The following is a 120,734-nucleotide window of genomic DNA, read 5'->3' as shown; positions in this document are numbered from 1 at the left end:
ACAGATGAATGGATTAAGAAGATGTGGTACAAATATGCAATGGAATATTACTCTGCCATAACAAGAACAAAATAATGCCATTTGCAGCAACATGGATGCAACTAGAGATTCTCATACTAGGTGAAGTAAGTCAGAAAGAGAAAGACAAATGCCCATATGGAATGCTCGCTTTTCCTCCCTTGATTATTGTCAAACTGTGAGTATTTCAGGAGCAAATGGATCTTAATGGAAAATTGAGGAAACAGGTGGTTGTGCTGCCTTCCACAGCTCACCCCCTTTCTGGACCAAACACCTGCTCTTGGAACCGTTTTCTATTCCATTCAGCAGTCATGCTGCTCTTGGGGAAATTCTTGTCATTAATGTGAGGAAATTCAGTGTCTGTCAGCCTGTCCCACTCACATAGCCAATGTTCCCACCTCCCGCTCCTTCTCATCGCCTTGAAAGCCCCCGGCCTCCTCCAGCACTGTCCTGACTCCGGTCTCCCAGGTCATTAAATCCGCTCTGTTCTCACATTTCCTGACACCTCAGCAGCATTTGGTCATGCTGACCAGGGTGTGTATTTCAAAACATGGGCAACACTGGCTTCTGGGTCATCTGCTTTTCCTCCCGCTCCCTGCTGCACCTCTGGCTTTCCCTTGAGGGCCCCTCTTCCTCTGCCCTCCCTCACATGTAAGTGCACCTCTGGGCTCGGCCAAGGCAACCAAGTCACAATGGGCCCCAAGGCTGTGACAGGATGCTGGTGTTCAGGCTAGGAGGGACAGGTGGGTTTTTTTGGTTGTTTTTTTGTTTGTTTGTTTTTGTTTTTTTGCTTTTTAGGGCCTCACCTGCGGCAAATGTAAGTTCCCAGGCTAGGGGTCGAATCGGAGCTACAGCTGCTGGCCTACCCCACAGCCACAGCAACTCAGGATCCTTAACCCATTGAGCAAGGCCAGGGATCGAACCCTCATCCTCATGGATACTAGTCAGGTTCGTTACTGCTGAGCCACAACTGGAATTTTTTTTTTTTTTTTTTTTTTTTTTAGGGGCAGGTTTTAAAGGGGAGAGGGGTGACAGGATGAGATTGGTGCTTTGAACAGCTAGCTGGCTGCATTTTTGGAGATTGGATTGGGGGAAGCAAGGACAGAAAAGCTATGGCCCTAACCCAGGTGAGAGGTGATGCCTGGACTAGAGAGATGGAGAAGGGATTAGGGAGCACCTGAAAAAGGAGAGTTGGGAGAATTGGGGGATGGATTTGAGATCAGGAGGTGGAGGAGAAGCACATTTCAAAGATGCCTGCTCAGGGAGTTCCCATTGTGGAGCAGCGGAAACAAATCCGACTAGGAACCATGAGGTTGAGGGTTTGATCCCTGGCCTTGCTCAGCGGGTTAAGGATCCGGCGTTGCTGTGAGCTGTGGTGTAGGTCGCAGACGCAGCTCAGATCTGGTGTTGCTGTGGCTCTGGCCTAGGCTGGCGGCTACAGCTGCCATTAGACCCCTAGCCTGGGAACCTCCATATGCCGCTGGTGCGGCCCTAAAAGGACAAAAGACAAAAGACCAAAAAAAAAAAAAAAATGCCTTCTCAGTGTCTGGCTTTGTGTCTGGATCACAAGCTGCTCACTGAGGTTGGAACCAGCAGGAGGCCCCATTCTGGGGAAGGAGCTCGTCGTGTGCTTCAGACCCACAGCTCCAACTGCTCACGCCAGAGGCACCTCAGGCACAGCGGCACAGTTCAGTACAGACAGATCTTGGCATCTTTCCTCCAAAACTGCTTCTCCTCCTGGCTGCCTTTTCTCAGTGTGAGACCTCACCACCAACCTCCCCCACATCCATGCATACGCTCCAGGCTCCTGGCCCAGAGGCCAGGGGGAGGCGGTGGCCAAAGTGCAGGTGAGCAGACAGGGCAGGAGTCACCACTCAGGGAGACACCCAGAGGCTGTCGCGGATGCGGAGGAGGCAGGCGGTGAGCAGGCCTGGGCTGAGAGAATCAGAGGGGCGGAGCCGCCTGGGGATGGAGAGCCACCATCTCCAAGGCTGTCAGGAGTCCCCCAAGGCAACCGTGGTCAGTTCCCAAGTTTTCCACGTTTTTTGCTAGGGCAGTGGCCACCCCACTTGCCACCAAATATCCTCGGAAGTGGTGGGTGTCCACAGCATTTTGCAGTTATATCTTGCGATGCATTTGACTGAAAAATGCCTATCCCGCTAAACCCTGTACTCCATGAGGGCAAGGAAGGCAGGTTTCAAAACTGTCAAAGATCTGAATCTTCTTAAAAAGGAGTTGTTGGAGTTCCCGTTGTGGCTCGGCGGAAACGAATCTGGCGAGTATCCATGAGGATGCAGGTTCTATCCCTGACCTCACTCAGTGGGTTAAGGATCCAGTGTTGCCCTGAGCTGTGAGGTAGTTTGAAGATGCGGCTTGGATCCCGCGTTGCTGTGGCTGTGACATAGGCTGGCAGCTACAGCTCCAATTGGACCCCTAGCTGGGGACCTTCCATATGCCACAGGTGCAGCCCTGAAAGGAAAAAAATAAAAATAAAAAATAAAATAAAATAAAGATGGCAACTCATTTTTAAAAAAGGAGGTGTCATTGTTCTAAACATCACAGCAATGTTTCTCAGAAGCAGGATTGTTTTTATTTTCCTTTTTGCTATGAATGGAGACCTTTCTCGTAAGCACCAAGTGGCTGATTCCCTGCCTTCACTCCCCAGAATCTCCCAGAACAGACGTAAGACCACATGGCTTTATTGTCCAAACCAGGGCACTTTGCAGAGTGAAAGGGAACCCTGAATCAACAGTCATAAATGCAGACTTGGCCGGGCAAGCCAGGACTTATGGTCACTCCACCCCAACCCAATCCCAGCTGTACCTCTGCCCCTCCCTCCTCCTCCCCACCCCTCTCCCCTGTGGGTTCTGTGGCCTAAACTGCTATGACCACAATGTGGTGGCACTGGGATCAAAACCCAGGCTGACCTCTCCTCTGCTTTTAGCCACTTTGACAAAGAGTCAATTGTGAGCTCTATGAGGTAGATAACTCCCCAAAGTTCTGTAAATTAAGCACTCATATTTAAGGTGGAACTATTCAAAAATGTCCATCCTCTTTGATGGAGAAGGCTGGGTCTGAGTGACCCTAAAATGTGTAAGATGTTGCAAAGGGCCATAGCTCAGGGGGTCCTGAGGGATCAAAGGGTGGCTGGTGAACCAGGAGGAGTTGTTGACCCACCACTCCTGAATCTGATAAAATATGTATTATTTTGGCAGCATGTGGAATTTCCCAGGCCAGGGACCAAACTCCCGCCACAGCAGTGACCAGAGCCACAGCAATGATAATGCTGGCCCTTAACCCATTGAGCCATCAGGGAACTCTCCCTACTTTTTTTTTAAGTTTTTTATGCTTTTGATTTTTTTTTATCTGATAAAATCGTGTTTGTGTGTGTGTGTGTGTGTGTGTGTGTGTGTGTATCTTTTCTAGAGCCATACCTGAGGCATATGGAGATTTCCAGGCTAGGGGTCTAACTGGGGCTGTAGCTGCCAGCCTACACCACAAGCCACAGCAACTTGGGATCTGGGCTGCATCTGCAACCTACACCACAGGTCATGGCAACACCAGATCCTTGACCCACTGAGGGAGGCCAGGGATCAAACCCGCCACCTCATGGTTCCTAGTCGGATTCGTTAACTGCTGAGCTACAATGGGAACTCCTGATCTGATAAAATCTTAATCCCTTAGAAGGGGCACCCCCTTCTCATCTCTCTGTGATCATAAGCCCAAACTCAGGCTCCAAGGTCCCAAGAAAGAGAAAAAAGTCTCCTTAACCCTCCTGTCTGGGTTTCAGGAATTCTGCAACAGACCTGTGTCATCATTGGCTTCCTGATCCAGAAACCCAATCATTACATACTTCCTCTTGCTCGCACCCTCCCCTGGCTTCGCTCAGTGGGTTAAGGATCCAGTGTTGCCACAAGCTGCAGCGTAGGTCACAGAGGCAGCTCGGATCTGGTGTTGTTGTGGATGTGGTATAGGCTGGCAGCTGCAGCTCTGATTCAACCCCTAGATGGGGAACTTCCATTTGCCTCGGGTGTGGCCCTAAAAAGGAAAAAGAAAAAAGATACACCAAGTATCCCTAGGATGCATTCTCTCCTCTCCATCCCTCTTCTTTCCACTTTGATTCAGACCTCATCATCTGTCACCTGGACCATCACATCAGCAATCTCTCCTTCCAGACTCACACCTCCCACCCCCTGCCTTTTTATCGGTTATGCCCGAAGTATGTGGAAGTTCCAGGGCCAGGGAATTCTCACCATAGCAGTGACTTGAGCCACTACAGTGACAACACCAGATCCTTAACCTGCTGTGCCACCCTGGACTTGCTCCCTTTGACACATACCACGCCACCCCACCCCCAACCCCAAGACCATTCTAAAGTGCAGACCAGGCCCTGCCCTATCTGGCCAGAGGCTTCACATTCTCCAGGCTCACATCCTGGATCTGTGGTCATGGACGTCCCACAGTTCAGCACAAATAGCCTCTCTGGGTGTGTCTTCTGTTGCTTCCTCCCTCACATTCTCCCTCTTTTCCAAATGCCACTCAAGTCACACAGACAAACCCAGAGACACCCTGATGGAAGGCAAGGCTCAAGGGTGTTTGGGCCATTCCCTGGGGAGCACTGTCAGGCCAAGAATAAGGAAAACGGGCCAGAGCCATGAAATCTCAGGGGACCCTCGGAACAAGGCACCTGAGTGATATTAGGGTCTCTGCCTGGGGGTGTGGGATGCCTCAGTGCTCTCCTTGCTGAATCTGGATCATGGTTCAGGCTGAGTATCTGTGCGGGGGAGGAGAGAGCCTGACCACAGACTCCCCCTTGCAGAGCAGACGATTAGCAATTAACTGGGAGGAATCTAGGGGGTTAGGTTAATCGGGGGAACAGAGGGAGAGCAGCTAGGGTTCTAGGGACTTTGCCCTTGACCCGAGGGTATAAAGGGGAGGGTCCCAGGTTCCCTCCTGGTCCCTCCCAGCCCTTCCTAGGGCTTCCCTGAGCAGCTGAACAGGAGCTGAAACACAGAACACCAAGGTGAGTCCAGGGTCCCCACATCCTAAACCCATCCCCAACACTTAGGTGGAAACAAGCCCCTCACCTCTGTCCTCACCATGCCTCCGTCCCTGTCCCCTACCACATCTTAGTCCCATCCAAGCCTGGCTCACTCCCCCAGAGTGAAAAGGACTCATGCTCTTCCAGGGCCCGGCATTCAGCTCTGCATACCTGCCCCCAATCCTAATAGCCAGGACCCTTGGAATAATGTTGGGGTGGAGGGAGGAGGTCCTGAAGCAGACTGGGGCACTCCCACCTCAATAGCAGAGAACTCCTGGGGCAGTTCAGGAGGGCCTAAGGCAAGCCGAGGTCTTCCCAGACTTGGGGACAGGGTGAGGGTTCTGCTTAATTAAACCAGTCCTGGTCTGAGCCTCATTCATGGCAAAAAGATCACCAACATTTTTTTATTGCTTGGGGGTGGGAATGGATGGGGAAAGCACTTCACTTGTGAGGGTGAATCTCTTGGCCCCAGGAAGCACTCTGGTGGCACCTGTATCTGTCATTAGGACACTTGTTCCCATTGTCATGTTCCATCTATCTGAGAGCTTATTTCATTGACATGTGTCTCCCCACTAGACACTGAGCTTCATGGGGGCAGAGCTGCATCTGTATTAGCCAGCTGTACCCTGGCGTTGAGCTCAGTGCCTGAGATAGAGTAAATAAATACTTGCTGAATGAATGAATGAACGAACGAATGACTGAATGAACGAATCCCCAAATGTGTGACAACCACCTGAGTGTGCTTTTCTGGGTGTGTATTTGGGATCACACACCATGGGTGTTTGTGCACATGAGTGAATGGGTGTGTGGATGTGGGGGGGAATGGCTGTGTGTGTGTGTTTCTGTGACACAGCAGTTGTCATTCAGTTTGGGCCCCCTGATGTGCAGGGCCCACAGAGTGTACCCAGGATGATGTCCTACGGAGAGAGGCTGGGGGGCCCGGCTATCTCCCCGCTCCCAGTCCGCGGGGGGCACATGATGCGTGGGGCGACCTTTGCCTACGTGCCCAGCCCGCAGGGTGAGTGCTATTCCTACTCTGAGTCCCTGCCTGCCCTTGATTGGTCGCCCACATCCCGGGTGAGGCCTCCTCTCTCCCCCCCACCCCCCCTCCCCCCTCCTCCGAAGTGACACGGGGCCTCAGGAAGTTCGTGACCGGCCTCCCTCCCCAGTCCTGCACAGGATCCCAGGGACCTCAGCCTATGCCTTCCCCAGCCTGGGCCCTGTGGCCCTCACCGAGCACGGCTGCTCCTATGGGGAGGTTCTGGAGCGCCATGACCCGCTGCCCTCCAAGCTGGCCCTGGAGGAGGAACAGAAGCCAGGTGGGCCTGGGTGAGGGGGGAAGGTGGGCCGCCAGTCACTGACTCAGACTTTGGCCACTGTGCTCACTGCTGGCCTGTCTCCAGAGCCAGGGTTGGCCCAGAAGCTGCGCCAGGCTGGCTCAATGCTCCTCAAGGTGCCGCTGATGCTTGCCTTCCTCTACCTCTTTGTCTGCTCCCTGGACGTGCTCAGCTCAGCCTTCCAGCTGGCTGGAGGTAGGGTGGTGGTGGGGGGACCAGGGAAGGGATCTGAAGAGTCTCGGAAAATGCTGCCTCATGTTCCCCAGGAAAGGTGGCTGGCGACATCTTCAAGGACAACGCCATCCTGTCCAACCCAGTAGCAGGGCTGGTGGTGGGGATCCTAGTGACCGTGCTGGTGCAGAGCTCCAGCACCTCCACATCCATCATTGTCAGCATGGTCTCCTCTGGCTGTGAGTTGGCCCACCAGGGCCAGGGAAAGAGGGAGGGGGCTGGGATGGGAAGGGCAGGAGTGGGAACAGGGGGCCAAAGGGCAATGGGCAGCTCTGGCATCTTGCACTCCATCCTCCAAAGCATGGCCTGGAATCTCAGCCAGGAGGAGATATCCCAGGAGCTGGGAAGAATGGCTGATTAGGAACAGAGCCTCAGGAGGGCACACTTTCATGTCACCACACAGTAGCTCATTCCATCCATCAGGGGAACAGAACCAGAGAAACCAAAGCTGCAGGAAGCACATACAGATCTATGACTTATTGCAAGAAATTGGCTTACTTGATTGTGAGGCTGGCTGGGCAAGTCTAAAATCTGTAGTGCAGGTTGTCAGCAAGGGCAAGCTGAGACTCCTGGGCAGAAACTGCTGTTTCAGTGCACAGCTGGAACTTTTTCTTGCCTAAGGAAGCCTCAGTTTTACTCTGAAGGCCTTTAGTCTTATTGGATGAGGCCCACCCAGATTACTGAGGTTGATCTCCTTCCCTAAAGTCAATCAACAGTTGAGGCAAATCACATGTGCACAATTCCTTCCCAGCAACATCTAGATTCGTGTTGGATTGAATTACTGGGCACTAGCTAAGCTGACACATGAGCACACACAAGCACATTTGCATATTATTTGCATATACGACCCATGCCCTCGTGGACACATACCCACGCACACGTTTACACATATGCAGGTGCAGTGTATGTATACTGGCTCACAAGCATGCACACACATAAACACACAGCCGCAGAGGCCAAGGCTGGGCAGAGTCATGGGCCTGGATGTGGGTAGGGGTTCTGGCAGGAGGGGTGGGGCAGGAGGTGGGTAGTCCCTGAACAGTTAGCTAGGAGGCACGCTCTTCTATCAGTGCTGGAGGTGAGCTCTGCCATCCCCATCATCATGGGCTCCAACATCGGCACCTCGGTCACCAACACCATCGTGGCCCTGATGCAGGCGGGGGACAGGACTGACTTCCGGCGGTAAGAGGGTAGAGCGGTGAGGGGCCTGTCCTTGTAGGAGGAGGGTGGTCCCACAGGCCAGGAGCCCCCAGGCTGAGCACATCCTGGCTCTGAGCCTATCCTGCAACACGGCCTCCCTGCCCAGGGCCTTCGCGGGGGCCACCGTGCACGACTGTTTTAACTGGCTCTCAGTTGTGGTCCTGCTGCCCCTGGAAGCTGCCACCGGGTACCTGCACTACGTCACTCGACTTGTGGTAGCCTCCTTCAACATCCGTGGTGGCCGTGACACCCCTGACCTGCTCAAGATCATCACGGAGCCTTTCACTAAGCTCATCATCCAGGTGAAGGCAGGACTGGCATTGGGCGGGGGCTGAGGGACTGGGGAACCTCACCCTCACTCCCTCTACCAACATCTTGCCCACAGCTGGACAAGTCTGTGATTACCAGCATTGCCACGGGGGACGAGTCCCTGAGAAATCACAGCCTGATCAGGATCTGGTGCCATCCGGACTCCATGCAGGTGAGTCTGGCCTCAGTGAGAAAACTCCCTCTTCACACAGCTGACTGCTGACATCACCATCTGTTCAAAAGCTTTATATAGATCTTGGGGATCACTTCACCTGGGGAGGACAAATACGGGGCACTTTTGCAGTACACTGTGCCTATGGCAGATGCTGCTATTACCGAACCAAACTTGGGTCTGCTCGCCCATGTGCAGTAAAGCCAAACTAATGACACCGGGTTTTGATGAATGAAAGTAGAGCAACTTCTGCAGGGCACCAAGCAAGGAGTCCTGGGCAGGTAGTGCTTTAAAGGCCTGAAATCCCTGAAGCCTTTCAAGGAAAGGGTTTTAAAGACAGAGGAAGGGAGAGGTATTGTTGAATGTGTGATCAGCTCATGGACAGTCTTCTGACCGGTTGGTGGTGAGGTAATCAGGAAGCAACATCAAACTTCTGGTTCCAACCTGTCTGGGATCTACGTGCTTGTGGGCAGGACACAGTTAATTTCTTCCCCTTGGTGGGGATTCAGTGTCTGCAAAACAACTCAAAGGACATGGCTCAGAATATTACCTTAGCCCTTGAGGAGGAACTAAAGGTCCTTGACTTTGTTTAATGGCTAAACTATTATTTTGTATTGTTTGACTCTTTTCTGCATTTTCTCACTTCTCTGATTAAGTGTATTCTTTGATTGAAATTTTTCCATGGACAAAAGGCAGGCAGGAATTCCCTTCATGGCTCAGGGGTTAACAAACTCAACTAGGATCCATGAGGATGCGGGCTCAATCCCTGGCCTCGCTCAGTTGGTTAAGAACTGAGGCGTTGCGTGAGCTGTGGTGTAGGTGGCAGACATGGCTCGGATCTGGCATTGCTGTGGCTGTGGTGTAGGCCAGTAAGCTATAGCTCCGATTCAACCCTTAGCCTGGGAACTTCCATATGCTGCAGGTACAGCCCTAAAAAGGGAAAAAAAAAAAAAAAAAAAAAAAAAGGCAGGCGGAGTTCCCTCGTGGTGCAGAGGGTTAAAGGATCAGGCATTGTCACTGTAGCAACTGGGATCACTGCTGTGGCAGAGGTTCAGGTTCTGGCCTGGGAACTTGTACATGCTGTGGGTGTGGCCAGAAAAAAAAGAAGAAAAAGCAGTTACACTGTTACTCCTCCCAGACTCACACTGGCTTCAGGCAGCCATTGCCGATCAATGAGATTTGACATGTCATCGAGTTAGCCCAAAGATCGGTTCTCAAAGTGTGGGCCAGTGGCACAGGTACCACTTGGGAACCTATTAGAGATGCAGAGTATCTGGCCCTTCCCTAGACCCATTAAATCAGGGCTGTTCCACATTGAATTTTAAGAACAAACTCTCTGGTCTCACAGGTAGAGAAATAGGCTCCAAGGGGCTAAGAAACTCTCCGGGACTTGTTCTACTGCCTCAGGGCCCCGAGCACAGGCTTTGCAGTCTAGGGCTCTCTCTTCCCCTGGGTTCCAGGGGGGTCAGTGGCTCAGCTCTGCCGTGTTTGGAGGCTCAGGTAATCGGGGGCGGGGGGGAGAATGCTATAAAGATGCCTGGGAAAGTAGGACCAGATGGAAACTGGCCCAGAAAGACAAGTGGGCCATGGAGACACAGCAGCCACTTGCAGTGACAATGGGCTCCTTCACCCGGAGGCATCACAGACCTATGTCTCCTTGTCCTGCTGCACTCTTCCTGCTGCTCCCTGACTTCTACCACCCGGAATGAGGCTCCATTTGGATCAGTTGGACACTCATGGACTGGCCTTTATGCTAGGCTAACAAGGAAGCCAGCCATTAACTCACTTTCTCACTCAGCCATAAAAAAGGAAAATGCTTCATCCAAACCACAATCCACAGTATTGGCTTCCCCTTGATTATGATGTTTGAGAAGTAACTCAATTTGAAGGAGAGACCAGGAAACCAGAAGCCCAGGGCACAGTAGAGCCTCTCCACTTTTCTACTTGATGTTCTGGGACTTTAGCCCAGTGTGAACAGAGAGCATCATTTCATCCAGCCCTGCGAGGTTCCTTTGCATCTCAGTGGCACATGGCTCCAGCTCAGTCCTTCTGAGCGTTCAAGGCAGTGGGACATCAAAAAGCCCATGCAGGCAGCTTTCATGCTGTCTCTGTGACCCCTCTAACACAGCTCCCCCTTCTCATGAGCTCTCTGGGCTCCCCCCGAGCTCTCTGAATCAGCAGAATGCTGTTTCAGAGCAAAACCTGAAAGAGCAAAGTGACGCGCTTTCATCTTCACAGAAAGCAAGTTGTGGAGGGAGCTCCTGGGCCATGGGGATCCTCGTTTCCTACGAAACCCCTGCTGCCCACCTGCAGCTGCATTCAGGCCGCCTCCCCCCACAGGAAGCACCAGCAAATAGCTGTGGCTCTCACCAGATGGAATCCTCAGTGATGCCAGTGAGATGGACGCGGGGCTCCCACCTTCCATGGGAGGAACCTGAGGCCCAGTGACCAGAAATAACCCGCCTGGCCAGGGCTGTTTCTCCACTGCTACCACTTGCCTGAGCACTGGTTTTTCATCCCAGCTCTCCCAGGAAACCTTTCCTCGAGAGCAGGCTCCAGATTGGATTTCCTTGGCTTGGAGAGGAGCTGAGGGTGGGATATGAGCTCCCTGCCCTGGCCCTCTCTCTGGGACAATCCCCCTGGAAAAGTGGCTCATGCAGCCACATGCATTGGCATCTCCTCCGGCACTGAAGACTCGAATTTTCTTTGGCCACTGAGTCTCCCTCTGGCCCCTTCCAACCTGCTCTCCTTGCCTCCAGCCTTCACCAAGCTGGGCCCAACTTCACCCAAACCAGAGTCCGGGGCACTTATGTGATTGGGAAGCTGAAGTTTTCCAGATGGTGAAAGAAAAACCAGAGATGGTGTTAGTGCTCCAACAATTCCTGATGCTCTGGGGTCCTGACACTGTCCTGGGAATTACCTTTTTGTGTGGTCACCCTGTGAATTGTCAACTCCACCTACCTGGCTGATGAGACTCATGCGATGCCAACTGCGCTGAGAAGGCAGATCCCACCTGCCAGTTTTAAACAACCTGTTTCCTGGGCCAGGGATTGAACCTTGGCCACAGCAGTGGCAACGCTGGATCCTTACCCCACTAGGATACCAGGGAACTCCTAAACAACCTTCTTTTGAGGACTATCACCCCATTTTACAGATGAGGAAACAGAGGCTTAGGTAGGCTTGTCCAAGTCTATACTAATTAAGGTAGGACAAAAATTCTGGTGGCATCTGGAGCCCACACTCCTGAGTCTCCATCTCTGATGTGTCCATTTCCCATATCAGGTGTGACTGCCACCAGGTGACCACAGCCACTTGGAGACAGACTCTCCAGGGGTGGTAGGTGTGGCTGTAAAAAGTTCTCCTCTTCACCAGCAGATGGCGCTGCTAGCATGGTGCTTGTTCTCTGCTCCCAGAAAAACAAAAGACCAGAGAACACCCCTTCTGGAGGGGAAGACTGCTGAGCATGCCCATATCCTGCCCGTTCTCCCGGAGAAGGATTCTTGGGGCCCACATTCCTCTGTGAGCTTAATCATCATCTTCAGTTCCCAGAAGTGCCTCCTTAATTTGGGTTGTCTCTACAGGCACATAAATCCCAAACTCTCTCTTCCCAGATTCCTCACAACTAGGCCCTGGAGAGAAGCAGGCAGCCTTATGGCCCTCATAGTGCAGAAGAGGAAATTGAGGTCCAGATAGGTTACATGTTTGGTCCCGTGTCACGCAGCTGGAGGGGCTCAGCTGGAGTTTGAGCCCAGGGCTGACTGAGGCCCCTTAAGTCTGCTCTTCCAACAGAGTTCACCACCTCCTCCACATGCCCCCACCTACCCCCAGGCTCAGGAGGGATGGGCACATCCTGAGGGTGTGCCCCAGACCCTGGGCCTGCCAGCTCTTTATCTAGGCTAGAGCTCCTACCTTCTCCCTCTGCCTGGTAGGGAAGCTCCAGGGCCTACTCCCTCCCCTCCATCCTGTCCACCCACCCTGGCAACACAGTTGGCCTCCTCCCTGCCCCTCCACTGTTTCTACATCCCCCTCCCTTGCACTTTAGGGTCTCTAGAGTCCCCACTGTGAGCTCATCCAGGGCCCCACAAGCCCAGAAGGAAGGTCAAGGTTCCACAACCCAAAAGTTCTAGCCCTCAGCCTTGCCATGCCCTGTCACTGCCAGCCCAGTGGAGCTCCTCTCCTCCTCCTCCAGCCTCACCAGGTGCCACAAACCCCTCCCTCAAGACACCCCCTGGGCCCAGCTCAGGGCAGTTTATCTCCACCAAGCTCCCCACCCCAGGGCAGGACCAGGAGCTTCAAGCATGGCTGCAAGAGCCATTGATCCTGACCTAGGAAGCCAGCTATACACACACTCCGTGTGATGCTACCACATGATGCTAGAGGGGCCCAAGGAGGGAAGGGGTCTAATCCTTATTTGAGGGACAATTTACTGAAGGCTTGTCACGATCTAAGCCCTGTGGTGAGTGCCTCACACATATTTTCTCCTATAAACTCTGTTTTTTTCCTCTCTCTTGCTTTTTTTTTTTTTTTTTTTTCTTTTTTTAGGGCCACACCTGCAGCATATGGAAGTTCCCAGGCTAGGGGGTCAAATCAGAGCTGCAGCTGCTGGCCTACTCTACAGCCTCAACAACACAGGATCTGCATTGTTTCTTTAGGCACTTCTGGATCCTTAATCCACTGAGTGAGGCCAGGGATCAAACCCGCATCCTCATGGATACCGGTAGAATTCTTAACCCACTGAGTCACAACGTGAACTCCTTCCTGTAACCTTTGTTAGTAGCTCTTTTTATATCCTTCTTTGGATAAAACAGGCTCAGCCAGGTGGCATGACCTATCCAAAGTAGAGGGATAAGCAGCAAGTTTTGATCTCAGATCTGCCCTATAGCAAACACCTGGCTCTCCCCCAGTTATCATTTTCCCACTCGTCTTTTCCAATCAAGCCCATCAGAGGCTATTTTCCCCTGGTGTCTCAACCTGCAATTCTAGCCCAGGCTTGAGGGCACCCCAAAGCCCTGTATGGCCACCTGGGTGCACGGATCAGCACGCTGCCCTGCTCAAGGGAGTACATGCCACTGAAACAAACCCCAGTATCAGCAGGCACCATAAATAGTTCTTATCTCTATTATCTATTTTTTAAATAACATAAATTACTTCTTTTTGTTTGTTTTGGCCGCACCCACAGCATGTAGAAGTTCCCAGGCCAGGAATCAAATCCAAGCCACAGGAGTTCCTGTCGTGGCTCAGTGGAAATGGATCTGACTAGTATGCTTGAGGGCAGAGGTTCGATCCTTGGCCTTGCTCAGTGAGCTAAGGATCCGATGTTGCTCTGAGCCATGGTGTAGGTCACAGACGCAGCTTGGATCTGGAGTTGCTGTGGCTGTGGGGTAGGCTAGTAGCTACAGCTCCAATTTGACCCCTAGGCTGGGAACCGCCATATGCCACAGTTCGGATCTAAAAAAATAGACAAAAACAGAAAACCAGAACCACAGTGGTGACAAGGCCTGATCCTTAACCCACTGAGTCACAAGGGAACTACAAAATGAATAAAATGTAAAGGAGCTATAAATCCAAGTGCAGTACCCACCTGAGCCCCTGCCCTCAGCACACAGGGAGGTCAGAGGGCTGTGGGCTGCAGACTTCCCAGGGGAATGGGACCAGGGCCCACATCAGCTCCCAGAGGAGGCAGAGTGTGGTAACTCAGAGAAGCTGTGGCTCTCGCATTTTGTCTGGGACCTGAGGAGCAACTGCCCCTTTCTAGGGCTTAATTCCTCCTTTGTGAGATGCTTTCTCCCCAAAAAGCCCAGCCTGCTTTCTCCTTCCACTGCTGGGATCCTGGCGGGACCCTGGGAGAATAGTAAGGAACCCCAGTTTGTATTTTTAGTTATTTTTAAATTTAATTTTTTTTTCTTCAGTTTTTGGCTGCCCCACAGCATATGGAGCTCCCAGGCCAGGGATCAAATCCAAGCTGAAGTCTCAACCTAAGCCAGAGCTGCAGCAACGCCAGATCCTTAACCCACTGTGCTGGGCCAGGGATCAAACCTGCATCCCAGTGCTCCCAAGAAGCTGGCTGTCCCATTGCACCACAGAAGCAACTCCCCAAATTGCATTTTTAAAAATGACTCCTTAGAGTTCCTGTTGTGGCTTAGTGGAAACGAATCTGACTAATATCCATGAGGATGCAGGTTCAGTCCTTGGCCTCGCTCAGAGGGTTAAGGATCTGGCATTGCCATGAGCTGTGGTGTAGGCCGGTGGGTACAGCTCCGATTCACCCCCTAGCCTGCGAACTTCATATGCTGTGAGTCCACCCCTAAAAAGACAAACAAACAAATAAAACCCCCACAACTCCTTAAGCCAAGAAGGCTACACATGAGTGGTCCCCAGGCCAGACTGGCCTTCACGGACTTGTAAAGTATGTCGTGGTTGCCAACATTTACAATTGGGAGATTTTATCCAAACCTTCAGGGTTGTGGTTTCTCTTGCAGCACTGGGCCCTTCAGCCATGCTGGGCTGCATCCCTGGCCTGGTGCTGAGTAGCTGCTGCCACTCTAGGCCCTGCACACTCCCCACCACCTCCACACACAGCCTGAGCCCCACACCCTCTGAATTAAGGGGCCTCCCCAGGAATCCCCACGTCTTTACTGACAGTAGGGGGAGGAGGGAAGAGATGTGGGGCTTGGGCCCTCGGCCCCATCCCCTCTAGATAAGGAACTGAAGAGAGGAAAGTGAAACTTAGGTTAGGTGCCTCAGGGGAGAGGATGGGCCAAGGATGCTAAAGGGGGTGAGGGGATCACCAAGGCAGGGATTGTAATAAAGATAGGGAGAGTGTTCAGAAGAAGCAGGCCATGGTCAACAGCATCCCATGCCAAGGAAGGATGAAAGAAAACATGCACAAGAAGCCACCTGATTAAGAGGCCCCTGCAGGCCCAGGGAGAGCCAGATCAGTGGGTTGATGGGGGAGAATATTCTATTCTTTTTTTTTTTTTTTTTGGTCTTTTTGTCTTAGCTATTTCTTGGGCCGCTCCCGCGGCATATGGAGGTTCCCAGGCTAGGGGTCAAATCTGAGATGTAGCCACCAGCCTACACCAGAGCCACAGCAACTCGGGATCCGAGCCGTGTCTGCAACCTACACCATAGCTCACAGCAACGCTGGATCCCTAACCCACTGAGCAAGGCCAGGGATCAAACCCGCAACATCATGGTTCCTAGTCAGATTCGTTAACTACTGAGCCATGACGGGAACTCCGGGGGAGAATATTCTAAGCATCGACTAAAGCCAAATTCTCCTGTGGCAGATATTTTCACCCCCATTTCTTCAGTGGAGGAAAGAGACTTGGAGAGGACAGGTAAACCATCCAAGGGCATGTAGTCAAGAGGGTCACCCGGGAGTTCCCTGGTGGCTCAGTGGGTTAAGGATCTGGCATTGTCACTGCTGTGGCTTGAGTCACTGCTATGGGGCAGGTTCAATCCCTGACCAGGGAACTTCTGTATGCCATTGGCATGGCCAAAAACAGAGAGGATCACCCGTATCTCCTCCACCCCCATCTCTCCCTTACCCCCATCTTAGCCCCAACCCCAGGCTGCATTTTCCTGAATTCTTTGTCACTCTCCTCTTAATCTAGGCTCCCACCCCCGTGCCCAGGGCACAGGCCAACACCAGCTGGATGCTCGGAAATGCTACCATGGAGAAATGTGAGTGCCTACAGCATGGGAGATGTCCAGCATGGCAGGGCAGAGCCTGGCAGAGGCAGGGCCATCTCCCGCCTGGCCACTGCTGCTTCCAGCCCCAGAAGGACAGATGCCAACCAGCCCAGCTCCTGGGCCTGGGTCAGGCTCTGCTGTAGAGGTTGAAGGAGCCTGAGGTGGGGTCTTTGGCTCTGAGACCAAGAGGGTGGCAAGGGTGGGGGATTGGTTGCCAGAGGGAAGGTCAGCTCTCGACAGCTTGACAGCCACCTCCACCCATCCACAGGCAACCACATCTTCGTGGACACAGGGCTGCCTGACCTGGCCGTGGGGCTCATCCTGCTGGCTGGCTCCCTGGTACTCCTCTGCACCTGCCTCATCCTCCTCGTCAAGATGCTCAACTCTCTGCTCAAGGGCCAGGTGGCCAAGGTCATTCAGAAGGTTATCAACACCGGTGAGCCCCAAGCAGTGGGTGGGTAGGCCCCAGGAGAGGCCCTTCTGGATCTTGCTAAGTCCTGCCATTGATTTGCTGTGCAATCTGTGGGTAAAGCCCTACCATCTCTGAGGCTCAGTTTCTCCATGTGAACAAAGATGTTCTCCAGTGATTTCTTTGTCTTTTTAGGGTTGCACCTGAGGCATATGGAGGTTCCCAGGCTAGGTGTCAAATCTGAGCTGCAGCTGCCAGTCTACACTACAGCCATAGCAACACCAGATCCTTGACGCACTGAGTGAAGCCAGGGATGGAACCCACATCCTCATAGATACTAGTTGGGTTCATTTCCACTGTGCCACAATGGGAACTCCTGGGCCCAGTCATTTCTGAGGCTCCTAAGGCTTACAGCTGGGGACCTGTGGCCATGTCCAGCTGTGGTTCTATTCTAGCAGGTGGTTCTAAGGAGATTCTCAGAGGCCAGTGTTTGATCCAATTAACTAATAGTTATTAAGCCCCTACCGTGTGCCAAGCATGGTGTGGTGCCAGGGGATACAGAAGTGAGCCACACAGAGATGGCTGCTGCCCTCAGGGGGTTCACAGCCCAGAGGAGGAGATGGGCAATAAAAAAAAGGTTGAGGGGGGATAAATTCAGATAAAGAGAGCAGTAACTACTAAGGAGAAAGCAAAAGTGGCAAATAGAGTATGGAAGCGGCTGCTTTCGATGGGTGGTCAGTGGCCTCTGTGCAGAGGTGACATTTGAGCAGAGACCTAAATGCAGGCAGTCGGGTGGCTGAAAAGCTTTTCAGGTGGAGGGAACAGTACTTGCAAAGGCTCAGAGGCAGGACTCAGCTGAGCAGGCTTGTGGCACAGAAAGGTGGCCAGCAGTGCGGCAGGAGCTCTGTGAGCAACTCAGGGCGAGGTCAGCGAGCTAACAGGGATGGAGCAGGTCAGGGCCCTGCAGGCTGTGCTCAGAACTCAGACTTTAGCCAGGGTAATGGGGGGGCCTGGGGGTTCAGGCAGGGGGGTGACCCCCATCTGACTTTCATTTTAAGCCTCATTTTGAGCTCTTGGGACAGGCCTTGTGACAAAAGCTGGAATGGGGGCATCCATGGGTCTGTGGGAGGTCAGAGGAGGCAAAAGCAAAGCTGGGGTCAGGGAGTGCTTTCTAACAGCAGCAATACTCAGGCTGAGTCGTGAGGACAAATATACTTAGGAGAAGGATGTCCTGGGCAGAGGGAACAGCCTCAGCAATCCGGCGATAGGACCAGGTGAGACAGGCTTTTAATCCAAGATCAAAGAGAACCAGGAGAAGCCACCACAGCTCAGCAGGGGACTGACAAGCTCCCATTTGGAAGCTGGCATCTAATACCTCCTCCCCAAGGACCCACTGACGCTCCTGGGATGGTTTTCCTCACAGACTTCCCTGCCCCCTTCACCTGGGCCACAGGCTACTTTGCCATGGTGGTGGGCGCCGGCATGACTTTCGTCGTCCAGAGCAGTTCTGTGTTCACCTCGGCCATCACCCCACTCATTGGTGAGTCCCCAAGTTAAGGAGGCAGCGTCGCGTGGGGTGGGCGGAGCAGAGCTGGCAGGGAGAAGGCAGGAGGAGGGAGCTGGAGAGACCAAATCCTCCCCTCTGCCCCCAGGCCTAGGTGTAATCAGCATCGAACGCGCCTACCCGCTCACACTGGGCTCCAACATCGGCACCACCACCACAGCCATCCTGGCGGCACTGGCCAGCCCCCGGGAGAAGCTGTCCAGTGCTTTCCAGGTGCGACTGGGAGAGGAACCCTGCCAGAGACAGGACAGGGCTGGGACGGGCACCTGGAACCTGATCTAGCATAGGACAATGGGTATCAGTTTTTGACTCCCTACTAGGAGCCACCTGATAGGCCAGATCTTAGAAACCATGGGCAAAGTATACCTAGTGCCCCCTCAAAACCCTAGTGTCTAACGAGGAGACATTACTGAAAATCATGCCAATGGATGAACAAGAGCCAGTGGGATTTGCACTCTGAGGAAGGGGTGCTGTAAGAGGGCACCCAGTTTGGGGGGATCAAAAATTGGGGGGCAGGAGTTCCCGCTGTGGTGCAACAGGATCGGCAGCATCTCTGCAGCACCAGGATGCAGGCCCGGCTCAGTGGATTAAAGGATCCAGTGTTGCTGCAACTTCAGTGTAGGTCGCAGCTGCGGCTCAGATTTGATCCTGCCTGGGAACTCCATATGCCATGGGACTGCCAAAAAAGAAAAAGAATTGGGGGCAGACAGCAAACGGGTTGCTGTTCTAGGAGCAAAGGAATATCTGATAAGCCAGGGCACTGACCACTCAGGGAGTCGGAGCTTCTGAACCAGAAACCAGTATGACTCTTTCAGCTGCTGGATCTGGGCAGGATCTGCTAGGGAATTCCTGAGAGGGGTCACTGGGGAAATGTGGAGAGTTCAGGGCAGCGGTTTTTTATCTACTAGTCTAGAAATGTTTCAATATTTTACTGGGGCCAGGCCAGCCCCCAAGTGCTGACTTTCTGCACCTACACTAGGTGAGGCCCCTGTTTTCGATCCTGACTCAGAAACAGAGCCTGGTGCTCACCTCAGCTCCTCTGCCCTCTTCCCTGTAGATCGCCCTCTGCCATTTCTTCTTCAACATCTCGGGCATCCTGCTGTGGTACCCAGTGCCCTGCATGCGCCTGCCCATCCGCATGGCCAAGGCGCTGGGGAAACGTACCGCCAAATACCGCTGGTTCGCCGTCCTCTATCTCCTCCTGTGCTTCCTGCTGCTGCCCTCGCTGGTGTTTGGCATCTCCATGGCAGGCTGGCAGGCCATGGTAGGTGTGGGCGCACCCTTCGGAGCCCTGCTGGCCTTTGTGGTACTTGTCAACATGCTGCAGAGCCGCAGCCCAGGGCACCTGCCCAAGTGGCTACAGACTTGGGACTTCCTGCCTCGGTGGATGCACTCCCTGCAGCCCCTGGACCGCCTCATCGCCCGTGCCACCTTGTGCTGTGCCAGGCCCGAGCCCCGCTCACCCCCATTGCCTACCAGAGTCTTCCTGGAGGAGCTGCCCCCTGCCACACCCTCCCCTCGCCTCGCAATGCCTGCTCATCTCAATGCCACCCGTCTCTAGGCTCTAGCCCAGACTGGGAAGGGCCTGTGCCTGGTGCCCTGGGTGGAAGGGCAGCAGGGTGTGTCTGTGAGCTCTGGGCATGTGCCTGTCCTTGTGCAGGTCCTGGGAGGTTTGGGCTTGTGTGACTGAGAGTCAGTGCGCGTGTACATGTGGGCATGTTGGGGTGAGCCTGTGTGTCAGCCTGCCCATATGCACCCCCAGAGGGGCTGCTGTGTGCTAGCTGCAGGGTACCTGGGTATGATTTTGAGTACTTTGCACATGCATTTGGAGGCCTGCGCTTGTGTCCTGTGTACGCACAACTCTGACTGGGCTGGGTGGGAGTAAGCATGAGTCTGAGGATGTGACCAGCACCTGTTTGCTCATGCATAGATATGGGTGCCTGAGTCACTGCCTAAATTCTCACCCCCTCCCTGCCAGCTTCCTTCCTCTATTAAGCTATTTTCCTCACCTTTACCCCAGGTTTTCTGCATCACTGCTACAACCCCCTTCCCCTTCCCTGATTAAAAAAAAAAAAAAAAAAAAAAAACTAAAAGAGGGAGTTCCCTGGTGGCCTAGTAGTTAAGGATTCTGTTGTCACTGCTGAGGCTCCAGTTTGATCCCTGGCCTAAGGAACTTCCACATTTGTTGGGTTCGGCCAAAATACGCCCCCCTCACAAACTCTCACTGTGCACTTAGAAGTCTTTGATTTCCAGGAGTTCCCGTCGTGGCGCAGTGGTTAACGAATCCGACTAGGAACCATGAGGTTGCGGGTTCGGTCCCTGCCCTTGCTCAGTGGGTTAACGATCCGGCGTTGCCATGAGCTGTGGTGTAGGTTGCAGACGCGGCTCGGATCCCGCGTTGCTGTGGCTCTGGCGTAGGCCGGTGGCTACAGCTCCGATTCGACCCCTAGCCTGGGAACCTCCATATGCCGTGGGAGCGGCCCAAAGAAATAGCAACAACAACAACAACAAAAAAGACAAAAAGACCAAAAAAAAAAAAAAAAAAAAAAGAAGTCTTTGATTTCCATCTGGGGGAAGGAGAGATAATGGTTTGGGGTTCAGCAGCACTATCTCCCCTTCCAAAGATAGTCTGCCACGTCCTGGAGGAGCCAGCCTGTAAGCTCATCCCAGCAATCGTCCTGGCCCTGCCTAATGAGTCCAGTCCACAATTCAAACTCCCAGGAAGCCCCCAACAGGGCCAAGCATAAGGAAGGCTCTCTGCATCTCCATTCCTCAACCCCACCTAGCTGCCCTCCTCCAGTCTCTATCTGCCTTTGCACTCACCCACATCATTGTCTCTCTGCCTCCTTCTGGGATAAAATCAGTTCTCCAGAAAACAAGTGACAGGTGAGGGCTTGTCAGGGCCACTGGGGGAAGGGACAGGGAGGTGGAGATGGGCAAGAGAGGCCATGCTCTGGGTCTCGGTGGAGCAGAGACCAGCTACTCACGCTCCCACCTTGATCCTCTACCTTTGGGCAATAAACCAGGCCTCATTTAAACCCACTCAAGTTTTCCAATTCCTCCTCCTCCTTTATAGAGCCCCCTGAGCTGAGGCCTGCAGGGGGAGGGTCAAGGACTAGGGGGTGCTAAACTTCCTCCCTCTTGTCTAGGGACATCTCTGGAGCCTTTGGCCCCCAAGGGAGCAGGAAGGCTGTAGGGCCCCAGATTCAGCTCTGATGTTCTGGAGTGTGTGCCTCCCTCTTCCCCACCTCCAGCCCCTTTGAATTATGTGGGGAGAGATGCAAGGGCTTTGGAGCCCCAAAGCTGCTCTCCAAGCTACTAGGCCCACTCTGCCACCCACTCATAACTCTTGCTAGTTCTTCCTCTAGTCACCTGGAGAGGGTGAGAAGTATGAGGGCCTCCAGCCTGGGCAGTGGTGTGTGTGTGTGTGTGGGGACTTCCTTCACGGTTCGTCCTGCACAGACTTGTGTAAAATTTTGTAAGAAAGGATGCCCAAGACTGAACTAGAGGATTTGAGAAGGCCGCCCCTTCCTCAGCTTGGGTGTCCCTAGTACCCCGGGAAGGTGCCAAGGCCCTTGGACTCTGGCCTAAGGAGTTAGGCCAGGGGCAGGGCACTCGTGGCAGGGCCTGGTGTAGGGCTCAGGAGACTGGGAAGAGTGAACTTCCAACTTCACCAGGTAATCCTTCTACAAGGATCTTCTGATAAACTGGTTTCCTCATCTGCAACCCCACGCCCACCCCGCCACTCGCTCGCAATCGGAGGACTGGTCTGCCACGCCCAGATCAGACTTTATTTGGGGGCTGGTTGGCAGTCTTGCTAGGTGCCCTGAGAGCGCAGCCCATGGATCAGCTCGTGCATGGTCTTGTTGAGAATGCCTCCGTGCACGCCACGCCGGCCCATAAGCACTAGGAGCGCGCGCGGCGTGTGGCCCACGCAGACCGCGCGCCCGTCCAACCCTTTGGTGCGTGCGTCCAGCACGCAGTCGCCCTCAGCCAGCAGGTGGTCGCGGATGACGCAGCATCGGCGGCCCGCTACGCTCAGGCCCGCCTGCAGGAAGGTGCGCCGATCTGGCCCTATGAGCACACCCACCTCCTGCGGTGAGATGGCTGCCAGCAGGCCCCCGGGCCGCGATGCCCACACGCAGCGATTGTCCGAGTGGCCCACGATGGCCACGTCGTCGATGCGCTGGTCCCGCAGCACTGCACTAATGTAGCCTTTCCAGTCGCCCATTCCGGCTCAGAGTGCGCCGTGGACTTTCGCGGGTTGTCCTCCCGGACTGCTCCGCTACTATGACGTATTGAGGGGCGGGGTTGTGACGTTGACATAAAGGCGATGGAGAATGGGGTGGGGGGTGGGGTGGCGTTGGTATCCTATGTCCGATGACGTTCTAAAGTTAGCCCGAAGGAGCGAATCGTTTAAAAAAAAATCCTCAAAAATAAAAATTAAATGGCCCATCGAGCACAGCACACAAGTTTAAGAACAAAAAGAACAGGGCCATGTCTGAACAGCCGGACCTCTAGGCCTGGTAAACTTTCAGCCCCCAGAACGTGTTTCCTAAACATGAGGAGCCTTAGAATCTCCTGGAAAGCTGTCAGATTGCTAGGCTCCCGACTCAAGAGTTTCTTATTCTGCAGTGTGAGATGTAGCAGATATTATGCATTTCCAACAAGTTCCCTGGAGATGCTGCTGCCCGTCCAGGAACCGTACTTTGAGACCCACTGCCCTAATGGTCTTCCACGATGTCAGCCTTAAGGGTCCATGCAACCTTTTTTTTTTTTTTTTTTCTTTCTGCTTTTTAGGGCCGCACCCACAACATACGGAGATTCCCAGGGGTTGAATTGGAGCTACAGCTGCCGGCCTATGCCACAGCCACAGCAACACCAGATCCAAGCTGCCTCAGGGACCACCCCACAGCTCACAGCAACGCTGGATCCTTAACCCACTAAACAAGGCTAGGGATCAAACCTGCGTCTTCATGGATACTAGTCAGATTCTTTTCAGCTGAACCACGACGGGAATTCCCCACACAACTCTTTTAATGTTAAGTACTTCCAACCACGGTTCTCAACCTCTCCACAAATAGAATCATCTGGGGAGTGTTTTTAAAATACTGTTACCCTCCTAGCCCCATCCCTGGAGATACTGATTTAATTGATTTGAAGTGGCTGTTGGTCATAGGTTCAAAAAGCTCCCCAAGGTGATTTTGATGTACAGTGGAGATTGAGAACTCCTGTTGGACAAACTTAAAATATGAGTTTCAGACAAAGACTAGTATAAGGAGTCACCCTGCATAGGGCTTGGTACACAGTGCGGCTCAGCAAACGTCAGCTGGACATGAATCTAAATCTTGTATAAGATGTCAAAAGATTCCATGTTCTCTGAGGGGGTGTGGAGAAGTTGAGCATCGGTTTACAGTCTTGGCATTTCCCAAAGGGGCCCCTGAAGAGTTAGCTGTGCCTTTCAAGCATCTTCAAAAGCACTTTATTGAGTGCGTATGACATTCCTGGAGCCAGCCGGGCTGGCAGCGCTGGGGGGAATAGAACACAATACTTGCTGTCCATAATCACGCCCCAGCCACCTTTCCATTCCAGAACTGCCCAGGAGGGAAAGACGAGTCCCTGGGAGGTCAGGAAGTGGTGTGCTCCTGGATCCAGGCCAAGTAGTTGGCCACGTCCGTGTACACACCGGGCTTGAGGCGGTCGCCACAACCTGAACCCCAACTGACGATGCCTCTCAGGACGAGCTGGCGCTCTGCGGTCTCGTCTTCACACACCAGAGGGCCACCGGAGTCACCCTGGGTCGAGGACACGCGGCTCAGTGCCCTTGGCTTGGGGTCTGGACTTGCACGGGTTGGGGGAGGGCGCCAATCAGGCGGAGGGCTCACCTGGCACGCGTCGGTGCCGCCTTCGAGGAAACCAGCGCAGAGCATGCCGGGAGTGAAAGCGGCTCCGTGCACGTCGGCGGCGGAGCAGCGCTCCGGACTGATGAGCGGCACCTGAGCCTCCTGCAGGAAACTGGAATATTCCTCCGCCCCTGCAAACCAAGGGCGCCTTCCTCACACCCCTCCCGACTCCGCTCGCTGTCCAGGCCACGGACCTGGCTGTGTCAGGCTCTTCTAATCCCTGCTAATCTCCTGCTTTCCGCAGAAACCCCCAGAGGGAGGGAGTTGCTTTTAACACCATTTCATAGACGAGAAAACTGAGGCCAGAGAGGAGCAGGGATGTGAATGGATCAGGTGGAAGCAGGGTGGCTTTGGAACCCCACCCCTACTTCCCATCCAGTGTCTCAAAACCCTGCTCCCCAACCTGCCCACCCATTGCTCCAGCGCGGGTCGGGAGTCCTAATTAGCCCTTGCAGCCCACTGCCTAGAGAAAATGGTGTGATTCTCCTGGTACTTTTCAAGCGATTTGGACCCCCCCACAACAGTGAACCAAGCCTTTGTAGAAGACTGCAGAGACGACGGCCCTGAACAACCCACCAGGTCAGCCCCATCTGTCCCTGGTGGTACCAATCCCTCGGGCTTCCCTTGGCTACTCTGGTGGCCAGAAGTCTCCCTCCCGACCCAGCCGTTCTAATACCTTCGAACTGATGGCCCCAGCCGGCCACCTCGCAGAGCGCGCCTTCGGGTTCGGCGGAGCTGGCGACACTTCTTGGCAGGCATACCGGCTGAACGAAAGGCGACGGGTGTGCGCAGCAGCCGTCCGCTGTCTCCTTCAGGCGTACCAGAGCTAACCCAGCCCGGGAGGAGGGTGAGCCCGGGATGCTGGGACTTCGGAGCCCTGCCCACCCTTCCTCTGATCCCCGCGGGGCGCCCCCACGCACCCAGGTCGTGCTGGTAGGTCTTGGGTGAGTAGGACTCGTGCAGGCGGTAGGAGCGCACTGCCAGCGTTTGGCACTGCTCACAACTCTGATTATGGCGGTCCTGGCCGAGCACCACAGTCAGCTCCTCCGGCGCCGGTCTGCGGGCAGGGTTGGAAAAAGGAAGAGCGCTCATTGCGGGCCACAAGCATCCTCCGGGAACCCCTTCTTCCCAGCCCCTTCTTGCGTTTCAGCTTCCTTCTGGGGAGCCCCTCCTGGGGTTTCAGCTTCCTCCTGGGGAGCTCTGAAAGGGAGAAGAGGGAAAGGTGGAGCAGGGACGCGGGGAGGTAGGGCATGTGTAGCAAGGAAGCTGGCACAGAGGAGAGACGCGCTAGGGATCCCGGGCCGGGAACTGAGCGCGTGGGCACTCGCCGGTTCTGCAGGCAGTGAGCCGCGGTCAGCACCCAACAGGGGGCGATGAGACTGCCTGCGCAGAAATTTTGACCCCAGTACAGCGCGGCGATGTAGGGGTGCGCCCCGGGGAGAGCCACCAGTCCCCCGACGATGCGGTTCAGAGAAGACAGCCGTTTGCGGAGTCGCTGTCCGCAGCCCACCAGGCCCGCACTGGGCAGAGGACCACGCTGCTCCGGCGGCGCGCACCAGGCTGTAGGAGGAACATAGGCTGAGCACAGGGAGACCCACCATCGGTTGGAATGTAGCTCGCCCTGCGCCCTCTCCGCGCCGACTTCTTAACCCTTCCCAACTACCTGAGGTCAGGTTTTGAGACGGGGTCTGGGTCGTGGGCTGAGGCTCCCGCGAGAGAAGGGGCGAGTCCTGGTGCTCGGAGGGGCTCTGGGTCGGAGTAAGGATTGGGGGCGCTTCCCCGATAGGAGCCTGGCAGCGTGCCAGGCGGCAATATTGCCAGCTCAGTTGGTCGCCTCTCCAAACGAAGCACCACGGGCGGGTGTCGTTGTCCGGGTTCCTGTGACCACAATTTGGGATGGGGTGTGTGAGGCGCTGTTAGAGCGTGAGAAGCCCAAATGGCCCTGAGGCGGAGGGGGATGCCCAGCCCGGCTCCACCCGGCCCACCGGCAGAAGGCATGGTCTCCCAGTCCCCAGTTCAGAGCTTGCTCTGCGGTCATGTTCCAGTAGGTGGCCTCCGAGGCCCACGGCTGACAGGGTGCTCCCGAGAGCGTAGTCTGGGCCATGCCGCGGTAGCTGAGCCCCCGGTCACTGTAGCACCTCTCCTTGAGGTCTGGAGAGAGTAAAGGCTCCCTGCAGCTAAGTGATGGTTTGGTTTCCCGCCGCCTTCCGCCTTCTCACCCAATCCTCCAGTCTCCCTCCTCGCTCTCCACAAGCCCTTCCCATGTGGGGCGGGGCTTCTGCTTCTCCCAGACCCTGACTCACCCACGTCACACAGGCGTCCTGCATAGCCAGTGGGGCAACGACACAGGCGGTGGCCCTCAGTCTGCAGGCAGCTGCCCCCATTGAGACACGGGTTGGTGCTGCAGACTGGGAGAACGTGCATGTTGGCCCACCCCTAGGCCCAAAGCCCCACAGAGAGCTGCCTCTTAAACTGGCACTCCACCTGGCTTCTCTTCCCCACCTTCCTCCCTCCTCCCTGGCCATCTCCCCACCAATCCACTCACCCTGGCTGGCCACTGGCTTGCATTGGGCCTTAGGACCTTTGCACTGGCACTTGGACACACCAGCAGGCTCAAACCTATGCCATATTTCATTCTCTTGAAAGAACTGGAGGAACTGGGGCTCGAAGCACTTCTCTGGTGACAAAGCAATGGGTTAGCCTCAGGAGGGTTTTGGACCAGGCCAAGCCTCTGGGAATCCACTGGGCCTCTTCAGTAGGCCCATGGCCACCCCTGCTCCCCAGCGCCCCCAGCTTCAGCATCTCCTTACCTTTCTGACAGTGCTTCCCAGTGAAGTGATCTGGACAGATGCAGTGTGGGCCATTTGGCATGTTCACACAGGTCCCTCCTTTCTGGCAGGGGTTGCCTTTGTTGCAGTGGTCTGTGAGATGGACAGTGGGGGAAAGAGTGAGGGACCTGAGTCAGACAGACAGGGGCCAAGTCCCAAACCTGCTTGTCTCGTGAGCTTGGCCTCCCAAAGTTGAGGAGTCTACCAACCTGCAAAATGGGGCCAGCCCCTCTTAGAACCTTTCCCTCTGGAGGGAGGGAAAGGGCTAGGTGGGCCCAGAATCCCAAGTGTTTAGGGTCTGATGATACCCAGGAGAGTAGCTACGGGTAATGAAAAGGCCCTGAGCCACCCCAAAGGTTGTGTGGCACCTTTCACTTTCATGGGCTCCAGGCAGTATGCCCATCGCTGGTCCTTCTCGAAGTTGGGGGTTGTAGCACACCTGCAGAAAGACATAAACCTTAAGTCATGGAAACAACCCAAGTGCCCATCAACAGATGATTGGTTTAAGAAGATGTGGTGTATTTGTGTGTATGTATATATATATACACACTACATACATATGTGATGGGATATTACTTAGTCATAAAAAAGAATGAAATATTGTCATTTACAGCAACATGAATGGACCTAAGGAATATCATACTAAGACAGACAAATATAATATGATATCACATATATGGAATCTAAAAAATAATGCAAATGAATCTATATACAAAACAGAAACAGATGCACAAACTTCTCGTTACCAAAGGGGAAAGGGAGGTAGAGAGGAGTATGGGATCAACAGATACAAACTATTGTACATATACTAGATAAAAAGGATTTACTATATAACAGGAGGGATTTACTATATAATACGAGGAACTATATTCAGTATCTTGTAATAACTGTAATGGAAAATAATCTGAAAAAAAAATGTACATAACTGAATCACCTTGTTGTATACCTGAAACTAACAGAGAGAGAGAGAGATGAGGCTTCCTTGCCCAGGGGCTGGCCTGCCCTCCCCTATCACAGCCCCCTTTCTCCAAGCAGGGTTCCATGGGCAGAAGGATAGGCAGAGTCCACCTCCCCCAGGCCCCTGCTCCAACCCCTTCCAGGTAGTCTTACCAGGGTCGGGGGCCACGCTGGCCTCTTTGGATGCACTTGTAATACAGCTGCCGGTGGTACTGGAAGGGGAAGTGACAGGGCTCCCCCGTGACGGTGAGAACTGCAGGGATAACATACTCCTTGATGACTTTCCCCGAGCCCCACTGCCCAGGTACCATCCCTCGGGGTCTGGGTGGAGAAGCATAGACCTTTGAAAAGATTACTGTGCCTTTAAGGCCACAGCCTGCTTAAGAGTTGGGTTCTAGAGTCAGATATTGGAGTGGACACTTGACTCCACCACCTACTACCTGTGTGACCTTGGGCAAGTCTGCAGCCCCCAGGCCTAGAAGAGTGCTTGCCACAAAGTAGGTACTTAATGAATACTTACTGAATGTTGAAGTCACTTGACCACTCTGAGCCTTAGTTTCCTCATCTGTAAAATGGCCATAATAATACAGAGTACAGGAGTTCCCATTGTGGCTCAGTGGGTTAAGAATATGACTAGTAGCCATGAAGATTTGAGTTGGATCCCTGGGCTAGCTCAGTGGGTTAAGAATCCAGCATTGCCACAAACTGCAGGGTAGGTCGCAGATGAGTCTTGGATCTGGCATTGCTGTGGCTGTGGCATAGGCCTTAGCTGCAGCTCCACCTGGCCCCCTAACCTGGGAACTTCCATATGTTGCAGGTATGGCCCTAAAAAGAAGATAATAAGTAAATGAATAAAACAGTACAGTTGAAGGTTGTCAGTTTTGCAGGATGAAAAGAATTCTGGAGATGGGTGGTGGTAATGATTACACAGCAATATGTGTGTATTAATACCACTGCACAGCAAACTTAAAAAAGGTTGAGATAGTACATTTTATGTCATATGTATATTACCACAATAAAAAAACTTAATGATGATATATATTTATTAATACAGAAAGGTGTGCATAATTTTTAAATTAAAAAAAACCAGCATGTTACGGAGTTCCCTTGTGGTGCCATGGGTTAAAGATTTGGTGTTGTCACTGCAGTGGCTTGGGTTGTTTCTATGGCATGGGTTCAGTCCCTGGCCCAAGAATTTCCACATGACACAGGTGCAGCAAAAATCCCTCAGCATGTCAGTATGGTTCTATTTTTGTACAAATACATTTACATAGGCATAAAGAAGAAATCTAGAGACAAATCTCCAAAATTTGTAAAAGTGGTTTTTGGAAGATAATGGATTAGGGGTTACTTTTCCTTCATTTCTATTTCTGTAGCTTTTAAAGTTTTTACAATAAAATATTTCTATTATAATTTTATTTTTACTCATTTTTTTTTTTTCTTTTTTGGACACCCTGAGACACATGGAGATCCTGGGCCAAGAGTCAGAGCCAAGCCACAGCTGCCACCTACGCCTCAGCTCTTGCAACACAGAATCCTTTAACTCACTGTGCCAGGCCAGGAATCGAACCTTCATCTTGGCACTGAAGAGACACCACTAATCCTTCTGTGCCACAGCAGGAACTCCTGCTATTATAATTTTAAAAAAATCATAGTCGAGCCTCATTATTCAGATTCTGAATTTTGTGCCCTTCTTGCTGAAATTTATTTGTAACCTCAAACCAATGCTCAAGGTGCTTTCACAGTCATTTGTGGACATGTGCAGAGTGGTGACAAATTTGAGTCACCTGAAGTACACATTCCCAGCTAAGGTCAAACAAGGTGACACCATGCTTCTTGTTTCAGCTCCTGTTATAAACAAGTGTTCTTTTCACACCCTATTTAGTGACACTTTTTTTTACCCAAATTTTGTGCTTTTGGTACATGCTTTTGCTGTTGAAAATGACCCCCAGATAGAGTGCTGAAGTGCTGTCCAGTGCAAGAGGGCCATGATGTGCCTTAGGAGAATATTTGTGTGTTACGTAAGCTTTGTCCAGGCATGAGCAATAGTGCTGCTGGCAATGAGCTCAATATCAATGAATAAACAATACATATTAAGCAAAGTGTCATTAAAGAGAATCACACATGAAAACAAGGTTATATATTGATGAGACTGATGAAAATGTGACCAGAACTCACAAGAAGCTAACCCTATATTTCCTCTAGGAACAACAGTTCCATTTTTGCTAATTCAGTGAGTTTTGTTTGTTTGTTTTAGGGCTGCAAATGTGGCATAAGTTCCCAGGCTAGGGGTTGAATTGGAGCTGCAGCTGCCTGCCACAGCCACAGCAACACAGGATCTGAATCACATCTGTGACCTACACCACAGCTCATGGCAGCGCCAGATCCGTAACCCACTGAGCCGAGCCAGGGATTGAACCCACGTCCTCATGGAAACTAGTTGGTTTCATTATCATTGAGCCACAATGGGAATTCCAGCTAATTTAGTGTTCTTAGTGACTTTATAGAACATGCTACCACAAATAATAAGAATTGACTCTATCGACTTCAGAGAAGCCTTGTGAAACTTAAATGAGATCGTGTCTATAAAACACTCATACAGAGTCCGGCACATAGTACTTGATCAGTATACATTAGCTGCTATTTTGTTGTTAAAAGCACAGTGGCACTTGCACTAAGGACCAAATCAGCAGGACGGTAAGGAAGAGAGAAGGGTCTGAGATGGACTTTTAAGATGCAAATGGAATGGACACAGAGGAGGGCCCTAAGTTGATGGTTTTAGGCAAGATCCGGGCAGCTAGGTTGGGTCAGGCTAGAGGGAGGAGTGCAGTATTGCTGTGTGTGGAGTGCTGGCTGTGCTTGGCCTCAGGGCCGTGTTAAGGGGCTGGGTCTGATCCCACCAAGCCAGGATCAATCTAGTTCACAACTTTAGGTAAATATTTAGTGCCCTAGCAGGATAAAGGCAATGGGGAGCTAAGGCAGGGGCGAGATGGCAGACATCCCCTATCTAAAGGGAGCTTGATAATAAAAGCCTATATATATATATTTTAAAATTATTTATTTATTATTTTTTTTAGGGCTGCACCTGAGGCATATGGAAGTTCCCAGGCTAGGGGTCAAATCAGAGCTGCAATTTCCAGCCTATGCCACAACCACAGAAACAGCAACATTGAATCTGAGCTGCACTTGTGACCTGTGCTACAGCTTGTGACACATGCCACAGCTTGCAGCAATGCTGGATCCTTAACTCACTGAGCGAAGCCAGGGATTGAACCCACACACTCGTGGATTCTAGTCAGTTTCTTAACCCGCTGGGCCACAGGGGAACTCCAAAAGCCAATATATTTTATTTTATTTATTTTTCGTTTTGCTTTTTAGGGTCACATCCACAGCATATGGAGTTCCCAGGCTAGGGGTCCAATCAGAGCTACAGCTGCCGGCCTGTACCACAGCCACAGCAACCCTGAATCCGAGCCTCATCTGAGACCTACACCACAGCTCACGGCAACACCAGATTCTTAACCCACTAAGCGAGGCCAGGGATCGAACCCGCAACCTCATGGTTCCTAGTTGGATTCATTTCCACTGTGCCGCAACGGGAACTCCTTTTTTTCCCCCAGTATATTTTAAGCATTTGCCATGCATCATACTGGACTGAGTGCCTCACCAGGGTTAATGACTCATTTCTCCTTCTTCAAAACCCTAAGAGTTTTACTTTTACCAGCCTGGCTTTACAGATGGGGAAATCGAAGCTTGGAGAGGTCAAGTCACTGGCCCAGAGTTGCCCAGCACATAGGTGGCGCAGATGGGGTTCAGAGGCATTGGGGTTCTGTGGCCCTGCTCTTGATCCCTCCTTGTCCATCAAGCGCCCTTATGAAACTGAGGGAGTCTGGCAGGTGCTGGATCAAGGCACTCAGATACAGCCCCAGTCCCACTCTCAAGGAGCCCATAGCTGACTCTCTGGGTCCCCAGCATGCATGCGCACAAGACCTGGCACATAGTAGGCCCTGAAGTCGGAATGCCGGCCAGGCAACTCTGGGGGCAAGAGTAAAGAGTGTCCAGGCTCCCCGTCCTCGTTCCAAGGGCTGGAGACTGATCATCAGCGTGCTCCCCGCTGTACTCATCCCTGTCCAAGGGTCTCTCAGGAGGTGACCAGCCCACTTACCCACTGTGTGCTCACTCGCCATGACCTTATGCTTCCTGGGGTCTTTCCAAGGTGGAATCTACAGGGCAGGAAAGAGAGCAGGGAATTTACCCAGGACGAAAAGGCCTGCCCTGATCCCATGCTGGTTCCCAGCTTCCTCTCACAGCCCAGAAACACAGAAGGCCTGGATCCTTCCTGTTCCCACTGTCTCCTCAAGGTGACAAGAAATGTAGGCCACGTCCTCATATCCACCAGCACCAGCTGTCTCTCTCCCTTCCACCTGGGCCTTATGGGCTGGTCTCATCTTTCCAAACAGGCCTTCCAATCACCTGGACTAAAAGGTCATGGGAAGAGACCAAGGCCAAGACTGGGATAGGGACTCCCCCACCCCCAGAGCCATCCCAGGACAAACCTCCTGGTTCCCACAGCCCTTACCAAAAGAGCTGACTCCAGGCTCACCAGCAGGATCCCCAAGAGCAGCAGAGCCCTCATGGCGTCTGTCGGTTGGTTCAACCACTTGCCCAGGTGTCCAGATCAATAGAACTGGTCAAAGTTCCCTGAGGCCTGAGAAGCAGAGATTGGTCAAGTTGCCCTTCTGGGCCTGGTGGGGCACAGGCTATTTATGGAAAGCCAAGCAGTTTCTTCAGTAAGCCCCCAAGGAAGAGAAAATTGGGGGTTGGTGGGTTGGAGTAGCTAATAAGGAACAGCATCTCCCCTGCTTTCCAAGATAGTGGAGACGGAAGAAAGGGGTGCCTTTCTTATGTTCCAGGTCCTATTGGGAAACAAGGAGGTTAAAGAAATCCAACAGAAGCTCACTACTTGAGGAAACTTGTAGTCCATGGGGAAGTATATTCGTTTTCTATTGCTCCCTAAAATTAACCACAAACTTTGCGGCTTAAAACAATACCCGTTTATTTGTTTACCAATCTGTAGGTCAAAAGTCCAGCACTAGGTGACTCAGTTTTCTGCTCAGGGTCTCACAAATCTGAGATCAAGGCTGAGTTCTCTAGAGGTGCTGGAGAAAAATCCCCTTCCAAGATCATTCAGGTCATTGGCAGAATTCAGTTCCTTGCCTTTGTGGGACTGAGGTCCCTGTTTTTAGCAAGCCATCAGCCAGGGCTGCCCTCAGTATCTAGAAGCTGCCTACATTTCTTGTCATAGGGCCTCTTCCATCTTCTAAGCCAACAACAGAGAATCTCCCCCACATCAATTCTCTCTTACCTGTAGAATTTCCTGTGCCAGAAAGAACCCCATTACTTAAGGGCTCTGATTAGGTCAGGCCCACCAAAGATAATCTCCCTTAATTCTGCTGGAAGAGAGGCAGACCATGGAAGACTTCCTGGAATAGAAACACAGCAATAGGAGAGCAAGGGTAGAGTCACTATTTCAACAATTGTTTTCCAGAGTTGATGTGATAGCTATTAAGACCATGATGAAACTAAAACTAGGAGTTCCCATCGTGGCACAGTGGTTAACGAACCTGACTAGGAACCATGAGGTTGCAGGTTCGATCCCTGGCCTTGCTCAGTGGGTTAAGGATCCAGCGTGGTGTAGGTCACAGACACGGCTCGGATCTCGTGTTGTTGTGGCTGTGGCATAGGCCAGCAGCAACAGCTCCAATTAGACCCCTAGCTTGGGAACCTCCATATGCCACAGGTACAGCCCTAGAAAACACAAAAAGACAAAAAAAAAGACAAAAAAAAAAAAAAACCAACTATAAGATAGATAGATGAGCTCATTAAAGTGAAAGCACCTTCCCCAGTGTTCTCTCTCTCTCTCTCTCCCTCTCTCTCTCTCTCTCTCTCTCTCTCTGGCTGCACTCAGGGCATGTGGAAGTTCCTGGACCAGGGATTGAACCTGCACCACAGAAGTGATAACAGCAGGTCCTTAACCCACTGAGTCACCAGGGAATTCCCTCAGTTCTTGATTGTACCTGAATACAGTCCAAGGCCCAGAGCTGGCCCCGTATTGGCTCCTTCCTCCTGATGAGAAGACAGCATCCCTTTCAAATGGAAGGGGCCTTTTAAACAGGTCTGCACAATGAACAGGGATTTTCAGACGGGAAAGGGAGAGAAGGGCTTCCAGGCAGAGTGAGTACTATAAATTCACAGAAGCCTGAATGCAGCATGTCAGATGAAGAATCTGGTGAGCACAGGGTGCTTTGTATGGAATGTGAGATGAGCCAAGAGGTCTGTGGGGACCAGATGTGGACATTCATGGGTATTTGGATGTTCAGCATTATTCCTCCTTCCTCTTCCTCTAGTCTCCCAGTTTCCGTTGGGGGTCATCCCTCCCCCCATTGTGTGGGAAAAGGTAACTTCCAGTGACCACCTCCTACTATGGAAGCCCAAAGGACCAGATCACTCTCTCCCTATATTAACATAGTCAGAGGTACCTAATGCGGCCAATGAGTGCTCTCTCCCAGGACTCTTAATCCTGAGCAGACCATGCAGGGATTGTGAAAAGAGTTGGAGTTGGAAGTCTGGTATTGCACAGTTGCACCCCAACCTGATAGTCCCTGCAACATGGCATAAGTCAGGATGGCTTTCAACAAAAACTAAGCCTAAGCAGTAAGGAAATTCAAATTTATCATTTCTCAACAGAAGAGGTCTAGAGTGAAAGGAATCCAAGAACAATGATTTCAGGAGTTTAGCAACATCATCAAGAACCTAAGTTCTGGAGTTCCCGTCTTGGCTCAGTGGTTAATGAACCTGACTAGGATCCATGAGGACGCAGGTTTGATCCCTGGCCTCACTCAGTGGGCTAAGGATCCAGTGTTGCCGTGAGCTGTGGTATAGGTTGCAGATGTGGCTTAGATCTGGTGTGGTTGTGGCTGTAGTTGTGGCCAGCAGCTAAATCTCCGATTTGACCCTTAGCCTGGGAACTTCCATGTGCCGTGGGTCCAGCCCTAAAAAGACAAAAGACAAAAAAAAACCAAACAAACAAAAAAAAAAAACCTAAGTTCTTTCCTCTTTTTGTTTATATAGTCCTCCGTGTGCATACCTTCAGACTGATTCCCTCATGGTCACAAGATGGCTGCCACAGCTCTAGGAATCACGTATAAACTCCAGCGAAGGGGGATTTTTCCTTCCATTAGATTCTTCCTAGAAATGAGGAAACCTTCTTCCAAAAAATCCCAAGCTGATCTCCTCTCATGGCTCAATGGCCAGAACTAGGTCTCCTGAGACTCCTAAACCAATCTCTGGCAAAGGTAAGGGAATCTCCATAACTGTCTTAGGCCAATCAACCCTGGAGCCACATCAGAGGTGTGTGAAGTAAAGTGGCCACAGGAGGAGAACTGGTACTCTGCAACAAGGAAGGGGAGTAGTACATACATTAAGTGGACAACCACAGTGTCTGCTATAATTCCTGCTTCCTGATTCTCTCTGGTGGCCCCTAATTCCTGCCTACTTCCAAGACTATTCCTTCTAGATGATACTATGAACCACTGAGTGCATTCCCATAAAGTAAAATTCCTTTTGTTTAAGTAGCTAGAGTCATGTTCCGCTGCTCGCAGCCAAGAATTTTCACTCTCCCTTATGCCTCAAGACTAGAGCCTCTGAGGAGTTCCCGTCATGGCACAGCAGAAACGAATCCGGCTAGGAAGCATGAAGTTGCAGGTTAATCCCTGACCTCGCTCAGTAGGTTAAGGATCTGGCATTGCTGTGAGCTGTGGTATAGGTCGCAGATGTGGCTTGGATTTTGTGTTGCTGTGGCTATGGTGTAGGCTGGCAGTTGTTATCTCCAATTAGACCCCTAGCCTGGGAATCTCCATATGCCTCAGGAGCGGCCCTAAAAAGCAAAAAAAAAAAAAAAAAAAAAAAAAAAAAGCAAAAAAAAAAAAAAGGAAATTATTCTAGAATCTGTTTCTGTATAGCAAACCATTCCCAATTTAGTGGCATAAAACAACAACTTATTTTCTGATGAGTATTCCGGGTTGGGAATTCAGGCAGGACACAGCAGGGGTGGCTCTCTCTGCCACAAAGCCAGGGGCCTCAGCAGGGGGTACTTGAACAGCTGGGGTTGATGGGAATGCCCAGGAGCTGGAATCGCCCAGAGACTTCTCTGCTCATCTGTCTGGTGCTCTGGGTGGGACAACTGAAAGGCTGCGCTCAGCTGGAACTGTCAACCATAGCAGAGCATGATCTACACGTGACCTGTCTATTCAACGTGGGCTTATCAGAGCTCGGTTGATGATCCTGAGGGAACATCCCGAGAGAAGCTTCTGGAGAAAATGCATTGCAAAAGAATCAGGCTGTGTGGCCTTTGGTGACCTGGCCTCAGACCTCATGTGCATCACTTCCACCATATCTGAATGATGATGAATGTCACTAAAGCCACACCGGAGGAAATCTCTCACAATAGTGTTGGACCTCCTCACCCCTCTCAGGTTAGTTGTGGCCATATGGCTGCCTTGACCAATGAAATATGAGCAGAAGTGATTTATGTCGCTTTCGGGTGCAAGCTTTTTTTTTTTTTTTGTCTTTTTAGGGCTGCACCTGTGGCATACGGAGGTACCCAGGCTAAGGGTCCAATTGGAGCTATAGCCACTGGCCTCCGCCACAGCCACAACACCAGATCCAAGCCGCATCTGTGACCTACACCACAGCTCACAGCAACACCCGATCTTTAACCCACTGAGAGAGGCCGGGAATCGAACCTGTGTCCTCACTGATACTAGTCAGATTCATTTTCGATGAGCCACAATGGGAACTCCCCTTTTTTTTCTTTTTAAGGCTGCACTGGTGACATATGGAAGTTCCCAGGCGAGGGGTCGAAGTGGAGCTGCAACCTACGCCACAGCCACAGATCTGAGCTGCATCTTCAATCTACACCACAGTTTGTAGCAACACTGGATCCTTTTCCCCCTGAGCCACAGTGGGAACTCCATTAGGTGCAAGCTTTAAGAGCTACCATATGATTTATCATATTTCCTTGTATTCCTGCCATTGTAGAAGCTCAGATTGAGATGGAGTCCTGGGTCCCTGAGTGGCTACTCTGAGTGAAACTTCCCCACATTCCAACAACCTGCATTGGACACAGAGTATACCTGAGAAATAAACTCTGTTTAAGTCACTGAAATTTAGGGATTGTCTGTTAGGGCAGCATAATCTAAACTAGCCTGACCTTTTTTTTTTTTTTTTTCCTTTTAAATACATCCAGTAGAAACCTTACCCATTGTTCCATGCTTTGTTTTATTCATTTAACAATAATCTTAAAGGAATTCCTTGATGGCTCAGTAGGTTAAGGATCTGGGTTGTCACTTCTGCTGTGCAAGTTGCAGCAGCAGTGCGGGTTCGATTCCTGGTACAGGAACTTCCACATGCCTCAGGCAGAGTCAAAACAAACTAACAGACCAAAAAGCAATACATCTTGGAGATTGTTTATATTAGTTCATGAAGAGCACCCTCACACTTTGTTTATTTATTTATATTTGGCTGTGGTATGCAGTGGCTTGATGTGGGATCTCAGTTCCCAGACTAGGGATAGAACCCAGGCCACATTGGTGAAAGTGCTGAGTTCCCATTGCTGCTCAGCAGGTTAAGGACCTGAGCTGTTGTCTCTGTGAGGATGCAGTTTCAATCTCTGCTCTGGCTCAGTGGGTTAAGCATTTGGCCTTGCTGTAAGCTGCAGTGTTGGTTACAGATGTGGCTCGGATCCTGTGTTGCTATGGCTATGGCATGGGCTGCAGCTTTAGCTCCAATTCAACCCCTGCCCTGGGGAACTTCCATATGCTGCTGCTGCAGCTGTAAAAAGAAAAAAAAAAAAGTGCTGAGTCCTAACCACGAGACCACAGGGAACTCCCTAATTTTATTTATTTATCTATTTATTTATTTTTGGACCCCCACACTTTTAAAAAAACTAGGTAGGGAATTTCCTGTGTGGCGAGCACATCAGGTTAAGGATCCACCATTGCTGCATCTGTGGTGCAGGTTGTATCTGCAGCACAAGTTCAGTCCCTGGCCTGGGACCTTCCACATGCCATGGGTATGGCCAAAAAAAGAAAAAGAAAACAAGAAATAAACATTCAAAATTATATATTAACAATAAATAAATAAATAAATAAATAAAAAGCAACATAGTATTCCTATACAGGAAAGGACAAAATCTTAACTAGTCCCTATTAAGTACAATCAGTACATTTGGAATTTCTGGACCATGCTGCAATGACCAACCTTGAACATTCATTTCTTATTTTGCTTGAGTGCAATTATATTTATAGGTTAAACCCTAGAAATGCATATGCATATGTCAGATGAATAGTGAAATATTTGTCCTTTAAAAAGGATCACCTTTGGAGTTCCTGCTGTGGCCCAATGGAAATGAATCCAACTATTATCCATAAGGATGCAGATTCGATCCCAGGCCTTGCTCAGTGGGTAGGGAAACCAGTGTTGCCGTGAGCTGTGAGCTGTGGTGTAGGTGGCAGGCAGGCACCACTCGGATCCCCGGGGTGCTGTGGCTATGGCATAGGCCAGCAGCTGTAGCTCTGATTCAACCCCTAGCCTGGGAACCTCTGTATGCTGCAGGCACGGCCCTAAAAAGCAAAGAAAAATAAATAAAAAGGATCACTTTGCCCATAGACAGAGAATGGGTCTGAAGAGTCAGAACCTGAGAGTCATGTGTGATACCTTCCCTTCCTCACCCCAAATAAGTCGCCAAGTCTTATTCATCCCAGCTCCATGATAGCTCTAACCTGGCCACTGCCCCAGCATGGGGCATCATTCCTCTCTTTAATATTTCCTCTTCAAAGGACCTCCCACCTCTCTTACTCAGGACACATGGCTCCAAACAATGGAGAAAATTCTGGGTAACTTGGGCAGACAAAGAATTGATTTGATGTTCTTAGGCGCTTGCTGAATCCCCTGGCCCCAGAAAGGACCTGGCTTGACCACCTCCCCTTCTTCTTCCACTGCCACCTTAATGAACCCTAAATGGGCCTCTGATGCTTCTATGTTAATCACTTGCTTTGGATTTCAAAGACCTGCTTGCAGGCATTGAAAACATGTTCCAGCTACCAGGGACCTTGGAGAATAAGTTCTGCCTCCTCTCTGATTTCCCTAGTGGAAACCAGGGCATGCCTCTGCATTTTATAGGTTTCCTCCCAAAGGGGAGGGGTGCTTAGAAGCTGGGCACCAAAGCAATAGGTGTTTATAAGTCAGCCCAAGCCCCTCTCTCCCAACCCTTCACCCTCACTCCAGCACATCCTCCACAGTGTGGCACAGAATAAGCAAATCTGATGAAGTTAGTCCCTAGTTTAACACACCCTGGACAGCTCCTCACTACCCTCAAAATGAAGTCCAACCTCCTCCTTACCTAGCTTCCAAGGACCTTCCTCATCCAGGCCTCTTCAAGGCCTGAGCCTCATTTCTTGTCCCTCAAGTGCATTCCACCTTGCACCTGAAACTCTACTTCAGTGCTCTGACCAAATGCTTGAGCCCTTACTAACTTCCTCTACAGAATTTTGAATATGAACTTGCATCCAGTGGCTCTTTCCTGCTCCACTCATGTTACCTCTGAAACCTATACATTCTCACTCAACACTTAGATCTCACTTGGACACAGCAGGCTTCACTGGGTGAAGTACCTGCCCTTTGTCCTGCTGGCCACTGGATTTCCCTTTTTCAAGGTACTTATCTTTATTTCCCAAAGTATCCTAAATCCATGCACTTTCTCCATCTCCACTGCCACCTTCTTCCAAGCCGCCGCACTCTGTCTTCTCCCAACTGCTCCCTGTGCTTCCACTCCTGGCCCCTCTAAAAGTCCATTAGCTAGAGTGATCTTTTTAAAGTATAAATCATCCTAAGGCTCCCCATTTTATTTAGGGAAAACAACAAACTCCTCATCATTGATCTACAAAGCCTTCCAGGATCTACCTAGAATCCTTGCTCCTTCATCTCATCTCAGACTATTGGGCCTTGAAACTATACAGGCCTTCTTCCTGTTCCTTGAACATACCAAACTTACTCTAGGCTCAGGGTTTTGCACTTGCTGTTGCCTGTGCTTAAAACTGTTCCCCTAGATTTTTGCGTGGTTGAATCAATTCAAATGTCAACCTGAGATCATTTCTCCTCACTATTTTGTCTTGATGTCTTATTAGCACTTACCACTCCCTCAGACCATCCCACTTATTTGTTTATTTATAGGATTATCATCTTTATCCCTCTCCTAGAAGGTAGGCAGAGAGACTGGCTATCTTACTGGCACTACTGTATTCCCCAGCACCTGGCTCAGGGCCTGGCACAAGGTGCTGTTCTCTGTATTTTTGGATGATGAATGGATAGGGATCTGAGAAGCCTAGTTGAAGCTGGCTCTGCCTTACTAGCAAGTTTGGGCAAGCCTCCATTTCCTGGTGTGTGAAGTGAGGGTGGAGGGAGTAGGATGTTGAGTTAGAAGGTGTTGATCAGCTGTAAAATTTCGGCCTTATTTTCTCCCAACTTTTCTGCCTAGAGCCAGCCACTAGACCTCAGCTCCCCACCTGTACAATGGGTGTGAGCTCGTCCCTACGTCTTGGGGTGGTAGAGCTGCCTTATAAGGCAGCAGAGGCCGAGGGAGGGCGAGGCCCTGTGGGTGGAGAGAAATCACAACATCCGGCTGTGGGGGTAGGGCGGGGGCGCCCGCGGTGGCCCGGACGGAGGCCGAGGAGCAGCTAGGGAGGCCCCCAGCCTTCTCTGGGCCTCTCCCCGCTTCCGATGTGCGCCCTTCAAGATGGGCCGACCCAAAAGTATACGGCCGGATACACGGCCCGAACCTGCAGGAGGCCGGCCGGGAGGAGGCCCAGAACACTAAATGCATCCCCTAAAAACCCTGGAAAAGCCAAGGCGAGTCAAAGGGACCCGGGCCACACCCACAGCTAATAGCCCAATCAGAGTGCAGTGCTAAGGCTGACCGACGCTTCCTTCATCCAATCAAGTACAAGAATTCCAGGGCGTGACCCAGAGGACCCACCTCCGTTGTCCCAGCAGAGGGCTCGTCCCTAATTGGCAGTTCGGTATCCTACGAAGGCCCAGAAATTCGAACATAGAGGCTGAACCCCATCGTAGACCAACTAGGAAGATGTGACGTATTAAGTCCCGCCCCCCTGTTCCTTTGAACGAATCCCTGTCTCTGGGGGCGGGGGATGATGAAGAAGTTGTCTAATGGGAAGACGGCGCGGGGAGCACCCGCCCGGTTATTGGCCAAGTAAAGTAAACAGTGGGCGGGCCGGGGCGGGCCTGGCCGGCGCCGGGGTGGCCCCCGGGAGGGGGCGGAGAGTGAGCGGCGGGCGGCGGCGGCCGGGGAGGCCCGGGAGGCCGCGGCGCGGTCACTGCGAGCCGAGCCGAGCCGCGCCGCGCCGATCGTCATCCGGCCCCGGCTCCCTCGCGCGATCCCGGCCGGCGGCGCGGCCCGGCGGGCCCGGCGGCGCCGCAGCCCATGGAGCTCGAGAACATTGTAGCGAACACGGTGCTACTCAAGGCCCGGGAAGGTGAGGCGATCGGGTGCGGAGAACGCGGTCGCGCGGCCTCCGAGTTCCGCTGGGCGCCCTAGTCGCCCGATCCCCTAGGGCAGCTCTCTCCGCGCCCAGCATTTCGCTCAGACAGGGGCCCTTCCGGCCCATGGTCCTTCTCCGCACCTGCCCCCAGGGAGCCGGAGCCCAGGAAAGGGCGGGGGTCAGGCCGCCGCCCTCACGGCGCGCGCGCGTGCGCGCGTTTGTGTGTGTGTGTGTGTGTGTGTGTGTGTGCGTGCGTGTGTGTATGAGGGGGTGAGGGAAGGAGAGAGGAAGGAAGAGGGAAGGGTGGGACCTCAGTCCTGGAAGCCTCTCCCAGGTGAGAGAGGTAAGAAGATGCCCCAGGAAGGGGCAGCCTTCCCCACGTGCCCCGGGCCCAAACTCCGGCGCCCAGCCTGGATCGGCACAAAGTTAGTGCACGGGTAAAAGGTTTGGAGAATGAATTAACTAAGACTCTGCAGTAGCATAGCCCACCCGAGGCGGGGAAAGCTGGTCACATAGACTACCAGCAAGACGTCCTCTTGCTCAGTGCCTCAGGACACTGGGGACAGAGGGGAATGGGTCACTGTTTTTGCCTTCAGGAAGCCCAGACTAGTGGGGCAGAGGGGCACAGAAATAACTGGAAGCTGAGCTCTGAAGGAAGGGAGCATGCTGGGCTGGTGGGACTGAGTGCAAGGCCTGGCACAGGGAGCTGGCGGGGTGAACCTAGTGTTGCTGAGCTTTTCAGATGTTACCAGGCACCTGCTCTATGAGGATCCTGGGGACACAGAAGGACCAGACTGGCCCCCATTGCCTTGTGGTCAGTCTGCTCCTCACCTGCCATTGACCACCTCAGTAATGTAATCACTGAACACCTACTCTATGTCCTGTCCTATCCAGGGTGCTGGGGACCAGCAGAGAAGACACTTCTTTTCGGAACTCTAGGGCAGGGAGGTCAGGGCAGTTTTTCTACTCTTTGATGGGCTTCCAGGCTGAAAGAGCCATCTGCTTCACCTTTCTGATCTATTTTACAAGTGGGAAACCCAGGCTCGGCTCAGGGACTAGCCCCCAGGATGCAATGAGACGGGTTGACCCAGGCCTACGACATAGGATGTCCCCAGCACAGTCTGTAGGAAAACCAGAGGAACCCCCAACTGGCACAGCATCTGGTGCCCCCTGCCTGCCCATTGCAGGTTGACCCTGGGGAGGTGCTGCCTGGAAATGGGCACAGCAGGCTGGGTCCTCAGTGCCCAGAGCCTTCCTTATCTCCTGTCCTTTATCGAGTCCTGGGGCTAGGCCTTCCTCCCAGCCTCTGGGGGCATCTGCCGATTCTGTTCTGCCTCGTCATCCAGCCAGCCAGGGAGGAGGGGTGGGGAAAGCCTGGCCAGACCTCCCTCCCCAGGGCTGTAGTCAGTTCAGTCCTACTGAGAGCAGTGCTTTGCCTGGCCAGAGAGTGTGGGCACTTTCTGACAGGCCATGGGTGATGCACAGTGGGTTATGGCCAGACTGGGACCCGTGTCTTGGCTGGAATATCTGAACTGGCTCTGCCCCTCCCACCTGGGTAGCTGTAAACAAGTCTCTTCTCTCTGAACTTCAGTAACTCTTTTTGTGAAAGAGTTGGGAATGGGAACTGAAAACTAAAGGAAGCCCCGCTTGTCACTGAGTCCTGAATCCTGGTCCATAGACCAGGTGCATCAGAACCCCTTCGTGAGTTGGGTAACAGCTTGGGCCGGGCTTTTGCCAGCTTCCTAAGTGATCTGAGGCTCCGAGTGTTTTGGGATTGTATGTATTCAGAGAACACCTGAGAGATGCCTTGCACATTTGTGGTGGGAGAGGAGCTTTGGTTGTGGTCCCAGTGAGCTGGATTGGACTCCTCCAGGCTTTGGGACTTTGGACAAATCGATTCATTTGAGGGCCTGTTTTCTCATAAGATTGGGCCGGGTCTGGCGGAGTTGCTGTGAGGATGAAGTGGGGTGGCACTGGGGGTCCCCCTTCCTTTCCCAGGCTCTCAGAGAAACAGGGAGCGGACCGGGCTGGGTGGGGAGGAGCCCCCTTGACTCTGGTGGCAGTTCCAGGACAGGATATTTGCATGTGACTCTTTGCTGCTGCCTTGATGTGGCTGGGAGGAGGGAGGAGGAAGTAACTGGTGGGGGTAGCAGGCGGATGGAGGGTTGGGTGAGGGACCTGCGGGGGTGGGGGCGGAGTTCCCCTTCTGGGGAGGCCTTGCCCTGGATTGGGGGTGGGGGGTCTGTTGCTCACTTACAGTGGAGCAATGACTGGCATATGCTGGGTGTGGGCTGCAGGAGAGCCGCTAGCAGGTTTCCCAATGGGTACCCTGCAAGACTTCCTCCTCCAGACAGCTTAGGTCAGAAAGCCCATCAGGGGACACAACCTTGCCCTATCCCTAGAAGATGGCTCCTCCTCCTGCACCACGTGCCTTCGGCCAGGCCAGATGGAAACAAAGCTGGGGAAACCACAGGGGAAACTGAGGCCAGGCAAGGGAAAGGGGTGGCTTGAGGTCGCCCTTGAGTTTCAGAGCTGGGGCCCACCTCTAGCCACAGCTCTGCTGGATACTGGATAGGCTCTCGGTCACCCTCACAATACCTCTGGAGATGGCTTTGGACCTCAAGTACACATGGAGAAATTGAGGTCCCTAGAGGACAAGCGATGGGCTTGAAGTGTAAAGTGGAAGTTCAAACCCAGGTCTGTGAGATTTCAAGACTCAGGCCCCTTCCACCATTTTCAACTCCATGACCCACAGGCCACAGCTGGCTAGCTCTTTAATGTGTTGTGTTTATTTGGCTACAGTGGGTTTTAAAATACAGGAACCAATCTTTCATATAACAGCCTGGACCCCCAACTGATTTTGAAAGTCAGAAGAGCTGGCCACCCTGAGCCAGCATTCCTGCCTAGAAACAGTCAAGCAATCAGCTGCAGCTACCCCTGTTCGAAGCGCAAGCCGAGTCTGGTTCACCACACGCCCTACCCCTCCCTGTTGTCTCCCATTTACCATACCCTGGCTCTGGCTCTGTAGGCATTTGCACTGCTACCCTGGTCTCAACAGCTACAATGAGGGGTCAGCTAGGTAAAATGGGGCAGGTACCCAGGAAAGCAGGGGTAGGCATCCTGAGTGCCAGCCTTCCTGGTGCCACTTTGAGACTCTGATAGCTCTGGTGCAGGGCCTGGAATAGAGGCCTGGAGCCTCCCTGGGCCCCAAGCTGCCCTTTGCCCCTGGCATCTCTCAGGCATGATCCCATGTCCTGGAACATCTCCCTCCTGGGCCATGACTTACACAGTTCTCACCACTGTCCTGTCCTTCTCTTTCTCCACCTGGGAAAGTCCTACCGGGTAGGAAGCAGCTGAGGCTTGCCAGAGCTTCCTGGAACCCCTCCCTCCCCCAGCCACCTGGACTCCATTGCCTCTCCTGGCTCTTCCAGCCCAGGAGCCCCTAGCAGGAAGGCCCAGGGGACCATGTGCGTCCTCCAGTGGGGACATGTTGGAGCATGTGGAAGGAAGGCCTGAGGTGCCTCCCAGAGTGGGTTTGGCCTAGGTCAGGCCCTGAAGGCCTCTGGACCGCACTGAGGGTGGCCGGGAGGCCATAGCAGGACTTGAGACCCAGTGCCTGACCCAGCATCCGTTTGCTGTTTACTCCAACAGGCGGTGGCGGGAATCGCAAAGGCAAAAGCAAGAAATGGCGGCAGATGTTGCAGTTCCCCCACATCAGCCAGTGTGAAGAGCTGCGGCTCAGCCTTGGTGAGGCCTGAGTAGAGACTGGGGGGTGGGGCAGGGGGGCAGTGCCATGCAGAGGTGAGAGGATCCTGCTGGTGCCGGGGCAGCCCCCCTGGAGACTTTGCTTTGGGGTGGAGGACCGGGTTGAGGGGTTTCGGGGAGCGGAGAGACTGAGGCTGCACCACCCAACCCAGTTTCAGTTCCTGGGCTTAGGATGGGTGGAGGGCAGAGAGCACACAGGACAGCAGGGGGCGGTTGGGGTAGGTGTTGGAGGGGGTGGGACGGGGTCAGATTTGAGGCCATCTGCGGGAAGCAGCGGAAGGGAGGGCCAGGCCCGGATGAGCAGGGCTCAGAGGACGGAGGGTGTGGCGGGGGCTGGAGTCAGCCCACAGATCAACTGCCCGGGGAACCCCAGGCCTGTGCTCAGCTCCACCCAGCCCTGTCCTGGGGGTGCCCAGCAAAGCCTTGATCAGAAGGACCCAGGCCCCCTCTGACAGCCTGCACGTGGGCTGGGAGTACCATCCCCGGGTCGGAGGCCTAGCCTCGAGCTTGCCGGAAGCCACAGCTTCCTCCCACACTTTCGCCAGGCAGGCAGCAGGTGTGGGCTGGGCCCGGGCCGGGCCGGAACCTCACAGACCGCACCCAACCCCAGCACTGTGACGTATGCAAGTGGTGTGAACCAGGACACAGCGGCCGGAAGTGAGGACCCAGGCCCTGGAGCCATACTCCTGGCTGTGTGACCTTGGGCTAGTCACTTAGCCTCTGGGCCTCGGAGTCCCAAGCTGTGATGGCAATAACAGTAGTGCCACCTCAGTGCTGTGGTGAGGGCTCTAAAGGAGATAACGGTTGCCATACTGGGGGGCCGGAAGCTGTTGGTGGGGGCCCCGGGCCTGGCAGTGTGGACAGGAGCGCCCTGCCAGCAGGCTCCAGGTCCGGGAACCCAGCGGCTCCCACCTCTGCCTGCAGAGCGTGACTACCACAGCCTGTGCGAGCGGCAGCCCATTGGGCGCCTGCTGTTCCGAGAGTTCTGCGCCACGAGGCCCGAGCTGACCCGTTGCACTGCCTTCCTGGACGGGGTGGTGAGTGCAGCCCAGCCCAACATCGAGGGTGGGCAGGGGTCTCAGGCCATGTGTGCCTTGTCTCCCCACACCTGTTTCTCCACCCAAACCCCAAGCTGCTCTGCCTCCCACCCTGCAGGCTGAGTATGAAGTGACCCCAGATGAGAAGCGGAAGGCATGTGGGCGGCGGCTGATGCAGAATTTTCTGAGCCACACGGTCAGTGAGCACTGATGGAGGGATGAGGGCAGAGCTCAGCGATGGGGAGAGGAATGACCACAGTCTGGGCAGAGACTGCCCTGGAGCTGCTCCAGGCTCACTGGGCAGCTCTGTAGGCATGGAGCCCAGCAGGGTGGGCCAGGGCTCTGGGCCCCGCAGCCTGCCAGCAGCTCTGTTTCATGCTGCCTCAAGGGGAGCGGCAGGAACCAAGGTCAGCAACTGGGCAGGCTGATGCACCGCCAGCTGCAGCCACCCCTAGCAGAGGCCTGAGATCTCTGCCGTGTCTGCCCTGGGAGTGGGCAGCTGGCCGAGGGACCCTTCTGCACTCACCTGTGTGTGGCCTGTCCCCAGGGTCCTGACCTCATCCCCGAGGTTCCCCGGCAACTGGTGACTAACTGTGCCCAGCAGCTGGAGCAAGGGCCCTGCAAAGACCTCTTCCAGGAGCTCACCCGGTAAGCCTCTCCTTGCCCACAGGCTGAGCACTGTGTCCTGAATAGGGGGCTTCTGTGGACCCAGAAGGCTGCAAACAGTTCAGCAGCTGGTGAAGGAGCTCAGCCTCTCACCCCAGCCTTGCCCCTGCTGTGTGGCCTTGGGCAGGGTGCCTCCTCTCTGTAGCATCCACGGCTTCAGCACAGGATGCCTGCCCCCTGCCTAAGTGGGTTAGCAGAAGGGTTGGCCGAGGACAATGCCTTTCCAGCTGAGCATACACATAATGGGGGGCCTGGCCCATCAAGCTGATAACCTGGGAAATCAGGGGCTGACCGGCAGGCTGGCCCTTCTCAATAGGCTGACCCATGAGTACCTGAGCGTGGCCCCTTTTGCCGACTACCTCGACAGCATCTACTTCAACCGTTTCCTGCAGTGGAAGTGGCTGGAAAGGTGAGTTCCTTGAAGGCTGGGCTAGTGTGGGCCAGGTTGCTGGGGTTCTCACGGTCCCTGCTCAGCTAGCCTCTGCTCCCTGACCCCTTGCCCACAGGCAGCCAGTGACCAAAAACACCTTCAGGCAGTACCGTGTCCTGGGCAAAGGCGGCTTTGGGGAGGTGAGTGGCCAGGCCAGAGCCCGGCAGAGGGCAGGGCTGGGGTAGGGTGGGTCCTGACCACCTCCTTCCCAGCTCTGAGTCCCAGTAGCCCCAAGGAGAGCATAACTGGTCCCCATTTGGTCCTGGCTACAGGTATGCGCCTGCCAGGTGCGGGCGACAGGCAAAATGTATGCCTGCAAGAAGCTGGAGAAGAAGCGGATCAAGAAGCGGAAAGGGGAAGCCATGGCCCTCAATGAGAAGCAGATCCTGGAGAAAGTGAACAGTAGGTTTGTAGTAAGTACAGACAGGAGACCCCTCCCTTCTCCCGGCCACATGCTGCCCTCCCCACTCACTGGACCAAGGTCTCTTCCCACCCTGCCCCCAGAGATGCCTGGGAATGGTGGGTTTGGGGTGTTGACACCTGGCCTGGGGAGCAGGCTGGGCCCTGCAGAGTGGCACTAAGAAGGATTTGGGGGGTGGCTGGCACCAGTCCCACCACCAAATGGCCCATGGCCCCTGTTTGAAAGCTCGGGTCCCCCTGGCCCTAGGTGAGCTTGGCCTACGCCTATGAGACCAAGGATGCACTGTGCCTGGTGCTGACGCTGATGAACGGGGGCGACCTCAAGTTCCACATCTACCACATGGGCCAGGCTGGCTTCCCAGAGCCGCGGGCAGTCTTCTATGCAGCGGAGATCTGCTGTGGCCTGGAGGACCTGCACCGGGAACGCATCGTATACAGGTCTGGGACACAGCCCTCCCAGCCAGGGGCTACAGAGGGATGTTGGTGTGCTGGGGCTGTCACTGTGGGCGCAAGTCTATGGGCCCTGGCTGGGGGCTCCACATCCACGTTAGGCTCAGAACCCAGGCTCTGGGGTCTGGTTGACCCATGTGCAAATCCTGGCATTGTCACCCCTCTCTGTGTGACCCTGGCCAGTCAGCTCTCTGCTCCCAACACCATTTCCTTTTCCTGGGAAGCAGAGACTATAATTCTTGCCTTGCAGGTTGTAGGGAATGAATGAGATAATGCTGTTAGGTGTACAAAGCCCAGCATACAGAGCACACAGCTCTGCTTAGCCGGTGATAATTTCATTTGGGCCCCACAGCAGCCCCATGATGAGATGGATGAGTAGCCCCATTTGGCAGATGGAAAAAGTATAGAGTCAGCCACCAAAGTGGAGGAAGGGCAGAAGCCCCTTGATACTAGGGGTGAGCAAGGCTGCTGATAATATCCAGGAAGTCCTACCCCCATCCCTGTCCCCCATCCTTCTCACCACTGCCCCCCGCCACCCCTGCCCAAGGGAGCTGCCTTCCACTTGCCTAGCGAGTTGCAGGAGTGCTGGCTGCATAGATCCTCTATCTGCTTCCTCGAGTAGGGGCTGCCGGGTGGGAAGGCAGGGCTCTCTGGCCTCTGGCAGCAGAAGGCTCCTACAGCTTGCGGCACATCCCACTCTGGGAGGCAAGTGAGCTGGGCAGGGATGGTCCCATCTGGCTGCCTGGCAAACTGAGCAGCATCTGACCCTGACCTTCTCTCCCCACAGGGACCTGAAGCCAGAGAACATTCTACTGGATGACCATGGTGGGTGGGTGGGGCCACAGGGTCGGGGGGTCGGCGGGGGGCGGTCTGGTCCATCTGTCTAATGGGCCTCCCTGCTTCTCCACCCACATCCAGGTCATATCCGCATCTCTGACCTGGGGCTGGCAGTGCATGTACCCGAGGGCCAGACAATCAAGGGCCGTGTGGGCACCGTGGGCTACATGGGTGAGTCTCCCTTCCCCAGCCCCCTAGGCTCCTGGTTTTTTTGCTAATCCCACACCTTCCGTTTGGAAGTCTCCTGTGCCTCAGAATAGAAAGAGCTGATGTTCCTCTTTTATGGATGAGAAGACCAAGACTCAGCTGGGGCCCCACACACTGCGAATCCACAGCATTCACTCACTGCATATTCACTGAGCTCCATTTGTTTTGTTTTGTTTTGTTTTTGCTTTTTAGGGCTGCACCCGAGGCATATGGAGGTTCCCAGGCTAACGGTTGAATCAGAGCTATGGCTGCCGGCCTACGCCACAGCCATAGCAACGTAGGATCCAAGCTGCATCTGCAACATATACCACAGCTCACGGCAATGCCAGATCCCCAACCCACTTAGCGAGGCCAGGGATCAAACCTGCATCCTCATGGATGCTACTCAGAATTGTTTCCACTGTGCCACAACAGGAACTCTCTTTTCTTTTTTTTTTTTTTTTTTTTTTTTAAGGTCACACTCAGGCATATGGAAGTTCCTGGTTCAGGGATTGAATCCGAAGTGCAGCTTTGAACTATGCAATGCTGGATCCTTTAATCCACTGTGCCAGGATCAAACCCAAGCCTCCTCAGCGACCCAAGCCACTGCAGTCAGATTCTTAACCCACTGCACCTTATCGGGAACTCCTCACAGCTTCTTCTACTGCCCAGGCCTGCAGGTGGCTACCAGTGAAGAACGAAAGATCTCACACCTGTTCCCATGGTCCCAGTCCTCGGCTCCCCAGAGCTGCTCACACTTGGGGTGGGAGTGTCATCTGTAGTGGGAGCCAAAATGTGGCCCTGTATTCTCCTTGGGACGACATGACTGGGAGACCGAGCTTCTTAGGGCTCCACCTCTTCCTTGTTAGGTATCCTTGGCCAGACATTCTGCTTCTCCCAGCCCCACTGTCCCCAACTATGAAGTGATCATCATATCTGCTCCCAGGGTTGCCTTGAAGATGAAAAGAGGCAGTAGAGGCAAAAATCCCCACACACCAGGCAGTCGGTATTCAGCAAATGATTTGCCTTTTTCCTCTCTCTGATATTAAATTCCAGAGGTTGCAAAGTAGGCCTAATTTGGCCTTCATCTTTATTTAAATCAAATTGATTTTGTCTTTTTTTTTTTTTTTTTTTTATCTAGGGCCACACCTGCAGCATATGGATTTTCCCAGGCTAGGGGTCTAATCAGAGCTATAGTCACTGCCCTACACCAGAGCCACAGCAACGTGATATCCTTGCCGTATCTGTGACCTACACTGCAGCTCACAGCAAAGCCGGATCCTTAACCCACTGAGCAAGGCCAAGGATCTAACCCACAACCCCATGGTTCCCAGTCAGATTCATTAACCACTGAGCCACGACAGGAACTCCCACAAATTGATTTTAAAACCATTTGAGGACTTCCCACCATGGTGCAGTGGGTTAAGAATCTGACCTCAGAGTTCCTATTGTAGCTTAGCAGGTTAAGAACCTGACACAGTGTCCATGAGGACACGGGTTCAATCCCTGGCCTCACTCAGTGGGTTAAGGATCTAGCATTGCAGCAAGCTGTGGCATAGGTTTGCAGATGAGGCTCGGAACTGGCATTGCCTTGGCTGTGACATAGGCCAACAGCTGCAGCTCCTATTCAACACCTGGCCTGGGAATTTCCTGCAGCCCTAAAAAGAAAGGAATCCAACTGCAGTGGCTTGAGTCACGGCAGAGGTGCAGGTTTGATCCCCAGTCCTGCACAGTGGGTTACCCTGTCCAGTGAGTTAAAGGATCCAGCATTGCCATAGCTATAGCAGAAATAAATGGCAGCTATGACTCAGATTTGATCCCTGTCCTGGGAACTTCCATATGCCACAGGTGCCCATGGCCATTAAAAAAAAATAACCATTTTGAGTCCTTGCTCTGGCTCAGTGCGTTAATGACCTGGCTTGTCTCTCTGGCGGCACTGGTATGATCCCCAGATTCGTACAGGATTACCAGTACCAGATTAAGGATTCAGCATTGCTGCAGCCACGGCAGAGGTCACTGCTGTGGCTTGGATTCAATCACTGGCCTGGAAGCTTTCATATGTTGTGGGTATAGCCATTTTAAAAAAAAAAAAATTTGGTGTTCCGGTTGTGGCTCAGTGTGTTAAGAACCTGACTAGTATCCATGAGAATGCGGATTCAAATTCTGGCTCCTACTCAGTGAGTGGGTTAAGATTCGCATTGCTCTGGCTATGGCGTAGGCTGGCAGCTGTAGCTCCAGTTTGATCCCTAGCCTGGGAACTTCCATAGGCCACACCTGTGGCCCTATTAAAAATTTTTTTTGAATTAGTTGCCAACATTTGATAACCCAGTCAGCTTCATGGTTAAAATATGGATTTCTTGGAGTTCCCGTTGTGGCTCTGTGGAAACGAATCTGACTAGTATCCATGAGGATGCAGGCTCGATCCCTGGCCTCACTCAGTGGGTTAAGGATCCCACGTTGCTGTGAGCTGTGGTATAGGTCGCAGATACAGCATGGATCCCGCATTGCTGTGGCTGTGGTGTAGGCCAGCAGCTATAGCTCTGATTCAGTCCCTAGCCTGGGAACCTGCATATGCCTCGGGTGCAGCCCTAAAAAAAAAAAAAAAAAGACCTGGCTCCCTGCAGGGCCGCAGTACCTCCCTATGATGAGATGTGTGCTCTCCTACTCACCCCAGTGGTGGTGGCTGCCTGGCTGGTGCTGGCAGTTGTCTGAGCTGGTCCCCCACCTTAATGTGCTTGTCGGGCATTTCTGGGGCTCCAGGGCTCGATTCACCTCTTGCCCAGTCTTAACACCTGTGCTGTCCTGCCCAGCCCCAGAGGTGGTGAAGAACGAAAGGTACACGTTCAGCCCAGACTGGTGGGCTCTGGGCTGCCTCCTGTATGAGATGATCGCAGGCCAGTCGCCTTTCCAGCAGAGGAAAAAGAAGATCAAGCGGGAGGAGGTGGAGCGCTTGGTGAAGGAGGTGCCCGAGGAGTACTCGGAGCACTTTTCTCCGCAGGCCCGCTCGCTCTGCTCCCAGGTACCGCAGCCAGAGGGAGGCCCAACTAGCCAGGGCTGGGGCTGGGGGCACCTCTCCTGGGGCTACCCTGACTGCTCCTGCCCTGCTGCAGCTCCTCTGCAAGGACCCTGCTGAGCGCCTGGGGTGTGGTGGGGGCGGTGCCCGAGAAGTAAAGGAGCACCCCCTCTTCAAGAAGCTAAACTTCAAGCGACTGGGAGCTGGCATGCTAGAACCGCCCTTCAAGCCTGATGTGAGTGCTGGGCCAAGCCTGGGCCAGGGCCAGGGGCTCTTGGAGGATTGGTTGGGACCCCTTTAGTGCAAGTGTCAGAAAACTGGCTGGAGTTCCCATCATGGCCCAGCGATAATGAATCCAACCACTATCCATGAGGATGCGGGGTTCGGTCCCTGGCCTCACTCAGTGGGTTAAGGATCCAGAGTTGCTGTGAGCTGTGCTGTAGCTTGCTGATGCAGCTCAGATCCTGAATTGCTGTGGCTGTATAGACTGGTGGCTGCAGCTCTGATTTGACCCCTAACCTGGGAACTTCCACATGCCGCACGTGCAGCCCAAAAAAGCATACACACCAAAAAAAGAAAGAAAAAGAAAACCTCAGTGGCTTAACCAATAAGTCAGAATTCACCGGCTCATAAAAAAGTTCCAGGATAGGTCTGGCTTTTGACATACCAGATCCGGGGCTCCAACAATGGAAGAATTCTCTTCTTTTTCCCTCCTGGTCAGTGTGCAGCCTTCTCTCTTGGGCAGCTGTCCCCAGGGTGGGCCAGGCCTGCAGCCTAACAGCTCAGCCACCCCAGTGAAAGTGCCTCTTGACCACATGCCCAACACTACTACCTCACTCCTGGTTTCACAACCGAGGTTTCTTCCTTAGCCTCCTACTTCTTTGCTCTCTCTCTTCCCATTTCTTATCTATAGACCCTGAAAGGCCCTTTACAAGACATTAATTGCCACCACTTAAAAATCAGTTTTCTGGAGTTCTTGTGGTAGTCCAGCAGTAACGAACCTAATTAGTATCCATGAGGATACGGGTTCAATCCCTGTCCGCGGTCAATGGGTTAAGGATCCAGTGTTGCAGTATAGGTCATAGACACGGCTCGGATCTGGCATTGCTGTGGCGTAGGCTGGAAGCTGTGGCTCCGATTTGACCCCTAGCCTGGGAACTTCCATGTGTGGCCCTAAAAAAAAAAAGAAAACAAACAAAAAAGTGCCTCTTGCCCAATAACTTCAAGAGAAGTCCTAAAAGGAAAAAAAAAAACAAGACCTCAGGCTGATGCTCATTACCTGATTGCTCAGAGGCCCTCATCGGCCACACCTGGGTCATATGCTCACCTGAGCCACTGCCAGTGTGGGAGCTCTGTTCCCCAAAGGAAAGCCAAGATGCCTTGCCAGCAGCTGGTAGGGCCATTGGGCTGGCAGACTGTCTCTGCCCTTCGCATCTGGCAATATCAACCTCCCGTTGGTGGGCAGACACTCCCACATGTAGAAAGTCTCCCTCATTTACTGGGCATCTCAGTGGGTCAGGCATCCTACTGGCAGAAATGTCCTCAAGTTATCAGATTCCAAGTGGCAAAAACCCAACTCAGACGTACACGCGTGGTAGAGCTTATTGGTTCCTTTGGACAGAAAGTCCCAGAGTAGGGCCAACGTCAGGGTTTCACACTGTTCCCAGGGTTCCATTTCTTGGCTCTGCTTCAACCCATCAACTGTTCTCCCGCTGAGTTCAGGCTTCTCTGTATAGAGTCACAGGGAAGGTTCTGATTGGCCAAGCTTAGGTCGTCGGCTTTTCCTTCTCTCATGGGAAAGAAGGCTGGGTCCTGTGACTGATGGTTCACCAGGAACATGGGAGAGGCAGGAAGGTGATGGCCAGGCCAGGTGGGTGGCTGTCAATCATGCATGTGATTGTTTATTCATTCAACAAAAATCGGGGTGCCCATATGTGCCAGATCTCAGAATTAATAGGGTCAATAGGGACTTCCCATCGTGACTCAGTGGTTAACACTCAGTGGGTCAAGGATCCAGCGTTGCTGTGAGCTGTAGTGTAGGTCACAGGCGCAGCTCAGGTCTGGTGTTGCTGTGGCTCTGGCGTAGGCCAGCAGCTGCAGCTCTGATTTGACCCCTAGCTGGGAACCTCCATATGCCGCAAGTGCAGCCCTAGAAAAGAAAAAAAAAAAAAATAGGGTCAATAGGATCCAGTTCTACCTTCACGTTCTAGTGGGAAGACACAGCAAAATAAACCAGTAAGTGCAAAGGAATGGTGGGGGTGGGAGTGTTTTCAGACAGGATGGTTAAGCAGAAGCCTAAAGTATGTGAAGGAGGCAGCCGCGCCAGGACTTGCGGTGTGAGCATTCCAGGGAGAAGGAATAGCCAGGCATTGAGGTCCTGGTGAGGGGACCAGCTTTGAGAGGTAGAACAGCAGCAGAGGCCACTGTGATTGGGGTGAGCGTGTGCAGGGGAGGGGGTGCATGGTCTTAGGCTAAGTGTGTCAGGGGGTCTTTGGGGAATGTGAAGTGTCCATGGGGGCACATAGAGCAAGAGAGTGGGCGAGGGAGACCAGCTAGGGGGCTGCTGCCTCTGCAGGACTGCATCATGTGGGGGGGCCCTGCCACTCAAATTTACTATTTCCCTCGCATATCATCTCAGGTAACCTCGAAATCATCCCATTGCCCCTCTGTCTTTCATTTAAAGTTACGGAGGGACTTTCTGTTGTGGCTCAGCGGTAACGAACCTGACTAGTATCCATAAGGGACTCAAGTTCAATCCCTGGCCTCACTCAGTGGGTTAAGGATCCAGCATTTCTGTGAGCTGTGGTGTAGGTCGCAGACTCAGAGTGTAGGCTGGTATCTGCAGCTCCAATTCAGCCCCTAGCCTGGGAACTTCCATATGCCACACGTGCAGCCCTAAAAAGACCAAAAAAAAAAAAAAAAAAAAGAAGAAGAAGAGTTCCTGCTGTGGCTCAGTGGGTTAAGAATCCGACTACAGCAGCTTGGGTCGCTGTGGAGGCGTGAGTTCAATCTTCCCCCGGTGCAGTTGGTTAAACGGCGTTGTAGCAGCTGTAGCCTAGGTCATAGCTGTGTCTCAGATTCAGTCCCTGGGCAGGGAATTTCCATATGGCACAAGTATGACCATTAAGAAGAAAAGTTAGGAGTTCCCGTCGTGGCGCAGTGGTTAATGAATCCGACTAGGAACCATGAGGTTGCGGGTTCGGTCCTTGCGCTTGCTCAGTGGGTTAACGATCCGGCGTTGCCATGAGCTGTGGTGTAGGTTGCAGACGCGGCTCGGATCCCGCGTTGCTGTGGCTCTGGCGTAGGCCGGAGACTACAGCTCCGATTTGACCCCTAGCCTGGGAACCACCATGTGCCGTGGGAGTGGCCCAAGAAATAGCAAAAAGACAAAAAAAAGAAAAAATGTTAGAAGATAAAGAAGTTCCTTAGTGGCCTTTCCTGTAAGTTTAACTTGTAGAAGCAGCAGATGAAAAAGCATGCTTGATGATGACATAGCTTTTAATAGCATTATTGAGATTTAATTCACATGCTATACAACACACTCCTGTATTAAAGTATGCAATTAAATGGCTTTTAGCATATTCAGAGTTGTGCAACAATCACCACAATCAGTTTTAGAACAGTTTCTGAGTTCTCTGGTGGCCTAGTGTTCATTGTCACTGCTGTGGCACAGGTTCAATCCCTGGCCCAGGAACTTCTGATGCTTCTGGTGCAGCCAAAAAAAAAAAAAAAAAAAAAGTTAGGGAATTCCTGTTGTGGCACAGTGGGAACGAATCTGACTAGGAACCATGAAGTTGCAGGGTTGATCCCTGGCCTCCCTCAGTGGGTTAAAGATCCAGTGTGCCTATGAGCTATGGTGTAAGCCACAGACGTGACTTGGATCCCGTGTTTTTGTGGCATAGGCCGGCAGCAGTAGCTCCAATTTGACCCCTAGCCTGGGAACTTCCATATGCTGCAGGTCCGGCCCTAAAAGGACCAAAAAAAAAAAAAAAAAAAAAAAAAAAGTAGAGCATTTTCATCACTCCTCCTGCCAGAGAACCCCATACCCATTAGCAGTTGTTCTCCATTCTCCCCTCCTCCTCCTGGCCCCTGAGAGCCACTAGTCTACTTTATGCCTCTCTATATTTGCCTGTTCTGGACATTTCGTATTAATGGTCTTATACAATATGTAGTCCTTTGTGACTGGCTTCTTGCACTTTGCATGTTTTCAAGTTTCAGCAGTTTTGTAGCTTTTATTGGTACTGTGTACCTTTTTATGACTAAATAATATTCCATTGTATGGATATACTACATGCTGTTTATTCATCAGTTGACTGACATTAGGGTAGTTTCCACCTTTTGGCTATGGTGAATAATGCTGTTTCGAGCATTCACATACAAGTTTTCATGGGGACGTTTTCATTTATCTGGAGTATACACCTAGGAGTAGAATGCTGGCTCATATAGTAACGCTATGTTTAACCTTTTGGTTAAACTTTTGAACTGCCAGAGTGTTTTCCAAAAAGCAGCTGTACCGTTTTACATGATGATGTTTTAATTGACATTCTTAACAGTGGGAAACGATGTAAAGATGAAAAAGAAGTGGCTTTCTGGAGGGAGCTGGGCTCCCAGCAGGGAGCTGGGCTATAGGGAGGTGAGAGGACTGTTCTAATCCTCTCTTGGCTATGAAGCAGGAGGGTTGGAGGAAGCCGTTAGACATCCCAGAGGACCCATCATCTCTGGGCCCTGCATGGGGAACCCAGCTGATGGGGTCAGCTGAGATTCCACCCAGTTGCACCCAGGCAGCCTCAGGGGTACATGTTACTGATTCCACATGGCACTGTAGGGGCTGGTTGGCTGCAGTAGTTCAGCTCTGCAGCCCTGTCAGCCAGGGAGCAGTGAGGGATAATGGTCCCCAGTTTACAGAGGGGAAACTTGGGCCGCTGAGAGAGGGAACTGCTGTGCTCAGGAAATGAATGGAACCCCTGGGTTTTTGACTCCAAACCAGAGAGCTGCAAGGGTCTGGGCACAACCAGCCCCAGCTCAGGGTGTGGGTGGGTGTGGGTGTGGGTGGCGTTCCTTTCTGACTACTGCCTCTGTCCCCTCAGCCCCAGGCCATTTACTGCAAGGATGTTCTGGACATCGAACAGTTCTCCACAGTTAAGGGTGTGGAGCTGGAAGCCACTGATCAGGACTTCTACCAGAAATTTGCCACAGGCAGTGTGCCCATCCCCTGGCAGAACGAGGTGGGGGCCTGCCCAGCCAGTGGGGTGGGCTCCAGAGGGGCGGGCCCTTATGGGGCCAGTGCTCACAGCTGCCTGTTCTGTGGCAGATGGTGGAGACTGAGTGCTTCCAGGAGCTAAATGTCTTTGGGATAGATGGCTCAGTTCCCCCAGACCTGGACTGGAAGGGCCAGCCGCCCGCACCTCCCAAGAAGGGACTGCTGCAGAGGCTATTCAGTCGCCAGGTAATCCCCAGCAGTGTTCTCCCTGGGCCCCCAGCCTGGCTGCAGGGGACGGTGGGTGGGAGGCAGAGCCAGTGCCCACATGCGCGGGGAATGGGCATCCCCTAGCCGTGTCGGCGGTGCCCAGGGTCTCTGGCCTCGTTCCCACCTGTCCCCCACCCCTGGCTGGGCTCACGGCCTCTTTTCTCTTTCCAGAGGTGAGCAGTGTGGGCTCCCCGTGGGTTGGCCTTGCTGCCTGGCCTCGGGGAGCCACAGACAGCCCTTCCATGGCAGAGGCGAGATGTGGGCGAAAGAAGTCTGGTGCCCGCTCCCACCCCCCTCCCCACTGCTTCTGTGCCCCGCACCCTGGCATCTGCAAGCTGCTAGCCTTGCTTAGCCGTCTGTGTCCCCGTGCCATGCCTCCGCCAGTCCCAGGGGAGAGGGCCCTGGCCGAGCCCGGGGTCCGCCTGGTCCCCCTTACTTCAGCCTGTTGTGAGCCGCCTCTGCACTGATGTCCACATATGTCGGGCTGGAGCTGCTGCTCCAGGGCCCTCGTGGGGAGCCCCCTCCTCAGAGCACGGCCCGGGCAGCTCCCGGTCTGCCCGGGCGGCGCCGGCCCGGTGACAGCACTGGTGGCTAATGGCACCCGCTCTGCCTCTCTTCCTCCGTGTCTTCCCTGCCCTCCAGGACTGCTGTGGGAACTGCAGCGACAGCGAGGAAGAGCTTCCAGCCCGCCTCGAGCTCCCCACCCGCCTCTAGCCCCCAGCCTGAGGCCCCCCCGGGCGGCTGGCGGTAGCAGCTACTCGGAGCGCTGTTTACAGTTTTGCACAGTGGTCTTCCCCATTGTCCACTCAAGTCGTGGCCCGGGGAACGCAGCCAAGTGGTCCCCAGTGCCCTCTGCCCCTCAGCCCCTGGTCTGGCTGAGTTTGGCAAGGCCTGGGCTGTCCCTGGGACAAAGGTGCGTCCCTTCGGCTCTTGTCTGTGGAGCTCGGGGCTTTCTGTATTTATGTCTTTGTACGAATGTATATAGCGACCAGAGTGTTCTTAAGACCCACCCTGGAGCAGGCGGAGGGGCCGCTGCCAAACTCCAGGCTCCTCAGGCGCGGCTTGGACGGGTGACACTGGGCCAGGCCAGGCCCCTGAGCCCCCAGCACTGTGCTTGCCACCGCTGACCTCTGAGTGAGACTCGTGCCTGCCCCTGCCGCCCTGGGTTCAGGCTGTCTGCCTCTGGGGCCCAATGCTGTTCCTTCTCAGCACTTGTCAGAGCTGGATCTGGGGCCTCCGTGTCCCCTAGGCCTGTGCCAAAGTGTGACCAGAGATTGGGCTGACCCTGGGACCCCTCAGTCCACTGCCCAGGCTGTTCCAGATGGGTCTGCCTCTGCCTTCCAGCTCCCGGGGCACCTCGTCCCTCTTGCAGAAACACCCCATCCCAGGCCATAAGAAGGTGGGGCAGGGATGTCCCTGGCCAACCCTCAAACATTCCAGACTCCCCTCATAACAACAAACACATGTGCCCAGCAATAATCCACCCCTCCCTGTGTGTGTGTGTGAGAGAGAGAGAGAGAGAGAGAGTGAAGGGGGAGCAGGCTGAGGCTGTGTGCCTGCACCCCCAGGCCCCAGCCCTGGTCCTTCCCAGACTGTGATGGCCACCCTGGTCCCAGTGTTAGGGTAGCATGGGATTACAGGGCCCCAGTTTTTCCATATTTAAAGCCAATTTTTATTACTCATTTCGTCCAGTGTAAGCTGCCATGTGTCTCTTTGTGAATACAGTCTGAGCACAAACCTGGCCAGCTGCCCCTGCCTGCCTCTTTCTTACCCCTGGTGGTCCGGGGGTCTTCTGGCCCTGCTGGAAGTGGGAAGGGATTGGAAATGGGGCTGGCAGCTGCTGCCCTTCCAGCAAGGCCTAAGAGCCCCCTGGCTGATCTTGGGGTAACCTCTTCAGGCAGCCAGGCTTTGGTGCCCTCTGGGCCTACCAGCTTCCTGAATGGGGTGAAGCCTGAGGGAAAAGCCTTGGGTCTTCACTAGGGTGCGGGTCTGGCTCTGCCTGTGCTGGAGAGGCAGGCTCAGCTGGCAGGGTGCTCTCCAAGGCCACGGTGGCCTAGCTGCCGGGTGTGGGTTTGGGGCAGCCTGGGAGGTGAGGTGGGAATGGCTGTTAGGAACACCTGCCCAGTCTGTCTGACCTGACACCTGCTGTGTGCTTTGCCGGGGGGCCAGTGCACTTGTATTAGAAGCACTCATCTGCTCTGCCTTTGAAGCAGGAAATGTGGCTGGGCAGAGGTGGACAGTGGTGATGCTGAGAGTTAGGCTGTGGCAGTGGTAGGTGGGGACCGGCCATGTGGGCATCAGGGAGGATTCTCTAAAGGTGGCAGTTGAGCTAGGTCCTGAAGGAGACATTCACCTGGGGGAAGGAGGACCCGGGGAGCATTCTACCTGTGGGGGTGACGTTGACCACAAGTGTGTCCCAGATCTCACAAACCTGTTCCTTGTCCGTAGCCTCCCAGTAGCCCCAGCTGCCAGGAATGCCCTGTAACCACCATAAGGGTTCCTTGCCTCTGCGCTGGGCACCTGGTGCCGCAGAGGCCACATGAGCTTTGCAGTTGGACAGTTCTGGGTTCAAGTCCCAGCCTGGCCACTTTTCAAGCTGGCTTTCCATAGGCCCTTCAATGTCTAAAAAAAGATGAGTGTGATACTTGCCACCTGACAGGACAGCTGTGAGAATCCACTTAAGCAGCCAGTTTATCTCCTTAAGCCCCTGGGTCACTGGAAGGACTTGCCTGGGGAGTGGGTGCCTGGCTGACTGCTTTCTGAAGAGCAGGCAGAGATTCCAAGCACCAACTTAGTAGAAGGGGCCTCTGGTGGCAGCTTTTGATGGTGTATGAACCATTGCTTCTAGTAACTTGAGTGAATAAGGTTAGGGAGAGGGTCTTACCCAGGTTTTCCAGCTGGTGAGTGGCTGATACTGGGTAGAGAGAAAGCCAGCTGAAGATGAAGAAGCTGGCGATGAGACGTTAGGGCCTGAGGTGCTCCAGGTTCTGTTGCAGGAGTTGGGGGAAGATAGGCAGAGGCCATGGCCCAGTGCCAGGCAGGTGTACAAGGGTGAGTGCTAGGTAGATGGGTGGGTCTAGACCTCCCACCAGGCTCCTCTTGGGCTAGGTAGGCACCCAGGGAACTTGGCTAGAGTTCAGCCCACCTTAAAGTTCTTACCACAGTGGATCCTTGGCAGAGGAAACTCCCAGAACTTGCTTCCCAACAAGCCTTCCCCAAGCTCCTCCCCATTCAGCTCTATGATGGGAGCTGGGGACCCAGATGGAGATGAGGCCCCCTGCCAACTTGCAGCTCAGTCTGGTGGGCAGGCAGACGTGGGAACAGTGGGACCTGGTGTGATCAGCACTGTGGCAGAGATGATTCTAGAGCTGGCAGGCCTAGGACTGCCACAGGGCTGGGGACCAACACCAATGGGGGGGGGGGGCTTGTCACAAAGGTATTAAGTTGGTACCCCTCCCAGGATACAGAATCAGATGTTCCCAGGGGGAGGAGCCAGATGGACGGTCTAGAGCCTTTAGTGGTTTAGGATGGCGGAACGTGGGGTAGGGGTGGAAGAAGGGGGTAGCTGGAGCCAAGGTCAGCGAGATCAGCCATAGGGGGCTTCGAAGGCTGTGTTAGGATGAGGAGCAGTCCTGAAGAGTTTTAGGTTGTTGTGTCAGGGTGTTTGCCTAACATCTATAAAGCACCCCATGTTTCTTTTGGGTAAACTGCCCTCTTGGTCCTTGTGATTTAGATGGGACTGGGCTCGCACCCCCTGCATACACATGCACCCAGAGCATGAGACCCAGGTGTGGCTGTAAAGGATCTTTGGTTGCAAGTGACAGCTGTCCTAAAGCTAACTTAGAAAGTGTTAAGAAGTTACAGAAGACCTGATGGACAGGAAGAACAGGAACTGAGGCAGCTTTGGGATCATAGTTGAAGATCCCATTCTCATCGGGGACAATGCCCAGAAGCAAGATACTACAGTCATGTCTATGTCTTTGCATCACTGAGCTCAGTTCCAAACCCAAGGAGTCCAAAGGGTCAGGCTGGGAACCTACCCACTGTACTTTGGGGGAGCAGGGCACTTGGGTTCACAGACCCACCACGATGGCACCCATAGGGTGCAATGAGTCCCCCTAAGAAATCAGGGTGCCCCCCCAAGCTACTGTGTGGCTGAAGACCCAGTATCCCCTTCCTCATACCTTCATTGGTTCACCTATGGACACTCGGCTAAGACCAATTCAAAAGAGCCTGGGGGGTTGCTAGAACTGTGGGGGGAGAATTGGGATCCTCAGTTCCTCTGGGGGTGGGTGGCAGGACATAAGCCTAGCGCTGTGGGATCATCCTCACTAACCACCTGGGGGGAAATTTGCCTGAAAATGAAAACTGAAGAAAACTGAGTGGAGAGACGATACATCCCTCGCACCACTGCTGGGACAGCTGGAAGCAATTGTGACCACTCTAAAGTCTACCCTTGGGCTTCCCAATTACATGAGCCAAATGCCTTTGGGCTAAAGCCCATATGTTTTGGGGTTCTGTCACTTGCAACCCCCAAAATGTCCCAGCTGATATGATGGTGGAAGATCACCCTAAGTATGGTGGAGAGTTGGGACTGGAAATGAAGAACCCAGTTAAGAGGCTGGGGGACACCCAAGTTCAAACTGGGCCTGGATAGTGGTGTCCTCACTAGAGCTCACCTCTGTTCCCTGAGGATGAGCAGAGCGCATGGAGGCCAGGGCTATGGATCCAGCACTAGGTTCTCCCTTTGCTACTTCTTACTAGACCTGTGGTGGTGTGTAATGGGGACACAGGGGGAGTAGGCCATGTATTTGTGAGTTGGAGCCACATTGGGGTGCCTGCCTGCTCCAACCCCTGCCCACTGCGAGTGTGCAGTGACTGTCAGGATATGGCCAGGGCCTGGACACGTGTGCACTTGCTCTCCGGGTTGAGCTGTGTGTGTATGTGTATCAGGTTCTCGGTCTCAGCTGCTTGGCTCAGCATCTTGTGTGCGCGACCCACGATCGTGTGCACCGGGTCTGCCAGCGTGTGCCCGGTCCGGACAGCCTGTTGCCAAGAGCTGTGCGGCGTGGCACGGGCATTCCCTTTGCAGGGTGAGACCGGCGCCCCGCCTGCCGAGACTCGGTGTGGCAGGTGAGCGCCAGGACCTCCGCCTTTCGCTCCTGGGACAGCCTCCTTGGCGGCGAGTGACAGTGGGTGGGGGCCCTCTGCCAGCTGCCGCGCGCGCGCACGCCGGGCTCGGTACGCGCCGTGTACGCGCCCGTGCGCGCGCCCCGCGGCTCCAGCCCAGCGCTCGGAGCCGCCTTCGCTGCCACAGTCAGCTCCCAGGGGCCGCCGCCGCCTCCCCCGGGCCGGGGGCTCTGTCCGTGGGGCCCGCGCCGCTCGCCCCGAGCCAGGAGGACGAGCTCGAGGAGGATGCCTGGGCCCGTGAGTACCGCGGCGGCGGGCCGGGCGGGCCCGGAGCGCGGGCGGAAGATGGTCCCGGGGCTGAGCCCTCCCCGCGGCCGGCTCCGCGCCCTGGCCCCGGGTCGCTGCCCCGGACCCCCGCCCCGGCCAGCCCCTCCCCCAGCCCACACCGAAGGGAGGAAGGGCGGGAGGGAGAGGGAGGGCGCCAGTGAGCCAAGGAGCCGGAGCGGGGCGGGAGCAGCCACCGGTTCGCTTGGAAACGGTTGCCACAGCAACGGGGTTGCGCTCCCCGGCAACGCGGCTGCGGGGCGGCGACGCCCCCTCCCCCTTCCTCCACCCCAAGAGGGGGCGCAAGGAAAAGGGGACTACCCCTCTCCCGGTGGGGAGAACTTCGCTCCTCCGGCCCGCCTGGGTGTGCCTGCCTCCACAGCCGTCGAGGGTGGGGGTGGGGGGCGAGCGGCCCCGTGGGCACGAGCTGTCTCCCACGTGGCTGCAGTCGTCGCAGCAGGGCTCCTTGGGGTGGCTGCAAACGTGGGGGCGGCCCAGCCCCTAGGCCTGCCGCAAGAGGAGGCAGCATAGGTCCAGGGTCTGTGCCCTGCCACCCCCACCGCAACCCCCATCCCCTGCCTGCAAAACGACTTGACCCAAGAGTTGGGTGCCCCAGAGGCGATGTTCCCTACCTAGGGAGAGGAAGGAAGCTCGCATCCCTCCTCATGGCCAGAGCATATGCCAAACCGGGGCCCGCGGTTGGTCTCTGCACCTTTTCCCAAGCCACCATTCTCCGGGGAGGGGCGCCAGCAGCGTGGGCAGGAGCAGAGGAAAGGATGCTGCTGACCCAAGGAAGCTGAAGCCTAGGCCAAATGGGGGCACCCCGGCCCATTGTCTGAATCACAAGTGTCCCTTTCTTGTCCGAGCACAAAGCCCAGACTGTCCTGGGTGGCGTGCAGGTTGGCCAGCAGGCAGGCCAACACCACATGGAGATGCTCTGTCCTCCAGGGGAGCTCCCCTGGGAGGAGAATGGCCGCTGAGTCAGAGGAAATGACCTCTGGCTCCCCTCCCAACCTCCCCTCAGCGGGCAGCATGCTGGGGAGAGAAATGGTCCTCCTGCCAGCTTTCCTGGCCTGACTCAGCAGTTGCCAGCCCCGACCACAGGCCTTGGACCCAACACCCCAGTGACCACAACCACACTTGGGTTTCCTGTTCCATCAGGGAGGTGCCCTGGGTACCAGAGGTTACCATTATTCTTGGGCATTTGAGGCCTTGGCATAAGATGCCCTTAGATGGATGGTGTCAGGCCTGAGTCTCCCACAGACAAGAGTGCCTTTGCAATTACTCACAGGCTCCTTTCCTTCTGTTCCTGCTCTGTATGAGACCTGTGTTGAGTGCGCTGCATCCATTATCTCCTAGTCCTTACAATTGTACAAGGTAAGTTTATTATCCCCATTTTAGAGAGGAGGACTCCAAGGCTCATGGAGGTAAAGCGACTTACTCAAGGTCACACAACCAGGAAGTAGTGGAGCTAGGCTTCCAGTGCAGGTTACTCTGCTGGCCTGGCCCCTCTGCTTGCTACATACTATCTCTTACCACCCTGGCAGAAAAGATCTGTGAAGCCTTCTAAAGGAGCATCCTTAACCTTCCTCCACTTTCCTCTAATGAAGAAATTCCCTGTCTTTTAGGCCTAGGTACACCTTTCCTTCTTCCGGCAAAATCAGCCAGATTCTCGTTCCCCTAGATGCTCTATAGGGGCCATTCTCCTGGGCTGCCTCCTTCCTTCCCTCCCTCCATCTTCTCTCTCTGGAGGAGGCTGAGCAGTAAGGGCTACCTCAGTCACCTGGGGGACCCCCAAGGCCCTAATCCTTAGCTCCTGGGCTCTGTGGCCTGGTCAGCTTGCAGCCCTGGCTATAGCAGAAGGAATTTAGCAATGGTGGGCCCATGCAGTGCTGGCCCCTGTGGGTGCTCAGTGTAGCTCAGGGGTTGAAAACCCAAATGCCACCAGGGCCCAGGTGGACCAGAACACTAGTCAGTGTTCACCAAGTGAGAATGTGAACTTGGTATGACCAGCCTGTCCAGTTTCCAAGGTGAGCCAGAAATCTAGACTTTTAGCTAAAAATCTCCTGGTTTTTCAATGTTGGCAACTAATTGTAATATTTAAAAAAAAATGATTGTGGACCAACAGAGTATGTCTATGAACTGTGTCCAACCTGAGAGTCACGAGGCTGAGGCCTCTGGTCCATGGGAAAGAGATGGCAGTTTTGGCCAGACCACCTCCAGGTTTGTGTAGATGTGGCACCACAAGCTGGTTTCCACATTTGAGCCTCTTGAGGCTGCAAGGTGCTTGGATTTGGGCTGTCACGAGCAGCAGTGTATGTTCATCTCGAAGTATTTTCACACCCCCATCAGTTCTGCTCCTCCCTTGGCGCAGCCAGGCAGGTCTCATCATCTCAGTCTTGCAGGTGAAGGAACTTCAGCTCAGGCCTGGGACTAGCCGGGATGGGGTTACACAGCCGGGGCAGGACAGAAGCAGGATTTGAACCCAGGGCTCCCCGCTCAGTGCCCTGTGTGTTCACCAGGCTGCCCCACAGAAGAGGGTTTCATTACCTCTGCTTCCTGTCCACCCTCCCCTGCCCCTGAGGTGTGGCCAGCTCCCTTGGAGGGGCAGATCTGGGGACAGTAGACCCCAACCCACTAGAGCCCCAGTCTCTGTTGTCCTATTTGCAGTCTCCCAAGCCCTGGGTTTGTGGCCCGGTGCCGAGGCTGGGTCACAGAGATGCTGCCAGCAGGTGAGGGTGCAAAGCCAGTACACTGGCCTTGCTGGAAATGAAGCTCTGGCCAGCTCCATGCCTGGCCAATTATGACATCTGGGACAGTCCTTGTCATCTCTCTCTGGTTTCAGTTCCTCTGTCTTGGTGTGGGAGGAGTGTAGAAATGTCACCAGTGCCTCCCTGAAATGCCCTTCCTGCCAAGACGGCAGGCTCTGCAGTGGCCTGGACTTCACAAGCCCCCGGCCATGTGGGCCTGAGCTGGCCCCAGCTCCTTGCCTGTAGGATGGGGATGGCAGCCGCTCCCTCCTGGCCAAGGAAATGAACCTGAAGAGGTTAGTAGGGGGCTTGGCACATGCAGAACATGCAGGACAGGGGAGAAGTCATCGTCTCCTACCCCACCCTCATTCCACTCGCCACACTCTCCCCCTCTCTCCATCCCTCGGCCTGAGTTCCTGTCCCTTCCCTTGACCAGCAGCTCTGGCCTCATGTCCAAGGCTTCCCCTTGTGACTCAGATCCCCTGTTGTTTGGGATTCCCTGTGTCCACTGCCGAGCCCCTAGTAGATGTTCCATGCTGACTTTTCCTTTTATTCACATGGAGGTATGGGTCCTGGCTCCCTTATACACCTCCCTGCCAGGGCTGAGAACTGGTGATGGCTTCTTTCTCAGTGACATTTTGGGGAATGGCCAACATTTCCCAGGAATGCACAGGATGCCAACCCAGCTCTTGAGATGTTCCCTTGTCTCAGAGCTAAAAGACCAAACAGATAACTGGATGCCTCCAGTTACTCCTTCCACAAGTGGTTTTTGAGCTACTACATGCCAGATGATCGAGACAGATGCAGCCTCTTGTGTTGGACATAGGCCACAACAGAACTCTGTGATTGGGCTTCTCATCCAGCCCTGGGGCGGCAGGGAGGGTAGCTGGAGGCTGACATGTCCATAGAAGTAAGTGACAGGTGAGGCCAAGAGGCTGAGGAGCAAGTGTTGGGGCAAGAGCAGTGAGGCTGTGTTGCAGCTGTGTCCGGAGAGGGCCTGGGGCCACAGGCAATGTGGAGAGTGGCAGGCTGGGCAGGAGCAGAGCTGGAGAGAGAGTGGTGGCAAGGGTGGTAATGGGGGCCCAAGTGAGAGATGACAGTGGCCTGACCAAGCCAACACAGGGGGACCAAAGGAAGTGGACCGATGAAGACAATGCACTGAGAGTTAAAAACAGGATTTGGAGTTCCTGCTGTGGCACAGCAGGATCTGTGGTGTCTCTGCAGTGCTGGGTTGCAAGTTCCATCCCCAGCCTGGCACAGTGGGTTAAGGATCCAGTGTTGCTGCAGCTGCAGTATAGGTTGCAACTGCAGCTCGGATCTGATCCCTGGCCCCTGGAAACTCCATATGTCTTGGGGCGGCCAAAAAAGAAGCAAAAACAAACAAAAAAAACCCCAGGGTTTGGCAGCTGGAGTAAATGGCAGGCCCTTTGTTGAGATAAAATACCTGGCAGCAGATCTGTGGGGTCTAAGGTTAGGGCGTCGAGGTCTTTCATGCAGAGGAGCAGAGTGGGAGGTGCCCTCAGCAGTGCATCAGGCCCCAGAGTAAGAGATCCGTGTGACCCTGGGGGTCATATCTCTTTGAGCCAAGTGTTCTCATCGGTCAAATGGGCAGGATATGCGCCTAGTTCACAGGGTGACTGAGAGAACTCTGTGTGCGCAACTCTGGGGCCAAGCATGCCTTGAGGAGGCGCACCTCTGCACCCCCAGCTCCGAAGCTGCGCTCAGCAGCACTCACATTTCTTGGGCATCTCCAAACCCTTTGCGTGGATTAGCTCACTCTTTTCCAAGGTCACTGATGAGGGAACCGAGGCAACATGGAGGTTAAGAAGCTCACCCCCCAGCTCTCGCTCCCATCCCCCAGCTGAGTGTGTGGCCTAAGAAAACCCTCCAAAGCGATATGCTCACAAATTCCACAAGTACATCAAGAAGGAATCTTGAAAAGTGTCCAAATAATTCACAAGAAGGTGAGAAAGAGGAAACAAACAGAAAGCAAATCGCAAAACGGCAGACTTAAGGTTGAGTCCTTTTGAAGACTCTGCTCCCAGCCCACAGTCAGAGGTGGCATTTGCTAGGGACCAGACATGTGTCGGGGCGGAGGTGAGTGGCTGTGAGCAAGAGGCAGGCTCTTCATCTGAAGGGCTGCCCAGGCCTGGGCAGGAGTATGCACAGGGTGTGAAGGGTAAAGGAACAGCCCTTTGGAAAGGCTTTGAGAAGCTTGGCTTGGTCAGAAAAAGCACTTGGAAAGGTCTGAATGAATCCCTTGATGTTTATATAGAGAGCACCTGCTGTGGATTAGATGTTAACTGAGTGGCACCTGTGGGCCAGACACAGGGCAGGATCCCTTCCCCCTGGGCCTGCAGGAGCTCCAGGGTGAAGCAGCAGCCCCGGGGTGAATGTTGTGGTCCCCACTCCACACCAAACCGGGCTTCAGAGCCAGTGTGGGGTCAGTGGGTCAGCTCAGCTGTGTGACCTTAGGCAGCCTTCCTCTCTCAGACCCATGGCGGCCTGGTCAGCAAAGTGTGGCAGTGGTTCTTGCCTCTTGGCTGGGATTTAGCTGAACTAGAAATAAAAGTCCATGCCAAGGACTGTCTACTATGTATCAGGCTGGTTCTAGGCACCCTCCATGCAGAATCTTACGTGATCTTCAGTACCGCCTTCTCACTGGGAGTTGTACCCATCTGATAGATGAGACAGGCTGAGAGGTGACAGTGGTACCCAGTGGGTCTTGTGGTTGGCCTACCCCAGTTTGTCCTAATGCCCACTGAGCTGAACTGGGCCCCTCAGGACACAGTCCCTGTGCTTTGCTCCTTGTTAACCCCAGAACTGCCATTCCATCACTCCTTTACCTTACAGCCTGTTGAATTGACGGCTGGTCACCAGAAGCCCTGGGACTTTAGTGGGAAGGAATAGAAAGGCGCCTTTGGGCTACAAACTGGCCAGGCTGCCCAGTGTCCCCATGGCTGCCAGGCTCTCATGTCCTGAATGCTCACACGCACCTAGTTACGTCTCATCACTTAGGGGAAAGTGTTTCGACACAGACTTTGGATTCAGACTCAGGCTAAATCCTGGCTCTTCCCCTTATTAGCTGTGTGGCCCAGGGCAAGTCATTTGCTTTTCTGAGCCTGTCTCATCCACCAAACGGGCTTGACCCCTCCCCCCACCCCCGAGAAGATGGTGTTGAGGATTACATAAGATTCTGCATGGAAGGGGCCTAGAAAGAGGCCTCACCCAGCAGACAGCCTTTGGTATTTTTATTTCTAATTCAGCTAAACTCCACCACCTCCAGCCCCAGAAGTGTTTTTCTGACCCAGAGCTGTTCTGGGCCTGCAGGCCAAGGAGCCCCCTGCTTAGTGCCAGCTCCCTCAGAGCATTCCTGAAAATTCCTGTGGGCTCAGGAAAAGGAGAACAACAGATTTAATTAACTCCCAGTGACTGGCAGCATCGTGTTTTTATCTGGGCTGCGTCGCCATGGCAGCCTCATGGTGGGGTTGTCGAGGAGGCGGGTGGAGCTATTGTTCCTGCCATTGTCTGTTCTAGAACGCAGGCCCAGAAGAAAGGGACTGGCACGGGCACCAAGTGGCACATGGCACAAAGCAGCCATGGAGTCAGACAGGAGCCATCTGGGGAGAAGTGTAGAGTGGCCCCTGTGGCCTGGCTTCCCCCCAGCCTGCTCTTGGAACAGTCTGACTCAGCTCATGTGGGGTCCTCAGCTTGAGGCTCAGGCCCCAGAGCTGAATGCATGTGTGCTCCGTTGGCCATACTAAGGATGGGAGCGTCCATGGAGCTCCTGGAAGAGATTCACAAAGTAGCTCAAACAGCAGCACTCTCACCACAGGCTAGGGGTTTGTGGCTCGCTTGGGTTCAAACTATGGCACTGCCACTTGCCTAATTGTGTAGAAACTGTAAAACAGGAATAATTCCAGTTACTTCAAATGGTTGTGTGTGAAAGCCTCTGCAGATAAGGCATTCGAGAAGGACTCATTTTTATTCTGAGGGGGTGGTGAAACGTCACCTGCCACTGTCCCTCCGCAGTCAGGGCTGCCTCCTACATACTTCTTAGGATGCACGGCTCCCCTCTCAACCATGGCTGTGGAGAGGGGGAGGTGGAACTAGAGGTGCCCATCTGGAGTGAATTGGGACCAGGTGGTACCAATGATTTGAGCTAGTTTTCCTACCCTCCACGGAGAGGGAGAGGAATTGGGGGAAGGGCCGCTGGAGCTAGGAGGGCAGGGCCTAGTGGGGCTGCGCATGGGTAGGAGGCTCGGGAAGCAAAGGAGCTGGGATTCAGCAGGCGGAGGCACCTAGAGGAAAGGAAAAGGAGGGATGATCCACGCTCCGCGGAGCGTAAGGCACAGACAAAAGCAGGCTGGTGTAAAGTAGTAGCCGCGGGAACCACCCTCTGGAGCCACCAGTACAAGAGTGGCGGCAACCAGGAGGCCACAGCGCAGGCCGGAATGTTCCACGCTTTGAGCAGCCAGGAGTGGCAGCGGGTACAAGGCCTAGGACGCCAGGGGCTGCCAGGTGTGTATGCATAGAGCTGAAGCTGGGCGCCGGAGAGCAGCTAGTGGGGCTCTAGGAGGTGGACCACCCTATGCCCGCCGCACAGCCGCGCCGTGCTTCCTCCTCAGCGCCTTGGCAGTCTGCTTGTGGGCCTCTCAAGCCCTTTTGGAGCCGGGGAACCCTGAAGCCCACGGATGCGAATCTCACGCTCGCACTGAGGCCGAGCCTGGCCTTCGCGCGCCCTCTGCTGGCCGTCCTGGACACACCTCGTCTGGGAGGCGGCGGCGGCCTGGGCTCAGATCCGGGAAAGCCCTACCAGGGAAACCTCAAGGCGTGACGTCATCCCCTCGGTGACGTCACCGGGCCCCGCGGAGTGCAGGGGTTCCCGCAGAGGAGGCTTCCCCCGGATTGCGCGGGGCACCCGAGCGGGCAGGGAAGTCGTCGGGGGCTGCAGCGCGCCTTCACCGCCCCCTGTGTCTGTCCCACAGGTCCCACGCGGCCCCGGGTGAGGCCCGTCAGCGCGCCTGCCGACGCCATGGGAAGGAGCCGGCGCCGCTGCTGCTGCCCCTCACCGGCGCACGCACGACCTGAGCCCTGCTGCGGGGCCGCAGGTCCCCGAGTGACGCTGGCGGCGCCTGGGAGCGTGGCGCGGGCCCGGAGCCACGTAGAAGAGCCCATTGTCCAGTGAAGCAGCAGAGGACCGCCGCTCGCGTCGCCGCCATGGTTATGTCCCAGGGCACCTACACGTTCCTCACGTGCTTTGCCGGTTTTTGGCTCATCTGGGGTCTCATCGTCCTACTGTGCTGCTTCTGCAGCTTCCTGCGGCGCCGCCTCAAGCGGCGCCAGGAGGAGCGACTGCGTGAGCAGAACCTGCGCGCTCTTGAGCTGGAACCCCTCGAGCTCGAGGGTAGTCTGGCCGGGAGCCCCCCGGGCCTAGCACCGCCGCCACCACCGCACCGCGGCCGCCTCGAGGCGCCGGCGCACGGCCATCAGCACGTGCACGTGCACCCGCTGCTGCATCACGGGCCGACGCAGCCGCACGCGCACCCGCACGCACACCACCACGCGCTTCCGCACCCGCCGCCGCAGCCGCACCTCTCAGTGCCGCCGCGACCCTGGAGCTACCCGCGCCAAGGTAAGTCCCAACCTCTACCAAGGGGCGGCCCGGGCCACTAGGGTGGGAGGGGGCAGGCTCGCTGACGACCCGCGGGATTTCTACTAGGCAGCCTCCCGGAGACCCTAGGAGGAAGCCGACGGGGGTCTGGGCTTGGCGGCTGGCCAAGGCCTCGGCCGGAGTTTGGGGACAGGTGGCCTCACGCCTTCCGACCGCTTCTTACTCCGCAGCGGAATCGGACATGTCTAAGCCACCGTGCTACGAAGAGGCGGTGCTGATGGCTGAGCCGCCGCCGCCCTACAGCGAGGTGCTCACGGACACGCGCGGCCTCTACCGCAAGATCGTCACGCCCTTTCTGAGCCGCCGCGACAGCGCGGAGAAACAGGAACAGCCACCGCCCAGCTACAAGCCACTCTTCCTGGACCGGGGCTACACGTCGGCGCTGCATCTGCCCAGTGCCCCGCGGCCCGCGCAGCCCTGCCCTGCGCTCTGCCTGCAGGCGGACCGCGGCCGCCGGGTCTTCCCCAGCTGGACCGACTCGGAGCTCAGCAGCCGAGAGCCACTGGAGCCCGGAGCTTGGCGCCTGCCGGTCTCCATCCCCTTGTTCGGGAGGACTACAGCCGTATAGAGGGGCGCCCGGCGTCCCGGGCCCCACCCGCGGACTCCTGGCCTGATTGCGGGGCTTTTTAAATGCTTCCCTTGGACTGCAGACGTGGGGGTGGGGGGTTGGGGGGAGGGATTTCTTACCCCGTTTGTTACATTTTGAGGATAATAAAGGTGTGTGATCTGGTTTGGTACAAGCGGAGGGGCACCCACTGCCTACGCCCAAGGTTCTGGTGGCCAGACTGTGGGCCTTGGTGGGACCGAACCTAAATGCACCTCTCAGCTACAAACTGGCTTGGGGATACAGAACTAAACTTGAGGTCAACCTGCTTCAAACCAGAGGCTGGTCCCCATGGAATCCTCAGACCCCACTTTCCTTGCCCATGAGGTCTTGCTTAAAGGCACCCCCTGCAGCTTTAGATGTGGGAAAAGCTGGGAATGGGGTTAGGGCAGGCAGCCCACCCCGGATCAGCCCCTGGAGGCCCGGAGCAGCAGGCCCGAAGGGATCTGGATTTCTTTATTAACAGACATGAGCACGACCTGTTACAGAAGTTTGTGCTTTCCAAAAAACAGTTACTGAACGTGAAAAAGGAACCCAAGCAAAGAGGGAGGAGGTGAAGAGGGACCACCCATAGCCCTGACCTGAATCACGCCTAGGGCCTCCAGCTTGGGACCTGCCCAGCAGGAGGGGGCAGGAAAGGGCCAGGAAGCTGAGGGGCCCCAGCTGGGCCTGCTACTTCCTTCAGGCCAGGTGGGGAGGTCAAGAGAAGGGTGGGGAAGGGGGGTCCCAGGGAACCAGAGCCCACGAGCCGTTTATTGCCATGTTTTAAAATTCGTGCAAAATATCTGAAGCCCTGGACAGAGAATACAAAGTGATATTTTTCCAAGAAACAGAAAACTAGGAAAAGAGGTGGGGGGAACATTTTCCCACCAGAGCATCCCCCCACACAGGCCCCAAAGCAGGGTGAGGCCTCCACCCCGGCCAGCTGAGTGACCAGGGAGGACTAAGATCTACAATCTGGACCGGGCAGGAAGGGGATGGAATTTGCAACAGCGTCTCAACTACCAACGGGAGGAAAACCGGTCAACTGTACAAGTCTCCTATCAACTTTTAAAAAAAAGAAAAGCTGTAAAAGTCGGGCCCTGTGGGTAGGGAAGCGGCCAAGTCCCCGGCCAGGGCCGGAGTCCAGAGGGTGCCAGGCGGAGCTGCTGCAAGTGCAGGCACTGCGGGCCGTCTGGCCAGAGGCCAGCGCAGGTGTGAGGCCTTGGCGAGGGCAGCCTGAGGACGGGCACCACCGCTAGTCGCCACCCTCGAAGCCCTCCTCCTCTTCTGGTACTGGGTCTGCATCCCAGCAAGTGATGTCGATTTCTATGGTGTGGGAAAGGGAAACAAGTTAAGGAGGTAGCCCAGCAGATCCGTGCCCATGACCCCCTAACCCCAGGAAGCTGTGCCAGCTGTGTATGAGGGGTCGCTGCCTGTCCAAACGCAGTACCCCTGCTCCACCCATTCCCAGTTCTACCTGGAGGCTTGTTGTAGAACACAGGAGGCGGGGCCTTTGCACACAGCTCTTCCGATTGGGCAAACTCCTCCTCCTGTGATTGGCTGAAGTACCCCTCACTGGCCTGCAGGAGAAAAGCCCCATGTTACTGGGCCCCACCCAGCAGGACTAGGGCTGACCTACCAAGCCTGAACACGTTTCCCCAGCAACCCAGCAACCAGTGATTCCATCAGTGGTTGCCAGGGAAACACAGATGCCTGCCTTGGGAATAAAACAGAGTGGCCCAGGCAGGGGGAATGAACTAGAGCTGTTCCCCCCACTCCCTACAGTGTGGGTCAGAGTGGGACGGGGTTACTGCTGCAAGCCTGAGGAAGGCAGGGTTAGCCCCCTGCTCAAGCCCCTCCCACCAGGAAGCCCCAGCCCCACCTGGGTCCCCTCCTTCTGGGTGGTCTCGCCATTGGTCAGCAGGTGGGGCTCTGGCTCTGGCTCCAGCTCCGGCTCCGGCTCTGGCTCCCGATCCGGCTCTAGATCCAGCTCCTCTAGAGCTGAGGGCAGAGTTGGAGCCTGAGGGACAGCCAGCGACACCCCTTCTACTTCCTCCTCTTGGTCACAGAAGGTAGCGGGCGGCTCAGGAAGCTCATCAAAATTAAGAAGATTAGCACTGCCTTCACCTGCTGGTGGCAGTGGCTCCTGAGCCACCTCGTCCAGCAGGGGCACCTCTGCCAGAGGGACCTCAGCACCCGAGGGTGGTGTGGGGGCCCTAGGCTCAGCCTGGGGTGCAGAGGCCTCCTCCCCATTGCCAGGCCATAGGTCAATGAGGCTGGCAGCTGCAGGGGTGACAGTGTTGGCAACAGCGGTGTCAGCAGCGGCAGTGTCGGCTTCAATGGCATCAGCTACCAGGGTGTCAGCTGCAGAGGCTCCAGCCATGGCAGGCTCTAGAGGGGCAGCCAGGACAGCCTGCTCTGTAGACGCCATGAACATCAAGTCCTCCGGGGGGCTGCCTCGGCCCTGGGGAGGCTCCGGTGCCTGAGGGGGCTCCTCCACAGGGCCAGCCCAGGCCTGAGGGGCTGCTTCTCTGGCTTCCTTGCTCGTCTCTTCACTATCCAGGCCAGGGCTGGGCTCCTGGGTTTCTGACGAAGCAGAAAGGAGACATGATCAGCTCCCAGCAAAGGATGAGGGCCCTGGGCAGCCACCAGTACAGTTCCCTGCCCCCTGGCTGAGGAATCAGCCACCTCCAGGAAAGAAGGCCTCCAGTAAGACTTCCATGCAGAGTGCCTTCTAGCACCCACTGGCCCCCACTGCCCCTTTGCTAGTGTCTTTAAACCACTCAGCAGCACTGAGAGGAAGGCCCAGTCCCCACTCCAGGGAGACACTGAGGTTCACAGAGGGCAGGTCTGACCAGGGGTCCCCCACACAACCATTCTCAGGGCAGTGCAGTCTGGGTGATGGGTGGCCCAGATCCCTGGGAGTTGTTACTATGGCCATCTGGGTTCCCAGCCCAGAGGCCATGGCCACTCACTCACCTTGGGCTGGTGGGGGTGGGGGTGGCAGTGGTGGAGGCTGCGAAGATGTGACCTCATCCAGGGCCCGCTCGATCTGCTCAGCGACAGGGGTAGAGGCCGTGCTGGAGTCAGATGGGCTCCGGGCAGGAATGGGGGTGGGCGCCATCCTCCGGTGACTGTCCAGGTGGCTGCCTGTGGAACAAACCCCTAGGCTGGTCAGTGAGGGCCAAGGAGCCAGGTGGAACCAGGACTGTCCACCTTGGGGCCTGGCCAGCACCTCCTCTCTGGAGTCTGGGTGGGGGCTGGGAGCTCCCCAGGCCCCCGAGGGGCCAGACCACAGCTCCAGACCCTGTAAACCAGGCCCCTAAGGGCCAGTGCCCCTTCAGGGCCAGGGGAAAGAGACAGGCGGTACCTGCTCTAGGGACAAACACCAGAGATCAGCGGTCAGGCTGGGGGAGTGAGGGCAGGGGGCTGCTGGGAAGAGGGGCCCTCCTTACCCCCCATGGAGACCTGGGGCTGCTACCTACATGGGAGGGAGGAAGAGAGGTTTGGGGTGCGGTGACAGGTGATATAGGGAAAGGGAGTCCGTGGAGGGGAGGAGGAGGAAGAGGAGGAGGAGGAAGGCCCACTGTCCGATGCCTTTATGAAAGGGCAGTACGGACGACCTGCCAAGAGAGACAGACAGAGAGAGAGACAGAGGACAAGAGAGGGTCAGTCTCCCCACCCCCACCCCCAGGCCTCACCCACCCCCAGGGCTGGCCCTGGATGTTCAAACTGCCTTCAGTCAGGGCGCACATTCAGCCAAGCTGGGCCAGAGCCTCAAGCCATCAGACGACTCCCAGCAGCACCAGCCGTGCACAGCAAAGAGCCTGACACACCACAACGCAGCCAGCCTCTGGGCAGCACACGCCTGGGGACAGCCTGCCCCACCCCGGGAACCCCAGCACAGAGCCAAGCACAGGGATGAGGCAAACACTCAAGAGCAGCAGAGAGGGAGTGGAGGGGTGCTTCAGGGAGACGCAGAAGCCGCATGGGGAGAATCCAAACAGGAACCCAGGGTACAGGCTCCTGGCTGCTCAAACTCAAGGCCGGGGCAAAAGCCCACCCCACATGCACCCACAGCTTTTCAGACAAGACCTAGTTCAACCCCAGCCAGGCCACTCCCTGCAGCAGGGGCGGGGGGTGGGGCACGCTTTAGCCCCTGTCAGAGCTGCCCAGATGGCCTCTAGCACAACCCCTTATCCAGCCCAGGCCCAAAGTGAACCCCACCAGAGCTCTTCTCAGCCCTGCCACCTGGGGGCAGTGGATGGAAGCACACTTGACGATGGCCTTGCCTTCTCCAAGGCGTCCTCGGGCAAGGCTTCCCTTCCAAGAAAGATTCCAAAGGGGTTCACGGCCAAAACCTGAGGAGTGGGGGTTGGGTGGGGGTGGGACCTGGGACTACCTGGTCGGTGGTTGAAGGGTGAGGGCACATCACAGCTGCCTGCAGAGGCCGATGCGACTCTTTCCTGCTGCTTGAAGAACTCCCGTGGGTTATCAGGTCGCTGGGCAATAATGGCCGCTGCCTCCTGGAGGCACAAGGAAAAGGTCCAAGTCAGGGCCAGGCCGGGCCCAACTGAGGCAGCTGTGCCAAACTCAGCTGCCCCATCCCACCAGCTCTCACCTCTACCTCCGATTCTGACTTCTTCATCTGGGTCTCTTCCTCCTCATCCCGCTGGTCACCCTGGAAACCAAAGGGATGGTGTTCTAAGCCCCCATCCCTACAGTTCTTGGCTTTCTTAGAGCCCCCACAACCCGGCACCACCATCACGACCCAGTCACACAGCACCTTCTCTCCATCTGCAAGGCCCCCAGCTGCCTCATCCCCAGTCCAGACAGGCCCCTGGGCACCCAAAGCCATCCAGAAGAGCTCCCCACCTTGTAGCTAACTTTTCTCCAACCTCCTACCTCAGCACCTGGCCAACCACACACCCAATCCAAGACTGCTGCCTGGATCCTGGTATCACGACTAAAGTTTCTTCCTTAGTCTCCTACTTCTTTGCTCTCTTTCTCCCCATTTCTTCTCTATAGACCCTGAAAGGACCTTTCCAAAACATTAGTCACCACCACTTAAAAATCAGGTTTCTCTAGTTCCCGTCATGGCTCAGAGGTTAATGAATCCGACTAGGAACCATGAGGTTTCGGGTTTGATCCCTGGCCTTGCTCAGTGGGTTAAGGATCCGGCACTGCCGTTAACTGTGGTGTAGGTCACAGACGGCTCGGATCCCACGTTGCTGTGGCTGTGGTGCAGGCTGGGTCAACAGCTCCGATTAGACCCCTAGCCTGGGAACTTCCATATGCCCCACATATGCCATGGGTATGGCCCTAAAAAGAAGAAAAAAAAAGAAAAAATCAGGTTTCTCACTAAAATTTCAGTTTCTCTTAAAATGCCAGAACTTCTGGCAACATGGGCCTGTGTACCCCAAAGCAGCCAAAGGCTACAGCTGTACTGCAGCTGCCCTTATATGGGGCATGTGCTGTCCAGATCGCCAGTCCCCACCACTGCCTACTGCCCCTCACCTGCCCACTTCACTGTCTTGAGATTGCAACCCTGGGAATAAAGACAGATGGGGCCCCTTGCTTGGCCCATCCTCCCCTCTCTGCCTGATCTAGTCCATCACCTCTCCCAACAGTCCCCTGCCACCTTCACTTGCCCACATCCTGTGAGATGCAGACATAAAGTCCTCAGCACCATGTAGTCACAGTTCCTGGAACATACGTACCATTTCCCACCTCCGTGCCTTGGCATGAATCTCTCTCCCCACGTGCCTCACCCCCCACCTTGGGCCCAACTCTTCCTGCTTCCAACCTCAGCTTGGGCACTGCCTCCTGGAGAAGACATCACCTGGCCCTTTCAGGTCATTTCCTTCTCTGGGTCCCATAAGGAGTTCCAAGCATACACCACGGATTACCGTGTCATAACTTCCTGTTTCTGAATCATCTCCCCACCCTCTGTGGATGATACAGGATGAGAACTCATGTACCTGTGTGAGTGGCCAGCCCACCTCAGATGGTACCTATTGACTCAGTTGAACTCACCACACCCAAAGCCTCTAGGGGGTTTTCAGCCCAACCACCACTTTGTGTCTTTGGAATGAATCTAAACTCCTCCCTCTGACCTCACTCTCTCTTCCCAAAGGGCTTCAGTAAGGCTCCTTGCCATCCCCAAAAATGTACATCCCACCAGCCTTTGCCCCAGCCTAGTATGACTTCACTAGTTTCCTCTGCCTCGTTCAAAAAAGGACCAGAAGTTCCTGTCATGGCTCAATGGAAACAAATCTGACTAGCATCCACGAGGACAAAAGTTCTTTTTTTTTTTTTTTTTTTGGTTTTTAAGGCTGCACCCGTGGCATGTGGAGATTCCCAGGCTAGGGGTCCAATTGGAGCTACAGCTGCCAGCCTACACCACAGCCACAGCAATGCCAGATCCTTAACCCACTGAGCGAAGCCAGGGATCGAACCCCCAACCTCATGGTTCCTAGTCGGATTCGTTTCCACTGTGCCATGACGGGAATTCTGAGGACACGGGTTCGACCCCTGGCCTTGCTCAGTGGGTTATGGATCTAGCATTGCCGTGAGTTGTGGTGTAGGTTGCAGATGTGGCTCAGATCTGATATTGGTGTGGCTGTGGCTGTGGTGTAGGCCAGCAGCTGCAGCTCCAATTTGACCCCTAGCCTGGGAACCTCCATATGCCGCAGTGCAGCCCTAAAACACAAAAAGACAAACAAAAAAAGACCAGAGGCAGCTTACCACACAAAAACCTTAACTACCAACACTGCGGAAGGCACAGAAGCAAATTAGCGCTGGGGTATGAAAGGGACATCAGTACACTAACCATAAAGGTTTACAGCATTGCTGGGCCGGAGCATCCTCAGATAAATGGAAGCGCAGGTAAAAAGGGAACTCGGATAAGGAAAGCAATTCTTTTTTCTTTTTGGCCTGGTGTGGGATCTCAATTCCCATAAAGGGACTGAACCTGGGCTGCAGCAGTGAAAACACAATGTCCTAGCCACTGGGCCACCAGGGAAGTCCCAAGGAATGCAATTCTTATCAGAACAAAGAAAGGTCAATAGCTCCTTAAACCAAGATAAAGCATTTTAAGATTCTACATTCCAAAGTTTCTCATGTGAGAACTTCTTTAAAGGACCTGAAGTTGTTAGGTCACCACAAGGACCTGCTAGAACACCTATGGTCACTGTCACAGGAGCCATACTTGAAGGGCCAGATGACACTATAAGATAATGATATAAGACTTTAGGCCTTTGCCTGAAACACTGGTAACTGGTGATGAGGAATCAGTTCAAGGGGTTCACTGTACTGTTCTTTCTACTTGTGTGCGTGTGTGTGTGAAATTCTTCACAACAATAAGTTTTTTCAAAAAGCCCTTGCTCTGAATGGGTAGACAAAATCTGGTATACATATACAGCGGAATATTAATAGCTTTCAAAAGGAAAGACATTCTGACACATGGATGAACCTTGAAGATATTATGCTGTAAAATAAGCCAGTCACAAAAGGTAAAATAGTTGCATGATTCCACTCACACGAAGTACTTAAGAGTAGTCATATTCATAGAGACAGAAAGCAGAGCAGTTGCCAGGGGCTGGGGGAGGGGGCAATGCGGAATTAGTGTTTAATGGGTACAGAGGTTCAGTATGGGATGATAAAAAAAATCTGGAGATAAACTGTGGTGATGGTTGTACAATATAAGCACACTTAATGCTACAAAACTATACACTTAAAAATGCTTAAAAGCGCACATTTTATGTTGTGCACATTTTGCCACAATTACAAACACACTAATTCACCAATCAATTCTAAAAGGGCATTGTCTATTTTGTTCTCCACTGTGTTTCTAATGCCCGGCACAAGGCAGGTGGTAAGGGTTTGTTGAACAAATGACTGACGCTGGAGCTTACAATCCACCATGTCCTCTCCAGCCCCCAGGGGCTAATGTGAGTGGAATGACCTATGACAGCCACCTGATGCCTGCAAGGCTGTCTTGCCCCCTCCTCCCAGCCTCCTGTGGGTGTGACCCTGGAGTGTGAGTCCCCACAGCCCAACAGCTGACCATCAAAGTCCCAATCCAGAAGAGTGCTGCCCATCTCCTGTCCTGAACTGCACCATTCTCAGCTCTGAATGACCTTACCTAGTTCTCACATATAAAATTCAATTTAAAGCATGAAGATTTGACGCCACTGTGATTGTGAGAAGGTTAACCCATGATGACCCTACAGGCCATCCCAATGTTTGGAGGTTCAGACAGCATGCTTGGAACAAGGGCCTGCTCTGAAGAAGACACTATGCATGTGTATACACAGATGCTCAGAGCACCAGGCCAGATTCATTCAGTGGCTCTGAAGCATTCTGGTGTAGGGACCAGGCCTCAAGTTTTATAAGTGCAGGAAGCATGTCTAATCCACCCTGAGCCCCTCAGGCCCTGCGGGGAGGTGCAGGAAGAGCCTGGTCAGTGATAGTCTGAGTCAAAGTAGATTTTCAGCCTAGAGCATAAGCTTCTCCAAGGAGGTCTCTTTCCAGAGCCAGGAAACAGAGCCCCGCACGATCAGGTGCCAGGCCTGACACTGACATTGCATGGCGCCCCATGCCCATGCAGTGGTGCCTAGCATGTCCAGCACTGTCCCCAAGATGCTGATCCTCCTCCCATCAAGAGGCCTAGGAACACAGGGACCATCCTCACTTCCCTGACCAGGAGACAGGAGCCCTGGCTAAGAACTTACAAAGATAGACTGCTCCTGCAACCGCCTCTTGGCCTCCTCTGCTTCTAAAGTCTGCTGTTTCCTCCTGGAACGACAAGACATGGGAACCCCTTTAGGGCGGGCATGCACACAGGCCGGGGCCCCGGGGCCCTGGGCGGGGCTGGACACACCTGTGCTCTTCAATCTGCTGCTCACGCTCACGGTAACGCCGCTCCCGCTCCTCCTGTTCCTGCCGCTCTTGCTCCATCCGCTCTTGCTCGAACCTGAGCCTCTCATCCAGGGCCTTCTTCCGCTCCTCCTCCTTCCTCAGCTCTTCCTCCTTCTGCACCCCCCATGCCAAGGCAGTGCAGGCCCTGAGCCTGGGCAGCGTCCCCTGCCCCCCCACCCATCCCCAGCCCAGGGTTCTGAGGACTCAGGGGTGAGCCCCATGGGCGGAAGGCCAAAAGGGCTCATCCTTTCAGTCGCAGGGAGCATGAGGGATGCAGACATGCTGCTGAAGGGAGGGACTTAGGGAGAGAAGCCAGAGCTACCCCAAGGGGTCAGGGCAGAGTCAGGCAGCTCAGCCTGCAGCCCAGGGTCAGGGTCCACACCTTGGCCTGCTCCCAGAACTGCTCCCGGTTAATCCGCTTCATCTCCACAGCTGCGTCCGTCTTCTGATAGGTGGTGCCCTGCAGAGTCAAGCAGCCAGGTGTGAGCGCAGCCCACAAGCCGAGTTCTCGGGAGCCCCCTTGTGAACAAAGGGTAAAGACTGAGGGGGACTGGGTGGCACAGCCCTGGGCAGGGCCAGCTTGCCCCGGGTGCTCACTGACCACTGGCTCAGCATTCTCATCCTCGCGTAGCCGCAGTCGGTGGAGCACGGGGCTGGAGAGCCGAGCCAGCCCGTTGGAGAGACGCTGCCCAATGGCGCCCGCATCTATGTCTTCCACACTGCTGGCGTTCACGATCACGTCCACACCCTGCAGCAGGAAAAGGCGTGTTATGGCAGCAGAGTTCCCTCCTGCCACCACCCCACCAGCCCCAGCCGCACTCGCACCTGGAAGAACTCGGCCACCTTCGCCACGTGGCTGGCACAAGCGCATTTGCGGGCATCAGGCACGTCTTCACCAACCTGCAAAGTACCCAAAAAAGAGAGAGTTGGGAAAGGACAAGAGCTGGTGGCAGGCTGAGGCCCCGGGCTCTCCTCCTGGGGCAAGTGGGGTTCTTTCCAGCAGTGTCAGGGGGTGGAATGGGGTGGAGGACAACCATTCCCTAGCCCACAGCTGCATACCCAGTTGATGAGCACATATTTCGGCAGAGCAGCCTGGGAGTCCTTGACGCTGCAGAAGCCATACATCACCTTCTGGTTCTCGAAGTGGCCCGAGAGCTCCTGCAAGCCCCCATCTGGGGGAATCAGGTGGGTATCAGGCCCCGTCCCCTGAGCCCCTCCCCCATGAAGGGCCTGGAACCCTAAGCAAAGACTCCTCTCGCAGGCCCCCAAGGCACCACCAGAGATCTGGAAGACCCAGAGTTCTGTGTTGGTGTGAAAGAGGCAGCAGGCAGGTGTGAGCTTTGCCTCTGAATCCCCCAGGACCTTGAAGAAGGACTGAGAAAGTGTTTGTTCTTCACACATCAAGTCTCACGTGGTGCTAACACCCAGTGGGTGAGATAAAGTAAAGCCTTTTTTGGGCTCTGGAGAAAGTGAGGTGATCTGGCCATCCCTGCCAGGCCCCTTGCTGCCGAGCTGAGTGACTCTGGGCAAGTGACTCTCCCTCTCTGAGGCTCAGTCTTCTCATAATCAAACAGGAAACAAGGCTCCCTTCCTCCCTCCCTGGGGAGCTTCAGGATGATGGGAGGACGGACATTCACGCCAGACAAGTGTGGGTCTGCCGGACGCAGGCAGGGAGGTGGCCTGGAGCCAGACGGGTGGGGAAGAAAACAACCGGGTGGGGGAGAAAACAACCGGAGGAGGGGGGCGGAGAGGAAGGCAAAGGAATGGCTGGAATTCTTACCTCCTGATGCTGCAAGCTTGAGGTCATCTGAGCCATCCTCATATGTGTACAGAGCCCTGGGGAGAGGGAGGGGTGGCTCGGAGAACTGTCAGGGCCCAGGCAGCCAATTTTGGGTGGAGATGGCTCTGGGGGGTAGGAGGGACACAGAGGGGGCAGGACAGGAGGGGGGTTCTGGCCCAGCACTTGAGCCTTGTCTCCATGACAACAAGGCTAAGCACTGTTTCTGGCTGGAACCCAGTGGGGGACAGCCTGGGGATCTGATGGAGGGAGGCCAGGTCAGGTGGCGGGTAGGCAATAGGGGAGAAACTGCTGCCCAATCCCTCACTTCCAGCGAGCCCATGCACGGCATCCTCAGAGCCTTGGCCCTAGCAGCCTGCAATCCAACCAGCGGTGTGAGATGGAGATTCCAAGGCGACGGTTCCTTGGTTACCGTTCCTTGGCTACAGCTCCTCATCCCCCATTGGCCGTTGCCAGGAACCTACCTGGCGCGTGCCTCAGTACCCATCGCCCCTCCCCCCACAGTGGGGGGCGGGGAGAGAGAACCTGGTGCTGCAAAGCTCTGGGCATCCCCTGGTAACCATGGCAACCCAGCAATTGGCACTTGACTGGCCCACCCCAGCTGCATTCACCAGAACACAAAGGACCCTGGGGACACGCCCTCAGCCTCAATCTCTGCCTCTCTGAAATGGGGATGAGGTCACCATGGTCACTCTGGCCTGGACTCTGGCCCCTGGGGGGCTGTGCTCTCCTGGCCTTCCAGCCCTAGGCCGCCTCCACCCTGGCTAAGGCTCTGGCCTCCTGGGACCGATAGTCTTTCCTTCCCTCTCAGCTGACCTAGCAGCCTTCCTCCTTCCTCCTCCTCCCTAGCTTCTTCTCCACAGGCCACAGGGACACAGCATCCATTACACAGAAGGGAAGACAGCGACACCTCCTCCCCAGGACCCACTTGGGGGACAGGCTTGAGGCAGGAAGAAAGGCCAAGTTTCAGGGCTGCAGAAGGCTCAGCCCCTCCCCCAAGCTCCCCTCTCCCTACTGCAGAGGCGGGGGGGCTAGGAGAGGAGGCAGGAGCACTGGAGAGATGCAGATGGAAAAGACGGTGAGTGACAGGGACAGGAGGCAGAAAGAGAAGGCAAGACAAGGACGGAAGTGAAGGGATGAAGAGAAAATGCAGGAGCGGGGAGAGAGGAAGACAAGGGGGAGGGAAGGAAAGCGGGAGGAGACAGAGGGAGGGAGGAGGGAGGAAAGGAAAGAGGAAGGAGGGAGGAAGGAGGGCCTGTATCAGGCCCAGCCCCATGAGGTCAGCACAAGTCACTGCGGGAGACAAATGGCCCCCCAGACTCCTCCTTTTCAGGATCCCTCCCTCTTAAAAGGGACACAGGTGGGCTGTGGGGCCGGGAGCTCCTGCTCCAACTGTTGCCCAAGCTCCAGCCCTGGCAGCTGCTTCTCAACACAGCTGTCCCACCACCTGTCCAGCCACCCTCACCCACCACGCAGAACAAAGGGCCCTCAGAGAAGCAGGGTCTGCCCCTCTCCATCCCAGAGATGAGAAACTGAGGCAGAGCTCCAAGATTCTGGGTCCCAGACACTGTCTGGCCGTCACACCTCCCTGGGGTGACTTGTCAGCCTCTCCCAGGCTCTCCAAGGAACCCTGGCTCCTCCCAGGAACACCTGTCCTGCCCCTTCCATTCTTTACTCCCAGCCACTCTTCCCTCCTGCAGCTTTGGCCTTCACCTGGTAAAAACCACAGCTAAGTTCAAAGACTTCAGCAGGACTTCGATGCTGAGCTCCGCCCCACCTGCCTTTCTAGCCAGACTTCTGTATCCACAACAGACATTTGGGTCACACTGGATGGCTCCCTGATTCCCAGCACAGTTCTGGCTCTTTCCCAACCTGGAGCCTTTGCATATGTGGTTCCCTTCACAGGAAGGCCAGACCTGCTTCTCCACCCCATGCCCTCAGGGCCCCAATGCCAGCTCCCCAGGAAGCCCTGCTCTGAGCCACAGCCCCCTAGAGCACTTGCCACACCCCAGCAGAGATGGGAAGAGATCCTGAACCTGCCCCGGATCTCCCTAGACCAGTGCTTCTCAAACTCACTAGAGGTGGCCTAAGCCTTGGGTGGGCGGGAGTTGGTGAAACTGCAAGGAATCAGAATGGGGGAGCCCAGGAATCTACATGTCTCACCATCTCCAACCCCCAGAGACAGACACTGCCCTAGACCGTGAGCTTCGTGGAGGTCTCAGTCTCTCAACACAGAGCACAGAGCAATACCAGCAGGTGTTTGCAATAGTGACACAAACTCTGAGAAACCATCTGGGCCAAATTGGACTGGGGTGAGGTGGGAGCTGGAATGTAGTAGCCCCAGGGAGATCCTGGGGGTCAGCTGAGGATGGGGGGGGCTCTGGGCAGGTGGATTCCTCAGGACAATTGCACTCAGGATGTCAGAACTGGAAGGGCCTTGGGTATCCCAGATATGGCTGCACCCAACCCCCTTTTCAGGAGGACCAGAGAGGAGCAGAGAGCTGTGTGTGGTCATGCAGTGAGTAGGGTCACATCCAGGATACTAGTTCTTCTCACTACACAACCTGACTTCCTGGAGCCCCTGCTCCCAGCACCAGGGCAATGTTCCATTTCTGAGGCCATGGCATCTATGAGCCATCTATCCCTTCAGAGGCAAAGGAAGGGAGGGCAGGGCCAAGCCGCCTCTGTCCAGAGAGCAATTTTACCCCAGATGCCCTCCTCCAGCCTGAGTACAGGGTCTGCCCCTGAGTCTTGAGACCCCACTGTATCCCTGGCTCTGTGCTGGGGGCACTAGTGCCCTATTCTGCAGGATGATCCTCACATCTTTTCTACCAAATGTTTATCTGGGCCCTTGGGAGTGAGCAAATGTGTGTATGTGCGAGGGTGCATGTGTACATCTGTGTGTGTCCCACACACAACCCAGATTGGGGGGGGGTGACGCACGCGAGTGATGAATAATTGGCTTTGGCCACATGGATGCTGCTGTGGGGTGGGAGCCCAAGACTCTGCTGAGCAGGATGTGGGCCAGGAGTGGTTGTGGGAGCTCTGATTTGGGGAGGGTTGGGGGAAATTGGGTGGTGGCAGGCAGCCCCCCAAGACTGGAGAGGAGGGCCTTCTGAAGTGAGCTTGAGAGAGGCACAGCCCATATCCCAAGGCCAGCTCCTCCACCAGGCCAAGCCGGCCACTTGCCCTGAACTCCTCCCATGATCTCAGTCTCCCTGGGGCAGCGCTGGGACAACGGGTGGGCTGCCTGCCCACTTAGCCTGTGCTGGCCTCTTCTGTGACTGACCCGCAGGACACGAGAGCTTGCTTGTCTCTCGAGTCCATCCCTCCGGGCCTGGCCTCCCGCCAGTGCTGCAGTAGCGTGGCATGGACGCCTGGCCATCTTGTCCCCTCCTCCAGCCCCCAGGTCAATGTCCCTACCCTACTGCCCTCTCAGCATGAGGGTGGGGCCAGCCCAAGTGAGGTCCATGAGACCTGCCTTCACTCTGTGACTCAGTTTCCTGCCTGCCATGGGAAGAAGCCTAGGGAACAGAATGGGCACCTTCCCCAGGAGAAGAGTATTTTGGGGGGCTGATGATTTCTGAATGGGGCAATGAGGAACCCTTCGGCTTTCCTGCCACACTGAGGACTCCATCCCCTGAGCAGGTGGTCTATCCCCTCCCATAGCCCAGTGGGAGACAACAGCTGGCACGAGGGGGAGAAGGCAGGCCAGCTCCTCCCCCAGCAGGAAGCTGAGAGCCCCTTGCCACTGGGCCACTGGGTTATGGCTCAGTGGATCTACTCACCCCCTCATCCTTCTCCAGGAACTCCCTCCACATTAGTGCCCCTGGGGTCTTCCTCGCGGGAACCCCACCTGGTTCCCTAGGCAGGCAGTTCAGTCCCTTTGGCATGTCCCAACCCAGCCGCCTGGTCCCTGCAATCCCCATCGGGCTGTGGATCCCTGCCTCCTCGACCCCTGAGGGAACAGGAGTCACTTGGCGGTGGCTATGTGGCAATGAACGTCTTTCCATCACACCCCAACTCTGAGAGGCCCCCCGGTGGGCGGGGCGCCCCGGCCCCCAGCCCGCTCTGCTCCTCCCCCCGCCCTGGCTTTCCTTTGTGCTCTGGCCGGGCCGGGCTGGGCCGGGCAGACTGCACTCGCTCTCATAGCTGGTCCCCGCCCCGTCCCTGCCCGGTCCTTGCCCGCTCGAAGGTGGCGAAGGTGCCCTTGGCCGCCCGGTGCACACCTGTCCCCCGGGTCCGGGGCGGAGGGAAGGGGGCGGGGGATGGCCTCCCGAAGGGCCAGGAGGCCCCGGGCCACACATCTGGACCCTGCGTCTCCCCAGCTCGCGTCCGGCCACCGCTCCCAACGCGCGACTGGGGCCGCCTCCGGGCGCTCGGGGCCGCCGGTGCCCCGCCTGGCCCGCCCGGCCCCTCCCCCGGCGCGCACAAAGGCAGCCCCTCCCCAGCCCTCCCGGGCCGCTGCACCATTTCGGGGTCTCCCCCTCCCTCCCGGCTGCTGGGCGGCGGGGCCGGGTGGAAACAAAGGCGCGGCGGCGGCGGCAGCGCGGGGACAAAGGGGCTGGGGGGCGGGGGCGGGGGGCTCACCAGTCGGCCGAGCTCTCCTCCCGAATCACCTCCTCGTAAGCCGCCAGCAGCTCCAGGCGGTGGCCGCTGAAGCTGACGCCGGCCATGCTGCGGGCCGGACCGAAGCCGAACGGACAGACGCACGGACGGACGGACGGACGGAGAAGGAGGGAGGGAAAGAGGGAGTCGCCGCGCCGCCGCTGCCGCCTCAGAGCCTCTGCAGCGTTGCGAGCTGAGCGAGCCAGCGGCCGGGGGAGGGGAGCCGGCCGGCGGGGGGCGGGGGGCGCTGGCTCCGCCCGGCTCGCTCCCTCCGCGCGCTCGGTCCTAGCGCCGCCCCGGCCCAGCCCAGGGGGAGGCCCGCCCCCCCTTCCCGGCCTGCCTCGGGCGCCCCCACGCCCCTCGCCCGCAGCCCCTGCGCGCCTCGCCCGGGCGGCTCTACCCCTCTGCGCCCGGGGGCTGTCCTTCCCACGTCCCAAACTCTCACCTAGGGTGTTTCCAGCCCGCCTGACGCCCTCACCCCTTTCCCCCAGACGCAAACGCAGCCCGTCCCCACCTCACCAACCCCTTATGCAGGCCCAGCTTCGGTCCCAAATCCACTCCATTCCAATCCGGCCCAGCCCCATTCCGTCCTTAATTGATCTCTACTCCAGCCTCGTCCCCACTCCTGGTCCATCCCAACCTCCCAGCCCTAACCCATTTCATCTGCAGCCCATCCCCACCTCTGAAAGGCCCGTTCCTAATCAATCCTCATCACTGTCCGCTGCCCTGTTCATCTCCACCCCAAATCCAGACCATTTCTTTCCCCTCCCAGCTTCAGCCCCACTCCCAACCCAGTGCTAGACACACACCCCTTACCCATTCATCAGACCCCATCCCTAGCCGCACCCTCCTCCGTCTAGCCTATGCTGTTCCCATTCTGATCCTGTCCCTAACCACATCTCTCCATCCTTACCTCCTAAACCATTCCCCAGCTGCAACCCAGTTTCTTACCTCAGCACTCCCAACCTCTACCCTTTCCTTGCCCCACCCTATGCTGTGCACCCCTCTCTTACCAGCCACCCCCTGAGCCCTCTCAGATGGGGCCAGCCCAGGAAATCCTTTGCCTTCCCTCCCAAGCCTCAGCCCTCCCAGAGGAATCCCAAGTTGGTTCGAGTTCCAGAAGTAGCATCTAACCCCAGATTCCCAGGGCAGGGCTCCTCCAAGGACACTCCAGGGCCAGCCTCCTGACACCTTTATTTCCCAAAGCTCTGAGCACAGGCAACACTGGGGCCTCAGAAGAGTCCTCTGCAGGGAAGTGGGACTGCCAGAGCCTCCTGGAGCATCTCCGCTCCCATCTGAGCTGAGACCCCGAAACCCTCTGCAGCTCTCAGAAGCCTTTACCATCAGCTACAAGGTCTTCCACCCCATCTTCTCAAAGGAGGTGACAGAACCTGAGAAAACTCCTGGTCCAATCTGGAAGGTGGTTGGGCTGGGTCTCTGAGTTCTTAGTTGGGTAACCAGCTGTACCAAGAGAAGGAGGGCATTGTGCATTGGTTTCCAGCAGTGGGTCACAGTGTTTGGGTGTAGGAAAAAGCTCTTAAGATACATCACAGGCCCCTCTGGAGAACTCTATGCACCCATTATGCCCATGGACCCCTGGCCCTGGCAGTTTCTTCGTGGCTCCCACTTGGAGCAGGTCACAGGCAGAGTCACTAAGATTCTGGGGAGAGAGGAGACCCCACAGTGGGGCTGAAGGGTACCTGGGAGAAGGATTTCAGGCCTCAGTCCTTTCCTGCTTCCTTTGACTTATCCCAGCTCAGAACACCTCTCCACCCAAAGCCCCCTCCCCAGCTCACTCAATTTCACATCCAAACAGCAGAAGCCCTACCTGCACGCTCTCCTTTCCTCAAATTCCTGCCTCCCCTAGCCACCTACAGACTCCAGCCACACCCACTCTTACCTCTTTGCCATCTATATTTTTAAATAAACTTTTAATTTTAGAACAGTTTGAAATTCACAGAAAAATTACAAAGATAGTGCAGAGAGTCCCCATATGCCCCATGCCCAGTTTTCTCTATTTTCAGGGCAGCAAGAAGGTTCCCTGCTGGCATTCCCCCAAAAGCCCACTCCTTCTGGTCTTCTTGCCCGTCACCCCTCCACATCCTCATTATCCCATAATTTGTCTATCTATAATCTGTCTTGACCTTCTTGCACTGGCCCTGGCACTGCTCTAGCCAAAGGCACCAGTGACCTCTACAGTGCCAAATTCATTGCCCCTGTTGTGGTCCTGGGTTTCGTCAACCGTTGGGAGCAGGGCAACCACCGATCACTTTCTCCTCTGCAACCCTGCCTCCCATCAACCGCCTGTTGCCCCTGAAACCCACATGCTCAGCCTTGGTGGTGGGTGCTGGGTGTGTCCTTGGAGGCCCTCCCAGGCTTTCATGTCTACCCAGCACTGATCACCCTTCAAGTCTCTCCCAACCCTAGATCTTGAGCCCCCCCTCCCACCCCAAAGAGGGAGGTTGGTCCAATGGCTTCTGGGTCCTCAGATTGGAAGAGCCAAGAGAGAGGGAGGATTCAGATCCAGAAGCTGGTCACTTGCTGTGTGACCTTGGGTAAAATGCTTTCCCTCTCCGAGTTTCCTCTTTGATAATATTGTGAGGGTGAAATGCAAGTGTGGATGAAGGCTTGGGAGTGAGAGAACCCCTTCCTCTTCCTTCTAGAAGCCCCAACCTCCTCCCTCCCACGCCCACCTTCCTGCTCTGTGTTCCTCTCAGGGAAGGCTTCAAGGATGACACATAGGTTTCAGGACTCTTTCAGCACCAGCTGCTGGAGTCTTCTCTGCCCTCACCCTGCCTCTGCAAGTTCCTAGCAAGCACACTTTCAAAAGGTACCCCCTCATCTTTACAGTGTTCATAGCACTTCCCAGGTCTTGCCCCTGGCACCAGGGAACTGGGGCAGGAAGGAGCCACTTTGACCACATTAGCCCTGCTCTCATCTTGCTACCCATGTGACCTTAGTCTGCTTGGCCTTTCTTGTTTCATCTCTATAAAATGGGGATGATAATGATGGTACCTAGCTCACGGGTCTGTTTGAGGATTTAAAACAATATCTAGGAGTTCCCCTTGTGGCTCAGTGGTTAACGAACCTGACTAGTATCTATGAGGATGAGGGTTCGGTCCCCGGCCTCACTCAGTGGGTTAAGGATCTGGCATTGCCATGAACTGTAGTGTAGGCCAGCAGCTACAGCTTTGATTCGACCCCTAGCCTGAGAACCTCCATATGTGGCAGATGCAGCCCTAAAAAGACAGGGAAAAAAAAAGTCTCCAGTGGGGCAGCTGAGCTGGCAGGATGTGGGTTTGAAGCTGGCTGAGGGGCATTTTTCCTGATAATAGAGAGAGTTACCTGAGAATAAAGCCAGCACTAAGAAAAGCAGAACTGGAGTTCCCGTCGTGGCGCAGTGGTTAACGAATCCGACTAGGAACCATGAGGTTGCGGGTTCGGTCCCTGCCCTTGCTCAGTGGGTTAACGATCCGGCGTTGCCGTGAGCTGTGGTGTAGGTTGCAGACGTGGCTCGGATCCTGCGTTGCTGTGGCTCTAGCGTAGGCCGGTGGCTACAGCTCCGATTCGACCCCTAGCCTGGGAACCTCCATATGCCGCGGGCGCGGCCCAAGAAATAGCAACAACAACAACAACGAAAAGACAAAAAAAAAAAAAGAAAAGCAGAACTGAGAGATGGAGAGAGAAAGGGATTGCTTGGGGGGCAGCTGGGGGGGGGGTGGGGAGGGAGAGAAAGAGAGAGAACACGTGCTGCTCAGAGACTCCGGATACAACTGTCACACCCATGGGTACTGGATCTGGCCATGTCTGAAGCCATTAACCTTTTCAGTTAAATGAGACAAATTACCTGTTTTTGCTAAATGAGTTTGAATTACACCTGAAAGAGTCCTTCCCAGTAGACCTAGTCCCTAAGCAGTGGTCATTTTTGTCATTGGCAAGAGACATGGGTGAAAGCTGAGTTGACCTTCTAGTGCCCCTGGCCCCTAAGCGGGAGAACCCAGGCTGGTCCTGGGACCCTCCTGGGCATTTCCACACTGCACAGTCTCCCAGTGCTGGCCCGGCCTCCTGAGTTCTCCACAGGCTCCCAGCAAGCTGCTTCTTGCCCCACTGCAGCCTCTGGACCCCTAGGGCTGCCCCCAAACCTTTAGGCCCCAGCTGAGGAGTAGCCTTTCTTCTACTCTCAGGTTTGGCTTGGGACTCAGGCCAACTCAGGTTGGACTGCCAGCCACAGCTGCTGCTCCCTGTGCGCAACGGGGCCAGGCCCTTTAGCCCCCAAGCTCAGCTCCCCTCTGGGAGCAGGACCCTGTGTACCTCACAAGTGTTCCAAGGCCATGTGGGGCCCAGCACTGAGAAGGCAGCAGCGGAATCCAGTTCCTGCCTGTGTGTACCCTGTACTCCACCGCCTGTCTCCCTGCTGACTTCAAAGGAGCTCAAGCCGCTCTGAGCTGGAAAAAGCCCCTCCCAGCCTGCTGTACCTCCGGTTGCCCACTCAGCCCCCTGGCATGGGCTCTGCCCCCTCGGCTGGGGAGACTGCATGCTCCAAGAGCGCTAATGGCCTCTCCTGCCTGGTACAGAGACATTTCCCAGTACCCTCACCCTCCACTCACGTAGCCTCATGCCCAAGCTTAGGAACACGGTGATCCTTGTTCATTGCCGGCTCATTGCTGGGGTGCAGTGGCGAGTGCCTTGGCCTTTAATCCTTGGAGCAGCAGACTCGGGCCATTCCAGCTAGGTGGCTCTGGACAGGTCACTTTCCCTCTCTGACCCTCATATATCTCATCTGAATGCCATCTCTTAATGACATCTCTCTTAAGCACTTTTTTTTTTTTTTTTTTTAAATGGCTGCACACTCCACATAGGGAAATTCCCAGGCCGGGGTTGAATCTGAGCCACGGTTTTGGCAATGCTGGATCCTGTGGCTGGGGATCAAACCTGCACCTCCACAGGGACCAGAGCCACTGTAGTCAGTTTTTTTTTTTTTTTTTTTTCTTTTCTTTTTGTTTGCATTTTTAGAGCTGCATCTGCAGCATATGGAAGTTCTCAGGTTAGGGGTCAAATGGGAGCTGTATAGCTGCTGGCCTATGCCACAGCTACAGCAGTGCCAGATCTGAGCTCTGTCTGTGACCTACACCACAGCTCATGGCAACGTCAGTTCCTTAACCCACTGAGTGAGGCCAGGAATGGACCCCGCATCCTCATGGACACTAGTCGGGTTCATTACTGCTGAGCTACCACAGGAATTCCTGCAGTCAAATTCTTTTTTTTTTTCTTTTTGTCTTTTGTCTTTTGAGGGCCGCACCTGCAGCATATGGAGATTCCCAGGCTAGGGGTCTTATTAGAGCTACAGTTGCCGGCCTACACCACAGCCACAGCCACAGCCACACCAGTGTCTTCGACCTACACCAAGCTCATGGCAATGCAGGATCCTTAACCCACTGAGTGAGGCCAGGGATCAAACCCGCCACCTCATGGTTTCTAGTCAGATTCGTTTCTGCTGTGCCATGACGGGAACTCCGTGCAGTCAGATTCTTAGCTCACTGTGCCACAGTGGGGACTCCGAGTGTGTTTTGATGATTAAATGCTATCTAAGCAATTGCTCTCTGTGGTTCCCAGCAGAGAGATAGCCACTCAGAGCAGGTCCCCATGCCTGTTTTACTCCCATCTAGGCCAGCTCTGCTTTTCTGGGATTCAATCCCTCACTCTCTGCCCTTCCCTCTACTCTCTTTATCCACCTTCCAACTTCTTCAACTACCTTCCCCAGACAGGAGCCTCCCATCTGCCTCCTCCATCCCTCTTGGCTGCTCAGCTGACCACGGCTGCCAGTGGTCCTCTGGGCCCACCATGGCCAAGCCTCTTAAGCTGTCTACACTCTCTCACCTACACTCTCTCTACACTCTCCCCCTTGATCTTCCAAGCCTGGCAGGGGCCCCAGCTCTCTGCTAATCTGATCTGGCCAACAGCCCCTTGTTGCAAAATGCCACAGGGGTTCCTTGGCCTTATCTGCCTGATTGACATGCGTAGTGACTTCTGGAAACACTCCTGCCCCACCCGGGCTTCCCTGCCCTGAGCTCTCTCAGGAGGCTGTGGTGCTCTGCTTCTGGCTGCTCCTTCTGCTTTCTCTGCCTTGTGCTGTGATGTTGCTGCGTCCCCACCCTTTGTCTCTTTTCCATGCTGGGGTCCTGGCCATCTTCGCACTGGATTTGGCCCATGTTTAATATTTTTTGTGAAATAGGATTTTTTTAAAAAATCTAACTCAGTTGCCAATATTGAAAAACCAGATTTCACATAAAAATCTGAATCTCTGGATGCTGTTGGTAAATTAGCAGATCTGGCCAGAGCTCAGCATTCCCAGGGCTGCCCCCAGAAGGCTCCCCACAGTCGGTTCCTAGCAGCACTCACCCTCCGCCCCTGTGCTCTTGCTTGCTCGTATCCATGGAAACCAAGGATGGACTGAGAGGGTTTCATGGTTCAAGAGAAGTGGGAGAGAGTACTTTGCTTTGTGGAAATGAAAGGTATTATACATTTAATATGCCAGGGAGGTCTAGGTTGAGAGAGAACCACATCCTACCTGCTTTACCTCTGATGTGACCTGCCTGGGCCCCTCTCTGGGAATCAATGATGACTGTGATAACTGCCCTGGATCTGCCCCAGTTGAACCCAAGGTGAACCTGGACTTGAGTCTTCAGCTGCTCCCTGAATTTGTCTCTTAACTATCTCACAGGCACCTCATTCAGCCTGGCATTCACGTGCTGGGCACCATCCTAGGCTCGGGCAAGACATCAAGAAAATGACCAGGAAGCCCTGCCCTCATGCTCCAGGGGTCCTTGAGACAAACACAACAGAGAGGCCCTTCTCTTCTCTTAAAGGGCTTAGGCCCAAGCACCTGTTGAGACTGCCAACAATTTCAGACGTGCTGAAGGTCCTCATGCCAGGGTGCCCGAGGGCAGGTGGCCTTGCGCACGCTGCATTGTCCTGGCCTAGTCTGGGAACTCTCCTCGGTTCCTCTCCAGTCCAAGCTTGGAAGACGAGAAATAACAGTCCCCCTGGAGTAGTGGAGGGCACCAGGAGGAAACAAGAGGCCCCAGAGAAAGAGGGGGCCACAAACAAAGCCTCCAAGTGTTGAGGTAACAGGCAGAAGAGAGCTTCTTTTTAGGGCCGCATATGGAAGTTCCCAGGCTAGGAGTCAAATTGGAGCTGCAGCTGCCAGCCTACACCACAGCCACAGCAACACAAAAACTGAGCCACTCCTGCGACCTGCACCGCAGCTTGCAGCAATGCTGGATCCTTAACCCACTGAGCAAGGCCAGGGATGGAACCTGAATCCTTGTGGATGCTAGTTGGGTTCTTAGCCTGCTGAACAACAAAGGAAACTCCCAGAAGTGAGCTTCTGAGGGGCGTTCCTGGAGCATGGCACTCAGGGCCAGCCAGTGCCAGGATGGTGCACCCAGCTTTGGGCCTGGCTTCCAGCGTGGCTTGTGGCTCAGTGGCCGCACGACCTTGATCAGGCCTCCTAAGTTTTCCTGTGTAAAATGAGAGTAACTGCAGATACCTCACAGGGTTCCTGGGAGGATCAATGTAAGGAATGGCTGGTATATTCCAGACACCTGGCAAACTCGTCTCCCTTCCTCTCCTCATCCCTCAGCCCAGGCCTCTGCTCTAGGCTCCCTGGGAACTGTCACTGAGCTCCATCTCTGCCATGTGGCTTTCCTTCCTTCCCCTGGTGCCCGGCCTTTGTCCTAGTCTCCCTTCTTCTGCCCGCCCTGCTCACAGCTCTCGGGGCTCTTTCTACCACACAAACCTGAACTCTCCTGTGCCCTGGTCTTCCCACCCCCATCTTGTCCTCAGGAGGTCGTTCCCACTCCTGGCCTCACACGTGTGGCCTCCTAGGACCTGAGGGCTGCCCTCTCCAGCCCTGCCTTCTCCGGCTGCACCACATGATGGACCCTCACTCTGGGGCACTACTTTCCACATCCCACCTCTACAGACGTACCTCACCTCCAGGGCCAGACCAGGCTTCCTCGACGCTGCACCCGTCTCGGCCAGCAGAGCGGATTCCCCTTTGCCACCTCCTGCTGACCGTGAGCCCTCTGCTCCATGCCTCAGATCTCACTTTTTTTTCCGGCTGCACGCACAGCATATGGAAGTTCCCAGGCCAGGGACTGAATTCAAGCCACAGCTGTAGCAATGCCAGATCCTTAACCCACCATGCCCCAGTGGGAACTCCAGAACCCACCTTTCTTGATGCGTAGGAGGAAGTACACAAGGGACACGGCTGGATACAGGTTTATTGTGGCTCTGGATGTGAACAGGGGCCGGTGTGGCCAGCACCAGTGTGAGGTGGTGGTGGAGGGAGTGAGAGGAGGTAAAAGAGGTGGGGCAGGGCCCAGGGAACCCCGGGCTCGGGCCAGGAGTTGGGGTTGGGGCGACTTTTGCTAGCCCTACCCAGAAATCTGGGGCAATGACTCCAGAACCAGTGACCCCTCAGTCAGGGCTGGGTGGGCAGCGGCCCATGGGAGGGGCTCACACATGGGAGAAGGCGTGGCTCTTGCAAAGGGGCTTGTCCTTCTTGGAGTAGAAAGTCTTTCCTTCCAGGTTGATCTGACATATCTGGGTACAGCCAAGGTCCAGTCACATGGGGTTGGGGGAGGCAGGAGAGGCCCTTTCCCAATCTCTGTTTTCAGAGGCAGGGGTGGGAGGGAGGCCAGTGAAGAACAGGGCTCTGGGGAGGGGCACTCACCGCGCACACAAAGCATGTGTCATGCCAGCTGAAGCCCAGCGCCTCCAGGAAGCGGTCCCCGGCATCGATCTTGAAGTCACAGCCTCGGCATTTTGTGCCAAACATCTTCTCATAGTCTGAAGATACACCGAGGAAGGGGGCGCAGCATGTCCCCCTGCCCGACCCCCTCACCCTGCCCCACCCCCTTGCCCGTTCCACCCCATACCTCGCTCGCAGTAGGGCACCCCTTCCTCCATGTAGAAGGCCCTGTTCCGAATGGGTGTCTTGCAAGCTGCGCAGGTGAAGCAATGCACGTGCCAGGTCATCTTCAGGGCATGCATGATCTCCTGGAAGGAAATGAGAGTCACCTGGCAGCCCAGCACCCTCCTCTCCAGAGCCCAGGACCCAGGAAGGCAGGCTTGGCCCTCTTTTTTCATGGTAAATGTTACATGTGCACACCCACTGCTTGCACACCCACAGCCCCCAACCCTGAGGTTTCCCTGTGGCTGTCTACTACGCCACATCTAAAGCTCAGCTCCCTGTCGCCACAAACCTCCCCCAGCCCCACAGCTGTCTCCATCTCAGTTGACAGCAACTCCATCTGCTCCAGCCAAATGCCCACTTTCTCCCACACCCCACTTCGGGTCTACCACAAAAGTCCCCCTTCAAGATACATCCGGAATCTGACCACTTCGGAGAGCCTTTTTTTGGGGGGAGAGCTTGTGCCTGGGCATTAAGAAGTTCCCAGGCCAGGGATCAAATCCGCACCACAGCAGTGACAATACTGGATCTTTAACCCACTGAGCCACCAGACTGTGAGGCAGCCCCCTCACAGCCTCCTTGATGTGGGATGTGAGCCGTCGGCACCTCTGACCTGGGTTGCTGCACAAAACCGGCTTCTGCTCCTCCCTTGGTGGCTCCAGACTGACGGCAACCTAGGCCAGGCCACATTCTCTATGCTCCAATCCCTGCTTGCTTCACAGTTCTCTGAGCAAAAGCCAAAGCCCCGGAGTTCTCTTGTGGCTCAGCAGGTTAAGGATCCAGCATTGTCACTGTAGTGGCTTGGGGTCACTGCTATGGCATGGGTTCGATCTCTGGCCTGGGAACTTCCACATGCCAAGGATGCAGACCCAAAAAAAAAAAAAAAAAAAAAAAAAGGCCAAAGCCCTCCGAAAGGCCAAGAGGCCTGCAATCTGGCCTGTCCCTCTGTTTTCCCCACAGGGCCTCTCGCCCACAGTTGACACACCAGGCACACCGTCTTGGAGCTTCACCAGCTGTCCTTCTACCCGGACTGCTCTGCCCCAGATATCTGCAAGGCTCAGCCCTCAGCTTCTCCAAGTTTCTGCTCAAATGTCACTTCCTCCAGGAGACCCACTCTGACACCATCAGTTCATACGCCAACCTGCCTTCCCAATAGCTCAAACCTGCACTTCCTTTTTTTTTCCATATGAACATACTACCAGGTGGTTTACCTATTGTGTCTCTTTTCTCTCTCCTTTTTCTCTTTTTATTCTCTCTCTCTCTCTCTTTTTTTTTTGGTTGCCTGCACCCACGACATGTGGAAGTTCCTGGGCCAGGGACTGAAACTGTGCCACAGCAGGGACATCACCGGACCATAAACCACTAGGGAACTCCCTTTCTTTTGTTGTTGTTGTCTTTTTAGGGCTGAACCCGTGGCATATGGAGCTCCTCAGGCTAGGGGTCAAATCGGAGCTACAGCTGCCAGCCTAGCCACAGCCACAGCCACGCAGGATCCAATGCATCTTCGACCTACACCACAGCTCACGGCAACATCAGATCCTTAATCCACTGAGCGAGGCCAGGGATCGAACCCGCATCCTCATGGATGCTAGTTGGGTTTGTTAACTGCTGAGCCAAGACGGGAGCTCCCTACCTATTGTGTCTATTTCTTATTGTCTGCTTCACCCCATTCTTCTTCCTGCCCCAACATAAGGCCAAGGAAAGCACAAAATGTCAACTGTTCTATTAGCTGATATATCCCAACAGTGCCTGGCCTGTGAGTGTGCTCATGACTTCGGTTAACTTGTTCCACTGGAGGTCTGACAAAGCAGGGGCTTGCTGGTGGGTTGAGCTCTCCCTGGGCAGCAGAGGCAGAGAGCAGTGGGGAGCCCTGAGGGGGCTGTCAGATCAGATCTGTGGGTCCCACTAGACCTTGCTGCTTAGCTGGTGGCTTGGCCAATAACTTTACCTTCTTTTGACACTTGGCTCCTTCCCTTCGTGAATGGGGAACCTAATCCCAGCTCTGCAGACTTGTTGTGAAGATGGCCTCACATCAGAAGCTGGGGGTCCCAAACCTAGTGCCTGCCATGGCCAGGTGCCTTCCACAAAGGAGCAAGTTGGGTTGGGACTGTGTGGTGGGGGAGCACCTGTTCTGCCTGCAGGGGTGCTGCTGACCGTCTCATCAGGCATGCCTGGAAGGCTCAGGCTGAAATCTCAGTGTTAAAGTCACATCTGATTTTTTTATATAGGCCATTAATTTAAAAATGAAACATAGGGAGCTCCTGCTGTGGTGCTGCAAGTTAAGAATCCGGCGTTGTCTCAGGTAGCGCAGGTTTGATCTCCTGCCTGGTGCAGTAGGTAGGTTAAGGATATGGTGTTGCTGCAGCTGTGGCATAGATGGCAGCTGCGGCTCAGATTCCATCCCTGGCCAGGGAACTTCCATATGCTGTAGCTGTAGCAGGAAAAAGAAAGAAAAAAAGGAAACACAGAGTTGGATTCTCCTATGGCTCAGCAGGTTAAGGATCTGGCCTTGTTACTGCAGAAAGAATGGAAGGAAGAAAGGAAGGGAGAGGAAGAAAGGGAGGGAGGGGAGTTCCCATCATGGTGCAGTGGAAACAAATCCAACTAGGAACCATAAGGTCATGGGTTCGATCCCTGGCCTCGCTCAGTGGGTTAAGGATCTGGCATTGCCCTGTACTGTGGTGTAGGTTGCAGACGTGGGGCAGATCTTGCATTGCTGTGGCTGTGGTGTAGGCCAGCAGCTACAGCTCCAATTTGATCCCTAGCCTGGGAACCTCCATATATCGCGAATGTGGCCCTAAAAAGCAAAAAAAAAAAAGACAAAGAAAAAAGAAAAAAGGGAGGGAGAGAGAAAGGAAGGAAAAGAGAAAGAAAGAAACAAAGAAAGAAAAAAACAGTGTGGACCAAGCAAGACATAAGCATGGGAAGCACCTGGCTCTCAGCTGGCCCTCTATAAGAGCAATGTCACATCTCACATACACCCCAGCTGAGAAGTTACTGCCACCCCCATTTTAGTACAGCTCAGAGAAAGTGACTTGCCCCAGGTCACACAGCCAATAGACAGCAGAGATGTGTTTTGAGCCCAAGTCTGGCTCACTCCAAAGCTGGCTCTTCCCACTGTCTGGTGTTGCTTCTTTTCAAGGACCAGACATGGGGTCCAGGGAAGGAACTGGGCTGTGAGCTGATGGAACCGGGGCAGGGGGGGTGCTGGGGCTGGAGCGTGGGGAGCCTGGGGTTGGGCCCAGTGGGCATGTGGCATGGAGGTAGGTTGCTGCCAGCATCCAGAAAAACCCATGAGCCAGTTTTCCATGTCTCTTACCCCCAGAGCTTCCTAAATCTGCCTGCCTCTCCTGTCCCCACTGCCCTGACCCAAGCCCTCCCCCAGCTGTCTCCCTGTACTCCAAGGAGGCACATCTGACCTCATTAGTCCCCAGCGCCAAACTTCTAACACAGCTCCTGCCCACCTCTTCCGCCTCATCTCACACCCTCCTCGGGTGCTGCCTTGTGACACAAGCTGTTCCCTCTGCTTGGAGCATGGAGCATTCTCCCCCGATCTTTTTCCAATCTAATTTCTACTCAAGTTTTAAGTTCAGTTTACAAGGCCACTTCCGTGCACCCTTTTTTTTTTTTTTTTTTTTTTGGCCACCCCCTTGATGTGCAAAAGTTCCCAGGCCAGGGATCAAACCCCAGCCACAGCACTGACAACACCAGATCCTTAACCACTAGGCCACCAGGGAACTCCAGCATCCACTCCTTCAAGTGTTTACTGACCACTTCATATATACAGGGCACAGTATTATTGGTGAGCAAATAGCCCTGGTCCCAGCCCATGGAGTTCACCCCTGGGGAAGATAGGAGACAAGAGGCCTGGGGGGTAGCGAGCAAACTGTGAGGAGCCTGGCCTGGTGGAGAGGGTGGGTGTCAGGGAAAGCGCCCCAAGGAAGTGCCGTTAGTGTCCCAGATGAGAAGGAATGAGGTAAAGAGGACACTAAGGAGTCTTCTTAGCAGAAAGGACAGCCTGTGCAAAGGCCCTGCAGTGAGGGGAGCAGCACACTGGCAAAACTTACTCCTCCGTGGCTGAAGCACTGGAGTAAGGGGTGCTTATGGTGAGTGGTGAGCCTTGAGAGCATAGAGCTCCAGAGGGTCCCCAGACCAGGACATGTCCTTTTTTTTTTTTTTTTTTTTCTTTTTAGGGCTGCATGTGTAGCATATGGGAAATTCCCAGGCTAAGGGTCAAACCAGAGATGGAGCTGCCAGACTACACCACAGCTCACAGCAATGCCAGATTCCTAACCCAGTGAGCGGGGCCAGGGATCAAACCCGAATCCTCATGCATACTAATCGGGTTCATTACTGCTGAGCCACAATGGGAACTCCTTTTTTCTCTTTTTTAGCTGCCCTGTGGCATATGGAGTTAGGAATTAGATCTAAGCCATAGGTGCAATTTAGCCACAGCTGCAATGTCAGTTCCTTAACCCACTGTGCCAGGCTGGAGATCAAACCTGCGTCCCAGCACTGCAGAGACACCATGAATCTTGTTGCACCACAGCAGGAACCCTAGATGTGTCCCCTCTAATATGCCCTCTCCCATCCCCCCAGAGCTTCCCTCCAACTCTGCTGAAACAATCTGATTGCCCTGTGTTTCTCTCCCCGCGTTCCACTCTGAGATCCAAGAGCAGGCACAGTTCCAAGTACCAGGAGCAGGCACAGCCTGAGGCCCACGGCAAGTTGGGAAGGTTAGCCTCCTGCCCCATAGGAGGGTGAGGAAGGGGCCCTCTGTTAGGCTCTGGAGATCCTGCAGAGGGGAAGCCACACTGTGGAACTGTTGGCCTAGGCTGGGGTAGGAGCAGGGCTGGCTACCTTCTTCTGGGCTTATTCTAGGACCCAGGAGCCAGCCAGGCACTGAAAGCCTTGGCACCTCATCTGTGGTCTGGGTGATAACCCTGCCCACTCAGAACTAGGACAGGGTGGGATAAGAGTGTGGTATAAGGCAGGCAGAGCCGTCAGCAAACAGTTGTGCCTTGATCTGTGGAAAGCAAATCCAGATGCCCAGCTTAAGAAAGCTTCTGGGATCCAGCCCATCCTGCTAGAAAAGTCCAATAGGGCGTGGCCTAGTCTGGTGGGGAGATGACTATGATGTTGGACAAAACTTCCCTCATCTGTTTTTTGCATTTTTTTTTTCTTTTTTCTTTTTTTGGCCGAACTCATGGCACATGGAGGTTCCTGGGCAAGGGATGGAATCCGAGCCTTGGCTGTGACCTACGCCACAGCTGCAGCCACACTGGATCTTTAACTCACTGTGCCGGGCCAAGGATCAAACTTGCGCCACCACAGAAACAATGCTGGATACTTAACCCACTGTACCCCATTGGGCACTCCAAAATGTCCTCATCTGCTAAGATGAGAAAACTCAACTTTAAACTGACTTCACAGTATGACTGTGAAGCTGGATGTCTCCACACAGTAAGTGCCCTACAATGCAAACAGAGACTGTGATAATATCCATTCTCCCTTTCCAGTCTACTGATAGAACCCCCATTCTTTGCTGGGCATATAGCTATACAAAATAGACTATATTTCCCGCCCTCCCTTGCAGCTGAGCATGGTCATGTGACTGAGTTCTGGCCAATGGGATGGAAATAAAAGGGTTGGGTGGCAGCATCTTCTAAAGATGGCTTCCATTCCTTCTTGCCTTTTCAACTCTCTGCTAGTTGGAACATGGAAATTTTGCCTGAGGCTTAAGAGTCATCTTGGACTATGAGTGGTTAAGTAAGCTAATGCTGAGCATGTCCGAGAAAGAAGATACAGGAGCCTGGATCTGCCTACAGCCCCAGACTGCCCACCTCTGGACTTCCTTAGGTGAGAGATAGTTGCCATTATTTTGAGTTTTCCAGCACTTGAGTTCAAGGTAATGGTCATTAATATGAAAAACACCACAGAACTCTCTGGTCACATCTGGAAGCTCTGCTTATGGATCCAGTAAGAGGGAGAAGCGTGAGTGGCAAGACAGCCCACACTGGAAGTCGGCAGTGCCTGGGGCTGCTGTGGCTGGGCCCTCATGCTCTGTAGCCTTGGGCAGTTTCTGCCCTTCTCTGGGCTTCAGTTTTCATTCAGGTACAAATGGAACCTCCTCAATTTGTCATGCTGCCTGCTCACCCCCCTTTCCTCGGGCTGCTCAGCCCTTGTTACCCTTCTTCTGTGTGAGTTCCTGGGGGCAGGTCCACGGCTGTCTCTTCACAGAGTGTCCCCAGCGTGGACACCCTGGGGATAATAAAGAGAACGAGTAGGAGAAGGTAGATGCTGCATCACTCTTAGCCCATGACATGTGCTGACCCAAGTCCCAAGCCCAGCTCCAGTGGCAGCTAGGTTGTCCTGAAGGAGACCTGGCCAGGCTGTGCTATATATTTAGCTTCGGTGGGAAGAATATGATTTTTTTTTTCTTTTTACTGCCATACCTGGCGCATATGGAAGTAAGTTCCTGGGCCAGGGATTGAATCGGAACTGCAGCTGTGGCCAGCCATAACCATGGCAATACTAGATCCAAGCCGCATCTGTGACCTACGCTGCAGCTTACAGCAACACTGGATCCTTCCTTAACCTACTAAGGCCAGGGATCAAACCCACATCCTCACTGAGACAAAATCAGGTCCTTAACCCTCTGAGCCACAACAGGAACTCCTAGATTTTTTTTTTTTTTTTTCCCTTTGGCTATGCCCATGGTTTGTGGAAATTCCTGGGCCAGGGATCAAACCCATGCCACAGTAGTGACCCGTGCCACTGAAGTGACAGTGCCAGATCCTTAACCCAATGTGCCATAAGACAACTTCAGGAATAGGATTTTTAATCACAAATTTTTGAGCCTAAATTTCTGGCTTTGCCAATCAATAGTCCTGAGCCCTTTCAAGCACCTGAAGTCATCTTTCAGGGTCTCCATTTTCTCATACATTAGGAACAGCAGATACTATGGATTAGCCTCTCAAAAGCCTGTCATAACCCTCCTCTCTTTTGCGTTCCTCTCTTACGGAGGATGGAAGCTAAAACACTGGATTTGTCAGCTTCCCCCACAGACCAGGTGCTCAGAGGATAACAATTTCAACCACTGAGATAAAGATGCAAGCTCCTGGTTTTCCTTCCAGAGTCAAAAAGAAAGCATCTGCCCCTTCTCTCTCCTTTCTGCCTGCAACAAGAAAGTAGGTCTGGGGCTTGAGGACTCACCTGGCAACCATGATACAATAAACCTGGGGACATAGGCCCACATGCTAAGGATTTCAGAACTAAAAGACAGGAAAAGCCTACAGGCACCCCTGAGCTGCTATTCTACCCCTGGAATTCCTGCAATGGAAGTAAACCCTACCCCTTCTGTTTCAATCTCTGTTAGTGGGTTTTTCCATTATCAGAGCTAAATGCAATCCCAACAAAGCAGCCATCTCTTTTGTTTGTTTTGCTTTTTAGGGCTGCACCCAGGTACATGGAAGTTCCCAGGCTAGGGGTCAAATCGGAGCTGCAGCTGCTGGCCTATACCACAGCCATGGCAACATAGGATCCGAGCCGCATCTGCGACCTACACCAAGTTCACAGCAGTGCCTGATCCTTAACCCATTGAGCGAGGCCAGGGATCCAACCCACATCCTCATGGATACTAGTCAGGCTCATTACCACTGAGCCACAATGGGAACTCCATCTGCACATTTGTGAGTCTCAACGGGGAGTGTCTGGATGTGCACATCTTTGAAGTCCCTTCCACCAGCTCCTCCCCCACCCCAGCTCAGACTTCCAACACCCTCAAAAATCAGCCTCCACACGCTTCTCTGGTCTGACAGTGCCCCTCCACTGCAGATGAGACCGAGCTCATTGTAAGATGGTCAGGGCTCTCATGCTCGGCCGACTCTCCCTCAGCACCCACTGTGCCCACCCTCAGCCTGGTGAAGCCCTGCCTGCCCCTTCACACTCGATTCAGAGGGCAGCTCTTCTATCCACAAGCCTTATTTCTCCTTCTGCCCTATTGTCTGAGCCGTTTCTGCTGCACAGGACCACTGACCCCAACAGGAACTCCCAGCAGCCATCCTTTGTTTTGGCCTGATCAGCATTTACCTCCCCACTTTAGGTTTTATTTCAGGGAGCCAGTCCTGCAGTTCAGGTGAGGCCAATCAGACCTCTCACTCCAGAGGTGGATGTCACCCAGGTCTGGTCAATTAGTGACGGGGTTGGCTCAGAGATGGGCATGTGATGCAAGCCAAGCCAATGAGTATTAGCAATGAAGACTCCTTTTGTTTTTTTTTTTTTTTTTGGCTGCAGCCATGGCATGTGGAATTTCCCGGGCCAGGGATCAAACCTGTGCCACAGCAGTGACCAGAGTCACCAGGGAACTCCCAGCACTGGGACTCTTTTTTTTTTTTTTTTTTTGCTTTTTAGAGCCGCACCCGTGGCATAGGGAGGTTCTCAGGCTAGGGGTCGAATCAGAGGTACAGCTGCCGGCCTGCGTCACAGCCACAGCAACACCAGATCAAAGCCGCATCTGCAACATACACCACAGCTCATAGTAATACTGGATCCTTAACACGCTGAGCGAAGCCAGGGATTGAACCCGCAACCTCACGGTTCCTAGTCAGATTCATTTTCACTGTACCATGAAGGGAACTCCAAATTTTTTTTTTTTTTTTTACTTTTTAGAGCCGCATCCGAGGCATATGGAGGTTCCCAGGCTAAGGACAGAATCAGAGTTACAGCTGGTGGCCTATGCCACAGCCACAGCAACGCAGGATCCGAGCCACAGCTCACAGCAATGTCAGACCCTTAACCCACTGATGGAGGCCAGGGATCGAACCGGCAACCTCATGGTTCCTAGTCAGATTCATTTCCACTGCGCCACAACAGGAACTCCCCAGCGCTGGGACTCTTGATGCATCAACTAGCACAGAGATACTCTTGTTTACTCTGTGGTGCTAACCTGGGGAGATATAACCCTGGAGCCACTGTGCCACCACCTCTGCCACTTTCCAGGGAAAAGCATACCAGGAATGATACCAACACAGATGAAATCAGAGGCATGTGGTAGAAAGACTCCTGAAGACCTCAAGCACCTTCATTCAGCTGGACCTGAAGTGAGCGACCCTTGACCATTCTGATTATTTGCACCAAAACTTTCTTGCTTGAGCCCTTTTGAGTGTATTTAGGTCATTTATTAAGAGGATCCTTGCTGATGGAAAGGGGGGTTAATTTAGCAGCCCGATGGTTAGGCTCAGGACCCAAAGGGCTCCTGCAGGGAGAGTCCCCAGGCCCAGGAGTTGCTCAACAACACACCCCAATGCTCAAGGGTGGAACTTGCCCTCCCAGTCACCCACCAGCCCCACTCACGCCTGTGATCTTCTTCTTGCACTTGGCACAGCTTGGTGCATAGCGCACATCATAGCAGGGCGGGCAGAAGATGGAGCCCTTCTCCTCGAAGAAGCCACCCTCTTCCAGGACCTTTCCACACTGGCTGCACACAAACTCCTCGGGGTGGTACGCGTGGCCCAGGGCCACCAGGTAACGGCCCCTGAGGGGGAGGTGAGGGCAGTGAGTGGGAGTAGAGGCAAACCGGGTCGGAGCCCCAGGGGGTGGACCCAGTGCCTATTCTGAAGCTTCAAAGGGAAGGTTCATTCTCTCCACCTCCAAATAGGGAAGAAACAAGCTTTTGAGGTGACTTGCCCAAGGTCACACAGCAAGACTGAGGCTGCCGCACTCTGATGATGGGAGATGAGAGACAAGGGCAGTGTTAGAACTGGGAGGACGGTTACACTGGGTGGGGGCTGCTGACTTAGGCCTGAAAAGTTGAACTAAGAACTGGTGCCCTGGGAGGCAGGAGGCCCGGAGAGCCCGGGAGCCCTGAAGACCAGTGGACACTTGAGTTGGTATCTTCCCTTTCCTGCTTGCCTGTTCCATCTGGCCTGGGGAGGACCCTGCTGGTCCCAGATAATGGGGGTATCTGAAGAAGGGACTGCTTCACAGAGCCCAAGAGCTGACAGGAGTTGAGAGCAGCATAGGGCCAGAGATGAAAATGAAGAAGGGTCTCGAATCTGACACGCTGATCCTAGGGGGGCTGGCTGATTCTGCTGGTCCCCGGGGAGCAGTGCAGAGAGGGAGGGACCTCTGGCCTGTCTGCTCTGAGAGCAGAGGCTTAGCAGAGAGAGCAGGACGGAGAGGGGTGGAGGGGCTGGGAGGGGGCAGGCCCTTCCTCGCCCAGAGAGCAGCGAGTCTAGGGCTGCAGCTTGGCTGTGTGGCTGGCACTTCCACCCTTTCACCAGGGCAAATGCTGACAGAGGCTGATGGGGCTGGGCCAGGGGTAAGTAATGCCGGATTCAGAACTGGAGGACCCAGGCCAGATCCCCTACCCTCACTCCAACTGGGGCTCAGATCCTTATCCTTGTATAGGGGCAACTGAGATGAGTGGGGAGATGGATGGGGGAACAAAGGTTGGAAAGACACCAGGGCTGGACTTCAGGTCAGGAAAGGCCAGGGTAGGAAAAGAACAAGGCCACCTACCGGATGACTTTGTGGCACTGGTGGCACACGGGAGTCTTCCCATTACTGCCGCTGCCCCCTCCAGGGCCCCCTCCAGCAGCGGCCTGCACAATGGAGGTGCGGTTCTGCATAGGCGTGGGTGTGGCTGGCTGGGTGTGCCGGGTCAGCACCGTGCTGGTCTTGTCCGGGGCATAGCGCTCAGCAAATGCAGGGTCCACAGCCCAAGGTGGGCGGCTGGTAGGGCTGGGGGTGGGAGGGCCTGCCAAGGCCAGGAAAGTGGCTCCAGGGGGTGTGCCCAGGGACCCCACCACAGGACGAGGGGGATAGCCTGGGCCAACTTGGAGGAGCCCACCCCCGTCCCCCTGGAAGTTACCCACCCTTCCCCAGGCCCAAAGCCAAGCCCACTCTCTCTCACCAGGCCAGGGTTCCTGGGGTGTAGCTGAGGCTGGGGCTGGGGCTTCTGTCCTGGGCACCTGGCTGCAAGATCTGCCATTCAAGGCCCTGCCTTGCTGAGACTCCTGGCATGGCCCCTCCCACCCCACCTTGGTCCTGCTGGCCCCATGGGAGATGCCTGGGTGCATGCACTGCCAGGTTGGGCTCCAGGTCCCTGGGGTAGGGATAGGTAGGGCAGCTTTTCCTAGCTGGGGTCCAGCTGGCTGGCCGCTTGCACAGGGCTGTGAGGTAGGGCAGGGCACTGACTCTGGGGCAGCTCTTGGGGCTCCTTCTGATGGCAGGGCCCTCTTTGCTGGGTACCCACCCACTGAGACCCAGGCTGGCAGGGCCCACACTGGATCCGAACTCATCTGACACCCCCTCACCCCAAATGCAAACCAAGCCCACAAAGACAGAAGACAGAGGCAGAGAAAGCAGGGCCGAGGATGTTTATTTTCATGCCCAAGCCAGCACAGACCTGGCAGACAGCAGTACCATAGGGCAAAGAGGGAAGGCAGTGTCAGATGGAGCTGGACCCTGTGCCAGGAGGGTAGCCAGGGCCAGGCCAGCAGGAGGCTCAGTCCAGGGGCAGGAAAGGGATGGGTGAGGTAGGCAGAAGCTGGAGGCACCAAGGTGGGGTGCCCTGGGCGGAGGAATAGAAAGAGAGAGGCGCAGAGGGCAGCCGGCCAGCGAGGGCCAGGCTACGACTGCACGTTGAGCACGTGGGCAGAGCGCTGGTGGTGCCAGTCCCGGAGGCGGGTGTAGCGTGGGCTCTGCAGCTCCAGGACATACTTTTCCCTGAGGGGCAGAGAGAGAAGGAGGAGGAAGTGGAAGGAAGGAGAGACAGAAGGGAGGGAGGAAGGGAGGGAGGGAGGGAAGAAGGCAGACAGAAGGAAGGAGAATGAAGAAGTCTGGCTAGGGGCAGCCAGGAGCAGCCTCAGGGTGGTGGCTGGAATTGGAGAGACAGGAGGTGAGAAAGAGGGACTGGCGCTCCTCCTGTTACCTTGATTTTTTCAGGTGCTCCTCATCCGGGTCTTGCACTGAGAGGGCAGAGACAGGCATTGGCCAAGAGAAGACAGAGGCCCACCCCGGCCGTGAGCCCTGGCAGGGGGTCACATGCTGCCAGAGCAGGCACCAGCTGAGCCTAGGCCTGGACCAGTGGCCAGGAGGAGAGTCTGCCCTTCCCTGGGCTGGCACTTACTGAACTCGGTGCCCGTGAGGTGGGCGAGGATGCGGAAGGAACGGGACTGGCCTGTCCCAGGCCGCGGCCGCCAGTCCTCCGTGTCCTCCATCAGCCGCTGCTTGCTGGCATCTGGGACCAGCGGTCGGAGCGGCTGTCTGTGGGGAGGGTGTGGCTCAGAACCTCATGCTAGGGGTGGGCAGAGGGGGGGCAGCCCCTCCCCGGATTTGGCACATGTGGGCTATGGTAATGGGAGAGGTGAGAAGGGCAAGGCCAGGGGCCCTGTTGGGTGGGGGATGGGGTAACTAAGTGGGAAGGGAGGAGGGCAGTCAAGGTGAGAGAGGGCAGCCAGGGTGGGGAGGGGCCACCGCCCAGAGTGCCAAAAAAAAAGGAAGAAAAGGAGGGGACAGGCAGAGGGGGCTCACTGACTTGTCAGGGGTCTGCACCTGTGAAGGAAATGGACAGATGGACAGATAAAGGAACAAAGGGACAGACACAGGGGAGGAAGAAAGATGGTAAGGGGTCAGAGTAGCCAGGGGGCAAGGCTGCACTGAGTGTCTGAGGCTCAGCCGGCCACACCCCAACCCCAGGCCACCGGTGAGGGGCACTGCCTCGCTCAGAGCCCCCAAGAGGGCAGTGGCCAGGGGAGGAGCCACACTCTTGGAGGAGCCCTGTGCCTGCAGTCCTTGCCCTGGCCGCCAAGGGTTGCTGCCGCACGGTTCCGGCCAGGCTGGGGCGCAGCGCAGACGGAGCAGCAGCGGGCAGCCGGCGGGCGTGGGGCAGTGGACGGATGGCGTGGGTGGTGCGTGGGTGGACGGGCAGGATGGACCTACCCATTCTGCTGCGGGGCGTTGTCAGCGGGCGGGGGCGCCCCGAAGGGGCGGGCCGTCTTGTTGAGGGAGGCGCTGGGTACAAAGGTGTACCGCGGGGGGTCCGCGGCAGGGGCCAGGGCCTGGGCGGAGACAGAGCGGGCAGGGCGGGCGCGGGGGCGGAGGAGGCCTGGCCGGACTGGGGCGCCCTCCTGGCTCGGAAAGGACGGCGGCGCCCCAGCTCCACCCCCACACATCTGGCCTGAGGCTACGGGGAGGGGGCGACTCAGGTTTCAAGGGGCCCATTTGGGAGCAATGATCTCAGCCCACGCGGCCCGAGGGCGGGCAAACGAGTGCGGCTTGCAGCCCAGGCAGGCAGGCGGACGGACAGCCAGGCAGGCATGCGTGGTGCCCTGACCGTGCGGCAGCCCCCATCCCAACTCTCAGTTCCTACTCCCCAGCTCTGGCCTCCTCCCTCTTCTCATGGCCAAGGATGCGGTACCAAGGGCACCAGGGAGGGCAGGTCAGCCCAGACCTCCAGACCCACCCAACCCACTGCCCAGATGTCCCAGGCCCATCACCTACCTTCTGCGGTTTACTCTGTGCTGGCTGGGCCCTAGAAGAGAAGGGGAAAGGGTGATGACGGGCCGGACCCACGGGGGCCCCGACTTGCCAGATCTGCTCAGTGCCTACAGACCTGCTGAGACCCAGGCTGAGGCGCTCCCCGCAGGCACGGATCTTATTCTGGGCTTCGATGTGTGTGAGGCCTCCTGCATTCTCGCCATCGATGCTCAGCACCCAGTCACCTACTGCCACACCGGCCTGTGCAGCTTTACCTCCAGGAGTGAGCTAAGGAGAGATGGAATGTCATGGAAGCCCAAGACTGCTGACCAAACTCAGGCTAACAGCCACCAACCCTACCCTTCCTAAGCTGCCCCACTTGCAGAAACCAGAGTTCTCTTCATTCAACATTTCTGGGGACTTCCCATCACAGTTCAGTGGTAACAAACTCAACTAGTATCCATGAAGATGCCAGTTCGATCCCTGGCTTCGCTCAATGGGTTAAGGATCCAGCATTGCTGTGAGCTGTGGTATAGGCTGCAGACATGGCTTGGCTCCGGAGTTGCTGTGGCTGTGGTGTAGGCCAGTAGCTGCAGCTCCAATTCGACCCCTAGCCTGGGAACTTCCTTATGCCTCGGTGTGGCCATAAAAAAAAAAAAAAAAAAAAAAAATTCTGGGCAGCACTGGATACTAAATCGATCTAGGAGAGGGTAGGGCTTCATGTGAGCTTCACCATCAACTCAGTTACTCTGCTTAGTTATTTGTTCACCTCCATGGACCTCCCCTCAGTCCAGAAACTGCTGACATCAACAAGCAGCCACCTTCAGGCTAAAACCCAAGCTTCTCAGCTCCAACAGCAGCCTTTTGAGGCCCCTGCTGGCCTCTTGCCCAGGCCGTCCCACCCACCAGACATGCCCTCTGGTTTGTTTGTGTGGCAAGTTCCTCCCTGACCACTGCTGGGTGCTCTCACTGACCTCTCACATTCCTAGCACCCTGTCCTGGAGCCATCTGCAGGGATCTACCAGGACCCTTTGAGAGCCACGAAGAGGCCGCATCACCTCTAGGTTCCCAGTGATCAGTGCCTGAATGGGGCTCAATGTGTTAGCAGGGGCTTCATGGGCTGTAAATATACATATCACCCCAGACTGCCACATCACCCTCTCCCCACAATCCTTCAGCCTCTGGGCTGGGAATCTTTGGTTCCTGTGGCAAATGAGGAGCAATAGTAGTAGTGGAAGGGTCACCACTAGCATGACCTGAAACCATCAAGATGACTTCTGGGAAGTGGCGGGCTTTGGTGAAAGGAGGGTAGAATGGGCTGCCTATGCTGTGAGAGAGTCCGGTGATTTATGAAGGCCTTGAATGCTGGAAGGAACCAGGATCTGGCCTTGAGGTTAGGAGGAACCAATAGCAGTATCAAGGCCCGGGATCGGGTGTTTCCCAGGGCCCTGACAGAGGTGACCCTGAAGAATCCAACCGGGCTCTCCCTGCCTTCCAGCCTGGTGGCAGCAACACAGGCAGGAATGGGACTGCTGTTCATTTGTCTAAGCTCACAGGGCTGCCTGGCCATCTGGCAAGGGGCCTGGCATTGAGCAGGCTCAGGATGAAGTGCTGGGAGGCAGATTCACACCTCACAGGCTCCTTAACCTCCTTAGGTTTGAGGGGTACAGGCTGCCTGTGGCCCCAGGAGGTTCCTCAGGTGGGCTGATGCTCAGACTGCATTGAGGCAGGCAAGAGGTTCTAGAGAGATGGCTCAGGGATCATAGTGCAGAGACTGATGGCACTAGGGTAAGAAGGGAGAGCTGGGCTTGATGGCTCTAGTTCATGCTTGGGAGGTTAGAAGAGTCAGACAACTGGAGGACCCTTTGCTCACCAGCTAAATAGTTAGAAGAGCAGCCTACCTACTTTATTGAGTACCTAGTACTGCCACATCCTGAATCCTCCAACAACCCTGTGGAGTAGAGTCTAGGAATATAGCTATTTCACACATGGGAAAACAGAGAGGTTAAGTAACTTGCTGCAAGTCACCCAGCTAGCAACTCAAGAGGCAGCGCCAGGACTCTGACCCTACCAGGCTACCTCTGCTGAGGGCTGGAGCCCAACTCAGGCTGGAAAGACTCCCTGACCCTCTGGCTGGGTTTAGGGTCTGGATCCCCTATCTTACCTCCAGTTCAATTCAACCCCTTACAATGGGCATGGGGAAGTGACACCCTTGAGGGGAAGTGACTTACTCAAGGTCATGGTGAGTCAGTAGAAGGGAAACCAGGTCTGGCCACTCCCTCCCCACATTGGGGCCTGGGAAGTGTGAGCTAAGCCTGAGGTGGGGGGTATGGGGTGGGCAGAAGCAGCTGGCTCCCAGGGAGGGGCTGGGGAGCTGGGGACTACTCCTCCCCTGGAGTGAGGAGGACAAGAAGCACAGGAGAGATAGGGGAGCAGTCTGAGAGGTAGAGACAAAAGCAGAAGAGAGGTGGGGGGTCGGGTGTGTCTGGAGAGAGAAGCAAGGAGGCCCAAGGGACCGGGGAGGGGAAAAGCCAGGGGGTTGGACACTGCACGGAGGTGGGGGGTGAGTCAGCCTGAGGGCTCCACGGAGCAGCCCAACCCCCAAATCCCAGACGTTACCTCATCTCCCAGGCTCGGGCCCATAGCCAGCCCTAGCCCCTCCCTCCCCACTCCACGCTGGGGTCAGGGTAGAGGGAGAGAGGGCGGGCCCAGCTCAGAAAAGACCACCCTACACACCCGCCCACCCACCAGGGCCTAGGTCCAACTCCAGGGCTGGGCTCAGCTGGTGGCCCCACCCACATGCTAGGCCTGCTGACAAGGGAGCCTGGGCTCAGGGTGCCCCCAGCAGGCCACATCTGAAAGTCCATCCCCTAGGCTACTTTGTTGCCCATCCTCACCAAGGAAGAAACTGAGGCTCAGAGGCCAAGCCAAGGCCTACAGCTACCCAGTCACACTGGCTAGCACTTTCCCAGGGAAGGGGTATACAGGGGGAGGTTTCCAGGGCTGGAGAGACTCGAGAATTGTGTACAGGGTGGGTATATGTGGTAGGGAGATCACTGCCCTTAGCTACCCTTCCGGCAGCGCAGCTCCCAGGGTAGGATCCCTGAGAACAGTGACAGCCTAGCTGTTCTGGCCACCAAGCCCAATTCCGACAGACTCTGCTTTGGGGCCCCCTTGAGCTCAGCTGCGGCTGGACAACCCTCCGGCCCCCTCTAGGCTGTGCTTGCCCTGGGCTTCCTGCCAATAGCTGCCTGCCCACCAGGAGCCTGGGTGGGTCTCTCTGGATAAGCGGATATGGGAGCAGGAAGTCCCCACCTCCTCCTGAACCCACCCTCCACCCCCCACCACAGTGAGAGATACCAGCCCAAGGGCTGGACTCTCTCTCAGGGCAGGCAGCTTGTTTTACATGTCCCACGGCCGATCCCATGGCTAGAGCCACAGCCTGGGGGCGATGAGCTGAGGGGCCCACTGATGTGGTCAGGGGTCCAGGCCCAGACCAGCCTTTTTCAGCCCTGCAGACTCCAGCCACCAGTTGGCCATCCCTGCGTGGGGCTGCATTCTTGGGCTTATAAGGCAATCCCCCTGCCACAGGGAGGAGCCGGCCCCTAGCTCCACCCCCACCAGGACAGGATCTCAGAAGCTGAAGTCAGAGTCCTAGAGACCCATCCCAACCCCTGCTTGGGGTCAAAGCCCACTCCATCCTGAATGGGACCAGTGGATGGGATGGAAGGTCCTCACACAGGCCGGGGAGAGGCACCCCTCACACACACAGACTGCTGGCCATCCCTGTGGCTGAATTCCAATCCCTGTTTTGCCACGGAGTTGCTGAAGGAGCCCTTTCACCTCTCCGAGTCCTGAGTTAGCTCATCTGGAAAAACAGGATGACAGTTGCTATTCCCTGGGTGGCAGTGAGAATGAAGTGAGATCCTGCAGTCAGAGAGCCCTGCCTGGGGCCTAGCTCCAAGCATTGCTCTCTCAAGGAGCTTAGACACTTCCTGGAGACCTCAGAATGGGCATCCCCCTGGGCCTTGGAGGTGGCCACAGGAGCTTCGTGGAACAGCATCAGGTACAGTGCAGTGCTAGGGAAGTGTGGGGGCTCCTCTCCTAGTATCTCCCTAGTTAGGTTGGTAGTCTTCGTGGCAGTGCCCACATATCTGGACCTGGGCACCTCCTGGCCTACCGGCCGTGGCTCACTCCTGTTCAGGCTCTTTCTGTCACCCACTGGAGATCTGAGCACCCCAAGACCCCTGGGGGAGCCCCTCCCTCAATCTAGGCTCACCCGGGAGATGGAGAGGGGCACATTGAAGTCCTTGCCCCCCTGCAGCCGGAAGCCCCAAGGTGCTGGCCCCTCCAGCACCACCTTGAAGGAATCCATGGTGCCGCTCCTGAGAGGAGAGAAAAGGTGAGCAGCTGGCATGGTGGGTACACAGGCAGGCCTAGCTCTGGACATCAGGCTTGGACTAGTGCCAGGAAGGCACGAGCAGACGCTGAGCACACCCAGGGCAAGGGTAGGAGGGTAACTTGTTAAGTTTGGCTGGGCTGCTAGCTGGCAGACTTCACTTTGGAAAGGCAGCGGCAACCCCCCTTCCCCAAGGGACAGGGTGGGTGAGGGGAGCCCGAATCCAGCCTTGAGATTCTTTTCATCCAGGAGTGGATCGCAGGGCTAATTTGGCTCTGGCTTCCCCCCAAGCCATCCTTGAGCCTGGAACTAGACGGCAAGGCCAGTCCGGGGCCGGCGTTCCTCCTTTCCCCCGCCCCCAGGTCCCGGCAGGCAGGCCACGGCTGGAGCCTGCTCGGACTATATAAGGCGTGTAAGCTGACACTGTGCGGAGAGCCAACGGAGGGAACACACGGGGGCTCGGGACGCGAGGGGGAGGGGAAGGGGGGGAGGCGGCTGGAGCGGGTACTAGCCATTCCCGGACTAGTCGAAGCTGCCGTGACCCAGGGCGAGACCCCTGAGCGCTGGGGGAACTGGGCGGGTGCGCGGCCCCTGCGTAGGTCGGTGGGGACTGGGACTTCAAAGCGTGGCCAGGAAGGGAATTCATCCTAGAGTTCAGTGGGGGTGATGCCTCCCCCACAGGCCTACCCTCCTGACGTGACTCGGTTTCCCCCTGGTTCCCCGCCCCGGCCCCATGCATTGGCCGAGTCCCGGGGGCAGGAAGCGGCGCAGGCGCCAATCGGCCCCGCCGCAGCCGGCTTCGCCTCAGGAAGGCGGGGGCGGGGGTAGCGGCTCCCGCACGCCGGAGGAAGCGCAGCTTTGGCCACGACCCCTAGTGCCCGCTGTGGCCCCTAACAGGCCTCTGCCCCCCCGCCTGGCCCAGCCCGAAACGCCCCGCACAGTCGCCTGTACCTGCTCGGCCCCTCCGGGGCGCTGCTCAGCAGCGGGCTCCAGAGAGCCGCGCTGGGATCCGCCGCCCGCGTTCTGGCCCCGCCCCCGCCGCAGACATCAGTTATGAGCCCGCTGGAGGGGGCGTGGCCTGTGGCCACGCCTCCGTCAAAAGTTGAGCCCATGAGCAGTCTCCCAGGCAGTAGGAAGCCCCGCCGAATCCTTCCGTACCGCCCAATCACGAAGTCCGGTCTCTCTTTGCGCTGTAAGGCAAGGCTCTCCCTGGTCCCCTTAATGGGGCGGGGCCTGGGTAGGGTGTGGGGGGGTCTGGGCTGCTGGACAGCCCAACCCGCGGCTCGCCCAGCCCCTTGCGCCTCCCTCTGGCCGAGTGAAAAGCAAGTCACCAAGCAAACCAGGCAGATCTGGACCTGAGTCATCTCTAAACCCTAGTTTCCTACTGGGAAAGTGGGACAGTAATACTCGCCTCACAGGCCACCGTGAAGATAGGCATAGTTTGGCGTAAGGCACAGCCATTGATAGCTCAAGAATATCTAAATCGGGAGTTCCCGTCGTGGCGCAGTGGTTAACAAATTTGATCCCTGGCCTTGCTCAGCGGGTTAAGTATCCGGCGTTGCCGTGAGCTGTGGTGCAGGTCGCAGACGCGGCTTGGATCCCACGTTGCTGTGACTCTGACCAGTGGCTATGGCTCCGATTAGACCCCTAGCCCGGGAATCTCCATAATGCCGCTCCTGCGGCGAGCGGCTCTAGAAAAGGCAAAAAGACACACAAAGACACACACACAAAAGGAATATCTAAATCGGACAGACTTGGTCTGGAAGAGGGAGGGGGTGAACCTTGGAGGTGGGGTTAGTTGAGGTCGACACAGGGGGAGCTTACAGTTAAGTTTGCAGAACACTCCACCAAAGGCAGCAGACAGAGGTATAAAGGCCTTTGGCTCCGCCCCGACCCTATGCCCTGCCCTCACTCCTACCCCCTGACCCTCCGAAGGTTTAGGGCTGACCCCCAAACTGTCGAGATAGTCCTGGTACCCCACTCCAGAGTGGGCAGCGCCTCCAGTGGGGGTTTCACAGACCCCACAGCCCCAATGCTAGCGCAGTGGGAGGAAATTGACCAGGGATCAGGATGGGCATCCACCCCTCACCTCCTTCTAGGGCATGGCTGTGGCTACTCTCCTACCTCCACCATCATCATTACATTTCCCCCTATTCTGCATCATTCCCCTCATAATATAAACTGTAAGAATTTTCACTTTTTTTTTTTTTTTTTTTTTGGCCTTTTCTCATTATAGGGCTGCACCCAGGGGCATATGGAAGTTCCCAGGCTATAGCCGCCGGCCTATGCCACAGCCACAGCAAGGCCACAACAGGAATTCCAGTTACTTCCTAATTTAAACTTTCATTTTCCCCACCTCCCTAACTCCTTCCTTACTTCAAGGAAAAAAAATAAAAACAGTGTTCATCTGGTTAGGCCAGTAAAAATCATGAAGTTTTCCTTCCTTTCTCATCTGTGTCATACCTCAGATTCTGTAGATTCCACCTTCTGACTCTATTCCACACCTGGCTGCCGTGTTTGTCCTTGCCACTTGTCTCGTGCTTGGACATCTCAGCAGTCTCTTAACAGATTTCCCTCTTTCTACCCTTGCCCAGTCCCCAGTCTTCTTCAAAATGGTATTTTTAAAGCAGAAATCACACCATACACCTTCGGCTTCTAGCATTTCAGTGGGATGGAGTTGCACCTAAGATAAAACTAAAGTCTTTCAGACACTAATAAACTACCTCCCCCACTTCTCCTGGCTCACTCTGCTCCAGCCATTCTGCCCTCCTCACTGTAAATACAGCAAATACATTCCTGCTTTAGGGCCTTTGCACTTGTGGCTCCTTCCGCTTGAAACACTTTCTCCCAGATATCTAAATAGGTTCTCAGAGTTCCTGTTGTGGCACAGTGGGTTAAGGACCTAACATTGTCTCTCTGAGGATGCAGATTCGATCCTTGGCCTTGCTCAATGGGTTAAGGATTTGGCATTGCCATAAGCTGTGGCATAGGTCACAGAAGCAGCACACATCTGGTGTTGCCAGGACTCTGGTGTAGGCAGCAGCTGCAGCTCTGATTCAACCCCTGGTCCAGGAATTTCCATTTGCTGCAGCTGCACCCATGAAAAAGAAAATAAATTTTTTTTAGCTAAAATAAAATAAACAACAAGCTCTCTCACTCTGCTCAGTTCTCTGCTCAGATGTTGCCTCCTCCTTCTTTGGTCATCCTGTCTAAAACAGCAGCCTGACTCCTCACCCACATCACGTACTAGTGCCTTATCCTGCTTTATTTTTCTCCATAGCACTAACTACCATGGGACATTATATTAAGTGTTTGTTTCTTCGTTGCCTTTGTCCCTATTAGAATGTCAGTCCTATGAGAGCAGGGGCTTGTCTGTCTTGTCCACCATTTCCCCAGTGCCTGCACACAGTGGATATGAATGAACAGATGAAGGAAGGACTGAGAAAGTGAAACAGCAAATGAGTAAAGGAAAAAGTGGTAGCCTGGGGCTCCTGGGAGTCCTTCAGCAGAGAAAGCTCCTGGGTCCAATTCCTTGGGGCCCTGTAAGGCTCAGGTGTAGATGGACCCACCAGACATCCCTACACAGGCCTTACCTGGGTGGGAACCGGCCCTGGGCTGGGACACAGTGCCCCCTAGTGGTCAGGACACTTGCAGCTCCAGAGTCAGGTCCCTAGAGTCCTAGAGGTATCCAGAATTTCTCTTCTACAGTATGGTTGGAAACTCAGAAAAATTGCCACAAAAGGCTTAGATTTATAATTTAAAAAAATCATTCCAGGCATTTTGAGTAGTGTGGTCTTTGTAAGCTTCCATCACGGCATACCGTGGCCAGGGCCAGAAAGTGCAGCCCATCAACCTCATCTTCAGATACTTGCAAAATAGATCTCAGATTCAGGTGTGGCTTTATGAGCAAGTGAATTTCAGATAGAGGGCTGTGTCATTGGTTTTGATGAGTACATGAACCTTGTGTTAGATGATGCAGAAGAAATTCATTCTAAAACAAAGTCAAGAAAACAACTGGGTTGGAGTTCCCATTGTGGCACAAAGGAAACGAATCCGACTAGGAACCATGAGGTTGTGGGTTCGATCCCTGGCCTAGTTAAGGATCCAGCATTGCTGTGAGCTGTGGTGTTAGTCGCAGATGTATCTTGGATCCTGTGCTGTAGCTGTGGCGTAGGCTGGCAGCTGCAGCACCAATTAGACCCCAGCCTGGGAACTTCCATATGCCATGGGTGAGGTCCTTAAAAAAGAAAAAAAGAAAACAATTGGGTTGAATCATGCTAAAAGGAGACAATATTCCTCTGCCCCAAAGTGTCTCCAACTAGAAATGATCAATGAAGTGAAAAACTGCTGAAAAGGCAAGGCAGTTTGTTTTTTCGAGTGTGCTTTGTTGGGAGTGCAGTTTTTGTGTGTTTGTTTTTTGCTTTTTAGGGCTACACCTGGGGCACATGGAGGTTCCCAGGCTAGAGGTCGAATCGGAGATGCAGCTGCCGGCCTACACCACAGCCACAGCAGCATGGGATCGGAGCCGAGTCTTTGACCTACACTACATGAGTCTTTGATCACGGCAATGCTGGATCACCGACCCACTGAGCGAGGCCAGGGATGGAACTTGAGTCCTCATGGATGCTAGTCAGGTTTGTAACCTGCTGAGCCACAACAGGAGCTCCCAGGAGTGCAGTTCTAAAACATATATTCATATTGTTTTAATCAGCCTATGTTATTACCACATGACAATAAATTCCCTTGGGTTGTTTTTATTTAAAGACAAACAAAAACAAAAAAAATCCCATGCTAGACAGAGTCCTGGGTTCCAGTTCTGGACATGAACCTGACTCTGGGTAGCAGTGCGACCTAGGATTTGCTGAGTTGGCAAGGGCTGGCTTGTCACTGTGGAGCTGAGAGGTCCTTGCTGCAGGCACACTGATGGAATCTCCTGGCCGCAGCTTGCTCTGTGGCAGCCTGATCGATTATGGGAAGACTTTACGTGTCAGGAGGATTCTCCCATATGTGGAGCTGAAATCTGCCTCTCTGTGGCATCAGCATCTTTCCAGGCTTTGTCCTCTGTGGTCACAGACACCCTGGGACATGACTCCACAGAACCTGCCTCCCCTCAACCTCCCTTCACACATTAGATTCACAGATGCCTTGTAGACATAAAGTCTAGTGTGCAATTGGATTCTTTTTTTTTTTCTTTTTACGGTCACATCTGCCACATGTGGAAGTCAAATCGGAGTTGCACCTACCTGCCTACACCACAGCTCCAGCAACACGGGATACAAAACCAATGTTATGTAATGATGTAATGATGAACAAGGCCAGGGGTCGAACTCACATCCTCCCAGGCACTATGTCAGGGTCTTAACCCACTGAGCCACAACCAGAACTCCTGCAGTAGAATTCCTAACTCTGGAGCTCAGGACAGAGGTCTGTGCTGAAGATAGATCTTTAGGAGTCATCAGCCTTTAGATGATCTGTGAGACCTGAGACCACCTTAGCTCACTTAACGGCAGTGGTTCTCAACCTGAGTGCCCACGACAATCACCTGGGGAACTGAAAAAAAGTGGTGCCCGGGGCCCGCATGGATGGAGAGAATTTGAGCCCTTGGTTGTGGGCCCAGGCATGGGCATTTTTTAAAGGCTCCCAGGTGATTCCATGGGCAACTAGGGTTGAGCCAGAGCCCGGGGCAGAACTCTGGCAGAGGAGGAGACAGCAAAATGTGGGAAGGAAAGACCCGTGAGGAGGACGAAAGCCAAATGAGGACCATGTTCCAAGAAAGGAGGTGGCAGAATGCTACTGCTGGTTCAACGGAGTCCGGGCTGCTTTTATCTGGGGGGACAAGGAGGTTGAGGACCCTGATAAGAGCAGTCATGGGACCACCAGGAGACTGGAGTTGGCCAGGGCCAAAGGGACCATGGGAGGTGAGAAAGTGGAAATGAGAGTAATCAACAACTCTTTTGAGGAGTTTCACAGTGAAGAGGAACAAAGCAAGGGGGAGATGGCTGCAGGAGAACGAGAGGTCAAGGGAGGGTTTCTTTCAATAAAATGACAGAGCATGTTTGAGTGTGTGGCTGGAAACAATGATGATGGCGTTGGATTTAATGAGTCAAAGAGAGAGGGCGGAGCTGGATTTGTCAAGCTGTTGGGAGGTGAGAGTAGCTCGGAACACTTTTTTTCTTTTTATGGCCGCACCTGAGGCATATGGACATTCCTGGGCTAGGAGTCAAATCAGAGCTGGAGCTGCCTGCCTACACCACAGCCATGGCAATACCAGATCCTTAACCCACTGAGTGAAGCCAGGGATTGAGCCCAAATCCTCACAAACACTATGTCAGGTTCTTGTCCCACTGAGCCACAATAGGAACTCCATGGGGACAGACACTCTCTGGTTGTAGTGCAGGAGGGAGATGGTGCAGAGGTGGATTTTCCTATAGAGGAGGCACTGGGAGGTGAAGGGTGTTCACATCTATTGGCCGCCATTTCGCCAGTAAATATGTGAAATGAGAATGGTCAGGGTTGGAAGGGAGAAGATATAA

General features: G+C 54.8%; 7 protein-coding genes across 40 annotated transcripts; 3 read left to right on the top strand and 4 right to left on the bottom strand.

Annotated features, from left to right (window-relative positions):
- Positions 4,891 to 20,063, top strand: SLC34A1 (solute carrier family 34 member 1). Of its 7 annotated transcripts, NM_001044623.1 has the most exon segments (13): positions 4,982 to 5,041; positions 5,948 to 6,077; positions 6,229 to 6,378; positions 6,463 to 6,591; positions 6,663 to 6,806; positions 7,698 to 7,809; positions 7,934 to 8,129; positions 8,213 to 8,308; positions 15,925 to 15,994; positions 16,272 to 16,439; positions 17,836 to 17,952; positions 18,065 to 18,189; positions 19,034 to 20,037. In NM_001044623.1, coding segments are annotated over 12 exon segments (1,920 nt in total). In that variant the 5' UTR covers positions 4,982 to 5,041; positions 5,948 to 5,968; the 3' UTR covers positions 19,538 to 20,037.
- Positions 21,747 to 22,776, bottom strand: PFN3 (profilin 3). The gene has a single exon (XM_013992193.2). It carries the CDS (start codon positions 22,205 to 22,207, stop codon positions 21,794 to 21,796), a length of 414 nt encoding a protein of 137 aa, XP_013847647.1. The 5' UTR covers positions 22,208 to 22,776; the 3' UTR covers positions 21,747 to 21,793.
- F12 (coagulation factor XII) lies at positions 23,436 to 40,820 on the bottom strand. 6 transcript variants are annotated; one of them, XM_021081368.1, is made up of 15 exons: positions 40,758 to 40,820; positions 32,244 to 32,372; positions 31,830 to 31,887; positions 27,818 to 27,917; positions 27,076 to 27,146; positions 26,690 to 26,800; positions 26,425 to 26,556; positions 26,183 to 26,287; positions 25,865 to 26,030; positions 25,543 to 25,757; positions 25,208 to 25,439; positions 24,800 to 24,936; positions 24,556 to 24,705; positions 23,862 to 24,010; positions 23,436 to 23,771 (listed from the first exon to the last, which is right to left on the bottom strand). In XM_021081368.1, the coding sequence occupies exons 2-15, from the start codon at positions 32,298 to 32,300 to the stop codon at positions 23,604 to 23,606; spliced, it is 1,851 nt and encodes a 616-aa protein (XP_020937027.1). In that variant the 5' UTR covers positions 32,301 to 32,372; positions 40,758 to 40,820; the 3' UTR covers positions 23,436 to 23,603.
- Positions 41,063 to 72,166, top strand: GRK6 (G protein-coupled receptor kinase 6). Of its 4 annotated transcripts, XR_002341730.1 has the most exons (17): positions 41,063 to 41,274; positions 44,932 to 45,027; positions 45,970 to 46,082; positions 46,201 to 46,278; positions 46,630 to 46,730; positions 47,065 to 47,157; positions 47,255 to 47,318; positions 47,451 to 47,591; positions 47,846 to 48,036; positions 48,836 to 48,873; positions 48,967 to 49,056; positions 51,882 to 52,090; positions 52,182 to 52,319; positions 57,172 to 57,309; positions 57,396 to 57,530; positions 70,744 to 71,390; positions 71,600 to 72,166. XR_002341730.1 is itself a non-coding variant. In XM_021084372.1 (16 exons), exons 1-16 carry the CDS (start codon positions 41,223 to 41,225, stop codon positions 58,263 to 58,265), a joined length of 1,749 nt encoding a protein of 582 aa, XP_020940031.1. In that variant the 5' UTR covers positions 41,063 to 41,222; the 3' UTR covers positions 58,266 to 59,292. The 4 variants fall into 4 exon arrangements, 3 of the variants coding, with proteins under 3 accessions (XP_020940031.1, XP_020940033.1, XP_020940034.1); XM_021084372.1 differs by lacking the exons at positions 70,744 to 71,390; positions 71,600 to 72,166 and adding an exon at positions 58,194 to 59,292; XM_021084374.1 differs by lacking the exons at positions 70,744 to 71,390; positions 71,600 to 72,166 and adding an exon at positions 57,723 to 59,235.
- PRR7 (proline rich 7, synaptic) lies at positions 59,446 to 72,166 on the top strand. 3 transcript variants are annotated; one of them, XM_021084393.1, is made up of 3 exons: positions 59,446 to 62,978; positions 70,744 to 71,390; positions 71,600 to 72,166. In XM_021084393.1, exons 2-3 carry the CDS (start codon positions 70,976 to 70,978, stop codon positions 71,995 to 71,997), a joined length of 813 nt encoding a protein of 270 aa, XP_020940052.1. In that variant the 5' UTR covers positions 59,446 to 62,978; positions 70,744 to 70,975; the 3' UTR covers positions 71,998 to 72,166. The 3 variants fall into 3 exon arrangements, with proteins under 3 accessions (XP_020940052.1, XP_020940054.1, XP_020940053.1); XM_021084395.1 differs by lacking the exon at positions 59,446 to 62,978 and adding an exon at positions 63,145 to 66,051; XM_021084394.1 differs by lacking the exon at positions 59,446 to 62,978 and adding an exon at positions 63,145 to 70,276.
- DBN1 (drebrin 1) lies at positions 72,474 to 87,668 on the bottom strand. 4 transcript variants are annotated; one of them, XM_021084367.1, is made up of 15 exons: positions 87,326 to 87,591; positions 82,718 to 82,773; positions 81,997 to 82,109; positions 81,763 to 81,837; positions 81,539 to 81,685; positions 81,320 to 81,397; positions 80,900 to 81,051; positions 80,751 to 80,814; positions 76,637 to 76,696; positions 76,418 to 76,541; positions 75,501 to 75,638; positions 74,995 to 75,165; positions 73,898 to 74,601; positions 73,493 to 73,595; positions 72,474 to 73,341 (listed from the first exon to the last, which is right to left on the bottom strand). In XM_021084367.1, exons 1-15 carry the CDS (start codon positions 87,409 to 87,411, stop codon positions 73,271 to 73,273), a joined length of 2,142 nt encoding a protein of 713 aa, XP_020940026.1. In that variant the 5' UTR covers positions 87,412 to 87,591; the 3' UTR covers positions 72,474 to 73,270. The 4 variants fall into 4 exon arrangements, with proteins under 4 accessions (XP_020940026.1, XP_020940027.1, XP_020940028.1 ...); XM_021084368.1 differs by lacking the exon at positions 87,326 to 87,591 and adding an exon at positions 86,524 to 87,074; XM_021084369.1 differs by lacking the exon at positions 75,501 to 75,638 and having other exon boundaries at positions 87,326 to 87,668.
- Positions 95,611 to 115,258, bottom strand: PDLIM7 (PDZ and LIM domain 7). 15 transcript variants are annotated; one of them, XM_021084379.1, is made up of 14 exons: positions 115,153 to 115,258; positions 114,082 to 114,187; positions 109,939 to 110,090; positions 109,827 to 109,857; positions 109,266 to 109,384; positions 108,858 to 108,878; positions 108,454 to 108,590; positions 108,256 to 108,292; positions 107,236 to 107,297; positions 106,842 to 107,079; positions 105,675 to 105,855; positions 96,286 to 96,406; positions 96,081 to 96,196; positions 95,611 to 95,950 (listed from the first exon to the last, which is right to left on the bottom strand). In XM_021084379.1, exons 2-14 carry the CDS (start codon positions 114,175 to 114,177, stop codon positions 95,864 to 95,866), a joined length of 1,398 nt encoding a protein of 465 aa, XP_020940038.1. In that variant the 5' UTR covers positions 114,178 to 114,187; positions 115,153 to 115,258; the 3' UTR covers positions 95,611 to 95,863. The 15 variants fall into 15 exon arrangements, with proteins under 15 accessions (XP_020940038.1, XP_020940035.1, XP_020940039.1 ...); XM_021084376.1 differs by having other exon boundaries at positions 106,842 to 107,297; XM_021084380.1 differs by lacking the exon at positions 108,858 to 108,878.

This window comes from Sus scrofa, chromosome 2 (assembly GCF_000003025.6).
Source record: "Sus scrofa isolate TJ Tabasco breed Duroc chromosome 2, Sscrofa11.1, whole genome shotgun sequence".
In the NCBI taxonomy this organism is placed as follows: Eukaryota; Metazoa; Chordata; class Mammalia; order Artiodactyla; family Suidae; genus Sus; species Sus scrofa.
The sequence above is the reverse complement of the archived record's forward strand: the minus strand, read 5'-3'. Positions and strand labels throughout refer to the sequence as shown.

What these genes read in the sequence shown, in the direction of transcription:
- F12 (XM_021081362.1), bottom strand. Translation starts at nt 32,300, where the DNA reads ATGAGGGCTCTGCTGCTCTTGGGGATCCTGCTGGTGAGCCTGGAGTCA. An exon ending in CAGCGTGGCCCCCGACCCTG is followed by an intron (nt 27,147 to 27,817) that starts GTAAGACTACCT and finishes GTCTTTCTGCAG; the next exon opens with GTGTGCTACAACCCCCAACT. An exon ending in GCGGCACCGACGCGTGCCAG is followed by an intron (nt 23,772 to 23,861) that starts GTGAGCCCTCCG and finishes TCCTCGACCCAG; the next exon opens with GGTGACTCCGGTGGCCCTCT.
- GRK6 (XM_021084372.1), top strand. Translation starts at nt 41,223, where the DNA reads ATGGAGCTCGAGAACATTGTAGCGAACACGGTGCTACTCAAGGCCCGG. An exon ending in GCAAAGGCGGCTTTGGGGAG is followed by an intron (nt 47,319 to 47,450) that starts GTGAGTGGCCAG and finishes TCCTGGCTACAG; the next exon opens with GTATGCGCCTGCCAGGTGCG. An exon ending in CCATCCCCTGGCAGAACGAG is followed by an intron (nt 57,310 to 57,395) that starts GTGGGGGCCTGC and finishes GTTCTGTGGCAG; the next exon opens with ATGGTGGAGACTGAGTGCTT.
- SLC34A1 (XM_021082339.1), top strand. Translation starts at nt 5,969, where the DNA reads ATGATGTCCTACGGAGAGAGGCTGGGGGGCCCGGCTATCTCCCCGCTC. An exon ending in TCACTAAGCTCATCATCCAG is followed by an intron (nt 8,130 to 8,212) that starts GTGAAGGCAGGA and finishes TCTTGCCCACAG; the next exon opens with CTGGACAAGTCTGTGATTAC. An exon ending in GCCATCCGGACTCCATGCAG is followed by an intron (nt 8,309 to 15,924) that starts GTGAGTCTGGCC and finishes CTCTTAATCTAG; the next exon opens with GCTCCCACCCCCGTGCCCAG.
- DBN1 (XM_021084367.1), bottom strand. Translation starts at nt 87,411, where the DNA reads ATGGCCGGCGTCAGCTTCAGCGGCCACCGCCTGGAGCTGCTGGCGGCT. An exon ending in GAGGAGAGCTCGGCCGACTG is followed by an intron (nt 82,774 to 87,325) that starts GTGAGCCCCCCG and finishes CCCTCTCCCCAG; the next exon opens with GGCTCTGTACACATATGAGG. An exon ending in ACCCTTCAACCACCGACCAG is followed by an intron (nt 75,639 to 76,417) that starts GTAGTCCCAGGT and finishes CTCTCTTGGCAG; the next exon opens with GTCGTCCGTACTGCCCTTTC.
- PRR7 (XM_021084393.1), top strand. Translation starts at nt 70,976, where the DNA reads ATGGTTATGTCCCAGGGCACCTACACGTTCCTCACGTGCTTTGCCGGT. An exon ending in CTGGAGCTACCCGCGCCAAG is followed by an intron (nt 71,391 to 71,599) that starts GTAAGTCCCAAC and finishes CTTACTCCGCAG; the next exon opens with CGGAATCGGACATGTCTAAG.
- PDLIM7 (XM_021084376.1), bottom strand. Translation starts at nt 114,177, where the DNA reads ATGGATTCCTTCAAGGTGGTGCTGGAGGGGCCAGCACCTTGGGGCTTC. An exon ending in AACGCCCCGCAGCAGAATGG is followed by an intron (nt 108,879 to 109,265) that starts GTAGGTCCATCC and finishes TTTCCTTCACAG; the next exon opens with GTGCAGACCCCTGACAAGTC. An exon ending in TGCAGACCCCTGACAAGTCA is followed by an intron (nt 108,591 to 108,857) that starts GTGAGCCCCCTC and finishes CCCTCCCCACAG; the next exon opens with ACAGCCGCTCCGACCGCTGG.
- PFN3 (XM_013992193.2), bottom strand. Translation starts at nt 22,207, where the DNA reads ATGGGCGACTGGAAAGGCTACATTAGTGCAGTGCTGCGGGACCAGCGC.